The sequence below is a fragment of the Rhinoderma darwinii genome, chromosome 2, assembly GCF_050947455.1.
Source record: "Rhinoderma darwinii isolate aRhiDar2 chromosome 2, aRhiDar2.hap1, whole genome shotgun sequence".
NCBI lineage: Eukaryota > Metazoa > Chordata > Amphibia > Anura > Rhinodermatidae > Rhinoderma > Rhinoderma darwinii.
Window position 1 is genome coordinate 144,095,494 of NC_134688.1, and position 144,179 is coordinate 144,239,672.

General features: G+C 42.4%; 1 long non-coding RNA gene across 1 annotated transcript; it reads left to right on the top strand.

The window, feature by feature from the left end:
• The first annotated feature begins 15,715 nt into the window (after positions 1-15,715).
• On the top strand, positions 15,716-116,570 carry LOC142740825 (uncharacterized). The gene is made up of 3 exons (XR_012880889.1): positions 15,716-15,783; positions 77,947-78,011; positions 116,384-116,570. It is a non-coding gene; the product is annotated as an uncharacterized LOC142740825 (long non-coding RNA).
• Positions 116,571-144,179: the final 27,609 nt, after the last annotated feature.

The following is a 144,179-nucleotide window of genomic DNA, read 5'->3' on the forward strand; positions in this document are numbered from 1 at the left end:
AGTGTCATTCATTTCTGTCATATATTTAGAAGGTGCTGGGCAGCCTGTCTGATCAAATAGTATGGGCATAACTAATAGGCGGTAAGCCAGCATGGTGAACTACATGTAACCGTGTGATTGGCATCTTATAGAAGTCATATCCGTGTGCAATTAGATTACTAAGCAGCCATCCCCTCCTGAATGATAGGTGTGTGAGTGGATGTTCATCAGTATTTTGCATTTGTGCAACCTCCCTCATATAACATTGTGTCTTATCTGCATTTTGCTGGTAATAGATCACATATTTCTGAATGTCCCTCAGCCCCCGCTGCACTGGGACTCCCTGTGATGTCATTAAGGATTTCAGAGGTTTTCCTAACAACCGCCTGAATGCAGAAGGATCTTCTTCTGTATTCGGGGACACAGTGCTTAATAGGAACTCTGGGACAGATTTACTGCTGCTGCCTAAGATTTAGACAGTGTAAACTTAAGGTATTTTTACACTGGCCAATATAGGCTGTGAAAACAAGCGTCATTCGGCACTCGTTTGCTCCTTTTCACGAGGAAGAATGATTAGTTATGTATGGAGACGAGCGCTTGTTACTACGATCGCTCATTCCCATGCATGTCGGCAGCGTGTTTCCCTGTTTACACAGAGAGATGTGCTGCCAACAATGATAATATTTTATGCCGCATAAACGGTACGATCAGCAGATAAGTGAGCATTTGCTTGTTTATCGGCTGATCGTTGCCCTGTTTACACAGAACAATGATCGGGAACGAGTGTTCATATGAACGCTCGTTTGCCCGATTATTGGTCCGTGTAAAGGGGCCTTTGGACAAGGCAGTCAGAAGATGCAATATATTTATCACAGTGGTGCATGCTGTATGATAAAATTGGTGCATCTTTCTTGACCTCCTCCTTATTCCACCTTTGATTTTTCTTACTTTGCGACAGAATCTTGTGCCAGATTCTTGGTGCATTTTAGTGCAATTTAGTGCATGTAAGCCTCGTCCTTTTGCATAGCCACGCCCTTTTTGGGACACTTTTTTAAAGTTCCTAGTGAGGTTCAAACATGTGGTCTAAAATGAAATCCCCCAAATTGCACCAAAATGCGCTATCATTTTTTACACATTCTAGGCACAGACACAGTAATAAATCTGCCCCTCTGTGTTGAGGGATTTTTAATGTCAGGTAACAGATTATTTCAGTTCCTTGTCAAAGTACAGTCTTGGTTGTCAAAGAGAGCCCATAAAGTACCTTGCTAATAGCATGGGGACCATGCCATTAACTAGTTAATTTATGTGTGATGGACGGGAAGGGGTCAAACAAAAGGAACTTGAGCTCATTATAAAGTGTTTGAATTATTTATACATTTATTTTAGGAACACAGTTCTACAACAATACTATTATTTATACAGATAGTAACTTCATTGGCACCGCACAGTATAATACAAAGCAATTATATACATCAAAAATCATATAAATGTACGAAGAGAGAAATGTACAAATACAGGCAGACAAAATAGTTTGACATAGTAACATCTAAAGAACGAGAGAGTCCTGCCAGAACAGTGTATAAGGGCTGGATTGTACCCATGTGAAAATGTGAAGTCCCCATAGTTACTCAATTAACCAACTGACCAAATGTAATTAGAATTATTCAGATGATTGAACATGCATGATTGCAGACAACCCAGTGGAATCTAAATCTCACTGTATTTTGACCCTTACCATGAGAGTGAAATAGGGATGATCAAAGGAAATTCTAGAACACAAAAGAAAAATAGTGCAGAAAAAAGTTACAGAGCTTTTTCTAAAGCTTTGGGACTCAATTAAAACACAGTGTTATTATTTCCAAATTAAGTAGACGTGGAACATTTCTCAGGAGTTGCTGGCCTGCCAAAACAACTCTGAGGAGCCAGCAATAAATCCAAGGAGTCACAAAACATCCTAGAAGAACATCCAAAGTGCTGCATACCCCTGTTGTCAGTAAGGTCAATATTTAGGGCTCCACAACAAGAAAATTATGGGGAAAAATGGGATTTAATATAGAAATTTATAAAACAAAGGTTATCTGAGAGGAAAAGCAATACTCTACCTAAATTTGCAAAAAATATAAGTATTGAATAATTCTATGGACAGACACATAAAAGTGGATCTCTTTGAACAATACTTGTCCAATTATAACTGGAGTGCACAAAATACAGCATTAAGTATTGAGAACATTATACTGTACCAAAAGCCAAATTGTAACGTCAGTGGTCGCTGACCACTAACTACTTCCATCCAGTCTACGCCCTTCTCTCCAGAGATGTCTGCACATACGGCCGTCCTGTTCCACAGTAACCATCAGGGTGCGCTCGCAAGCTCAGTCCAGACTCAAGAAGCTAGAGCGCACGCATGTGGGAGATTTAGCTGATTGCTACCAGAGCACCCTAAGCTATGAGAAGGTCTCAGCCCCTTCCTCCCACTCCTGAGCGTTGTTGTCATATCCTAAGTTTGTCTTGCAAATGGTCCCCTAGCGTTTCCTGCTCCCAGTGTTCCCTGTTCCTGTATCCTGTATCTTAATCTAGTGCCGTGTTGAGCTGTTGCCGTGCTGTGCTGTATACCACGCCTGTCCTAGTACTCCACGCCTGACGTCTACCTGCTGCCTAGTCCCAGCCAAGCCTGCCTTGCTACTGTTCGAGCTGCCACAGGTACCCTATATGAACTACAGACTCCGACCTGTGCCCTGTTGGCCAGCTGCCATACCGCCAAGGAGGAATGGCCCTGTGGTTCCACGAACCCTACGTGACAGTACGCTAAGGCCATGGACCCCGCTGGTCGATCCAAGAGCATGACAACGTCACAAGAGATGCGGGCGGGTTATGCTAGACCTCTGGTCTCGACAGGACCAACTCCTCCAGGCCTTGAACATTCTCGCACGTCGGCAGGAGGTATGAGCTGCCGTTCCTCCTATTACACCTCCTAGCAGTACTGTTCCTCAGACTATACCTCCTGGTAGTGTTGATCCTTGTTTTTCTTTGCCACTTCCTGACCGCTATGATGGAGATGCAAGTACCTGTCGTGGATTTTTGAACCAGTGCACGATCCACTTCAGCCTGTATTCAAGGGCATTTTCGTCTGATGGTGAAAGGGTCGCTTTCATCATCTCTCTTCTTACTGGCAAGGCCCTTGCATGGGCAAACCCTATCTGGGAGAGACAAGGACCAGAGACCAGTGACTTCCAGGGGTTCCTCCAGACATTTCGCACAGTGTTTGAGGAGCCTGGACGAGTCTCCTCTGCTGCAGCTTCCTTGCTGAACTTACGTCAAGGAGACACCTCTCTGGGCGAGTATGCCATCCACTTCCGCACCCTGGTGGGAGAACTGTTGTGGAACAATAAGGCCCTGGTGGCTACATTCTGGCATGGACTGTCTCCTAAGATTAAAGACGAACTTGCCGCTCGAGACCTGCTATCTACCCTGGATGACCTCATCCTCCTGGCTGCCCGGATTGATAGAAGACTCAGAGAACGGCTCCAAGAGGTTCGTCGGGAGGGAGGCCTTCCTAGTCTGGCCCCTACCTTGCAGCAACCCCTGCCGTCCTCAGATGCCTATCCTCCTCAGGAGTCTGTGAGGATGGACCAATGTAAGCTATCTACACAGGAGAGATAACGCAGACACACTTCGGGACTCTGTCTTTATTGCGGCCTCAGAGGCCATCTTGTGCATCTGTGTCCCCAAAAGCCCCAAATCCTAGGGTTGGTAGGAGAGACAACCTTGGGTAAAGAAAGACTCCCGTATAAGTTGTCCATACCCGTGACCATAGTGTCCGGTGAGAAAATGCATCAGGTCTCTGCGTATCTGGACTCTGGATCCGCTGCTAATTTCATTTGTAGAGACCTGGTGGACCTTCTCCAATTACCTACTACCCCTCTGGAGAGACCATTGATGGTTGCTTCAGTAAATGGACTACCTCTGCCAGACCCAGTTATAGCTATGACCAAGTCGCTGAGGCTCCAAGTAGGGGCTCTCCACTCCGAACTTCTACCGTTCTATGTCCTGTCCAAGGCCATTAGCCCTGTGCTGCTGGGTCTGCCTTGGCTCAGACTACATGCCCCAGTCCTGGACTGGAACTCTGGAGAGGTTCACAGCCGATGCGTGGTGCAGATTCGTTCGGTCCAGCCTTCTCTGCCTCAATCATTGGCAGGATTAACATGTCATTATGCTGCATTTTCGGACGTATTCAGCAAAAGGGAGGCAGAGACACTGCCCCCACACCGGGTGTATGACTGTCCTATCGAGCTGATCCCTGGTGCATCCCTTCCCCGAGGTAGGATATATCCTCTCTCCTTGCCAGAGACTCTGTCCATGTCCAATGTTAAGAAGAACTTGGAGAGGGGCTTCATATGGAAGTCTTCCTCCCCGACAGGAGCCGGGTTCTTCTTCGAAAAGGATGGCTCCCTGCGTCCTTTTATTGACTACCAGGGTCTCAACCAAATGACGGTGAAGAATAAATATCCGTTGCCGCTGATCTCTGAATTATTTGATCGTATACGTGATGCCAAATTTTTTTCCAAACTAGACCTGTGTGGGGCTTACAACCTAATCTGGATTCGCCAGGGTGACGAATGGAAGACTGCATTTAACACCCGTGATGAACACTATGAGTATCTAGTAATGCCCTTCGACCTGTGTAATGCTCCCACGGTCTTCCAGGAGTTTGTTAATGACATTTTCCGTGATCTCCTCTATGTTTGTGTTGTGGTCTATCTTGATGACATCTTGATTTTTTCTCCAGATCCTGTGACTCATCAGAGACATGTCCGTCAAGTTTTGCTGCGGTTAAGAGAGAATCGTCTGTACGCTAAGTTGGAGAAGTGCGTGTTTAAAAAGGATGTTCTGCCCTTCCTCGGCTACATTGTCTCGAATAGAGGTCTCAAGATGGATCCTGAAAAGGTAAAGTCCGTTCTGGAATGGCCACGCCCTCAAGGCTTGAGGGCCATACAGCGCTTTCTGGGATTCACCAATTTTTACAGACAGTTTATTCCAAACTTCTCCTCACTGACTTCTCCTATCTCTGACCTCACTAAGAAGGGCATGAATGCCAAGGCGTGGACTCCTGAGGCAGAGTCTGCATTCAACAGCCTGAAGAGTGACTTCACGTCAGCTTCTATCCTCCATCATCCCGACATTTCTCTACAGTTCTCGCTGGAGGTGGACGCATCCTCTGTCGGTGCTGTTGCACTCCTGTTCCAGAGAGGTTCCAAGGGCAAGTCTATGGTATGTGGATATTTCTCTAAGCTCTTCTCTTCTACAGAACGCAACTACTCGATTGGGGATCGGGAGTTACTGGCCATCAAGTTGGCCCTGGAGGAGTGGAGACATCTACTAGAGGGCGTAGCTCATCCCATTCTGATTTTTACGGACCACAAGAACCTCACCTATCTCCAGACGGCCCAATGGCCGAATCTTCGTCATGCCAGGTGGTCGCTGTTCTTAACCAGGTTCCAGTTTGAGCTCCATTTTCGCCCGACCGACTAGAATGTGAGGGCCGATGCCTTGTCCAGGTCTTTCGAGACAGAGGACACCATGGAGATGCCACAGAACATTATTGATACATCTTGCAGTGTCTCGGTCAATCCCCTGCAAGTTGGGGACATTCCTCCAGGGAGGACTTTTGTGCGCCTTGCTGACCGAGGGAGAGTCCTCCGCTGGGGACACTCCTCTAGACTGGCAGGTCACGCGGGGACCCGTAAGACCCGAGATCTGATTGCCCGTCATTTCTGGTGGCCCACGCTGCCCAAGGACATTTTGGACTTTGTTTCCTCCTGCTCAATGTGTGCAGCTAACAAGGTCGCTCAGTTAAGACCTGCTGGCCTGCTCCAGCCATTGCCTGTGCCCGATGCTCCCTGGCAGCATATAGCTATGGACTTTATTACTGACCTGCCTCTCTCTGCTGGATGCAGTGCTGTCAAGGTGGTGGTGGATTGATATTCGAAGATGGCCCACTTCGTTCCTCTGACCAGTCTTCCTTCTGCTCCTCAGTTGGCCAAACTGTTCATCCAACACATCTTCCACCTGCACGGCTTACCGCAGCATATTGTGTCTGATTGGGGGGTTCAGTTCACCTCGAAGTACTGGAGAGCCCTCTGCGGACTCCTAGGTGTAAAGTTGGACTTTTCCTCGGCCTACCATCCTCAGTCCAAAGGTCAGGTCGAGAGCATCAATCAGATCTTGGAGAACTACTTACGCCACTTCATCTCCAAGCAGCATGATGACTGGGTGCAGTTGCTTCCATGGGCTGAATTCTCATACAACAATCACACCAGCGAGTCCACATAGAAGACACCGTTCTTTATTGTCTACGGCCAACACCCACGAATTCCTCTCCCGGTGCCTGATATGTCCGAGGTACCAGCTGCTGACACGGCTTTTAGGGACTTTCTGCAGATCTGGCAGCAGACTCGATCCTCCATCCTGCTGGCGGTCGACCACATGAAACGGAAGGCGGACACAAGGAGAAGAGAACCTCCTCAGTTTCTTCCTGGCACGAAGGTCTGGCTGTCCTCCAGGAATATTCTACTGAGGGTGCCGTCGTACAAATTTGCTCCTAGGTTCCTCGGACCCTTCGTGATCCTACAGCAGATCCACCCTGTCACCTACAAGCTTCGGCTGCCTCCTACCCTCAAGATCCTCAACTCCTTCCGTGTCTCTCTCCTGAAACCGGTGGTTCTGAACCGCTTTACCAAGACTCCTAACCCTGCGGTTGCCTCCAGCGGTCCTTCAGACATCTTCGAGGTTAAGGAGATCCTGGACATTAAAAAAGTAATATGAAGAACCTTTTATTTAGTAGATTGGAAGGTGTTTGGTCCAGAAGAGAGGTCCTAGGAGCCAGAAGAGAATCTCAACGCTCCTACACTCATTAAGAGTTTTCTCTGTCGTTCTGGTCCCAAGTGGAGGGGGTGTAAGAGGGGGGGGATACTGTAACGTCCGTGGTCGCTGACCACAAACTACTTCCATCCAGTCTACGCCCTTCTCTTCAGAGGTGTCTGCACATACGGCCGTCCTGTTCCACAGTGACCACCAGGGTGTGCTCGCAAGCTCAGTCCAGACTCAAGAAGCTAGAGCGCACGCATGTGGGAGATTTAGCTGATTGCTACCAGAGCACCCTAAGCTATGAGAAGGTCTCAGCCCCTTCCTCCCACTCCTGAGCGTTGTTGTCATATCCTAAGTTTGTCTTGCAAATGGTTCCCTAGTGTTTCCTGCTCCCAGTGTTCCCTGTTCCTGTATCCTGATCTAGTGCCGTGTTGAGCTGTTGCCGTGCTGTGCTGTATATCACGCCTGTCCTGCTACTCCACGCCTGACGTCTACCTGCTGCCTAGTCCCAGCCAAGCCTGCCTTGCTACTATCCGAGCGGCCACAGGTACCCTATATGAACTATAGACTCTGACCTGCGCCCTGTTGGCCAGCTGCCATGTCGCCAAGGCGGAATGGCCCGGTGTGTCCACGAATCTTACGTGACATAAATATGGTTGTGGTAGTGTGATAATAAAGGGATGTTTACTTCCTCAGAATCTGAATAATTTATCATTATTGGGTGTAGCATGAATTTTGCGCTCTACTTGAAAACTCTTAAGGAGAATATCCGTTGCCCAGTTACCTGTCCCTAATTTATCTATTCACCTCTATCCAACAGATAGACTGAAACTGGTAGGCAAGGACAGTATCACCACATGGCAAACCTGGGCCTCCTGAGCTTAGGGGGCCCATAGTGATCCAGGTAATCATGCTCTACATGTGTGATGCTAATGATGGAGTAGAGAGGGGACCCAGTGTGACTATATCTGGAGCTTGCCAAGCGGCTGGGTGGCATTGAAATAAATAATCCAAGTAGTTTAGCCAAGGCCAAATTAACAATGGGGATGAAGGAGCTACAGCTTCAGGCCTCCCCTAAAAAATAGGCCTAGACACTATATTTCTGTCCTATGTAAATTGCAGGAAAACCATTGCAGTTCTGCTGCTATTTTGTGCAAATCATGGCAAAGCCTCATCTTGAAAGTGGGCAGGACCTTTTGTGACATCATAGTCACAAGTTCTTGGACCCATCTACAGCAGAGGAGAACTGTAATTGAGTGTCTGTGTTATGTCTGTATAGTGTATCTAGTGTATGAGTCGTGTGAGTGTAGTGTCTACATAGTGTGTATGTAGTGTCTGTATAGTGTGTGATGTATGTGGTGTATGTGTAGTCTGTGTAGTGTATGTGTGATGTCTGTATAGTGTGTAGTGTATGTGTAGTGTGTAGTGTCTGTGTGATGTCTGTATAGTGTATCTAGTGTATGTATAGTGTGAGTGTAGTGTCTTCATAGTATGTGTGTGTGTATGTGTGTTATGTAGTGTGTGTGTAGTATGTAGGTGTATGTGTAGTGTGTGTGTAGTGTCTGTGTGATGTCTCTATTGTGTATGTAGTGTATGTGTAGTGTCTGTATGATGTCTGTATAGTGTATGGTGTATGTGTAGTGTGTGTAGTGTGTGTAGTGTCTGTGTGATGTATGTTTAGTGTATTTAGTGTACAGTAGATGTAATTTGATGTATGTATAGCGTGTTCAGTGTGTTTGTGTGTGTGTATGCAGTGTGTGCATGTGTAGTGTCTGTGTGATGTCTGTATAGTGTGTTTAGTATGTGTGTAGTGTCTCTGTGTTGTGTGTAGTGTATGTGTAGTGTGCGGGTGTGTAGTGTCTGTGATGTCTGTATAGTGTGATTAGTGTATGTGGAGTGTATGTGTAATGTTTGATAGTGTTTTTGTATGTGTAGTGTGTGTGTGTAGTGTGTGTATGAGGTGTGTGTGAGTAGGAAATATAGGGATCTGTTTTTATAAGTATGAATTGGTGTCAATCTATTTTGTGTAGGATTGATTGTAGGTAGTAGATTCATTGGATTTTTTTTGTTTATTTATATTTTCAGAATCGATTGCAGTTTCGGTGTATATACCTTAGTCCTGTTCCTCGTGAATTCTTCAGTTGGTCCGAGTTGAATTGGATATATGTTTATAGACAGTTAATATAGTGATGAATACTTGCAATATCTGAGCTTTCCAGAATTTTTTTAAATGTATTTACGATGATTTTACACTTATGTGGGTAATCAGCATATAGAATATATGGTATGGGAACTCAGTAGACTGGTGAATATGTGGGTTCTTTGTGTGAGTGGATACTTGTCCTCTCTTTGCTCTCCTGGGAGTATCCTTTTTTGCACGTTTTACACATCCACATACACACATATAAATATATTTTTTCACTTTGTATATACATAAATGTAGTACATATATTATTTTTGATAGCATACATATATTTCTTCAACTTTTACATTCTTTGTTCACTGGGTGATAATAATGAGTACTCAATATGATTTGTGTCATATGAAAATATATATATATATTTACCCATTCATATATTTTTTCATTTATTATTTTTTCGCTTAGTTGTATATTATGTTTTCAGCACTTTATTTACATATTGTTTGCTGTCTGTGTGCATTTGAATCCTTAGGCATGCATTTGGATTCGCTATGCTCATATACAGTATATATTTAGCACTTGCACGTGTGTTTTGTTTAATTTTAAATTTTAAATTTTGTTCCTCCTTGATTGAGTGCAATTCCTATTACTAACACAATTCCACCTCTGAACAATAGGGGTCGCTAAATATGGGCTGGTGCTTGTACATTTTATTAAATGTTTTTTTCCTGGTTCAGGTGCACATAATATATTCTATATATCATCACTTTGAAAGCATTTCAACATATATGGTGTAATATTAACCTTAACACTTTGGTAGATGTCATCATGGATGTCCATCATGGACGTGCCAATTTCCATCATCGATGTGGCTGACTCACGGATGTAGTGCGCATGCGTGTGGGGGGGAGTCATTCTTGACGTCACTCTCGGCACAACATGGGACTGGGCACTGCGCTTGCGCGATGCCGACTACCGGACACTGGGCTTGTCGCCATAGTGGTTGCTGCCTCACCGCTCGTATGCGTCATGAAACATCTTCATAGTGAGTAAATAGGTTGTAATTAGTGATTCAGCTGATGCATGACTATTTAAATCTCTATCTGACATTGATCCAGGACCCCTTGACGAAGCTGGGTGCGAAACACGTGTTGGGGTGCTTGACATTGTACAGGCAGTCATTATGGCTTATGGTGGGTGATTATCTGTTTCTGAGCAGTATGATATAGACACTGTTACCTTGTTTTTTTGCACTTATGAAATCTTTTGTTGTATTGGATATATACTTCACCCCCCCATGTATGCCCTGCCTTATGTGATTACATTGTCTAATTTTTGTACAGTTTTATACATTATGTGTAGAGATGAGCGAACTTATCAAAAGTTCGGTTCGGCTAGTTCGCCGAATTTCACAAAAAAGTTCGGTTCGGACCGAACTAGTTCTGACCGAACCTGTCACTTACGTGCACCGAGCATAGTACTGTCCAGGGTGCTGATAGAGTTAATGGGCTGCACTAACTCTTTCAGCAACCTTCACAGTACATGCTCGGCGCGCGGAAAATACCATTTAAATGTAATAAAAAAATAAAAATTATACGTTCGTACTTACTTTCCTCCTGTCCGGCCTCCAGCGATGACGTTTCATCCCTTTCGCCGCTGCAGCCAATCACAGGCTGTAGTGGCGGTCACGCACGTCAGGATGACGCTTCATCCCACGTGACCGCCTCTGCAGCCAATCACAGGCTGCAGCGGCGACATGAATGAAACGTCATCGCTGGAGGCCGGACAGGAGGAAAGTAAGTATGAACGTATTATTATTATTTTTTGGCATGTATGTATGTTGGCATGTATGTATGTATGTATATCTGTGCATGTATGTTTGCATGTATGTTGGCATGTATGTATATATGTGCATGTTTGTATGTATATTTGCATGTATGTTTGCATGTATGTATTTTTGCATGTATGTTGTCATGTATGTATGTATGTTGTCATGTATGTATATATGTGCATGTGTGTATGTATATTTGTATGTTTGCATGTATGTTTGCATGTTTGTATGTATATTTGCATGTGTGTATATATATATATATGTATGTATGTTGTCATGTATGTATGTATGTATGTTGTCATGTATGTATATATGTGCATGTATGTTGGCATGTATGTATATATGTGCATGTGTGTATGTATGTATATTTGCATGTATGTATGTTGTCATGTATGTATGTATATATGTGCATGTATGTTTGCATGTATGTTGGCATGTATGTATACATGTGCATGTTTGTATGTATATTTGCATGTATATATGTTTGCATGTGTGTATGTATGTTTGCATGTATGTATGTTTGCATGTATGTATGTTGTCATGTATGTTTGTATGTATGTTGTCATGTATGTATGTATATATGTGCATGTATGTATGTTTGCATGTTTTTATTTTTGCATGTATGTTTGCATGTATGTTTATATATATATGTGCATGTTTGTAATTATGTTTGCATGTATTTATGTTTGCATTTATATTTGTGCATGCTTGTATATATGTATGTATGTATCTTTGCATGTTTGTTTGTATGTATGTATGTTTTCATGTGTGTGTGTATGCATGTATGTATGATAGTTTGCACGTATATATGTGTGTATGTTTGCATGTATGTATATTTGCATGTATATATGTGCATGCTTGTATATATGTATGTATGTTTGTATATATGTATGTATATTTGTATATATGTATGTATGGCCATGTATGATACTGTCTGCTGGCGCCCTGTATCTAAGTCAACTTCACGGCAGGCTTCTATACATGGTATAACAGTCAGTATCACACATTAAACTGAATCTAAGCCTACGACATGTTTTATTTCATTATTTTTTTTTTTTACAGGTTTGGTGTTTGGACTACGTCGGTTTCGAGGACTACTTAGATGACGTTTTTTTTCTACAATAAAATGGTTAATGAGGGTTGTGTTGGGGGTGCTTTATTTCAATAAAATATTTTATCTATATCTTTGTCTTTTTCTTTTCAAATTTTATTACTACCACTTTAGTAATGGCCGCTGTCTGAGTGACAACATCCATTACTAATGCGGGGCTTAGTGTTAGCCGGTGCAGAGGCTAACACTAACCACCATTATTACCCCGGTACCCAAAACCACCAGGGGTGCCGGGAAGAGCCAGGTACGATCCAGTACCCGACCATCTGTTGTGATGGTCGGGCCCTGGGGCGGCCGCAGGCTGGTATTATGAGGCTGGGAAGGGCCAAAAACAGTGGACCTTCCCACCCTTGTAATGCTAGGCTGCTGCTGCTGTGTTGTATCTGGCTGGTTATAAAAGTGGGGGGGACCCCACGTCATTTTTTTAAATTATTTATTTATTTACATTTTTTTTTTTAAAAAGACATGGGGTTCCACCCAATTTATCATAACCAGCCACATACAACACAGTGTTATTAGCCTGGGAATGGACAAAACCAGTGGCCCTTCCCACCCATGTAATGCCAGACTGCTGCGGCCTTGTATATGGCTGGTTATTAAAAATGTGGGGGACCCGTCTATTGCTAAATTTGTTAAATTCCAAAAAAAAAACGACGTGGGGGTCCCCCCCATTTTTATAACCAGCCCGATACAACACAGCAGCAGCAGCCTAGCATTACAAGGGTGGGAAGGTCCACTGATTTTGGCCCTTCCCAGCCTCATAATACCAGCCTACGGCCGCCCCAGTACCCGACCATCACAACAGATGGTCGGGTACTGGATCGTACCAAGCTCTTCCCGGCACCCCTGGTGGTGGTGGGTACCGGGGTAATAATGGGTGGTTAGTGCTAGCCTCTGCACCGGCTAACACTAAGTACCGCCTTAATAATGGACGCTGTCAATCAGCCAACTGCCATTATCTAGGCACTAATAAAGTTTGAAAAAAAAACACAAAGACAATTCTTTTTTATTGAAATAAGAAATCCCCAACAAAACCCTCGTTAACCATTTTATTAAAATTTGAAAAAACGCAGATCTACGCAGTAGTCCAACGAATCGTAGATGTAGTCCAATCGGTACATCAAAATCTGCAACAACATAAAAAAACAGTTATCAATGTGAACAATACCAATACTTCTACTCACCTACACACATATATACACGCACACACAAACAAACAACCATACACAGACACACACATATATACACAAACACAACAAGATATACACACACACATAAACAGACAAACACACACATATACACGAACTCACACATATACAAACAAAAACACACATATCCAAACACACACACACACAGTTATACACACATACACGAACACATATACACAAACACATATACAAACAAAAACACACATACCCAAACACACATATACACAAACACATATACACAAACACACCCATATATACACACAAACACACACCCATATACACACATATACACATATACAAAAACACACACAAACATCTACACACAAACATATACACAAATACACCCATATATACACAAACATATACACAAAACACATATACACAAACACACCCATATATACACACACACATATAAAAACAAAAACAGACAAAGTCACATACCCAAACACACATATATACACAAACACACACATACACAAACACGGTTTCTTTTAAATGCTGCTGGGGAACCCGCTCGATCCACTATATAAGGCTGCGCTACAGTGCAGCATTTAAAAGAAACAGGATCCTGACCTGTCCATAGAGTTTAAGGCAGCACAGAGTATTTCAGGAGATGAGCGTGCAGATTCAGTGCTGCTGCGAACTCTGCTCTTACCATTACGTAGCTCTCAGTCTGTTACCTCTCCTCCACTCCTGTCCTCCAGAACACCTTCACATGATTGGCAAGTCACCACGTAATGGTAAGAGCAGAGTTCACAGCAGCACAGAGTATTTCAGGAGATGAGCGTGCGGATCTTGTGCGGGGTGGTGACTTGCCAATCATGTGAAGGTGTTATTGAGGACAGGAGTGGAGGAGAGGTAACAGACTGAGCTACGTAATGGTAAGAGCAGAGTTCACAGCAGCACTGAATCTGCACGCTCCTCTCCTGAAATACTCTGTGCTGCTGTGAACTCTGTTCTTACCATTACGTAGCTCAGTCTGTTACATCTCCTCCACTCCTGTCCTCTATAACACGTTCACATGATTGGCAAGTCACCACCACGCACAAGATCCGCACGCTCATCTCCTGAAATACTCTGTGCTGCTGTGAACTCTGCTCTTACCATTACGTGGTGACTTGCCAATCATGTGAAGGTGTTCTTGAGGACAGGAGTGGAGGAGAGATAACAGACTGAGAGCTACGTAATGGTAAGAGCAGAGTTCACAACAGCACTGAATCTGCACGCTCATCTCCTGAAATACTCTGTGCTGCCTTAAACTCTGTGGACAGGTCAGGATTCTGTTTCTTTTAAATGCTGCACTGTAGCGTAGCCTTATATAGTGGATCGAGCAGGTTCCCTAGCAGCATTTAAAAGAAACAGGATCCTGACCTGTCCACAGAGTTTAAGGCAGCACAGATTATTTCAGGAGATGAGCACGGGCAGCCGTTCGTTTTTCCGAGCCGTGCTCCCATCATGCACACGACCGTAAAAACACCCGTTATTGCGGGTCGTAATTACGACCCGCAATAACGGGCTCATAGACTTCTGTTACCCACGGGTACCTTTCCGTTTTCTCACGGGAAGGTGCCCGTGCCGTTAAAAAAATAGAACATGTTCTATTTTTCTATTTTACGGGCCGTGCTGCTATAATTATAATGACAGCACGGTTCGCAAAAGCGGCCGGCTGCCCGTGGCCGGCCGGCCGTGCTCGTAGTTACGAGTCGTAATTACGAGCACGGCCCGTAAAATAAAAAAATAGAACATGTTCTATCTTTTTAACGGCACGGGCACCTTCCCGTGAGAAAACGGGAAGGTACCCGTGGCTAACAGAAGTCTATGGGCCCGCTATTTCGGGTCGTAATTACGACCCGTGATAACGGGTGTTTTTATGGTCGTGTGCATGAGGCCCCGTAATGACGGGTGGCTACATGTGTGCACCCGTCATTACGGCAGCGTTGCTAGGCGACGTCAGTAAGGGTATGTGCACACACACTAATTACGTCCGTAATTGACGGACGTATTTCGGCCGCAAGTACCGGACCGAACACCCTGCAGGGAGCCGGGCTCCTAGCATCATATTTATATACGATGCTAGGAGTCCCTGCCTCTCCGTGGAACTACTGTCCCGTACTGAAAACATGATTACAGTACGGGACAGTTGTCCTGCAGAGAGGCAGGGACTCCTAGCATCGTACATAAGTATGATGCTAGGAGCCCGGCTCCCTGCACTGTGTTCGGTCCGGTACTTGCGGCCGAAATACGTCCGTCATTTACGGACGTAATTAGTGTGTGTGCACATACACTAAATAGTCACTGTTCAGGGTGCTGAAAGAGTTAACTGATCGGCAGTAACTGTTTCAGTACCCTGGACAGTGACTACCGATCACAGTACCTGTAAAAAAAAAGACGTTCATACTTACTGAGAACTTTCTGCTTCCTCCAGTCCGGTCTCCTGGCCGTTGCCTTGGTGACGCGTCCCTCTCGACATCCGGCCCGACATTCCTTGATGACGATGCAGCCTTGTGAGCGCTGCAGCCAATCACAGGCTGCCGCGGCCTCTGCAGCCAATCACAGGCTGCAGAGGCCTCTGCAGCCAATCACAGGCTGCCGCGTCAGAAAAGGTCGGACTGGAGGAAGAAGAGGGACTCGTCAACAAGACAACGACCGGGTACGTATGAAATGCTTTTTATTTTATTTTTAATCAGCAGCCTCTTTTCTCTATCAGTGATTGATAGAGATAAGTGGCTGCCGATTTGTATAATGTTTTTGACCGGGTTCGGTCAAAACGGGTTCGGCCGAACCCGGTGAAGTTCGGATTCGCTGCGAACCGAACTTTACCGGAAGTTCGGACCGAAACCGGGTTCGGTTGTCCCGGTTCGCTCATCTCTAATTATGTGTTTTAATGGGTGTTTTTAAACACTTTGTACAACTATCTATGTCCTAATAAAGTATTTTTTTGTATTTTTGGCTATATTCACTGTTGGTTGTTATTATAGCATTTAGGGAAAACTTTTGGTTTAATATAGGGGTCTGGTCTTGGGTCTCTATTTTTTTTATTTTTCTTGGTCTAGTCTTGGGTCTGATTTAAAAGAGTTATCTCAAGATTGATATTTATCACCTACCCACAGGATAGGTGATAAATGTCTGATTGCTGGGGGCCCCCCCTGGGGTGAGGAGTTTGAATGGAGTTTGAGTATGTGCCCGTCATTCCATTCAATGTCTATGGGACTGATGGAAATGTCTGAGTACTGTACTCGGCTTTCTCCATCATCGCCATAGATTTATAACGGAGCTGCAGTGCACTTGCTCATCTGCAGCTCCATTTAAAGTTCTCCACAATGCGGTCATGAAGTAGGGAGCTTGTGATCTCGTTCTAGTGATCTGTTGGGGTCCCATAAGTAGGGCCCCAGCAATCAGACATTTATCGCGTACCCTGTGAATAGGTGATAAATGTCCATCTTGGGACAACCCTTTTAATTTTGGGAGTCTGGTGTATGAATTGATATACATGCCTGGTCTAGGGTCTGATTTCATTTAAGGGTCTAGTTTGGGATTTGTTGTCTTCCATGCTCCCATCCTGCATTTTCATGTGGCTGAACATGCGTGTGGTACCAGGTCTTTCTAGTTACACCCCTGTAGGCAGGGGTGGGAATCAGCCAATTCTCCCTGGTGCTGCCAAACGGGTTGTTGAAACAGCAGAAATATTGCAGAACCACAGAGAAGAAGGACCCCAACACACTTAGGTTTAATTGTATCTGTGTCCTCGGGATGCGGATACAATTGATTAAAATAAGTTTCAGCAGCAAGTACAAATGAGCCCTAGGTTCCCTGACCCACCAGTCAGTGGCAACAGCCCTTTTTTAGATGCAAAGCAGTGAGATGACATCATGATGCCTCATGGAAATGAGGACAGGTGAGGTTATGGGGCACCTAATATATGTGGTGTTGTTTTAGTGGACACCATGCTTGCTACTATTTTTGGGGGCATCTGTATGTGTGGCACTATTTTTGTGGGTATTATTGAGGGCGGTATATGTGACACTAAAAATGGACAGAATCCACAGCACTGGACCAAGTGTGGGTGCATGCCTCAACAGGACCAGGTCCACAGTCCCTTGTAGTAGACAAAAATGACAGACAAAGAGGCAGCACTTCCAAATAGAATATCAGCTTTATTCACCCGTGCAACGTTTCAGTCCAGCAGGACCTTTCTCGTGCTTGAGAAAGGTCCTGCTGAACTGAAATGTTGCACGGGTGAATAAAGCTTATATTCTATTTTGAAGTGCTGCCTCTTTTTCTGTCATTTTTGTCTACATGTGACACTATCATATTAGGAGGCAGAGTGTGAATAATATTTTAAAATAAATGGGTAGTATTATAGCAGTAGCAGCATGACACAGTATGAGGGTAGTTGCAGGCACAATACTGGGACATTAGCAGCCTCAGTATTAGAGGTCAGCAGACTATGTCTATGTAAGGCAGTTACACTGGTAAGGAGGGCAGCAGGATGAGGAGTTTGTGTTGTTAGAAAGCGCAAAGATGAAAAGGAGCCAAAGACATCTGCGCGGCAAACTGCAAAGAGAAGTGGTGATCGGGAGAAGTCATAATGGCGGTCTGGACCGGATGGAGAAGCAGAGAGAACGACTTCAAACAGAGAAGAAGTCAGCTGTGATTCACTAAATTAAATTATTTATTTAGTACTGGATTCACTCATAAGGTCCGCATAGAGATAATGGGTGATGCCATTCTTGTTTGTAAAAAAAAAACAACTTCCAGCATACCCTTACTACTGTTCAGGCCATACTGGGAGCTGTAGTTTCACATGATACAAACTATGAGTATTACACAGCAGGGCTTAAACTGACTTCATAATTTATCTCTCTACAGATCTTAGTTCTTGCACTGTATTTGTAAACTCAGCTTATTTCTGGTACAGATTTTAGGCACTAAGCTTGGCTCTGATATAGTATTGATTAGTTCTAATATTATAATTATTTACTGGTTCTTAGTTGTGGTACCCTATTTATTTTTTCTTCTTTGATCTGTTAGAATATTTATGTACTGAGCTTAGTTCTGGTACAAAATTATGTACTGGGCTAAGTTCTGGTACTGTATTTATAAATTAAGTGTCTGGAGGCATGTGGAAAATAAATCTGGCGCGGGGCCTGCAGCGGGTGATGTAAATCCACTTTGTCACCAAGGGATTTGAAGTAGGACAGAGTCTAAGGTGACCCCTGGTTTTTACTCTTTAACCCCTATACAGGGACCTGGATATCGTTGCAGGGGAACCCCAGCTCTCTATCCCTAGAGTAGTCTTTCTGGTGACGGCCAACGAGAACAGGCAAAGTACAAAATCAATAGACAGTATGCAAACTCAGGTTGAGCAAAAGATAAGGCCTGACGGCAAAGGTTTATCACGAGTCACTAGCAAGAGTTTAGGGCAGGTGGCATGGCAAGGATAGTCAAAAAGTAAAGGCAGAGGTCAATCACAGGATATCCAAAAAAGTGATCACAGGAAAACACTAGACTAGCTAGAAAGAACCTAATTGCTCAGCCAAGATGTACATGGAAAGGAGGATCTTTTATATCTTTGTAAAGTTGGTGGATATTTTGGTGCATGCTGGCCCTTTAAGGCAGGGAGAGTCAGCGTGCGCACTATAAGCAGGAGTCAGCAGTGTAGGAGGCCACCAGAAGCAGAGATCGGGTGAAATGTGCGCCGCCGGCCAGAAGCAAGAAGACGGGATTTGGTAAGTACGGTGGCGATGCCGGGAAGCGTCAGCTATTACAGTATCCCCCCTTACGCCCCTCTTTTTAGGATTGTGGGAAAACAGATGATAAAATTCTCACCCTTTCCGATGTATGAAATATACTGATGTTATAGCCGGGTAGGGGCAGTAAGGATTGGGCTCACGGGCTACAGCCGACACGTCACTCTAATTATCCCACGTTTAACCCTTTAGATGCCGCACTTAATAGTGACCGTGGCATTTAGAGTGTTCGAAAGAAGGGGCGACCCCCTCTGACAGCCCATCACATCCCCCTGCGACGTGATCACGGGGTGCCGCTGGTTGTTATGGCAGCCTGGGGGCCTAATGAAGATCTGCCATCTTTGTACTCCTATGAAGGGCTTTAAAGTGACTGTCAGTATAGTGATATTCTGTAATACATTAGTATTGCAGTATATCATGCAAGCGATCCAATGATCACTGGTTCAAGTCCCCTATGAGGACTAATAAAAAAAGTAAAACTACTTTTTCCTTGTAAAAGTAGTACATTTAAAAAAAACAAAACAATATAAATTTGGTATTGCCGTAATCGTATTGACCTACAGAATAAGGTTAACATGTAATTTTAATTGTATGGTAAACACCAAAAAACAATGGAGGAATCACAGTTTTTTTCATTTTCTACCCCAAGAAGAATTTGTTTTCCCTTTCCCTTGTACATTATATGGTACAATAAATGGTTCCATTAAAAACTACAACTCGTCCCACAAAAATCAAGCCCTCATAAGGCTATATCGATGGAAAAGTAAAAAAGTTATGGCTTTTGGAAGGTGGGGAGGATAAAAGTAAAATGAAAATCTGAAAAATGGCTGTGGCAAGAAGGGGTTAATAGAAAGGCAGATCAGACAGACTCGAAATCCTGACTGATCATCTGTGTGTTTAATGGAGAAGTTGAACAAGCACATTGAGCATCTGAGGCTGAACAGGTACAATGATAACATTGACTGAGTGCCTCTGTGCTGAGCAAAGAGCACACTTTTGGCATGATAAAGTAAATTGGTAATATAGCAGGAAAGAAGGTTTGAGCAGTCTTTACAGAAAACATAGAAGTGAAATAACAGCAAATATACCGTCTTATATAGCCTAACATTTTTATGTAAACTTAACAATAACTCATCAATCTATTTATGTTAAACGATAAGCACATGTCAATTATTACACAAAAAAAAAATCCCAGCAATTCCTTCCTTTATATTCTCCTCTCTTTTGATCCTATGTTGTGTTATAAAGAAATCAAAATTGTAAGAAATAAATAATTATATGTGTTCCAGGAGGAAATCATTTTCCCCTTCCTCCTTCTCAGTAACCTGTGTTTGGGTAGAACGTAAGTTATTGCAGAAGTACCCCCCCCCCCCCCATTTCTCTGTCTAGAAAAGGAGAACAAAAATTAATAGAATAGAATAGGAGAACAAAAATGTATACTACAAAAATGGTACTACCCCTTATCTAAACCCTGGAAAAGAAGTGATTAGGAATAGCAACTCTATTTATAGTTGGTGATGCCTGCTGTTAAAAGTCAAACTGACTCTTTCCTGGTCAAACAATCAAAGAAAATTTAGAGAAAACGATAGCATCATCAGAGTAAATATAGTTATTTATTCATGCCAAATAATTTGTGCGTTAAAAAAAATGGTGTAATGTCGGCTCCATACAAGTGAGACCTTTTTCAAGCCTAGTGTTACATATAGTGTAATTCCCCATTTTATATATGGTCTAACCAATCACATTACATCACCAATTAGACAATCTACCAATGACGTAATCGAAAGCAATAAAAAATATATACAGTCAAGTTATTCTCAAGTGCATAAAAACATTTATACGTACATATTTCATAGTAAGTATTAGATAAACATATCCCAGCAAGACGATGGTCCAGTAATGAGCCTATACATCCACATGGCAGTTCCGTGTGTAAACTGTGCATGTCTGCAACTATCACTTTAAATTTTCCGGTCCATAGTCTAAACAATCATACACAAAGTGTTCCATTAACCCCGGAGTTGTGTCCCCAGCTCCTCATTCTGAGACACACACCAGGGCAAAATACCTTTACTCCATATTTTGATCCTGAACTGAGCCTCTTTATTTAATGTACAGCCAACGTGTGGGATCAATTCTCCAACAATCCATATCAATTTAAAAAATAAAAATAAAACCGAAAAAACCCACAACAAAGTAAGGGAGCTTCTCCAATTTTTAATTTATATATTGTTTCCTCTCAATCTTCTATTGCTTGTCTAAACCCCGTCACCCAAAACTGGAAAAGATTAGAAGGAATGTATAATCAAAATATAACACATTATTTAAATATTTTAATAGGCTGGCATTTTACAGCTTTCTGCAGCTCAACTATCAGCTTTGCTGTATAGACTTGGGCAGTAAAAGCAGAATCATCTCATTATTATTGGAGAACAGATGGGGCCCTGGGTAAGGCAGGATAGTAACACTATACACACAGATAGGCACTGTATGGGAATTCAGTGCTGTTCCTGTAGATTAAAATGTGATTTATTTCCAAAAGACACTTCAGTCACTCAGGGTTATTAAGTTTCAGCAAAAAAATACAGCGGCTACCTGGGACAGCAGGTAGTGGCCTGTATCATGAATGTATGTACTTGTAAGAGGTTCATTACTTATTTTCAAATATACAGGCCGACACTCCATCCACAGGGGAAGGTGTTCAATTTGGCCCCAAACCCCCCCCCCCCCCAAGCTCCCTACGTCTATCCCTTCCTCCATACCACAGAATTTTTTTATACTTGACCCTTTTTTTTTTTTTTTGGGCGGGAAGGGGTAACCAGGCCATTTATAAAACAGAGTCTGTGAAAGCTGCAGCAGTTGTGGGTGTCCATGGTAGTGGTAGCAATGGCAGCCAGAGGCGTCACTTGAAGTTCCAGGACAGAGACATTTTTACGTGGGCCCTTGGGCGATAGTTAAATTATTTTATCCACCCAGTGCACCGTGTTCCAAATTATTATGCACATTGGATTTAAGTGTCATAAACATTTAATTATTAGTTTTTCAATTAAACTTATGGATGGTATTGTGTCTTAGGGCTCTTTTGATCATTGTAATCAATCTCAGACACCTGTGATAATTAGTTTGCCAGGTGTGTCCAATCAAAGGAAAACTACTTAAGAAGGACATTCCACATTATTAAGCAGGCCACAGGTTTCAAGCAATATGGGAAAGAAAAAGGATCTCTCTGCTGCCGAAAAGTGCGAAATAGTGCAATACCTTGGACAAGGTATGAAAACATTGGATATTTCAAGATTTAAGCGTGATCATCGTACTGTGAAAAGATTTGTGGCTGATTCAGAGCACAGATGGGTTCGTTCAGATAAAGGCATAATGAGGAACGTTTCTGCCAGACAAATTAATAGGATTAGGAGAGCAGCTGCTAAAATGCCATTGCAAAGCAGCAAACAGGTATTTGAAGCCGCTGGTTCCTCTGGAGTCCCGCGAACCTCAAGGTGTAGAATCCTCCTGAGGTTTGCAAGTGTGCATAAAGCTATTATTCGGCCACCCCTAAACAATGCTCACAAGCAGAAACGGTGGCAGTGGGCTCAGAAATACATGAAGACTAATTTTCAAACCGTGTTGTTTACTGATGAGTGCCGTGCAACCCTGGATGGTCCAGATGGATGGAGTAGTGGATGGTTGGTGAATGGCCACCATGTCCCAACAAGGCTGCGACGTCAGCAAGGAGGTGGCGGAGTCATTTTTTGGGCTGGAATCATGGGGAGAGAGCTGGTAGGCCCCTTTAGGGTCCCTGACGGTGTGAAAATGACCTCTGCAAAGTATGTAGAGTTTATGACTGATCACTTTCTTCTGTGGTACAAAAAGAAGAACCGTGCCTTCCGTAGCAAAATTATCTTCATGCATGACAATGCACCATCTCATGCTGCAAAGAATACCTCTGTGTCATTGGCTGCTATGGGCATAAAAGGAGAGAAACTCATGGTGTGGTCCCCATGTTCCCCTGACCTCAACCCTATTGAGAACCTTTGGAGCATCCTCAAGCAAAATATCTATAAGGGTGGGAGGCAGTTCACATCAACAGAAGCTCTGGGAGGCTATTCTGACATCCTGCAAAGATATTCAAGCAGAAACTGTCCAAATACTCACAAATTCAATGGATTCAAGAATTGTGAAGGTGATATCAAAGAAGGGGTCCTATGTTAACATGTAACTTGGCCTGTTAAGTTTTTTTTTTATTGAAAGAGCTTTTGATTTCTGTAAATATGACCTCCTGATGCTGCAAATTCAACAAATTACCATTTTAGTTCTCTTTACAACCTTTAAAATGTTTTGATCTCTGTTGTGCATAATAATTTGAAACAGTGCATTTTGAGTTTTTTTACTTCTAAAAAAAAATCTGTTATCATTAGGAGATTTGTTCAATAAAATTTGCATTATACTCCAACGGTTGATGGCTTGAAGATTATACTGACTGTGCATCGACTATTTAGGAAAATCAGCGAAAAATAACATTTGCAAAATAACACATACTGTATATAGCATATATCATGTTAGTTCGTTTGTTTTTTGGAGGGGGAGGGGCTGTCTTTCTAGTTAACCCAGCACCTCAGGATCCCTTAATGCCGCCTTAATTGAATTTTACAGAATATGTTTTCACATAGAAACATACATTTAATTCATCCCAATTAGTAATTAAACAGAGCTCAATTATTTGGATAATCAAACAATATGCTTCATCTGCCGTTCATAAAAAGGGAAGATTTTATCCAAAGTTTTAATTATCTTTTTTCAGAAAACAATCAGTTGCATTTCTTGAGGGATTGCATCAACTTATTTATAAATGTCTCCAAGGAGTGTTTCCAGATAACCAAAATTTTCAAGGTATTTTTCACACTCTGTGAAACTCTATGAAAACTATTTATCTTTTGAATATTTGAAAGATAGCAAAAAATCTATTTGATTTTTTTTTACTTTGCGTATACACAGAGAAATAATGCATTGTATTGTTATGTGATTATTAGAAGGAGTTGGCAGAAAAAAAGAAAAACAGTTTGTATGTTTTACTTGTCAAATTTGTGACATAACATGGGTAACAATTTTTCCGATTGTATATTTTGGTTTGTTTGTTAAAAGCATTTTCTTGACTATTGATCTCATTTAAATTGCTACAGAAGTAAACAATATAATTTCCTATTCCTCTTCTCATTAATAATAAATAAATTCCTTTTGTTTGTGTTGGAATTAGCAGTCATTCTTCCTTGTCTTAATATGAAAGCCCATGACATCTGTTTTTTCAATGCACATGGTATAAAAAAAAAAAAAAAATCTCATGTCTCTTCTGCTCTGAAGATTTCAAAGGCTTTCACTGTGGTTTAAATCCTTTGAAGGCAGGGTAATCAAAGAGAAAATTTATCAGAGGTACATTTTTTGTTTTCTCAACAATGAAAATAACAAAGCATAGCCATTCCTTAGATTTGATGCACTCAACATCAGACAGTCGCAAAAGACAATCAGGATTTTCAGAGGTTTAGAGAAGTTCTGACACTATTGAACAAGAGAAACGGTTCAGCTATGTTTTTTTTTTATTCACCTTCAAAAATTACCTTCTAGTAGCAAAGTTTGGCAATGAAATAGATCATTTCTATGTTGTGACAAGTCGGTAGACATTGTAAATTGAGTTGCTGATCACTGTCGGGTTATCAAGGACTATATCTTATCTTTCGTCTGGAAGATATTTCAATAGATTTTGATAACATTGAGAAAGAGGTTGTTCCCTTTCACCATTCTTATTACATTGCTATAAATAGTTTTTCAGTATTGAAGTCTTAATAGTCCTACATAGAATGATTTCACGTTATAGAAGTGCTTATAGCATTCTTGGCATACCATAATGAGTATATCCATGAATAACCTTATTTGTGACAATACATTTATTACTCTTTTGATAAAAATAAAGTAAAGGAAAAAATAATAAAACATGCAGGAAAAGGATATGTAATAATTTGAGAGTATAAAATGGATTTACAGAAAATGTAAAGGGATTATATGATCCTGTGTTTTTTAACTAATTGAAAATATATACCATATAAAAGAGAAAATTACATATTGACTTTCTATGGGTGACTGTTGTGAGCATGCTCTGTAACAAGTGTGCGTTAGAAGCGTTACCATTCATTTTAATCTGCTCTCTGAAGAAAATGAGATGACTTGTGAGCCTGCCCTATTGTACACAGCACAAACGGAAAATTGATCGCTTAATGGGAAGTATCAGTGGAAATTTTGATGCTGAAGAATTCATCTTTGTTTTTCAAATGGATAATGACATTGCAGATAAAACAACACCTTCAAAATAAAATAAAAATTAACATTAAGGTCAGGATGACTCACACAGTTTTGATGCAGTGTTTGGTGTAGTTTTTGGCGCAGAATTTTTAGCCAAAGCAAGTAGTGGATCAAAAGGGAAGGAAAGGTATAAAGAATCGACTAAGGGCATGACCACACGTGGCGGATTTCTTCCGCAACTGTCCGCATCAATGCCGCACAGAATCTGCGTTGCAGATTCTGCTGCGGATCTGCACAAAATGTGCAGTACATTGATGCGGACTAGCTGCTGCGGACTGCGGGAAAAGTGCTTCCCTTCTCCCTATCAGTGCAGGACAGAGAGAAGGGACAGCACTTTCCCTAGTGAAAGTAAACGATTTTCATACTTACCGGCCGTTGTCTTGGTGACGCGTCCCTCTTTCGGCATCCAGCCCGACCTCCCTGGATGACGCGCCAGTTCATGTGACCGCTGCAGCCTGTGCTTGGCCTGTGATTGGCTGCAGCCGTCACTTAGACTGAAACGTCATCCTGGGAGGCCGGACTGGAGACAGACGCAGGGAGTTCTCGGTAAGTATGAACTTATATATTTTTTAACAGATACATGTATATTGAGATCGGTAGTCACTGTCCCGGGTGCAGAAACAGTTACTGCCGATCGCTTAACTCTTTCAGCACCCTGGACAGTGACTATTTACAGACGTCTCCTAGCAACGCTCCCGTCATTATGGGAGCCCCATTGACTTCCTCAGTCTGGCTGTAGACCTAGAAATACATAGGTCCAGCCAGAATGAAGAAATGTCATGGTAGTAAAACCAATACGCTCCGCAGCACACATAAGATCTGCGGACTTCATTGCGGAATTTTGACTCTCCATTGAAGTCAATGGAGAAATTCCGCCATGAGTCCGCCACTGCTCCGCAACAGACAGAGCATGCTGCGGACACCAAATTCCGCTCCGCAGCCTATGCTCCGCAGCGGAATTTTACGCCTCGTCTAAACGAACACTGCTAAATTAAAGTGTAAGTCAATGGACAAACGGCACCGCTGCGGATTAACGCTGCGGAGTGTCCGCAGCGGAATTTAAGTGAAATTCCGCCACGTGTGAACCCAGCCTAATGTATCTCCTTTCATTTGCGTCCACTCCTAAAAAAAAATTGCCAAAAACTACACCAAAACTGCATCAAAACTGTGTGTGTGATCTCGGCCTTTAAGACATATAAAAGAGGTAAAATAATGATCTTGACTGAGGCTAAATAAAAATTTAAAAAAATTACTTCATGCTCTGTGTTTAAAACCCACATTGGGCAGATTTATTAACACTGTCTTAAATTTGGACAACTTAGAATTATACTAGTTAAGCCAAATTTACCACAGCGACTGGATGATAAATTTGATGAACATTTAGACACTTCTGTCTAACTTTAGACCTCCACTTGGTAGACTTACTTCAGACAAATTTTGGTGCAATTTGGCGCATCTTACGTTACACCCATTTTCTGCTAAGCCCACTCCTCATCGAGCGAGTCGAAAGCCTCTGTTCTTTATGGCACATATGATTAATAAATATGTATAAATTGATTTGCCCTAAAAAGAAGGTGCTACTCAGGCCAGAATTCTGGTGCAGCACCAATAGTCAGTTACCTCTATCTAGAGCTAGCTGTGCTACATTTAAACCCCAAACCTCCGCATGCCATATGGTGTGGTGTTTTTATCATGTAAAAACTGTAAATGCAATGGGGCAAATATATTATTAGTGGCTAAAAACTACACAAAGCAGGCAGATGTGCCAAATTTATCACAGTGGCACATGCTATATGATAAACTTGGTGCATCTAATTAGACATGTTAGATACTTTTCTCTTCCTTACGCAACCTCTTGGTTGGCTTACTTTACACCAATATTTATCACCAAAATGTTGGTAAACCTTGGTGCATTTTAAGCCACACCCCCTTTTGCTAAGCCATGTCCCGGTGCAAAAAGTGTCTAAAATACATAATAAAACGAACACAAGGCATGTGCACCAGTTTTTTTTGGCATAAATTTAGCCAGAATTCTGGCGCATTTAGCATTGAAAAACTCCCCAAAAGTGTTTTTTTTTTAATAGAAGTAGTTATAGAAACATTTCCTAGAACTGCTTCATTGAGAATCGATGTTGCTGATGATTATGTAAAAAAGCTGTTAGTTGCAGTAGTTTTTTTTTTTACTAATTAAAAATACATATGGAAACAGTCCCGTTTTCTAATTTGTTTTTTATTTTCTGAATGTACATTTTTATTCTATATTCCTTACATGGTTTTGGGGGCAGCCATCTTGTCTGAGTTCCTTTTCTTAATATTTTTTTATTTTCTGATTGTAAAATTGTATTTTATTTATATAATTATTAGGTCAGACATCTTGTTTGAGTTGTTGGAACCGCAGCTGCAGAGCTTTGCTTCACAGTACGTAAATTAACATAAAAAAACTATCAACTGTCTTCTATGGAAGAATGTTGTGAGCATGCTCTGTGTCATGCAGGTAGTGAGGATAGTAGCTGAGTAAGGCCTTATTCACAGGAACGTGTCTATTTTGCGCGCGCAAAAAACGCTGCATTTTGCGCGCGCAAAAGCTCAGTGTGTCAGCAGCGTATGATGCGTGGCTGCGTGATTTTCGCGTAGCCAGCATCATTATGACACTCTGTTTTTATGTTTACAATCAGAAAAGCATGTGATGCTTTTCAGTTTTCATTCATTCTTTTTACTCTTGTTGCACGAATCACGCGCGGCACCCGGAAGTGCTTCCATGTGCCGAGCGTGATTTGCTCGCACCCATGGACTTCAATGGGTGCGTGCTGCGCGAAACACGGCCAAATATAGGACATGTGGTGAGTTTTACGCAGCGCACATACGCTGCGTGAAATTCACTGACAGTCTAAATAGCTCCGTTCACTAACATAGGTCCGTGCGACGCGAGTGAAAATCACGCGCGTTGCACGGACGTATAACACGTTCGTGTGAATAAGGCCTTATAAAGAGAGTGAGAGTAAGATTGAGAGAGAGATCGAGAGAGAGGGAGGGGGAAAGAGAGAGAGGGAGAGAAAAAAATCTGGATCACATTTATCACAATCTAACTACTCACACTTTGAACTATATTTTTCATAATTCTCAGCTGCACCTATTTGAATATTGTTTTTTTTATTATATTCTCAATCATTTATTCCCTGAAAATGTGTTTCACATATTAATATGTAATTAATATGTATAAATGTGGTAATAGAAAAAACAATAACAAAAAAACCCATCCCAAATATAAAAAAAGAAACTGCAAGTAGCCTGTATAAAACTGGAATTTAAATCATTAGTCATATTCTCCATGTGTGTATCTGGTCACTATGATAAAACGCCACACTTGCAATAACACCCATTAAGCGGCCTGTGTAGACCTGACATTATAAGGGTTTTATTAATCTTTCTTCATGTCCACTATGTTTAAGAAGTTGTATTGTACATGACTGTTACAAGGAGATATTTAATTAGGGCTGATAGATTTTTCAAGTTTTTAAATGTATTTTGTTATTTATGTACAGATTGTATTTCTTTCTACTCTATCACCTTTTTGTATTTTAAATGATAATCTATGTTGATATGATAGTTCATTCTACATTAGTGTTCTAGATGAGACAATGTTCGGAAGCAATTTAAATGACATTCATTTAAATGTCAACTCTCATGCTTATGATTTTTCTGTAATTGGTTATTTAATTAAAATAATTCACGTAGTCATTAATTTAGACTACAACTTGCTATGCACTGACATGTTTTAATTATATGGTATTAACAAAATTGATATCTTATGAAAAACCATTGTGAGATTTTAAAATATTGTGAGTTTCATAGATCATCTTCTTCGTGTACAAGAAAAGTTTTATTACACATGTCAAAGTGCAAACCATTGCATTCAGCCAAGAAACCTGACATGTTCATCGTATTCATGTAGCATTCTTAATTAACAAATAATGCTAAAATGATGTGCTTTTAGCTTCTGTGAATTGAAATGTGAGATTGCTTGTGATATGCGTGTAACAAATATTGTTTTTTTTGTTCTAATTGCAAAGTATGGGAAATCAGACATTTAATGTGCTCTACGCTCCATGAATTAAAATAAGCACTACATTGCTTTGACCTTTTCAATATTCTGTATTTTAATCCAATCTACTGTGATGGTGTATTTCCAAGGCAATCAGGTTTTGTTAATCACTGGAAAAGTCAGTTTTATTATTTTTTCTCTTACTTTAGGTTTCACGCTCCTTAGAGTTGCATGTTTACATGGTTAATATTGTTCTTTAAAGAGCAGTTCTACCCTAGAGTGGAATTCCATAAGTTAGTACAGATCGTATTCTATAAATGTTACAATCAGTGCAGCGCCTTTTTGTGGCACCCACTTTGGAATCACTTCCTTTTGCCCACAGAAGAGTAAATTAGAACAGACTTATCCCACACCTACTGTACATAGGCTTAAAGTCATTTATTTGACAAAATGTACTTAGTCACGAAATCTAACTAAATTTCTCTGCAGCGTTTGACACTGTAGACCACCAACTCCTACTCAGTATGCTCCACTCTATTGGCCACAAGTATACTGCGGTCTCTTGGTTTATTCCTACCTCTTTCACCACTCGTTCAGTGTATCATTTGCTGGCTCAACTTCTTCTCCTCTTTCCCTTGCTGTTGGGGTTCCACAGGGCTCAATCCTTGATCCTCTCCTCTTTTCTCTCTACATAGACCCTGTAAGAAAATCAGCAGATTTAGCTTCCAGAACCATGTCTACACTGATGATACTCAATTATATAACTCTTCCCGTGACAACACCATCTCTCTAATACAAAACACCAGTGATTGCTTGTCAGCTCTCTCTAACATCATATGAGATCTCTGCTGAAATAAATATTTTCTCACACTCTACTAACCTTACCTGATCCATTTCAGTACGTGGTACTACCATAACTCCTAGGCAGCACTCCCACTGTCCTGGGATAATAATTGACTCATCTTTTCTTTACTCCTTACATTCAATCATTTGATTGCTCATGTCACCTGCACCTCAAAAACATCTCCATAATCTACAGCTTTCTCACAGTAGAAACAACAAAAACTCTTATTGTTGCTCTGATTTATTCTCGTCTTGTCTACTGTAACTCATTACTATTTGGTCCTCCCCTCTCCAAACTTTCCCCTCTTCAATCGATCCTGAGTTCCACAGCCAAACTCATCTTTCTCTACCCTGCGCCAGTTACTGCACTGGTTGTCCATTAACTGTACAATGCAATATAAACTTATTCCTCTCACCCACAAAGCTCTCCACAGTGAGGCACCTCCCTATTTATCTTCCCTCATCTCTGTCTGCCACTCATACCGTTCTCTACATTCTGCTCACGATCTAAGATTAACAACCTCCATAATTTGAACCTCCCTCTCCCGTCTCCAAGACTTGTCCTGTGCTACACATGTTCTCTGTAATGCGTATCGCAGGAACAACAGATTTATTCCTAATGTTCACAATTTTAAGCATATTCTACAAACAACAAGCTCTCATACGGCTATATCAACAGAAGAATTAAAATTTTATATATCTGGAAATATGGCAACAAAAAAATGAGCAACCCAGAAGCCCTACAGTACCCCTCCTTACAGGCTAAATCCCCTTGGCTTTGGACCACTACACAGCACCACAACCAAGTGAATAGATCAAAAAGCTCCCCTTTCCATGTGTTCTTAGTGGACAAACTGAGAGCAGATAACTAGAAATCCATGATGTGTTGCAGCGAAATTGGTTGTCATGCGATAAATGTAACGGCACGTGCAATAATGAACAAGGAGGAGAACTATATAAATAATGAAGTGACCCCATGAAACAGCTGATCGGAGAGGGCACCGAATGTTGGTTTATTAATACTGATATTTAAGTATTGGCCATCAATTTTAGAAACCTGGATAACCCCTTTTATTAAGCAAATACCTAAAAAAAGTTTGTCTGAACTGTCATTTTGGAAATAAATTAGCAATGGACAAACTTAGTACGCATATATTACATTGTAATTTTAACATGTACATCAGGTTTAGTGTTTGGTTGTATTTAAAGGCTATCTACACTTTGAAAGAATTTTTTTTAAACAAATCAATGTTTTATGTGTTTTAAAACAACTTTTAAATTGACTTTTATATTATAAAAAATATATTTTACTTTTTAAGATACAGCTTCTATGTATACTGTATACATAGAAGATGCATCATTCTTTCTCAGCCAATACTGTCAGTTCAGCTGAGATCGGGTTCCGTGTGTCTCTGAAACACAGGATCCACTAATACCGAATATCTAAGTTATGAACGTAGGCTAGAAGTCAAAGATGATGTTAACAAAGTAGGCACAGTGCACAATAGCAAGAGAGTGTAGTCATATACTCTACCATGGACAGAGGAAGTAAAAACAGAAAATGAAATAATCTCTATAAGGCTTCATTCACATCTGTAGCGGGACCCCTTTCATGCGTTCTGTCTGAGCTTTCCGTCAGGGGAACCCATGAACGGAAAACAAACTGAAACATAGGTTTCCGTTTGTTTCAGTTTGGATTCTGTTCAGGGGTTCCCCTGATGGAAAGCTCAGATGGAACCCATGAACGGAGTCCCGATGCAGATGTGAAGGAAGCCTAACATCTTGTTAAATAGCATTAAATATCAAAAACATTGTGACTCTATTAAAACTGACACTCTCTATACTGACACTGGAGTTACTCTTAAAAGACCCAAAATCTTATATTACTACAAATAAATACTATCTAGTGTTGATGCTTCCATCAGTTGTTTCTCTGACAATTATTTCATCAACATAAAATATTTGTAATGCTCTTTACTGACAAGAAGGCCAAGAGTGTGTCTGGACTCCTGTCCCTGGCTTTGGTAGGTTGGGACTTGGGTGATGCTCAGGAGCAGCGGCACTATGTGAATTTGTCAAAAGTGGAGTTGATTGTAGCACAGGTGAAGTTTGGGAGCAGGTAAAGACGATAATTGACAGGGACCATTATTAAGTTGATGCAGGCTAACTTGGGGTGCGGAGTCTAAACAATCCCCCGCAAAGAGGTATGGACTTTGTCAATAGGATTCCCAGGTTGCGGTCCCAAGTATATTCCTTAATAGATGGTGGGTGCTGCAGATGGTAGGTAAAGGCCATATCGTAGTCAAATTTAGTAACAGGCAGGCGATGTCAGGTTCGGTAAACGGAATCAGGAGGCAAGATCAGGCTCACGCCAGTGGTCTGACCAGGGAGGTTGTGGTCTTTTCTGCAGGGGTTTATGATTCCATAGACAAACTTCAGCAAACTTCATTGTCACGGTCACGGTTTGTGGACCGTAGCGTGGAGGCAGCTGGCCAAGCAACAGAGCACACAATCAATACAAAGTCCCACTCTAGGGTAACTGAATAGTCCAGACAGTGACTGAGGCTTTAGCAGAAATTGGAAACGGGTGAAGAACAGCGACCACCTGGCTTGACGGGGGTTGAGTCGTTGAGCTGACTGGATAGGTGAGGTTCTTGTGGTCGGTGAAGATCAGGATGGGGTGAGCTGCGACCTCTTTCAGATGTCTCCACTCCTCCAGAGCCAATTTGATGGCCAGTAGCTCCCGATCCCCAATCGAATAGTTGCGCTCTGCAGAGGAAAAGTCTCGAGTAATTGCCACATACTACTGCCTTTCCTTTGGAATTCCTCTGAAACAGAAGTGCACCTGCACCGACAGAACAAGCGTCCACCTCCAATGAGAACTGCTAAGACACGTCAGGATGATGAAGGATCGAGGCTGAAGTGAAGGCTTTCTTGAGGCTAATAAATGCAGATTCTGCCTCTGGAGACCACACCTTGGCGTTCACACCCTTCTTTGTAAGGGTAGAGATGGGAGCCGTCAGTGATGAGAAGATTGGGATAAACTGCCGGTAGAAGTTGGACCTCAGGCCTTGAGGACATGGCCATTCCAGAACGGACTTTAATTTCTCACGATCCATCTTGAGACCTTGATCTGAGATGATGTAGCCCAGGAAGGGCAGAGAATTATTTTCAAAGACGCACTTCTCCAGCTTGGCATATAGACCATTCTCCCTTAATAGCAGTAGAACTTGACGGACATGCCTCTGATGAGTCGTCGGATCTGGGGAGAAAATCAAAATATCATTGAGATAGACTACAACACAGACATAGAGGAGATCTCAAAAGATATCATTGACGAATTAATGGAAGACCGCGGGAGCATTACACAGTCCCAAGGGCATCACAAGGTATTCGTAGTGCCTGTCTCGGGTGTTGAACCTCATCTTCCACTCGTCAGCTTGGCGGATTTGCATCAAATTATAAGCCCTACGCAAGTCTAATTTTGAAAAAACCCTGGCTCCTCGTATACGGTCAAACAGTTCGGATATAAGTGGCAACGGGTATTTGTTCTTGACCATGAACTGTTTTAGACCACGGTAGTCAATGCAGGGTCGAAGAGATCCATCTTTCTTTTTAACGAAGAAGAACACAGCCAGGGAGGAAGACTTTCGTATGAAACCCCTCTCCAAATTCTCCTTGATATAGACCGACATGGATTGAGTCTCTGGCAAGGAGCGAGGATATACCCCTCCATGGGGAAGAGAGGCATTTGGAACCAGTTCAATGGGGCAGTCATAAGTCCGATGTGGGGGCAGCGTCTCAGCCTCCCTCTTGCTGAAGACATCTACAAACTGAGCGAAATGAGGGGATAATCCTGCCAATGACTGAGGCAGAGGAGGCTGGACAGGATGGATCTGCAACAGACAGCGATCGAGACATTTGGAACCCCATTGGAGAAGCTTTCTGGAATTCCAGTCCAGGACTGGGGCATGTAGTCGAAGCCAAGGCAGACCCAGCAGAACAGGTTTGATGGCTTTGGAAAAAACAAGAAACAAAATCAGTTCCGAATGAAGGGCTCCAAATTGGAGCTTCAGCGGCTTGGTCTCAGATACAATCGGATTGGGCAGAGGCAGTCCATTCACAGAAGCAACAGCCAAAGATGTCTCCAGAGGAACTGTGGGCAACTGGGGACGATCCACTAGATCCTTTTGGATGAAGTTCTCCACGGACCCGGAGTCCAGATAGGCAGAAACCCGGTGCGTCTTCTCGCCGGACACTATGGTCACAGGAATGGGCAGCTTGGAATTTAATCTTTTATTTGGTACCATTCCGCCTAGGATCGTCTCCCCAAACAATCCTAGGCACTGGGGTCTCTCTGGCCTCTGGGGACACCAATGCACAACATGGCCTCCAAGGCCGCAATACAGACAAAGTCTTGCGTTGTCTTTCCTGGGTAGACAATTTGGCCCGGTCCATCTGCATAGGCTCCACTGGTGGGATGACTGAAGAGGACAGTAGGGATTGCTGGAAAGTAGAAGCCAGCCTAGGAAATACTCTCTCTCGGAGAACCTCTTGGGAACGCTCCCAGATCCTCATTTCAACCCGGGTGGCTTTTAGGATAAGATCGTCCAGGTTACGTGGCAAATCGCAAGCGGCCAGCACGTCTTTAATCCCAGAAAACAGTCCCTGCCAGAATGTGGTCACCGAGGCTTCATTTTTCCAAGTTAGTTCAGCAGCCAGGTTATGAAACTGAATGGCATACTCGCCCACGGAGAGGTCTCCCTGGTGTAGGGTCAGCAGGGATGCAGCAGCAGTAGAAACTCTCTCAGGTTCTTCAATTAATGAACGGAAAGTCCGTAAAAAGCACTGCAAGTCTGTTGGTCTTGCCGTGACTGAAGGTCTTGCATCTCTGCCAGCGTGGCTTGTGAGTGGAAGTGAGCGCTGGCGTCTCCTGGGAAGGAGATGTGAGCCAGCGCTCACAGACCCAATGCTGCAGCCGCCGGGGGGTAAGTAAACCCCGACGGTCCACAGCCATTGACGCTACAATCATTGTTATCCTCCTCAGCTCCCAGTGTTTAATAAAATTAAAAAGGTTATCCAACTTGTAAAACATTTTTTTAAAACAGCTGCAAATGTTACAGAACAAAAAAAGATTCAGTGCTCACCTCTACTTTCCTTCAAAGATCCAGCGCTGACGCTTCCCAGTCTTTGTCTACGAATGACCACCATGTGACCACTGCAGCCTATCAGAGGCATAATGGGTCACATGCCATATTCCTGTAGTCCTGGCATCAGGGCTCCCATTGCTGAGCGATGATGCTAGGAACATGCCACGTGATTGCTGTGGCCTCTGAGATCAGCGGGAAAATCCACTGGAACATCAGCGCTGGATGGCCGGGGGAAAGAAGAACTGAATACTGATTTGGTACTGTTGGATAACCCCTTTAACTACAAATTTAAAGCATATAACACAATGCACCTTTAGATAATTTCTAGGATTTGAAGGTCTATTTTGCACCAGTTAATATTTATGTTTCTACCAGTAGACAACCACTCAACAAGAATAGTGTACATAGGAACACAGCAGCTATTTCTCTGAGAAAACAATTGCTTCCTGTATAAAATTGGAAATCCAGCATATTTTGGTGTACTGGAACTAGGACAGCCTACTATCATTAACCCCTTCCCCCTGCTTGCATTCTGGGCCCTAATGACCATGCCATTTTTTACATTTTTCCATTGTCACATTCGAAGAGCTATAACTTATTTATTTTTGCGTTGACATAGCTGTATAAGGTCTTGTTTTCTGCGGGACAAGTTGTACTTTTTAATAGCACTATTTTGGGGTACATATAATTTATTCATTAACTTTTATTAGCTTTTTTTGGGGGCGGGGATAGAAGAAAACCTGAAATTTCACAACTCTTTTTTTGCGCCCTAAATCTACGTCGTTTACCGTGTGGTATAAATAACACAATAACTTTATTCAACGGGTTGTTACGATTGCAAAGATACCAAATTTGTATAGATTTTGTATGTTTTACTACTTACACTTTTTTCAAAATTATTTGTTCTTGCGTCTCCATATTTGAAGAGCCATAACTTTTTTATTGTTCCGCCGATGCAGTTGTATGAGGGTTTTTGTTTTGCGGGATGACTTGTAGTTTTTATTGGTACCATTTGAGAGTAGATGCGAGTTTTTGATCACTTTTTATCACATTTTTTTAAAGTCAGGATTAACAGAAAACAGCAATTTTTAGGTTGTTTTTTAATTTAATTTATTACGGCATTCACCGTGCGGGTTAAATAATGTAACAGCTTTATAGTCGGGGTCGTTATGGACACGGCGATACCAAATATGTGTAGCCTTTTTTCTTTATTGTGTTTTTTTTAAATAGTAAAGCATTTTTTTTTCACAGTTTTTTTAATTAACTTTATTAAACTTTTTTTTACTTTTGTACTAGTCGCACTAGGGGACTTTAATATGCGATCCTCCGATCGCTATTATAATACACTGCAATACTTCGTATTGCAGTGTATTACTGCCTGTCCGTTTAAGCCTAGCAGGCATTCACTACAGGCAGACCTGGGTGCCTTTATAAGGCCCCCGGCTGTCATCGGAGACACAGACATTTTACACAATATGTGTATATTATTTGTTACTTTGTAACCTTTATATAATAAAATGTATTTTGGTAAAAATATTGTATTTACATGTTTACTTTTTTCACAGATGTTTTTAGTTAATTTTTATTTAACTTTTTTAATCTCATAATGGGAGCATTATTATACTTATTATTTTATATAATAATGTACCGTATTTTTCGGACTATAAGACGCAGTTTTTAGCAAAAATAAATTATGCTAAAGAGTCCTGGCGTCTTATAGTTGGCAGTCAAATGATCCGGCAGCGTAGGGGCCCCCTGACCGCTTCTTATTTAACCCCTTCCTGACCCATGATGTGCCGGCACATCATGGAGCGGGGAGGGAATGATGTTTGGAGCGGGCTCACAGGCTGAGCCCGCTTCATACACTGCAGGTGTCCACTGTTCTAACGGCCAGGAACAGCGATGGCGCTGTTCCTGGCCATTTAACTAGTTAAATGGCGCGTTCTTGCATAAACATCAGATAGATGCGGGTCCCACCTCTGGGACCTGCACCTATCTCTAGAATGGGGTCCCCTAAACCCCGTTCTAGCTTACTTGCTCTGATGTCTCCTGGCCACTTCCTAGTTAGGTGGTCGGGAGTTACGGAAACAGCCGAGTGCTCGCTGAGCTACTCTGTTTCTAGAAGTGAATGGGAGTTATGTTTCCAGAACTCGGTAGCTCCGAAAAAAGCATACATTGTCGAGTTACGGAAACAGCGTAACTCGCTGAGCTACGCTGTTTCCGTAACTCCCATAGAACTGAATAGTACTTGTAACTGTCATTCACTACTATGGGAGTTACGGAAACAGCATAGCTCAGCGAGTTACGCTGTTTCCGTAACTCATCAATGCATTGCAGTGTACTGTAGCAGCGATCTAATGATCGCTAGTTCAAGTCCCCTAGGGAAACTAATAAAATGTGTAAAAAAAAAAAAAGTTAGATACATTTTCAGGAGTGTCAAAAAATATGAAAAGTTTGAAAAAAAAAATTCCCATTTTTCCCCAAGCACAATGTAAAAAATTTAAAAAAGGAATGAAATAAAAAGTGCTAAAAAAATCCTATGTTCCAAAATATGGCAAGTATATTAGCCTGTGAACTTATAAATACACTGGCTGTTACGTACCTACAGTTAGGCCCAGAATTATTTGGACAGTGACACAATCTTCATGATTTGGGCTCTGCATGCCACCACAATGGATTTTAAATGAAACAACTGAGATGCAATTGAAGTGTAGACTTTCAGGTTTAATTCAAGGTGTTGAACAGAAATATCCTGTGAAACGTATAGGAATTACAATCATTTTTCTACACAGCCTCCTCATTTCAGGGACTCAAAAGTAATTGGACAAATTAACATTACCATAAATAAAATGTGTTTTTTTTAAAATACTTTTTAGAGAATCCCTTGCAGGCAATGGACATCACCAAACGCCGAGTATCCTCCTTTGTAATGCTTTGCCAGGCCTTTACCGCAGCTGTCTTCAGTTGTTGCTTGTTTGTGGGTCATAAGTTTTGTCAAGTGAAATGCATGCTCGATCGGGTTGAGATCTGGTGATTGGCTTGGCCATTGAAGAATATTCCACTTCTTTCCCTTAAAAAACTCTTTGGTTGCCTTTGCAGTATGTTTTGGGTCATTGTCCATCTGTACTGTGAAGCGACGTCCAATCAACCTTGCTGCATTTGGTTGAATCTGAGCAGAAAGTATATCCCTGAACACTTCAGAATTCATCCGGCTGCTTCTGTCTTCGGTCACATCATCAATAAAGAGACGTGACCCAGTGCCTTAGGCAGCCTTGCATGCCCATGCCATCCCACTGCCTCCACCATGTTTTACAGAGGATGTGGTGTGCTTTGGATCATAAGCTGTTCCAAGCCTTCTCCATACTTTCTTCCTCCCATCATTCTGGTACAGGTTGATCTTAGTTTCATCTGTCTAAAGAATGCTGTTCCAGAACTGGTCTGGCTTCTTTAGATGTTGCTTGGGAAAGTTTAATCTGGCCTTTCTATTTTTGAGGCTGATTAATGGTTTGCACCCTGTGTACCTCTGTATTTGCTCTCATGAAGTCTTCTCTTTATGGTAGACATAGATACTGATACACCTACTTCCAGGAGAGTTGTGAAGGGGTTTTTCGTCACCATGGAAAGTTTTCTGCGATTATCCACCACTATTGTCTTCTGTGGACGTCCAGGCCTTTTGGAGCTCACAAAATTACCAGTGTGCTCTTTTTAAAAAAATAATGTACCAAACTGTTGATTTGTCCATTCCTAACATTTGTGCTATTTCGCTGATGGATTTCTTCATTTTTTTCAGCCTAACGATGGTCTGTTTCACTTGCATTGAGAGCTCCTTTGACCTCATGTTGTGAGTTCACAGCAACAGCTTCCAAATGGAGACCAATAGCAATGGTCTTCGATCATGTTTAACCCGTCAGATGCGGCGGTCAATAGTGACCACCGCATCTGAGTGGTTTTAGAGGGAGTGGGCTCTCTCATCCCACCGGCACACTCGCAATGCAATCACAGGGTGGCGATGGTTTCTAAGGCAGCCGGGGGCCTAATAAAGCCCCCCAGGTCTGCCTTTAGTCGATGCTTGTTAGGACATGCCAGAGGCATGGTCTAACAGATGCCTGTCCATTTTAGGGTATGTTCACACGGCAACGCCAATTACGTCTGAAATTACAGAGCTGTTTTCAGGCGAAAACAGCTCCTGAATTTCAGACATTTTGACAAGTGCACGCGTTTTTCGCGGCACCTTTTACGGATGTAATTGGAGCTGGTTTTCATTGGAGTCAATGAAAAATGGCTCCAATTACGTCCCAATAAGTGACATGCACTTCTTTGAGGCGGGCGTCTTTTTACGCGCCGTCTTTTGACAGCGGCGCGTAAAACAAAAGCCCGTTTGCACAGAACACCGTAAGACCCATTGAATTCAATGGGCAGATGTTTGCAGACAGTTTGGAGCCGTTTTTGGAGGCATAAAACGCCTGAATTACGTCCGTAAATAGGGCGTGTCAACATACCCTTACAGTGACAGGCAATAATACACTGCAATAGAAGAGTATTGCAGTGTATTATAAAAGCGATCAAGTGATCACATAGTTAAGTCCAATAGTGGGACTAAAAAAAAAGTAAAAAAGAGTTTAATAAAGTTAATAATAAATAAATAAAAATTCCAAGTAAAAAAAATGAAAAACACAACTTTTCCCCTTATAAAATGCTGTACTATGACAAAAAAGTTAAAAAGTTACACATATTTGATATCACCGCATCCGTAGCAACCTTAACTATAAAACTATTACATTATTTAACCTGCATGGTGAACACAGTAAAAAATGAAATAAAACACAATGCCAGAAATGCTGTTTCTGTTCATCCTGCCTTCAAAAGTTTTTAATAAAAAGTAATCAAAAAGTCGTATGTACTCCAAAATGGTACCAATAAAAACTGCAAGTCATCCCGCAAAAAAAAAAGCCCTCATACAACTGCATCGGCGGAAAAATAGAAAAGTTATGGCTCTTAAAATATAGCGACACAAAAATAATTTTGAAAAAAAAGTGTTTTTACTGTATAAACGTAGTAAAACATAAAATACAATATATAAGGGCTAATTCACACAGAGTATTTTGGCCCTGTTTTTGACGTGAAAACCGCGTTGGAAACAGTGCCAAAAAACGACAGAAATTACCTCCTATTGATTTCAATGGGAGCGGAGGCGTTTTTTCCCACACTCACGGGAAAAAGGAGCGACATGCCCTTTCTTCAGCCGTTTCCGTCTCTGACATCTCATTGACATCAATGGGAGGCAGAGACGACGGTTTTCGCTGTGTTTTTTGCCCGTGGCGTTCGATGGCCGTGGCCGAAAAACACAGCGATAAACAGCGAGAAAAACGCGGCAAATGTACTGCTGGTAGGTCAAAATCTGCCTCAAAATTCCTGAAAGAATTTTGAGACAGATTTTTCCACCTGCAAAAAACTCTGTGTGCCGCAATCGTAATGACCCGCCGACAAGTCCTTATACAGCTATGTCGACGGAGAAATGAAAAAGTTTAAATTCTTTGAATGTGACGATGGAAAAACGTAAAAAAATAGCTGGGTCATTAAGGTTTAAAATACCTTCGGTATTAAAGGGTTAATGGCGTCTTTAACTACATTTTTAACCCCTTCCCGACATTTGTCGTAAGTATACGTCATGGAAAGCCAGTGTTTCCCACAAAATGTCGTATACTTGCGACAAATGTTTGGCACCGGCTCAGAAGCTGAGTCGGTGCCATAATCGCCGGATCTCAGCTGTATCTGACATCCGGCTGTAATGGCGGGGACCGAAATTAGCTTCGATCCCCGCCATTAACCCCTTAAGTGCAGCACTCAAACGCGATCGCTGCACTTAAGTTGTTTGCAGCTCATCGGAACCCCAGCAATGAAATTGTCGGGGTTCTGGTGGCTGCAATGGCAACCGGAGGCCTAATACTGGCCTCCCGGTCTGCCTAGCACGGAAGCCAGTCAAGATCCGCCTGGCGGCGGAGCCTGATCGGCTTCCGTAGCCGCCGGCAAGATGGCGCCGGCTCAGGAGCTGATCCGGCGTCATCAGCGGTGGAAGTCAGCTGTATGTTACAGCTGACATCCACCTGTAATGGCAGAAACCGGAGCTAGCTCCGATCCCTGCCATTAACCCCTTCAATGAAGAAATCGAAAGCGATTGCTGCATCGTAGCGGTTACTAGCAGATCGCCAGCCCTGACAGGCAATCAGGACTGGCGACTGCTGCTATGGCAACAGGAGACACAATGGTCTCCTGCTCTGCCATTACGGAAGCCAATTTAGGCCCCGCCGGGAGGCGAAGCATAATCGGCTTGCTGTCAGTGAATGACTGACAGATCTAATATGTAGGTAGTGCAATGTATTAGAAAAAAATAAATCTGAACGTTGGACCTTCAAGTCCCCTAGTGAGACTTGAGAAAAAGTGTAAAAAAAAAGTATAAAAAAGTGTAAAAAAAAGTGCAAAAAATAAAAGTTTGAAAACAATAAAAGTTTCAAGTAATAAAATAAAACACAATCCCCCTTTTACTCTTATCAAGTCCTTTATTATTGAAAAATAATAATAAACCATACGTATTTGGTATCGCCGCGACCATAACGACCTGAAGTATCAAAATATTATATTATTTATTGCACGCGGTGAACAGCGTAAAAAAAAACGTAAAGAACTTTACCAGAGTTTCTGTTTTTTGGTCACTTTGCCCCTACAAATATTGGAATAAAAAGTGATCAAAAAGACGCACGTATCCAAAAATAGTACCTATAAAAACTATAGCTCGTCCCGCAAAAACAAGCCTTCATACAGCTCCGTCGACAAAAAAATTAAAAAGTTATGGTTCTCACAACTTGGCGACTGAAAAAATACATTCTTTTTACAAAAGTAATTTTATTGTGCAAAAAGTTGTAAAACATAAAAAAGGTGCTGTAAATTAGGTATCGCCGGAATCGTACTGACCCACAGAATAAAGTTAACATGTAATTTATAACGCGTGGTGAACGCTGTATAAAAAAAACTAAAAAAGCTGTGCCAGAATTGTGTTTTTTTGTTTACCTGGCCTCCCCAAAAATTGGATAAAAGGTGATCAAAAAGTCGCATGTACCCCAAAATTGTACCAATAATAACTACAGCTCGTCCCACAACAAGCCAGCCCTCATACCACTATAATAATAAAATTAGTTAAGGCTCAAATAAGTCAGAAAATAAAAAAATATACAGTTGTGCAGGTCCGAGGGGAACATTTCTTCTGTTTCAAGAGGCGATTTATCAAGGACCTAAAATTAGGGAACCAGGAAGGGGAGAGCCCAAACATATCCGCTTTTTTTACCCCATTATTATACCACCTGACTATGGCCCTTATATACTCAGCCCGGCTTACATGTACCCCCACATTATAAACGGAAACACCAGCAATACTCAAACAAATCTACTACCAAGCAAAATCCGCTCTCCAAAAGCCAAATGGTGCTCCCTCGGCTCTGAACCATACAGCGTGCCCAAACAGCAGTTTCCTTCCACATATATGGCATCGTCATACCTGGGAGAACCCTTTTAACAATTTTTGGGGTGTGTTTCTCCAGCGTAAGCTGGGCATGACATATTTGCCACTGAATGGCATATCTAGGGGAAAATATAAATGTTTAATTTGCACTATCCACAGTGCAATCATTTATGGAAAAGACCTGTGGGGTGAAATGTTCACTACACCCCTTAATAAATGCCTTGAGGGGTGCAGTTTCCTTAATGGGATCACTTCTAAGGGATTTCTTTTTATTTTTTCACATCTGAGCCTCTGCAGTTGTGAACCAATACTTTGTAAATCGCCAAATTAGGCCTCAATTTGACATGGTACGCTTTCACTCCTGAGCCTGGTCGAATGTCCAGGCAAAAGATTAGTGCCCCATGTAGGGTGTTTCTAAAACCAGGAAACCCAGCATAATAATTAGAGAGCTGTCTTGTTATGGTGGCACAAGCTGGGCACCACATATTGGCATATCTATGGAAAAAAATCCCATTTTCACTCTGCAACTTCGAGTGCACACTAATTTCTACAAAACACCTGCAGGGTTAAAATGCAGACTACACCCCTAGGTAAATGTATTGAGGGGTGTAGTTTCCAAAATTTGGTCACTTCTGGGGGGTTTCCACTGTTTTGGGCCCACAGGCGCCCAGAAACCAATCCAGCAACATCTGCACTCCAAATGGTAGTCCTTCCCTTCTGAGCCCTGCCGTTTGCCCAAACAGCAGTTTATGACCAAAAATTGGGTATTGCCGTACTCGGGATAAATTGCTTTACAAATGTTGGGTTCTTTTTTTCCTTTATTTGTTGAGAAAATGAAAAAATTTGCGCTAAAGCTACGTCTTATTGAAGAAAAAGGATTGTTTTTATTTTCACGGCCCAATTCTAATAAATTCTATGAAACATCTATGGGGTCAAAACGCTCACTACACCCCTAGATGAATTCCTCAAGAGGTGTAGTTTCCTAAATGGAGTCACTTTTTGGGCGTTTTCATTGTTTTGTCCCCTCAGGGGCTTTGCAAATGTGACCTGGCCTCCGCAAACCATTCCTGCTAAATTTGAGCTCCAAAAGCCAAATAGCGTGCTTTCCTTTCTAAGCCCTGCCGTGTGTACAAACAGTCATTTATTACCACTCGTGGGGTATTGTTTTACTCGGAAGAAATTGCTTTACAAATTTTATGGTGCTTTTTCTCCTTCAGTCCTTGTGTAAATGAGAAAAAATTACCTAAATCTATATTTTCTTTTAAAAACTTTAGATTGTAATTTTCAGAGCCTACTTCCAAAAATTTATGCAAAAAACCTGTGGGGTCAAAACACTCACTATACCCCTAGATAATTTCCTCAATGGGTGTAGTTTCCAAAATGGGGTCACTTGTGGGGGGTCTTTACTGTTTTGTCCCCTCAGGGGCTTTGTAATTGTGACATGGCCTCTGCAAACCATTCCTGCTAAATTTGAGCTCCAAAAGCCAAATAGCGCTCTTTCCCTTCTAAGCCCTGCCGTGTGTCCAAACAGCCGGTTATTACCACAGGTGGGGTATTGTTTTACTCGGAAGAAATTGCTTTACAAATTTTGTGGTGCTTTTTCTCCTTTAATCAATGTGGAAATGAGAAAAAAAATCTCTAAACCTACATTTTCTTTGAAATAATTTAGATTTTAATTTTCACGGCCTACTTCCAATAATTTCTGTAAAAAACCTGTGCAGTTAAAATGCTCAGTATACCCCTAGATAATTTCCTTGAGGTGTGTAGTTTCCCAAATGGGGTCACTTTTGGGGGATTTTCACGGTTTTGGCACCGCAAGAGCCCTTCAAACCTAAAATAAACCTAAACCTAAAAATAAAAGGATGTTCAAAAAACGATGCCAATCTAAAGTAGACACATGAGGGATGTTAATTAGCAACAATTTTGTGTGGTACAACTGCCTGTCTTACAAGCAGACACATTTAAATTGAGAAAAATGCAAATTTTTGCAATTTTTCGCAAAATGTTGGTGTTTTTCCACAATTAAATACTGAACATATCAAGCAAATTTTGCCAGTAACTTAAAGTGCAATGTGTCACGAGAAAACAATCTCAGAATCGCTTGGATAGGTGAAAGCATTCCGACGTTGTTACCACATAAAGTGAAACATGTCAGATATGAAAAATGAGGCTCTGTCAGGAAAGTCAAAAGTGGCTAAAGAGTCTATAGTGAAATATGAAATACACTACATACAACTACAACTATGTTTTAGTTTGTGGCATTTTTAAGGCAGTTTTGCTCCAGATGCAGTATAGAGAATACACTCTATAGTATGTATGTATATATATATGTATATATATATATATATATATATATATATATATATATATATATATATATATATATATAAAGGGCCCTAAAATAAAACCATATCCAGAGAGGCTATGGCTTTTTTTTTATAGGGCCTTTTTTTTTTTTTACCATAGACTTCTCTATAGGACTTTAGAAACTCCACAAAAAAACGCATGCACAAAATAGCACTAAATGAAAAACTGCAAATCGCTGTTACATTTTACAAAACGTTGGCGTTTTAACATGAATTTTTTCATACAGTTTAACCCTCTCAGGACCAGCTCTTTTATCTTTTTGTTGACACAGCCATATGGGGGCTAACATTTTTACGGGATAAGTTGTGCTTTCTAATGGTACTATTTAATATTATGTGCGATGTACTGGGAAGCTGGAAGAAAATTTAGAATGGGGTGGACTTGGAAAAAAACAGCAGTTCTGCCATTTTTTGGGTTTCTTTTTTAGGGCATGACCAGACGTGGCGTATTTCTTCCGCCACTGTCTGCATCAGTGCCGCACATAATCTGCGTTGCAGATTCTGCTGCGGCTCTGCCTAAAATGGGCATTAAATTGATGCGGACTAGCCGTTGCGTATTCAGTTGAAGAATGCTTCCCTTCTCTCTATCAGTGCAGGATAGAGAGAAGGGACAGCTCTTTCCCTAGTAAAAGTAAAAGAAATTCATGCTTACCCGGCCGTTGTCTTGGTGACGCGACCCTCTCTCAACATCCAGCCCGACCTCCCTGGATGACGCGGCAGTCCATGTGACCGCTGCAGCCTGTGATTGGCCTGTGATTGGCTGCAGCTGTCACTTGGACTGAAACGTCATCCTTGGAGGCCGGACTGGAGGAAGAAGCAGGGAGTTCTCGGTAAGTAGGAATTTCATTTTTGTACAGGTTGATGTATATTGTGATCGGAAGTCACTGTCCAGGGTGCTGAAACAGTTACTGACGATCGTTTAATTCTTTCAGCACCCTGGACAGTGACTATCTCCTGATGTCGCCTAGCAACGCTCCCGTAATTACGGGTGCACACACGTAGTCACCCGTAATTACGGGAGCCCCATTGACTTCTATGGGCCTGCCCGTGCCGTAATAACGGCCCGTGATTACGGGCGTTTTTACGTTAGTGTGCATGGGGCCTCAGTCTAGCTATAGACCTAGAAATACATAGGTCCAGCCAGAATGAAGAAATATCATGTTCGTAAAACAAATACGCTACGCAACACACATAACATCTGCGTACTACATTGCAGAATTTTGACTCTCCATTGAAGTCAATGGAGAAATTCCGCAATGAGTCCGCAACAAGTCCACTACATGTCCGCAACAGCCAGTGTATACTGCGGACACCAAATACCGCACCGCAGCCTATGCTCCGCAGCGGAGTTTTCCGCAACGTGTAAACGAACCTAACTAAAAAGATGTGGAAAGCAATGGAGAAACGTTTACGCTGCGGATTTCCGCATCGGACTGTCCGCAACGGAATTCCAGAGCAATTCTGCCACGTCTGGTCATGCCCTTACAGTGTTCAATGTACGGTGAAAATTACACATTACCTTTATTCTGCGGTTCAGTATGATCATGGTGATACCAAATTTATATAGTTTTTTGTTGTTTTAGTAGCTTTAAAAAATTAAGAAACCATCGCCATATTGTGACCACCATACCTTTTTTATATTTCTGTGTACAGAGCTGTGTAAGGTGTCTTTTTGTACGTGGAAAGATGTCGTTTTTATTAACCCCATTTGGGGGAATTTCTGGCATTTCGATCACTTTTTATAAAAAATTTTGTGGGGGTTGAAGTGGCAAAAAAACGGCAATTTGGTCATTTTTACCTTTTATCCCGCTACGACGTTCACCGTATTGGATACATATTTTTATATTTTTATAGTTCGGCCATTTTTGGACATAGAGAAACCTATGTTTATTTTTGTTTATTTATTTGATCTAGGGAAAAGGGGGGTGATTTCAATTTTTATATTTGTTTAAAACATTTTTTTATTACTTTTATTTAGCCTGCCTAGGGGGCTTGAAACGGTGATCATTAGATCGCTTATCCCATAGACTGCAATATCATAATATTGTAGTCTTTGCCAAAATTAGTGCATTGCTATCGAGACGTGCCACACGTAGGTCTCAATAGCAATCTTAATATAGCAGGGCTGGGAGTGTTCACAAGGCTCACAGCTGCTATAGGAGTACACTATGTCCTGCAATCTCTACGCAAGGGAGCCGGTGACCGCCGCTGAAGGGAAAGGAGCAGTAAAACCCCTCAGATGCCGGAGGTCACATTGGAGGCGGAGGCGTTTTTTCCCCCGAGCGGAAATAAACGCTTTCGGGAAAATGAAGCGACATTCCCTTTCTTTGGGCATTTTCATTTCTAGCCTCCCATTGACATCAATGGGAAGCAGACAACGGTTATTTTGCGTCGCTTTGTTGCCCGCGGCGCAGCCAAAAAACGCAGCGAAAAATGCGGCAAACGGCGTGCAGGCAGGTCAAAATCTGCCTCAAAATTCCAGATGGAATTTTGAGGCAGATATTTTGCCTGCAAAAAACACTGTATGAACACGACCTAAGGCCTCATTCACAGGAGCGTATCAGATTCACGCGCGTGAAAAATGCAGGTGAATCTGGTCCTTGTGTGTTGCGTTATGCATCAGTGTGCTTTGGGAGTGGAATGCGTTATTCACACACTTGCAAAGGACATCTTTTTTATTTTTTTTATTTTCTATTGAATTGTGCACCCATTGACGTCAATTGGCGAGTAGGTATGTGAAAACGCACCAATATAGGACAAGTAGTGAGTTTCACGCAGCGGACTCTCGCTGCGTGGAAATGTACGCATGTGTGAACGGCTCCATTGAAATCAATAGGTCCGTGTGCTGTGCGTGATTTCGATGCGCAGCACATGGACGTTATTCACGTTCGCATGAATGGGCCCTTACATTCACGTCTGAGGGAGAATAAATTTTGCATTTTTAAGAATGGACCAGTTCTGAATAAAAGTACTCTTGCTTGAAATCCAACAAACATGCAAGAGTTTAAGCAGTTCTACTAGAATAAAAAAACGCACCAAATTGTACTGTAGATTTTCGTTCAAAATCTCTGATGCAGAAAACAGAGTTGGTAAAAAAAAATCCAATACTTGCCCTGCTTTCACTATGACAACCCCCGAGGGGCAAGTATAGACTTTTTTTAAATTGATTTTAGACCAAAAAAAGTTTCTGTTATTTTTTTCTGATTTGCGTTATTTTGCGGTGGAATCGCAACTTATTTTCTGCAAAAAAACACAACATTAGCTACTTGTTGCGAGTTTGACCTTCCCATTAATTTCAATAGGGATAACCTGCAATAAAGATGCAGTGATTCTACAGTATATATTACAAAATGCACTGCAGGTCAACTTATGAACCTTTTTTTAGCTGATTTTTTACGAAGCGTGTGGTTGAGATTTCAAATCTCATCCACTTTGCTGCTACTGTAATATGCTGTGGATTTTCCGCAATGGCATCGGTTGCTGAAAATCCGCAGCTAATCCGCCAAATGTGAACATACCCCAAATGTTAGATTATTTGATCGATCAATATATGAAATAGTATTTCCTTTTGTATTATTAGATTTTTGTGGATATTTTACCTATTTTTAGAGCAGATAGATAAGGATCCTTATATATTTAACAAAAATGTATGCAGATTTTAAAACTTCTTAAGGGCCAATTCACACAGAGTTTTTTTTACACGTTTTTTGACCCAGAAACCGCGTCGGAAAGCGCGCCAAAAAACGGTCGAAAATGCCTCCCATTGATTTCAATGGGAGGCGGAGGTGTTTTTTTCCGGCGAGTGGAAAAACCGGCTCGTGGTAAAAAGAAGGGACATGCCCTATCTTCGGGCGTTTACGCCTCTGACCTCCCATTGACATCAATGGGAGGCAGAGAAAGTGTATTTAGCGGCATTTTATGCCCGCAGCACTCAATGGCCGCGGGCGAAAAACGCCGCAAAAATCGGCGTGCAGGCAGAGGAAAATCTGCCTCAAAATTCCAAACTGAATTTTGAGGAAGATTTTCCTCCTGCAAAAAACTCAGTGTGAACACTGCCTTAGGCCCCATGCACACGAACGTAAAAACGGCCGTAATTACGGCCCGTAATTACGACACATTTTTACGAGCCCATGGACTTCTATTGGCCACGGGTACCTCCCCGTATGCTTAGGGGAAGGTACCCGCGCCGTTGAAAAATATAGAACATGTCCTATTTCAGGCCGTAATTATGGCACGGGCAGGCCCATGGGGCTCCCGTAATTACGGGTGACTACGTGTGCACCCGTAATTACGGGAGCTTTGCTAGGTGACGTCAGTGAATAGTCACTGTCCAGGGTGCTGAAAGAGTTAAACGATCGGCAGTAACTCTCTCAGCACCCTGGACAGAAACTACCGATCACAATATACACCGCGTTCCAAATTATTATGCAAATGTTATTTTTCGCTGATCTTCCTAAATAGTCGATGCAAATCACAGTCAGCATAATCTTCAAGCCATCAACCGTTGGAGTACAATGTGAATTTTATTGAACAAATCTCCTAATGATAGATTTTTTTTTAGACGTAAAAAACTCAAAATGCACTGTTTCAAATTATTATGCACAACAGAGATCAAAATATTTTAAAGGTTGTAAAGAGAACTAAAATGGTAATTTGTTGAATTTGCAGCATCAGGAGGTCATATTTACAGAAATCAAAAGCTCTTTCAATCCAAAAAAAACTTAGCAGGCCAAGTTACATGTTAACATAGGACCCCTTCTTTGATATCACCTTCACAATTCTTGCATCCATCGAATTTGTGAGTATTTGGACAGTTTCTGCTTGAATATCTTTGCCAGATGTCAGAATAGCCTCCCAGATCTTCTGTTTTGATGTGAACTGCCTCCCACCCTCATAGATATTTTGCTTGAGGATGCTCCAAAAGTTCTCAATAGGGTTGAGGTCAGGGGAACATGGGGGCCACACCATGAGTTTCTCTCCTTTTATGCCCATAGCAGCCAATGACACAGAGGTATTCTTTGTAGCATGAGATGGTGCATTGTCATGCATGAAGATAATTTTGCTATGGAAGGCACGGTTCTTCTTTTTGGAAGAAAGTGGTCAGTCATAAACTCTACATACTTTGCAGAGGTCATTTTCACACCGTCAGGGACCCTAAAGGGGCCTACCAGCTCTCTCCCCATGATTCCAGCCCAAAACATGACTCCGCCACCTCCTTGCTGACGTCGCAGCCTTGTTGGGACATGGTGGCCATTCACCAACCATCCACTACTCCAGCCATCTGGACGATCTAGGGTTGCACGGCCCTCATCAGTAAACAACACAGTTTGAAAATTAGTCTTCATGTATTTCTGAGCCCACTGCAACCGTTTCTGCTTGTGAGCATTGTTTGGGGTGGCCGAATAATAGGTTTATGCACACTTGCAAACCTCTGGAGGATCCTACACCTTGAGGTTCTTGGGACTCCAGAAGCACCTGTGGCTTCAAATACCTGTTTGCTGCTTTGCAATGGCATTTTAGCAGCTGCTCTCCTAATTCTATTCATTTGTCTGGCAGAAACCTTCCTCATTATGCCTTTATCTGAACGAACCCGTCTGTGCTCTGAATCAGCCACAAATCTTTTCACAGTATGATGATCACGCTTACGTTTTCTTGAAATATCCAATGTTTTCATACCTTGTCCAAGGTATTGCACTATTTCACGCTTTTTGGCAGCATAGAGATCCTTTTTCTTTCCCATATTGCTTGAAACCTGTGGCCTGCTTAATAATGTGGAATGTCCTTCTTAAGTAGTTTTCCTTTGATTGGGCACACCTGGCAAAGTAATTATCACTGGTGTCTGAGATTGATTACAATGATACATAGAGCCCTAAGACACAAATACCATCCATGAGTTTAATTGAAAAACTAATAATTAAATGTTTATGGCACTTAAATCCAATATGCATAATAATTTGGAACACAGTGTAGATCAACCTGTAAAAAAAAATAGACGTTCATACTTACCCAGAACTCCCTGCTTCTTCGTCCAGTCCGGCCTTCTTCGGATGACGTTACAGCCCATGTGACCGCTTCAGCCAATCACAGGCTGCAGCGGTCACATGGACTGCCGCGTCATCCAGTGAGGTCGGGCTGGATGTCGAAAGAGGGACGCGTCACCAAGACAACGGCCGGGTAAGTATGAATTTCTTTTACTTTTACCTCGAAAAGGGCTGTCCCTTCTCTCTATCCTGCACTGATAGAGAGAAGGGGCTGCCGATTAGTGAGATGCAATTTTGCAGCGAAAACGTGCCCGTAAATACGGGTGGAATACTGGTGACACCGGACCCGTATTTATGGGCACGGGTCCGTAAATACTGGTGCAATACGGGTCGAATACGTGTGACCAAGGACCCGTATTTACGCCAGTATTTACGGGAGGAAAAAAATAAGTTAGTGTGCATGAGGCCTAACACTTGGTTATCAGTGAGAATCATTCAGAGTCAACGTGATATACTATACTTTCAATTCAGTTTTAGGGCTTATTTAGACGAACGTACAATACGTCCGTGCTACGTCGCACGTACCTATGTTAGTCAATGGGGCCGTTCAGACTGTCCGCGATTTTCACGCAGCGTAAGTCCGCTGCTTAAAACTCACGACATGTCTTATATTTGCCCTTGTTTCGCGCTGCACGCACCCATTGAAGTCAATGGGTGCGTACAAATCGCGCTCGGCACATGAAGGCAGGTCCGGGTGCCGCCCATGATGCGCGCTACAGTAGTAAAAACTATGAATGAAAACAGAAAAGCACCACGTGCTTTTCTGTTTGTAAACATCAAAACAGAGTGTCATCATGATGCCGGTTGCGCGAAAATCACGCAGCCGCGCACCATATGCTGATGACAGACGGACCTTTTGCGCGCGTAAAACGCAGCGTGTTTTTGCATGCGCAAAACGCACACGCTCGTGTGAATCCGGCCTTAGTTTAGTCCTTGCATGCTATTTTTATCCTCCTCCAGCTTTTTCCAATCATGTTATTGAGCTAAAGGAATTTGCTAATATATCTTTTTTACATTATAACAAATGTTCATTTTGCATTATAATTGAATGGTGAGTGTTATGTTCAATCAATAATAAAGGTTAAAGGAATTTCTTTGCCTGCATTTTTAATGGAGAAGTCAATTAGGATTCAGCTTAATCATGTTGGCTGCCTTAAAACTCAAGCGAAGTCTACTGCTAATATAATAATGCAATGCATTGCTTTAAGCTGTGGTTGAACTGCATGATGCTATTGCATTAATTATCTCTCATTTATTGGTATCTTGATATTGTTTTATGTTTTAGGACTTGGAACAGTATCAACATCATCACTGCCATTTTCAAGCAATATATTTCCTTTTTTTTTTATTCCACTGTAAAATGGATTGCCAAACTACTTTCTACTTTAGTGTGTTATAGAAATAAAACTACTGTATATTTATGCTGTCAGGCTTTTTAGTAGCATTTTAGATACATTTTAGATTTTTCTTACAGAGAAATAACATCCAATATTGAACATGAAATGTTTACTTTAACATTTGTCTGGCATCCATTTTATATTAATTTAGGTTGTCTTGTAAAATATTCTAACCTACTGTTGCACAAACGTAGCACATTATTCTTTTTTAAAACTTCAAACTTTAAATTCTTTTACTCAGGCAGAATAAAACATAAATGTTAATACTATAGTTTGCCTAACAAGTCTACAGTTTTTAAATATGAGGAATTCTTTGAAAGATAATTGAATATTTCAAAATGAAATTCATCATACAGTAATAGACTATAATATATTTTCAAGGAGGGACATGTCGTCTGGAAGGTGGTATTTGGGTTTTTTACTAATAAATTACATCCTACACAAACCCATAATTTGTTAACTGCCATGTCCAGTGGTAGTGATACCTAAAATTTTGTAAAAACGATGGTTGCCGCACTCTTCTTCCCAAGAGTGAGCACATTCTGCATAGTCACATTTTTCTATAATTAGGAAACTGCCTGAATGACCTAGAGCAAATATTCATTAGGGAATCGAAATTTTTGTTAGAACAGTAGCATCTAGCTCTAGTTCCCGTGGCTTCTTATCCGTGTGTATTGCAAAAATGTGTCTGAGGAGTAGAGCAAGCATGCATGGGTTCCAGTCTTCTACGGCTTCATTCACATCTGCGTCGGGACTCAGTTCATGGGTTCCGTCTGAGCTTTCCATCAGGGGAACCTATGAACGGAATCCAAACTGAAACAAACAGAAACCCCGGGTTTCCATTTGCATCACCATTGATTTCAATGGTGATGGATGCGGTGCAAATGTTTTCGGTTTGTCATTGTTGTGTAAGGCTTGCGTCATTTGGGGGAATGATAAGCGCAATAGACTACGGTTTTGATTGCATAAAAATGATGGAACCCTTACACAACGGTGACAAATGGAATAAATTTGCACCGGATCCGTCACCATTGAAATCAATGGTGATGCAAACAGAAACCTATGGTTTCCGTTTATTTCAGTTTGGATTTCGTTCATGGGTTCACCTGATGGAAAGCTCAGACGGAACCCATGAACGGAGTCCCGGCTCAGATGTGAACGAAGTCTAAGTGCAGTAAAAAGATCATAATAGAAGCAGCATTAGCATTTTAGCCACCCACTTTACAGTAAAACGGCTGGTAATGGCCTGAACTCCATTGCATGCTTAAGCTTTTATTATTTTATGCATGCTAGGACTTCAGGTAAGTGTGGCCATCTTGCTGCCATAATTCTGGTGGTTGCAGTGAAATAGGATAAATCTCCCCTGTATGAGCGTTCAGTAATGAAAACGATCTCCTTGAAGTGTGGCCATCTTGCTGCCATGATTCTGGTGGTTGCTGAGAAATAGGATAAATCTCCCCTGTATGAGCGTTCAGTAATGAAAACGATCTCCTTGTTGTATGCTAAACTGCTTGGCTCAACTGAGAACACTTCTTTACCCTATATCAGGGCCTGGGGACGGGAATTAGATATTTATGTGAAGGATCTGAGGAGGGTTTATAAGAACTCTTTATGAAGATTGAGCTGTGTACGATTTCAAGAGTTGACTTGGTAGCTGGTCTGTTGATGGTATAAAATGCCTTCTGTTTTCCATAAAACATACAATGACAGAAGGTCCTAATGTTGCTGTTGTCATCAAGTCCCTGGCACTTACTAACATCTAACATATCTGGTAGAATTATGATAAGATTGTGCAATTTTGGACGCAAGGTCAATCTCTCTTGTCTCACATATGCCAATACGCTATCCCACTTCCTCCAATTACAATTTTTTTGAATCTTTGGCCTTCACTCAGCAGGGTTTTCCCCAAGATCCTTTGGTTCCAACTTCTAGATATGGTGAAATCCCTCATCCCTTTATACTGGACTTAAACTACACCCTGTCTGATCAGTCATTGGCAGTCAAAAAAAATTCAGCTAGCAAGAATGGAGGAATTATCACATTTAGAGTTGCATACCCACTACAAATTTAAGATTATTTGGCAACCATGGTTCGACTCCTTTAAGGATGCATCTTATAAGCATCTCTGGGCCGATCCTCCTCCTGCCTAGAAGCTCCTTGTACCCTCATCAATCTTTCCTCAATTTTAAGTTTATGCCCTGCTCTAATTTTGTTTTAAATTATAAAGAGGTGGGGAGGCATGGCCAGGAATTCAGCAAAAGAGGACGTGTTTCAGGAAAGCCCACCATCCTCCTTTATCCTCTCTCCTGGAGCCGGCAAAAGTTATTACAGCCGATCTTCTGTACTCCCGCTACCGTGGGGAGTGTTTAGACCCCTTCCTGGAACAGATTTATTGACTAGGGCCTAGTCCAAGGACTGGATCCCTAGCCTAAATTTTTAGGAACGGAATCAGCATAGCGAAGCCTATTGCCGCCATGGTCTCTACAGACGGCCCTCCAGCATATACTCTGCTACCCTACTGACCGTGGTGATCAAGATAAGACCAGACCCTCTGCACAGGATGGCACTTCTGAAGGCACGGCCGCCATTTTGTACAACTTTTTTGCTTGAGGCACCATCTCTGTCCTGCACCCCCTCACTGACCCTGCAAGGAGTGGTGAGTAACTTTAGAAGCTGGCTGCTGATGACATTGTGGTTATACCAAGACCTCCCTGTTATCTCTCCTCATTCTGCACAGATGTAATCTGGATATAATGTGACACATGGAGGATTTTTCCCCTTCCCTATGCAAGTGACTCTCTGACATATATTTTGCTGTGCAATAGTCTGAGTTGCTTTCTCTGTTCTTAGACAATTCTGCTAATCTGGATCTGGGCCCTGTACATTGCGGCCTTCTGAAGCCTCTGCCTCTCCTTTCACTCCTAAAGACTCTCCTGTGAACCGTCTATGCCAAACATTCTGAAGGCTATTACAGAGCCTCATACAGTTCTGAGCAAGAAAATAGATGCTCTTCAGATGAACTTTGGTCTCCTCAGAGCTGATGTACATACTGTACGTTATGTGAAAAGGCTACTCAGTCCGAGAGGCACATATCTGACTTGGAAGATGTGGTGACTACTCTTAGATCCAAATTTGACACCCTAGAATCTCAACAGTCTACTTTGCGTGCTAAACTCAATGACATGGAGAACCATTTACGGAGATGTGACATTCGCTTTATTGGGATGTCTGTAGTCCTCAATGTGGGCCTTACTTATCTACTCACTCTATGTACATGTACTCCCTTGGGGTACGCTATAGCTTTTATTTCACTGATGGGTACACTATGACACCTTAAGATTATTTCCCGAAATGTGAGGGGCCTCAATGACAAATTTTAAATATTTCTAGTCTTTAAATGTATCTCCACATATAGTCTGCAAATAATACTTCTTCAAGAGACTCAATTATTAGGTACTAAATTGCAAGCTGTTAAGCGACCCTGGGTTAGACATGGTTATCATGCCTCTTATTCCAGCTACTCATGTGGGGTCTCCTTGCTGGTCCACAAATCTCTGCAATTTGAAGTTACCTCAGTTAACTGGTTGCCGACACAGGACGAGTATGCTCATCCTGAGCGGCGAGCACTTCGCGCATTAGGACGAGCATACTCGTCAAGTGTGACAGCCGTCTGTGCGCGTCTGTGCACGCGATTGAGAGCGGGGCAACGGCTGTAACACAGAGCCACGGCCCCGCTCTGACAGCGGAGAGGAGAGAAACATCTTCTCTCCGCCGTTAACCCTTTGAACGCTGCGATGAAAACTGATCGCGAAGAGGGGGGACTGCACATTGATCGCTTCACAGAAAATAACTGTGACGCGATCAAAGCCCACAACTCGTATAGCCAGACAGTCCAGGGTCCATTGTAGGACCCCAGGGCTGTCTGAACATATTTCCAGGCTAATGTACTGGCATATAGATCTATGCCAGTACATTACAGTTACAAAATAAAAATCAACATGATAAATCCCTTTATGGGATTAAAAAAAAAAGTTAAATGAATGTAAAAAAAAAAATAATGATAAATAAATAAATAAAAAGTAAAAAAAATACACAGCACACATTTTTTATAATAAATAAACTTTTTAAAATATAAGTCCCAAAAGATGAAATAATATAGACATATTTGGTATCGCCACGACCGTAACAACCTGTACAACAAATGTATAACATTATTTATAATGATCGGTGTATGGTGTAAAAAAAAAATATTAAAACTGCAGCGGAACTGCTTTTTTTTCTGCATTTTCGCCAAAATAAACATTTATAGAAATTAAACGATAATGTATTTGTACCAAAAAATGGTACCTACATAAAGTACAACTCGTCCCGCAAAAAACAAAGTCTCATACAACTACGTCGTACAAAAAAATAAAAGAGTTATGAGCGTCGGGATGCAAAGAGGGGAAATGTAAAAAAATTGCTCTGTCCTCAAGTCCAAAATTGGCCGTGTCCTTAAGGGGTTAAGACAGATCCTAAGGGGAGATTCATTGTGTTGTGCTAGATTTACTTTACGTCCTTTATTATTATCAATGTCTACAATACTTCTTCGGCCACTACTCAATTACTCACTGACATAATGGTATTTCAATCTTTTGTTTTGTTCTGAATTGGATAAGCTAGGTGGAGTCCTGAGTAGTAGTTCCCATCATGCCAACTGGGCCACAACATATCACCTATGAGACATTTGGCAGGTTCGCTTCCCTCATTCTGTGGCTTACTCGTGCTACTCGCCTGCCTATAGGTAATTTCCCGAATTGATCTGGTGTTTGGAAATTATGCCTCTATGATATTTGTGGTGGATGAAAAATACGTCCCTCTGGGAATCTCCGACCACTCTCTACTGATGATCACTCTGGGATTCTTCGAGGTGGCAAAGCACAAGATCTGGAGTCCCATCCGGCTCTTCTGTACAGATGTTGCGACCTCCTTAGAAAATGAAATACCAGGTTTTTGGAGTACCAATTTGGGTTCGACAGATAATGGTCTGATATAGGACGCTTTTAAGGCATATATTAGAGGGGTGGTTATGTGGCCCATCTCCTCACATAGATGGGAACTGGCTAAACAGCGTGCCGACTTAAAGGCGGAATTAGTAGTGGCAGAGGTGAAAGGACTAAAGAATCCTCGGCCTATTCTATTCTTTCTGCATGCAATGGAGTGTGTGTTAATGACCCTTTAACTATCAACTAAATATTTTCAAAATTTTATTCTGATTTATACACCTCTAAGGTATCAAATAACTCGTCTAGCCTGGAGGAATACTTAGACATTATAGCATTACCCACCTTGGATAGTGAGGATTTTAGTCTTTTGGAAACAGATCTAACTATAGAAGAAATTACTGCAGCTATTTGCTCCTTCCCGAACAGGAAACCTCCAGGTCTGGATGGTCTGCCCATAGAATGGTATAAATTACATGTGGACCTGATTGCTCCTCATCTGCTTAGCCTATTCCATTCTTTGAGTAAATATACTAGCCTACCCCCTTCCATGAGAGAGGCTTTTATACTTCTGATCCCCAAACCCTGTAAAGATCCTAAAGACTGTGGCTCCTACCAGCCTATTTTTCTACTTAATTTCGATGTTAAAATACTAGCTAAAATTTTGGACCTGAATTTGCAGAATGTTATATCTCATGTCATTCACCCAGACCAATCTGGATTTATGCCAGGGAAGGCCACTGATATTAACCTACGAAGGCTTTTCACTAACATATAAACTACTTCTGGATCTTGTGGTTCCCGGATTGTTGCCTCTTTGGACTTAAAGAAAACTTTGACTCGGTAGAATGGTCATCTCTGTGGTTTGTGCTAGTTAGATTTGGGTTTGGCCCGACATTTATCCAGTGGGTACATCTGCTGTACTCCCAACATATAGCAAATGTAAAAATGAATTGTCACATTTCCCCCTCCTTTACACTGGCCTGGGGGAGTAGACAGGGTTGCTCATTATCCAATTCCCTTTTTGCGTTGGCTATTATACCCCTTGCTCTGGCTATAAGTGGTTCACTTGACATAAAGGGCTTCGAGTTGGGGGGGGGGAGGGAGGAACGCCTCTCTCTTCACGCTGGTGATAGGCTTCTATTTCTCAATGATCCAGGTCTATCTATACAGGCATTATTATCTCTGTTTGACTTATTTACATCCTTTTCTGGGTTAAGTGTGAACTGGTCAAAATCCTTAGTAATGGTGGTAGACACTGTGACTAGGGATACTCCCCTCCCCACTGCAATGGTCAGATAATATTACTTACCTAGGTATTGTGATTAGCTGTGATATCCATAAAATTATACTTGACAACATTGTTCCCCTGAAATAGTAAAGGGAGGAAACCTCCAGCTCACCAGTTTGTTGCGTCTCCTGACTTGCTGCTCGGATCCCCGCTACGGCTGGCGGTATATAATAGGAAAAACAGTAGAAATGATCCAGCGCTAAGTCCAGTTGTAGATTAAAAAGGAAACAATGTTCCCATCTTTATTGGGGTGATGTGAATAAAATAGTAGGGAGACGCAGTCCCAAGAAAAATGTGAGTAGGCAGTAGTGCCCTGGCCTACGCGTTTCGAGCAGCTCCTGTGCTCTTAATCATGGCAAAGAAATGTGAGGACACTAGCCTCCCTGTCTGCTTGATAAGCGTAACTAATGAGTACGCAAAAAAAAACGGTGAATAGTTAACCCTGGTTTATGATTGTCTCCTCAGGTGAGATACACCCTGGGTAGAAACTACGTGTATCGGTATGATCCAAAAGGTGTGTATCGTATGTAGAGGAAATACTAAATACATATATTTGGGCAAGCTAATCAAATTGTAATTTGTTGCATGCAGTATCATAGGTTTAGTAATATATACAGCAGGCAAGGCAACTGTGTCCCCACAATCCTCACAACGTATATCACAGATATTATAAATTCGATATACAAGGTTTAAAAACAGCACAAATTAACGATTCAGCTAGGTTCCGAGTATTGCATCTTCGAACACTTATACAAGCTGTTGAAATATATAATATAAACATCCAAAATCTAAAATATAATTAAAACACAGACGGGAATGTAATTCCCGGTACAATAAAATATGTATTGATTTTCACGTATATGACTTGGGTAACGTTATGTGAACTATATAAGTGTAAAAATTGCATACTATAAGTACATTCAGGTTCATCTAAAGATCTCGGAAAATTATATCAGGTTTCGTAAGTATTTAATTGGAAATGGTTGGACAGACTGAATAGGAGTAAGGTCTGAATAGAGGTGTAATGTGCACATGCGTTTTGACGCAAGTATATGCAAAAATTTCTCTCAATAATTCCTATGCTGATTCATTTCAGGAAAAAGACATTAATGCCCATACTTGCACTCTGTTGATTGTAAAAGTTTATTTCTAGAATTAAATAATTCCGGAGGATCTATGTAGCATAAATCAATGTCAAAAAGACCTTCTTTAAGTTTGATGTCTGCTTAACATTATATAATAATGTATGATGCATATGGTCCTTAGATATGTAAAATCGCCAACAGCAAAGCGTCATCAGAGACACGAACGGTCCCAGAAATAGAAACACGGGACGGTCATCAACCACGCAAAAAATTGGAAAAGAAAAAAAACCATGATGTCTATGGTTCAACCATGAACAGAACGAAGTATATCTAAAGAATGTGCAACAAGGGCATCCATGCACAAGAACCACCCGACCGAATGAAAAAACGGATTTCTGTGTTGAAGTATACAGAAAAGATGCGTTTGTAAATATCAGCTAGATTTTGTGAAAAATAACCATAAAATGTAAATGTTATTAAATAAATGAGGTTCATTCTACAATCGGTCTTGTGTTCAATGATTTTAGATTTCAGCTCATAGGATGAGTATCTCCCATAGAGAATATTACCTGAATAGCTAAGTATCGTTATTATACATGTCCAGTTAGGTAAAACTAGCATTAATATAATCTATCAAGAAATAGCTCATATAGCTGATGGCGCTGTCCAAGGTATGTGGTGCTGAATATACTTCAAATACAGTGTTCGATATGAGACAAACCTCACAGTAAGTGTTGGTAGTAAAGAATATTTAGTTTACTATGCAAGGTAATCTACCGTGTCATAATCGGTGACTTTCTTTTGGAATATGATCTGACCAATGAGTGCCCGTCCAATTGTTGTATATAATCTCCAGGAATCTACAAAATTAAACTGGCTTCCGATAATTCAGGTATGTTCGCAAATTATTGAGCTGACGTTTTTTATTTTTGATATCGCTGTCCGTAGTAGATAGTACTGAATATACTCTAAACTGTCACAATAATTAGTCCCCTGAGTTGGAATAGCTAAATATCAAAATAATGTACCCTTTTGTTTTATCAGGAATGCCAGAGGGATATTTAAAGTAGACACATCACATAGCCAATGTTGCTGTCCACCGTTTGTGGTGCTGAAAGTAATGATAAGCCAAGATAGATCATATCCCCGTGGGGAAAATCATGTAGCTATCAATGTTGATCCCTCAGTGTCCTGAGGGGACGAAATTGGCTAATTGTATGCGATTTAATGTTTCAGTAATGAAACATGAGTTCCTTTCTAACATTCAGACCAAGTGGAAATCGTGTTTCCAGGTTGAAAATCCAAAAGGCCTCCCTCGTTAACAGGCGTTGTCTGATATTGCCCCCTCTTATAGTACCTCTAACTTTTTCCACTGCATAGCAGCAAAATGAGTTGGTGCACCGGTTATGTTGTGAAATAAAGTGTCTAGAAGCACTTGAGATATTCAAAAAGTTGGGGTTCCAAAACCCGGAGTTTAAATTTCCTTATGGTGCACCCCACATATTTTAATTTACAAATAGTACATTCTATAACATAAACTACATTGTTACTATTACAGTTAATGTACGATTTGATGGGGAAATTGATGTTGTTTGAGGAATTCGAAAACTCTTTAGTTATCTTTGAAAAATTGCAAACCTTACATGGGTGTGTTCCACATCTGAAATACCCTTTATGGGTTAACCATGTAGGTTTGGGGAGACTGGTTGTCAATAGCGAGGGGGCTAACATGTTCCCAAGGGTAGGAGGTCTCCGTGATACAACACGACAACCATTACTTAGTACTTCTTCCAATTTGACATCTTCATATAGCAAAGGAATATATTTAAGTACCATATTTCTAATAAGATTGAATTGGTTGCTATATTGTAGTACCAAAGTTGGTATATTGGTATCTATTGTGCTGGAGCATATGGTGTCTGTCTTACGTTCAATGGACAGGAGACTGTCTCTGTCTTTGTTTTTGACAATAGTTTTGGCCCTTTCTAGTGTCTAATTCCTATACCCACGGGCTGCGAGTCTACGACATATTCTGGATTCCTCTTTGATGTATCCTGACTGTGTGCTGCAGTTTCTCTTAGCTCTCGTCAACTCTCCTACGGGTATTGCTGAAATGGTGTGCTTAGGATGGCAGCTAGTGGCGTGTAATAGCGTGTTACCCGATATAGGTTTATGGTAGATCTCTGTGCACACGTTAGAACCTATTTCAGAAACGAACTTGATATCTAAAAAATTGATAGTTATGTCATTGGTAACATGCGTGAACCTGAGATTTAGATCATTATCGTTAATGAAGGCCATGAACTCCGGTATGGCAGACACATCGCCCTCCCAAATGAATAGGAGGTCATCGATGTATCTGCCATACCAGTGGACATGACCTGCATATGGATTGGATGGGGAAAAAAGAGTGGATTCCTCCCACCAGGACATGACCAAGTTGGCCAGGGATGGAGAGAACTTGGCCCCCATGGATACCCCCCTCCTCTGGAGATAAAAGGTACCTGCAAAATTGAAATAATTATGTGCCATCAAAAAATTGGTCACTTTGACTATAAAGTTTTGCAAGCTTGGGTCGTATCCACTATATTTAAGGAGATGGTGGGTGAGGGCCTTGACAGCGATTGAGTGTCGAATGCTCGTATAGAGAGAGACTACATCACAACTCAGCCATGTGTGGTCTATGTTCCAGATTTTATTATGAAAGATGGAAAGTACATCCTTCGTGTCCCTCAGATGATCCGGCACCCTCAGAACCAATGGCTGTAAGTGGCAATCGAGCCACTCTGAGATTCTCTCCGTCAGAGACCCTATCCCGGATACTATGGGCCGCATCGGAGGCGGAATGATGCCCTTGTGTGTTTTGGGCAATGCGTGCATTATAGGTATCACTGGGAATTCCACATATAGATAGTCATACTGTTTCTTGCTTAATAAACCATGGCCTAAGCCCTCATCCAATATATCCCTCAATGCATTAGAAAAATCATTGGTAGGGTTATGACACAACTTCACATAGGTATTAACATCATCCAATAGTAAGAGAATCTGGTCCATATACATGACCCTGTCCATAATTGTAATGGAACCTCCCTTGTCCGCCATGCGAATTACAATGTTCTCATTTTCTTTCAAGGATTTAATGGCTTGTTTTTCTGCAATGGATAAATTGTGTGAAGTTTTGTCAAGTCCCGTTTGATTTTTGATTTTGTGCAGTTCTCTCTACATGATTGATTGAAAAGTGTCCATGGATTCCGTCCGAGACTGAGTAGGATAAAACCTGGGATTTTTTGTGATGAATTTGGGTGTTTGACTGGTATCTGCCTTCTGTTTATGTTCGTCTGCGAGGTCTTCAAGACAAGTTAATGCCAGCTGTTCCTGGAACATAAACTTTCTGTAGTTGTTGCTATGGACAATGGGCTCCGCTGTTTGTTCATCCATGGTTGCTTCCGTAGTTAGGAAGTGCCTTTTCACCGTGAGATTACGGATAAATTTATTAATATCAAGTAGGGTGGAAAAGACATCAAAATTTAGATTGGGCACAAAATTGAGTCCTCGTGATAACACCTTGAGTTGAATTGGGGAGAGAGGTGCCGATGATAAATTGATCACATCTAAGTTCATCTCTGATTCCTCAGACGTCTGGGTTGAATGATGTCCATTCGATCTGTGCTTCCTGCCCCCCCTCTTCCCCCGTTTTTTGAAAAGTCTCGCTTGTTGCCATATTGAGACTTAGATGTACGAACTCCTTGTGCCATTTCAAAATCCGAGTCTCCCTCCGCTCCATCTGTTGTTTCGGGTTCCCGTGACTTAGTGTCTAAGATGGATTTTGATAGATGGAAACATCTTCCTCTCGAAGTTTAAGGTCAAATCAATTTGTTCAAAATGAAGTCCCTTCCTAAATTTCTGTACCTCTTTCATAACTCCCCAGTATGGTTACCGCTATCATAAAAGTTGGACTTCCTCGCATGCTTGATCCCAGAATCTGCCTTTTACTACTAGTGGAAGATATTATGCCTACTGTGGCTGTCAGATCTCTTATAATGCTCTTATTATTTTATGCGAAGAAAACCATCCTCATGCATTGGAGACACCCCAAGGTTCCCACATTGTCAGCATGGATCACTTTGGTAAACTCTACTCTGAAACTTTTTAAGCTCACATATTGTAGTGCTTGTGGCCACGGGGTCTCACTTACCCCAGCTGCCCAGGGACACTGGCGCACTCTGCTCTCTCCTCTTCCTTTAACCTTTATTATTGATTGAACTAATATTTATGGAACTCTGCCCACTTCCTCAGTGCTTCAGCAATGTTATTTCTAACCCAGAGTTAGTCTGTGAATGTTCCGTATACAGTTCCCTGTAACCTGTGTCCGTGGATGTTCTGTATCTGTGTCCAGTCCTGTATACTGAGTCCAGTATTCCGTGATAAATCCAGCGTCCTTGACCAGTCCTGTATCCGTGTCTAGTACTGTATCCTGAGTTCAGTGTCCGTGACGAGTCCAGTGTCCGTGACGAGTCCAGTGTCCGTGACCAGTCCTGTACCCTATCCAGTCCTGTATCCTGCTTCCAGTAATCCAGCACAAATTTGCTTCCAGCTATCCAGCACCAGCCTGCTTCCAGTAATCCGGCACCAGCCTGCTATCAAGGTACCATCTACTATCAACTGTCCTATACCTGTCTGGCCAGCAGCTACTCCGTTACGGCAGAGTAGCCCAGTGATGCCACATACCCTGTGGACGTTACAGTTTGCTCAGGCCATGGACTCCGCTGGCAAACCTAAGACGGCGGTTAAAGTTGTGCAAGATGATATGTGAAACCTCAGATTAAGCCAGGATTAGCTTCTACAGGTTGTTAATACCATCGCCGGTCGTCTGGCCATCACTCCTGTTCCTAATCTACCGCAGGCCTTAGCTCAATCTACTCCTCAGCCAGCCATAGTTCCCGTCAGCTCTGGAGCAGGAATTAAATAGCCACTTCCACCCCGCTGTGATGGGGACTCCAAAACCTGTAGAGGCTTCCTCAATCAATGTAAAATCCACTTTAAATTGCATTCCCATCTGTTTCCATCAGACAAGATGAAAATAGCCTTCATCCTCTTCCTGTTGTCTGGCAAGACCTTGGCATGGGCGAATCCCCTCTGGCAACATGAAGGACCGGAGTCCACTAATCTTCAGTTTTTCCTGGACACCTTCTGTGCCGTCTTTGTGCGGCCATACATGTTCAGCCACTGCTTCGCTTCTCACACTCCGTCAAGGGGAATCAATGGTAGGAGAGTACGCCCTACAGTTCTGTACATTGGCAGAAGAGCTCCCTTGGAACAATGAGGCTGTGGTGGCAACCTTCAGGCAGGCATTAAACAGTAGAGTCAAAGATAAACTGGCGGGTCATGATCTCCCTTCTACCCTGGATGCCCTGATTCTTCTGGCCACACGCATTGTCATGAGGTTACGAGAGCGCTCCCAGGAAGTTATTCAAGGGAGAAGGTGCTAAAGAGTGGCATCTAACTTTCAGAAACCCCTGCTACCTTCTGCTGTTGTCCCTGAAGACCCTATGCTGGTGGACAGAGTCAGACTGTTCTGCTAACTTATGTATGAACTGTGGCTGCAAGGGTCATTTGTGCGCCAATATCCCCAGAAGCCGGGAAACTCCAGCACTTAGGGTTGACTTGGAGAGACCACCCTAGGTGGACCGATGCCTTCTGCAAAATTCTCTCCTAAACTCTCTATTCCTGTAACAATCAACTGTGTTGAAGAATCATATTCTGTTTCTGCTTATCTGGACTCCGGGGACAGATGGGTACTTTTGGTGGGGGAATGGCACAGAATTACTAAATTTTAATATCTCAGAAAAACCCTTTAACAACCTTCCACAGTGGTCGCTGCACACTATGTTTCCCGCTAACCATTCTGCTCACTTCCCTCCCTTTAAAGGCTCAAACGGTAAACCCCCAGGGGCCCTGACCAATCTCACTGTATGGGGCCCCAAAATTTCTGATGGCGGCCCTGGCCATGTTCCGACGCTATTAAGGGGGAACAACCTCTACGCTGAATGCAAGAAATGCATCTTTGAAAAAAATTGCTTGCCTTTCCTGGGCTATATTGTCTCTGATCATGGACTCCAGATGGATCCGGATAAAGTAAAGTCTATGGTAGATTGGCCTCGCCCTCAAGGTCTCTGTGGTATATGGAGGTTTCTGGGTTTTGCAAACTTCTGCAGACAATTTATCCCTAACTTTTCCTCGCTTACCACTCCCATCTCTGCCCTCACCAAAAAGGAACTAAATGCAAATGTGTGGCCCCCTGAAGCTGAATCTGCATTTTCAGAGCTTAAAATGTTCTTCACTTCTGCCTCAGTTCTACACCATCCAGATGACTCCCGTCACTCCTCATGGGAGGTTGATGCATTTTCCATTTGTGCTGGAGCACTCCACTTCCAAAGAAACTCTAAGGGAAAAGCTGTCTCCTGTGGCTTATTCTTGAAACGCTTCTCGGCAGCGGAGAGGAACTATTCTATAGGAGATCGTGAGCTTCGAGTCATCAAGTTGCCCTAGAAGAGTGGAGAGCTCTGTTGGAAGGTTCGGCACACCCATTTGTCATTTACACAGATCACAATAACCTTACCTACTTACTGTCAGCACAACGATTAAATCCACGTCAAGCCAGGTGGTCGCTTTTCTTTGCCAGGTTTAATTTTCAACGTCATTTTTATCCAGCAGACAAAAACGTCAAGGCAGATGCTCTATCCTTCTTGTTTGAAACAAGGATCTACAGCACATCATTGACCCCTCACGCATAATAGCTGTTCCTCCTTTGCAGAAGACATTCCTCCAAGGAAAACCTATGTCTCTCCTGTAGACAGGAAGAAAGTTATCTTCCGGTTTCACAACGCCAAATTGGCAGGTCATTCTGGCATTCGAAAAAACCCGGGATTTCATCACCCACCAAAGGATGTCCAGGACTTTGTCTCCACCTGTACCAAGTGTGCTCAAAACAACGTTGCTCATTCCAAGCTTATGGGTCTACTTCAACCTCTGCCGGTTCCTGATAGTCCCTGGCAGCATATTGCCATGGATTCTTATTACAGATCTTCCTCCCTCTGATGGATGCACCGCCGTCTGTGTCATTGTAGATCGTTTCTCTAAGATGGCACATTTCATTGGCAAATCTCTTCATTCAGCATGTCTTTTGTCTGCACGGATTGCCTCTCCATATTGTCTTTGATCATGGCGTCCAGTACACATCCAGATTCTGGTGAGCAGTAAACTTCTGGACGTAAAACTGAACTTCTCATCTGCATATCACCCATAATCCAATGGCCAAGTTGAACAAATTAGTCAAGTACTCGAATACTATCCCCGTCATTTTGTTTCGGCTCAACATGACAACTGGGTACAACTCCATCCGTGGGCCGAATTTGCATATAATAATTATATAAGCAAATCTACTGCTACTTCTCCATTTTTTTATAGTTTACAGCCAACATCCTCATGTGCCTTTCCCTGTGCCTGCTACTTCCGAAGTTCCATCAGCCAATATTTCCTACGGAAGCTTTCTCCAGATCTGGCAAAAAGCCAAGTCAGCAATCTTGCAGGTGGTGGGGCAAATGAAGAAATATACTGATAGCAGGAGAAGGCCACCTCCTCAATTTCCCCTTGGAACGAAGGTTTGATTGTCCTCTAAGAATATCCACTTAAAGGTTTCTTCCTACAACTTTGTTTCTATATTTATTAGTCCTTTTGAAGTCTTCCAACAGATCAATCCTGTGTCCTACAAACTACGTCTGCCTGCTACCCTCAAAATTCCCAACTCCTTCCACGTATCTCTCCTGAAACCCGTAGTTCTCAACCAGCAAGTCCTCTGACTCTGCATCTGCTCCTAGCGGTTCTTCAGATGTCTTTGAGGCCAAGGAGATTCTTGACTACAAGAAAGTAGGAGGGAAAACCTTTTAACTTGTGGATTGGAAAGGTTTTGGTCGTGAAGATCCTGGGAACCTAAAGAGAAAATTGATGCTCCAGCTCTCATCAAAAAAATTATCTTACGCTCTGACCTAAGAAGAGGGCGCGAAAGGAGAGGGGTACTGTAGCGCCGATGGTCGCAGGTCTCACTCACCCGGGCGGCCGCCAGCCTGCTTGTCCTTATTGCCGGCGTCTCCCAGCCCAGGGACACCGGCACGCTCTGCTCTCTGCTCCTCCAACCGGCCTATGCCCACAGTGTGAGCACCCATGCTCTTCGCAGTTCTTAAAGTGCCAGCGTGCGCATCAGGAATATTGCCCCCAGCCTATCCTAGCAAACCCTGGACTATTTAAGGAACTCTGTCCACTTCCTCAGCGCCTGAGCAACATTATTTCTAACCCAGAGTTAGTCTGCAAAGGTTCCGTATCCTGTTCCCTGTAACCTGTGTCCAGTTCTGTAGCCCGAGTCCAGTGTTCCGTGACGAGTCCAGTGTCCGTGACCAGTCCTGTATATATGTCCAGTTCTGTATCCTGAGTCCAGGGTCCGTGGCGAGTCCAGTGTCCATGACCAGTCCGGTACCCGTATCCAGTCCTGTATCCTGCTTCCAGTAATCCAGCACAAGCCTGCTTTCAGCTGTCCAGCACAGGCCTGTTTACTGTAATCCGGCACAAGGCTGCTTCCAGTAATCTGGCACCATCCTCCTTCCAGTAATCCAGAACAAGCCTGCTTCCAGCTACCCAGCGCTTCCAGTAATCCGGCACCATGAAACTCACTGCATGTCCTATATTTGTGTGTTTTTGCGGATGTTGACGCCTATTGATGGTGATGTTGTCGCCAATCCGTGTGCTATCCGTGTTTCACGCATCAAAGACATAGAAAAGCATAGAAATAAATGTGCGTGTGTGTGGCACGGACATGATAAATGCATGCCACGCGCAAAGCACGCTGATGCCAATATGCAACGCAACGGGTAATAAATGTAGGAAAAACATTGCATGTTTTACGCGTGCCAATTGGAAATGCTCGTCTGAATGTAGCCTTAGGGTTTTGTTTTTGTTCTGTATTTGTATACGCATATCGATATATGAAGAAATGTATCCTAATATTTTTGTTAATTACTGATCTTGTCAACCTGGTACTTTTAATTTACTTATTGTATATATCATTTCTGGATGTATATTTATGTACCTGTACCAATATTTTGTTATAATGTCCTTATAAATGTGTTATAAAAATGACCTTTAAAAAAATATATAAAGAGGTAAAAAATGGGCCCCGGTAAAACAGCGTTGGTGACATCAGACACAAGGGCTTGTGTCTGGTATCAGCAGCACTGTTTTACTGGTCCCCATTTTTTATCCTCACAATTTATTCACGTAGCAATGATGTTACGGTCTACTAACCGGGACTGAACTGCAGCTGACGTTCCTACTATTCCTGACTACACCAGGGTTGTGCCTGTTGTTTGCACATCACATCAGGTGAGTGCATCTGCCACATTTCTGCTTATCTTCCAACAACCTACTTAGGTGATCTGCACCACGTGGCACCGTGCATTTCTTTTTTTCTCCTTTAATTTTGTATTAGGTCTGTACTAGCCTGTGTCACGGTCTATGGATATGTGCACCCACTAGGCTGCACCGATGTAGCGGGGAGGCAGCTGGCCAAAAAACAGAGCACCCAAGCAATACAAAGTCCTGCACTAGGGTATCTGAATAGTCCAGAGAGTGGTCGAGGCTTTAGCATGGATGGAAGTGGGTGCAGTAGGTTATGCCAGACGTAGCGGATGACAGCAGGTGCAGCAGGTTGCGCCAGACGTGGCGGATGACACTGGTCATGGCAGAAGACACTGGATGTGGCAGATAACAGCGGGTGCAGTAGGACACGACTCCAGCACTAACAGGCCCAGGAACAAGAACACAGCACGGGATACAGGATACAGGTAACAGGACAGGTAACAACCTGAACAGGATAACACTAAGGGACCATTTGCAAGACTAACATGGGAATACTAACAATGCTCAGGCAATGAGCAAAGGGGCAGGACCCTTCTTATAGTCCAGGGGAATCATGGGCTAATAGATGATGATAATTCCCCTAATGGACACAGCGGACCGGAGCGGAAGTGGGCGCTGGTGTCTCCTGGGAAGGAGATGAGAGCCAGCGCTCACAGATCCATAGCTGCCGCCGGGGGGGGGGAGAGGGTGAGTAATCTGTAATCCGTGGCCAAGGACGCTAAAGTATCTCCCATCTTAAGCCCCCTCTTCTTGGGACCAGAGCGAGAGAGGAACTTCTTAATGAGAGCAAGAGAACTGAGGTTCTCTTCTGGCTCCCAGGAACTCTCCTCAGAAACAAACCCTCTCCAGTCCACCAAATAAAAAGTCCTTCCTCCTATCCTCTTGCAGTCCAGGATCTACCTCACCTCAAACATATCAGATGAACCAAAGGGAGCAACTGCGGGACTGGGAGTCTAAGGGTATGTTCACACGCAGTGTTTTCAGACATAATTCGGGCGTTTTACGCCTCGAATTATGCCTGAAAAACGCCCCTAATACGCTTACAAACATCTGCCCATTGCTTTCAATGGATTTTACGATGTTCTGTTCCCACGAGGTGTAATTTTACGCGTCGCTGTCAAAAGACGGCGCGTAAAATGACGGCTCGTCAGAAGAAGTGCAGGACACTTCTTGGGCCGTTTTTGGAGCCATTTTTCATAGACTCTATTAAAAACAGCTCCAAAAACGGTACCCAGTTATCATGCCTCAAGGAGATGAAGTGGCAGAGATAATTTACCATGATCTGGTAAATCCTCTCGACTTGCCCATTGGACTGGGGATGATAGGCTAAGGAAAAGTCCAATCTTACATCCAGGAGTTTACAGAGGGCTCTCCAGAATTTTGAGGTAAATCGAACCCTCCGATTGGACACGATGTGAAGGGACAAGCCATGCAAGCGGAAGATGTTTTGAATGAAGAGACTCACCAGTCGGGTAGCAGAAGGTAGGCCGGTCAGCGGGATAAAATGTGCCACCTTAGAAAACCGGTCCTCCACCACCACCCAGACAGTGTTGCATCCTGCTGAGGGAGGAAAGTCTGTGAAAAAGTCCATCGCAATGTGCTGCAAGGGGACGTTGGGTACAGGCAGAGGTTGGAGCAGGCCGGCAGGCTTGGAGTGAGCAACCTTGTTAGAAGCACACACAGTGCAGAAAGAGACAAAGTCCACAACATATTTGGGTAGCGTGGTTAACCAGAAATGACAAGTAATCAGGTCTCGGATCTTATGAACACCAGCATGCCCAGCCAGTTTAGAGCTGTGTCCCCAGCGGAGAATTCTTCTCCGGTCTGCCAACCGATCAAAAGTCCTTCCCGAAGGGATGTCTCTAACCTGCAAAGGATTGGCAGTGACAATGCAGGACGAGTCTATGATACTTTGAAGGGACTCCACTGTGTCATCCGTCTCAAATGACCTGGACAGGGCATCAGCCCTCACATTCTTGTCAGCGGAACGGTAGTGGAGGATAAATTGGAAACGAGTGATGAACAGCGACCACCTGGCTTGACGGGGGTTTAGTCGTTGAGCCGACTGGAGATAGGTGAGGTTCTTGTGGTCGGTGTAGATCAGGATGGAGTGAGCCGCGCTCTCTAGCAGATGTCTCCACTCCTCTAGATCCAATTAGATGGCCAGTAGCTCCCGATCCCTAATAGAGTAGTTGCGCTCTGCAGAGGAAAAAAGTCTTGAGTACTAGCCACATACTACTGCCTTTCCTCTGGAGCTGCTCTGGAACAGAAGTGCACCTGCATCAACAGAAGAACTGCCGAGACACGTCAGGATGATGGAGGATTAAGGCTGAAGTGAAGGCTTTCTTGAGGCTAATAAATGCAGATTCTGCCTCTGGAGTCCACACTGTAGCGTCCATGGCCACGGGCCGTCGGGTTTACTCACCTTCCGACGCCCGCAGCCATGGATCTGTGAGCGCTGGTCTCCGTCTCCCTCCTAGGAGATGCCAGCGCTCACTTCCGCTCCGTTCGGCTGGGTCCCGTAGGGTGCGCGTGCGCACGCTCGCACCCGGCCTTAAAGGGCCAGCGCGCGCAATTAGGAAATCGTCATCACTATCAACTGCCACGATTTCCTGGTCTATAAGAAGGCCCCTGGCCTTCTAATCCTTGCCTAAGCGTTGTTAGTCTTTCCCAGTCTGTCTCGCAATGGTCCCTTGGTGTCTCCCGTTCCAGCTGTTTCCCGTGCCCTGTTACCGTTCCTGTATTCCGTATTGTTCCTGTGCCTACCATCGTTGGAGTGTCATCTGGCACGTCAAGTGCCATCTGCCACGTCAAGTGCCATCTGCCACGTAAAGTGCCATCTGCCACGTCAAGTGTCATATGCCACGTCAAGTGTCATCTGCCACGCCAAGTGTCATCTGCCACGTCAATTGTCTTCTGCCATGCCAAGTGTCATCTGCCACGTCAAGTGTCTTCCGCTTCATCGGATACTGCCCGCCACGTCTGGCGCCACCTGCCGCATCTGCCTCCATCCGCGCTGAAGCCACAGCCACAGTCCAGACTATTTCAGGTACCCAAGCATTACTGTCTGGCATTGACTTCCGCATAGACTGTGACCTGGTCAGCTGCCTCCCCGCTACGGCGGAGCGGCCTAGTGGGTCCACATACCCTGTGTCCGTGACACACACCTTGGCGTTCACACACTTCTTTGTAAGGGTAGAGATTGGGGCCATCAGTGGTGTGAAGTTTGGGATAAACTGCTGGTAGAAATTGGCGAATCCCAAGATACCCTGTATGGACCTCAGGCCTTGAGGACTTGGCCATTCCAGAATGGACTTTACTTTCTCAGGATCCATCTTGAGACATTGATCCGAGATGATGTAGCCCAGAAAGGGCAGATAATTATTTTCAAAGACGCACTTCTCCAGCTTGGCATATAAACGATTCTCCCTTAATCACAGTAGAACCTGACGGACATGCCTCCGATGAGTCATCGGATCTGGGGAGAAAATCAAAATATAATTGAGATAGACTACAACACAGACATAGAGGAGATCTCGGAAGATATCATTGACTAATTCATTGAAGACTGTGGGAGCATTACACAGTCCGAAGGGCATCACCAGGTATTCATAGTGCCCATCTCGGGTGTTGAATGCCATCTTCAACTTGTCCCGTTGACAGATTCGGATCAAATTATTAGCCCCGCGCAAGTCTAATTTTGAATTTAAATCCCGACTCCTCATATATGGTCAAACAGTTCGAATATAAGTGGCAACGGGTATTTGTTCTTGATCTTGATCTGGTTGAGAACATGGTAGTCAAGGCAGGTTCGAAGAGATCCGTTTTTTCTTTTTAACAAAGAAAACCCGGCCCTGGCTGGGGAGAAAGACTTTCATATGAAACCCCTCTCCAAATCTTCCTTGAAATAGGCCGACATGGAAAGAGTCTCTGGCAAGGAGAGAGGATATACCCAACCACGGGGAAGAGAAGCATTTGGAACCAGTTCAATGAGGCAGTCATAAGTTCGATGTGGAGGCAGCGTCTCAGCCTCCCTCTTGCTGAAGACAGCAGTGGCTTGGTCTTAGATAAAATCGGATCGGGCAGAGGCAGTCCATTCACCGAGGCAACAGCCAAAGATGTCTCAAGGTTAACTGTGGGAAATTGGAGATGATCCACTAGATCCTTTTGGATGAAGTTTGCCGCGGACCCGGAGTCCAGATAGGCAGAAACCATCTTGCCGGATGCTGTGGTCACAGGAATGGTCAGCTTGGAATTGAATTCTTTATTTGGTACCGTTTCGCCTAGGTTTGTCTCTCCAACCAATCCTAGGCACAGGGGTCTCTCTGGCCTCTGGGGACACAAACCCACAACATGGCCTCCAAGGCCGCAATACAGACAAAATCCTGAAGTGCGTCTGCGTTGTCTCTCCTGGATAGACAATTAGGCTCGGTCTATCTGCATAGCCTCCTCTGGTGGGACGACTGAAGAGGACAGTAGGGATTGCTGGAAAGTAGAAGCCAGCCTAGGAAATCCTCTCTCCTGGAAAGTCTCTTGGGAACGCTCCCGGACCCTCATGTCAACCCGGGTGGCTAGTAGGATGAGATCGTCCAGGGTAGGTGGCAGATCGTGAGCGGCCATCTCACCTTCAATCCCAGAAGACAGTCCCTGCCAGAATGTGGCCACCAAAGCCTCGTTATTCCAGGTTAGTTGAGCCAGGGTACGGAACTGAATGGCATACTCGCCCACGGAGAGGTCTCCCTGGTGTAGGGTCAGCAGGGATGTAGCAGCAGAAGAAACTCTCCCAGGTTCCTCAAATATCGAACAGAAAGTCTGTAAAAACCACTGCAAGTCCCTGATGTTCCCACAGAGGATTTGCCCATGCCAGGGCTTTGCCAGTAAGGAGAGAGATTATGAAGGCGATCCTGGCGTCATCAGAAGAGAAGGCCCTGGCATGTAGTCTGAAGTGGATCTGGCACTGATTCAGAAAACCCCTGCAGACCCTCGTGTCTCCATCATTGAGAGGATGTAGCGGCAGGAAGCATAGGGGATCTGCACTAGTACAGACAGGAGGTGTAGCGGGAGGAACAGCAGGAATAAGTGCGGTCACGACTGTGGCTTGAGCAACCAGCCAATGCGCAATGTTGTTCTCCAACAGGAGGAGTTGGTCTTGACGTGACTGAAGGTCTTACATCTCGGACATGATAGCTGGTGTCGCCAAGGTCTCAGGCTGACCAGTGGGGTCCATGGCCTGAGCGTACTGTCACGGTTTGTGGGTGCCCTACGGGACACAGTGGCTTGGAGCGGAAGTGAGCGCTGGCGTCTTCTGGGAAGGAGATGCGAGCCAGCACTCACAGATCCATGGCTGCGGCCGCCGAGGGGGTAACAGCCTGCAGTTTGCCATGTTTAGTTTTCCTATCCTGAAATGTATTGTTCTATTCTACTATTTATAATTGTTTTATAAGTCTTTATACTTCAACTATATTCTGAACTTATTTTTGTGACTTGTGCTCAAGTTTTATATGTTGTGATTTGTACTTTTGAAAAAATTAATAAAAAGGTATTTCAAAAGAAAAATTCAGGTTTTATTTGTGTATGTCAAAAGTGTGAAAATTGTTACTTCAGAAAGAGCGTTAATTTTTTGATGTCCTTGAACATGTAGCTGAACCAGTTCCCTTTTTTACATTTTCTCTTTATATAATGGTCAAGTAATAAAATGTGTATACTCTCATATTTTGTCAATAGTACTCCTGTTCATTATTGTGCCATATAGAAACACTGCTCCAGTGCTACTAGCTTTATACGTTAGATTGCTTTTCCCAATAAAATGGTTGTAAACAGGACAACTAGGGTATGTTCACATGCTAAGTCAAAAACAGCTGAAAATTATGGAGCTGTTATCAGAGAAAAAAAAGCCTTCAATTTTTAGCCGTTTTTGAAGCTGAAAACATTTTTTGAGGCATTTTTTTCTAGAAGTTTTTGGAGCTGTTTTTCCATTGACACAATGAATTACAGCTCCAAAAACGGCTCAAGAAGTGACATTCCCCTTCTTTTTTATAGGGGCATTTTTTTATTTGCTGTTTTTTTAATCGCGGCGTAAATAATTGCCCAGTCTGAACAAAACAATGCATTTAGCACCAACATATTCCACAGCACTATACACAGATAGTTATCGAATCTGTCCATAGCACTATAGATGGCCATACACATTAGCTGAATATCGACTGAACCCACCGATTTCGGCGGGACTGGCCAACCATCTAATGTGTATAGCGGTCTCCCGACTCTTACCCAATGGCAGATGTTGGGAGACAGAAGGATCAGGCTGTTGGATTTTAACATGCCGAATCTTTTATTTGTAAACAGCAACTTACTCCCTTCTTTCTATTGAGGACACTTGCACACTCGGCCAAGCACAACGTGCATGCGTATGGGGGTTGGGAGCAATAGCTGTTGGCTAAACCAGCTATTTAAAGTGTATGGCAACCTTAACAAACTAATGTGTCTATTTCAGACACACTCACACATAATAAATAGACATATTAAAAATAGAGTAGAAACAAACATAAAGGTAACATGTATACTTCCTGATCCCTTGTTACTACTTTATGGGAAAACTGGCCTTGGTATTTTGAACATATGCATTTGCTATGTTCTGTGCTTTTGTTAAAAAAGAAATTTAAAAAAAGCAATTCAAATTCATAAGCAAACAGTGCCCCTATTGGCCAAATATAAAAACAACGGACTGCTTTATTTTATCAATAACCCAATTAAAAAATAAAATACCTGGGGTGTCTTTATTCGATAGGAACAGCTTATTTTACAACAATGGTTATTTCCTTGAAATGTAAAAGTAGTGTTTTTATTGCTAAGAGGATATAACCCATATGTTTAGCTATACAGATATAATATGTATCTGGCAGTCAGTATCCATTATATTAGAATGAAAAATGCCTGTTACCTACTAGCTGTGTTTATGACATTAAACTGAATAAAAAGAATAAAAATGCTAAATATATTTCTTTTACTCTCCTCCGAGACATTGTTTCGGGGAATTTGAATGTTGACGACACCTCTAGGAATTTTGTTTTATATTGATACATTTCTTTTGTCAGCATGATAACACCATTCTGGTTCTTAAGCATTCACCAAATACATAACTACAATAGTACATAAATAAATTAAATGTGCTCCCCAGAGAAATTTGTGATGGTATATGCCAGCTTCTTGGGTTGCTCAAAGAAATTCCATGAATAAACATTTTACAAACCTTTTTACACAGCAAGAAACAATACTTTTAACAGAGGCATTATTCACATTCCCGTCACAGACTGGCTGCAAATAATTTAAATATATATATTTCTGCTCACTAGGTTCTAGTAAATAATTTATAGGAATTCCATTAATCAGGCTAACACAGACAGTTTTTCATAATAAAAGCTATTTTACAACTCAAAGCGTGCATTTATATATCAATTTGCATTTGTTCCCATGTCTTCCCTTGCTTGCCTCCATTATGTCTAGATATTTTTTGTTTTGTTTTTACACAGAAAACACATTCTAGGAAGTTCTAATAGCAACTGATAGCTAATATTGGTTTCAAGTAGACATACCGACTAAGAATAAAACTAGGCCGATGACAGATTCTAATGAGATCTGCTTATGTTTGTTATTAAGTTATCTGCAAACAAAGAAAATTATCACAAAGCTTGTCTTTAGGCAAACAAAAGAAGATCTAATTGCTTTAATCAACATACTCGTTATGATTTCTCAAGGAAAGGAAGAACTGGGGAAAAAAAAACGACATAAAGGCATTTTAAAGCCAGCATATTAGTCACATACAATGCATAAGGAAATGCACATTTTCTTATGGGTCACTTTATATGGGTGTTGCACTTTGTTTCTGCTAATGAGAAAATACGGATTGTATTTTTCCCAGTAATCCTTAGGTGTTAGTTCTGGGCAGGAATTTTGTCTTTTTTGTTTTCAAACGTTGAGTAGGGAAGTAGAATTTCTATACTAAGTGGCCATGTCCTTCAATCAGCAGCTGAGAACTTTTTTTATTCATAGCTGTTTATTGCTCCGATAACATTGAATTTGCTAATGGAAGTATTGCCTTGTACTGCACCAAAAGAAGTAAAATGAATGGACATATGCTGTAAAGTTTTAAATTACCAAAGTGGAACATTAAGCGCACAATAAAACACCTTTGCTTATGTTTGAGAGCTCAGCAGATGTTTTTGACTTAGTTAACATAAAAATAATACTTGTTAAAGAAACCCACAAGAGCTACTATAAAGGTAATATATGGCATGAACACGTTTGTGATTACCTACAGTCAAGGTCTACAATACGAATAAAGGAGAGTGGTACAGAAAGTTGAAATTCTCCACGGGGCTTCTTCACTGTGTCATTGGGCCTCAAGAGGGGTGTAGTGTCAGCTTTAAAAAGAGTTGTGATAGGGCCTTGCTTTCACCCAGTATATTCCAGTCTTACAATTGGCTGTGCTTTATTGCATTGTTATTTACTTTTGTTGTTTTTTTCTTTTTTTTTTTCAGACGTCCCAGCTTTTCCTTCAATGGAACGGATGAATATAGGTACTCACGTGTCCACCATAGGTCAGGTAGCTGTCATATAAGAAAAGCAAGTACAGTTGTGTTTAAAGTTAATTGGGCAAGGTTCTGTCTTTCTGTGTGGTTAATAAAGCTGTGGTCACTTTACTTCCACCAAGAATTATCTATCTATCTATCTATCTATCTATCTATCTATCTATCTATCTATCTATCTATCTATCTATCTATCTATCTATCTATCTATCTATCTATCTATCTATCTATCATCTATCTATCTATCTATCTATCTATCTATCTATCTATCTATCTATCTATCTATCTATCTATCTATCTATCTATCTATCTATCTATCTATCTATCTATCTATCAATCAATCATGTGTGGGCACTAGCTAACCAAATCTCAATCCCATGCCCACTTTTATAATTATAAAAGGAACTCGCAGCACTCCAAAATTGATGAAGAAGTTCAACATTTTTTCTTATATGTTCAGTGAAGCAATATTTCAGCCTTTTTATTTGGGCTTGATGAAGATCTGGATATACATGCATGCCGTGAATGGGCAGATTTAAATATTTTGGAACCTTATTGTACTTAACCTCTTGACGCATTATCACGTACATGTACATGATAAGCATTATAGGGAAGTATGGAGCATGCTCACGGGCTGAGCGCGCTCCATATGTTTCAGGTGTCAGCTGTGTTTAACAGCTGACACCCTGGACTATGGCCAGGAACAGTGAACGCGCTGTTCCTGACCGTTTAATCCCTTAAATGCAGCGGTCAATCACGACCGCAGCATCTGTGTGTTGAAAAGGGGGAGACGGCCTACTCCGACAGCTCATTGGCGCCCACACAATGCCCCAACAATCGCTGGTTCAAGTCCCCTAGTTGGACTAATAAAATGTGTAAAAGAAGTAAAAAAAGATATTAGTAGCGGAAAAAAAATATTAAAAGTTAAAAAAAAAACATTTTTCCTCTAAAGCACTGAAAAAGCTAAAAGAAAATAAGCAAAATTGGTATTGCTGCATCCATAAAAGTCTGAACTATTACAATATGCCATTTTTGAACTCGCACGGTGAACACCAAAATCGCTTTTTTTGGTGAACTTAGCTCTAAACAAAATTGTAATAAAAAGTGATCAAAAAGTTGTATGTACTAAAAATCTTACTAATAAAAACTACATCTAGTCCCGCAAACAATAAGCCTTCCACGGAAAAATAAAAAAATTATGGCTCTCAGAATGTGGTGAAATAAAACAGGCTTTTTAATAACAAAAAGTATTTTTTTTTAAAAGTAGTAAAATATAAAAAATCCTATATAAATTTGGTATCACCGTAATCGTATTGAGCCGCAGAATAAAATTAATGTAGGAATCACAGTGTTTTTCCAATTTCAGCCCGCAAAGATTTTTTTTTTAAGTTTCCCTGTACATTACATGGTACTTTAAATGATGCCATTAGAAACAACAACACCTCCCGCAAAAAATAAACCCTTATACCACTCTGTTGACAGAAAAATAAAACGTTATGGCTCTTGGAAAGCGGGGAGTGAAAAACTAAAAAATGAAAAATGTCTCTATCTTTAAAGGGTTAAAGGGTTTATCCAAGCAGTAAAAATGTCCTCCAAACAAAAAACACGTTTAAATTGAGGAAACTTATTAATATACATATATTCTAATTCTTGCACCATTTACCTGATTTGTCATACACCCCTTGGTCGTCGGAAGTCCTGTAGTTCTGGTTGTAATGATGACGCGCTAACACATGCTCAGGTGTCTGAGAGCAATTTCCCCGTACAGTGGTGTTGGCTTGTCATCATCCCATGAGACCACTGGCTCAAGCGGTGTTGAACTGTCATCATCCCACAAGACAGGGGGATGGCGCTCTGATATCCCTGCAAAAGTAAGCCAGCCCCCTTCTTCACTGAACTCTGGGGTGGGCGGCGATCGATGGCAAGAGGAGGAACACCGTGCATGACGGGACTTGTAACTTATTGTCCGCGCAGAAATTACAATTCCCGTCTGTTAGACAGAAGTCTTCCCATGGCTACAGTGTTACATCCGGGATTGGTAAGTAACACTGAAATGTAATTTTCTGCTAGGGAAGTAGTTGAGTGTTTACATAAATGCATTAAAGAGGCTCTGTCACCAGATTTTGCAACCCCTATCTGCTATTGCAGCAGATAGGCGCTGCAATGTAGATTACAGTAACGTTTTTATTTTTAAAAAACGAGCATTTTTGGCCAAGTTATGACCATTTTTGTAATTATGCAAATGAGGCTTGCAAAAGTCCAAGTGGGTGTGTTTAAAAGTACAAGTCCAAGTGGGTGTGTATTATGTGCGTACATCAGGGCGTTTTTAATACTTTCACTAGCTGGGCGCTCTGATGAGAAGTAACATCCTCTTCTCTTCAGAACGCCCAGCTTGTGACAGTGCAGATCTGTGACGTCACTCACAGGTCCTGCATCGTGACGGCCACATCGGCAGCAGAGGCTACAGTTGATTCTGCAGCAGCATCAGCGTTTGCAGGTAAGATCGACTTGCAAAAGATCGACTAGTAAAAGTATTAAAAACGCCCCGATGTACGCACATAATACACACCCACTTGGACTTGTACTTTTAAACACACCCACTTGGACTTTTGCAAGCCTCATTTGCATAACTACAAAAATGGTCATAACTTGGCCAAAAATGCTCGTTTTTTTAAAATAAAAACGTTACTGTAATCTACATTGCAGCGCCTATCTGCTGCAATAGCAGATAGGGGTTGCAAAATCTGGTGACAGAGCCTCTTTAAGACTTTTATGTGGGTCTTTTCCTTTTTTTTTTTTGACTGCCCAGATAACCCCTTGAACAAATAAAAAATGGTTTTGGGTGGAGCTGTCTTTTAAGGGTATGTTCACACACAGAGATTTCAGGCGTATTTCGGGGTGTAAACGGCTCTAAATACACCTTGAAAAACTCTAGCCAATCGCCTACAAACATCTGCCCATTGAATTAAAAAAATGGTGCGTAAAAAGACGCCTGTAAAACGAAGGAGTATGTCACTTCTTGAGCCGTTTTTGGAGCTGTTTTTCATTGTGTCAAGGGAAAAATAGCTCCAAAAACGGCTCAAACAAACACTTCAAAAACGTTTTCAACTACAAAAATGGCTGAAAATCAAAGGCAGTTTTCCCTTGAAAACAGCGCCATCAATTTCAGCCATTTTTATTTTGCGTGTGAACATACCCTAAGTATTTTTGTCTCAATAATCCAAGGAAAATTGTGTGAATGTCTAAATGGGAATTTTCCTTTCTCTCATCTAATGTGCTACAAGCAAATTGATTTATCCAACAACATATGTTACCATCATAACCAGTGAATTCATTTATTTATTTTTGTCTGCATGGGTGAAGTTGCACCGAAATAGACAGGTGTCATGGCAAGACAATATGTGTGCTGCAGAAATGCACTTTTATGCTTTCGTAGAAGAACCCTGCAGTAATACTTAAAATGATAGTTTCAACATATTGTACAACCTAGAGATTTTCAAAAGAAAATAAATGTCATATTTTTATTTTGTATTCCTGAGTGAAGCAAAGAAGTCTTAATGTTTGATGCAGAACGTAAATCATCCTCCTGTCCCATATGCCATGCTAAGTGAAGAAGTTTTCCCATACAATTAGAATTGTTAATTGATTTGAGAAAACTAGGCTTTGAAGGTATAAAACTGCTGACATTATTTCAGCAGGGAAATGCACTCCCAGGAGAAAGAACAGAGAAGTACAATTTCTCTCCTTGTTTTTCTAGAAAATACATCTATAAAAACACTGTGAATCATGCAGTAAAAACTTCTGTGCCAATATCATAAATCTCTGATAATAAAGATTTCATTGTTGAAACAATAAAATACAATTTTATTATAACACAGAGTATCCACCTAAACATTGTCCTTTTAGCTGCCTTGAGTTAAATGTATGCACAGTTTTACAGTCTATAAACAGATCTGGAATAAAAGTTAATAAATGTCAAAATTTGCATTTCAAAAAATTCTCGCTGCATTTTAGGGAAGATCAATCTATGAACCTTTCAACATTATGTCAAATGAAATGCTAATTGTACCTTTAGGAATTTCAGAGACAGTGACAAGAAACTAAATGCTCTGTTCCTTTGCATCAGCAAGTCATAGATAATTGTATATCTACTCTTTACTCTTGTGAACTTCTGTAAAAAAAAAAATGGAAGCACGAAAGAAGAAAGGCTTTTTCTTTTCTTTAACTTGGCAAAGTAAACTCCTTCAGCCACCCTTCATCAATCTGCCTTAATATGCAATGTGTTAACATGTTGACAATGGGCAAATCACAAAGTACTCCATTTATTCATTTTACAATAGGTTTCTCAAACGAACCCGGGGTTAGGAAGCCTTGTAGGGAAATTGTGAGGAAAAAAATAAATAAACCATGTACAGGACATGCCATACAAAAAGACCAGCATATATCGATGGTTAATGACTCGCTTAGTATTAATTAAACAAAATATCCTTTTGTGGTTAAAATATCCTAAGGTGTAAAGATAAAAAATTGAAGAACATCAAAAGTCTTTGACCTACAGTTTCATTCTTTGAAGTAAAGACATTCTAGTGTATAAAATATTATTTTTATTTTTTTTAAATTGGAAAACATGTTGAAGTCACTAATGTACAGTGCTGCTTTTTAAAAAACACTCTCTTTCTTATTTAGTATGTATTGGATAGAAACATTACAAAAAGAATGTCACATGGAATGGGCAAATTTTCTAATGCTGTCTAATATTTAGACAAAGTAAACGTAGATCAGGCAGTCAGAAGATGCGCCAAATTTATCAAAGTGGCTCACGCTGTATGATAACTCTTGCTAGACATGTCAAAAATGTTTCTCTTCCTTGTACCACCTTTTGGTTGGCTTAGTTTACTACGAGATTTTTTGTGCCATAATTTGGCACACGTTGTCGTCTTTTAAGCCAGGTCCGAAACCATTTTCTAGCGAGGCACAAACCTCTGTTCTTTTTGGAGCATCCTTGCAATAAATATGTGTAAAGCGGAATCCGCCACATTTGGGCACACATAGCTACAAAAAAACAACTGCATCTACAATAGTAAACCAATCCCAATTTTTTTTCATTCATTCATGACACTAGTTCATATGATCATTTCAGGCCACAATCTACTAAACACTTACAGTGAAGGAAATAAGTATTTGATCCCTTGCTGATTTTGGAAGTTTGCCCACTGTCAAAGACATGAATAGTCTAGAATTTTTAGGCTAGGTTAATTTTGCCAGTGAGAGATAGATTATATTTAAAAAAACAAAACGAAAATCACATAGTAAAAATGATATATATTTATTTGCATTGTGCACAGAGAAATAAGTATTTGATCCCCTACAAACCATTAAGAGTTCAGCCTCCTCCAGACCAGTTACACGCTCCAAATCAACTTGGTGCCTGCATTAAAGACAGCTGTCTTAAATGGTCACCTGTATAAAAGACTCCTGTCCATAGACTCAATTAATCAGTCTGACTCTAACCTCTACAACATGGGCAAGACCAAAGAGCTTTCTAAGGATGTCAGGGACAAGATCATAGACCTGCACAAGGCTGGAATGGGCTACAAAACCATAAGTAAGACACTGGGTGAGAAGGAGACAACTGTTGGTGCAATAGTAAGAAAATGGAAGACATACAAAATGACTGTTAATCGACATCGATCTGGGGCTCCATGGAAAAACTCACCTCGTGGGGTATCCTTGATCCTGAGGAAGGTGAGAGCTCAGCCGAAAACTACACGGGGGGAACTTGTTAATGATCTCAAGGGAGCTGGGACCACAGTCACCAAGAAAACCATTGGTAACACATTACGCCGTAATGGATTAAAATCCTGCAGTGCCCGCAAGGTCCCACTGCTCAAGAAGGCACATGTACAGGCCCGTCTGAAGTTTGCAAATGAACATCTGGATGATTCTGAGAGTGATTGGGAGAAGGTGCTGTGGTCAGATGAGACTAAAATTGAGCTCTTTGGCATTAACTCAACTCGCCGTGTTTGGAGGAAGAGAAATGCTGCCTATGACCCAAAGAACACCGTCCCCACTGTCAAGCATGGAGGTGGAAACATTATGTTTTGGGGGTGTTTCTCTGCTAAGGGCACAGGACTACTTCACCGCATCAATGGGAGAATGGATGGAGCCATGTACCGTCAAATCCTGAGTGACAACCTCCTTCCCTCCACCAGGACATTAAAAATGGCTCGTGGCTGGGTCTTCCAGCACGACAATGACCCGAAACATACAGCCAAGGCAACAAAGGAGTGGCTCAAAAAGAAGCACATTAAGGTCATGGAGTGGCCTAGCCAGTCTCCAGACCTTAATCCCATCGAAAACTTATGGAGGGAGCTGAAGATCCGAGTTGCCAAGCGACAGCCTCGAAATCTTAATGATTTACAGATGATCTGCAAAGAGGAGTGGGCCAAAATTCCATCTAACATGTGTGCAAACCTCATCATCAACTACAAAAAACATCTGACTGCTGTGCTTGCCAACAAGGGTTTTGCCACCAAGTATTAAGTCTTGTTTGCCAAAGGGATCAAATACTTATTTCTCTGTGCAAAATGCAAATAAATATATATAATTTTGACAATGTGATTTTCTTTTTTTTTTTATATATAATCTATCTCTCACTGGTAAAATTAACCTAGCCTAAAAATTCTAGACTGTTCATGACTTTGACAGTGGGAAAACGTACAAAATCAGCAAGGGATCAAATACTTATTTCCTTCACTGTATAATGATTAACAATCACTGTTACCTACTGTATTTATGGGTTGTGTGGCTGTAGCAGATGTCCTCTTAACCCCTGATATCATTACTACAACATTTTTTTTCTCCTTTTATACCTACTTCACTCTTTTTATCGAATATAGATAGAGACCCTTACTTATAAATTCAACACTTAATTTTTCAGTCCCGGCAGTCAGCCTCTACAATACACTTTCCCAATTCTGACTACTTTATTTATCCATCCTCCACCCTTAACCCTTTTCTTTCTACACCAAGAGGTTTGTTACAAAAACAGATTAAACTGCAGCCTACAATGTTTTGACATACTTTAAATACTGTGCCTTCATATCCTCTATTAAAGCGTTTTGGAATCCCCAATATCCATTAACATTTAATTCTTCACCTAATAAGTGTTACGGTCTCGTATCTACAATACCCAGAGAAAGAACCAACAGGTCGGCACAATTCACCTATAGCACCCTCCTTTCCCACGACTTTGGTCAAGGTCGAAGGTACTGTTCCCAGCTGGCCCCAGGATTTCGGTGCCTCTAGCTATCCCAGTGGTTGATTTCCTGAATAACATCAGCAGGATGGGGACCAAACACATGATTGGGTGGTTGGCGATACGGTTGCTAATGGGTAACTGCTTGGAGTTAAATAACAAATTCCAGGAATGAAAAGGGCTCACATAATAAGGGATCAGAAATGGGAATGTAGCGGAGTCTAACAAGTGGTACAGCTTTGGAGTTCAAGGGGTTAGGAAACAGAGATGAAGCAGATGTGAGAATGTAGTACAGTACCGGAGTTTAGGAGGGTAGTCAGACAATCCAGAGTTCGTCAACCGCATTGTAGCAGAGCTGGTACTCAGGGAAAACAAATCAGGTTAATCAGTAAGGCTGACGTAGAAACGAGCAACAACTGGTGCTGAGGTTCTTTAATGAGGCAACGTGCCCTCAACTGGCGCATGTGCCGCCCAAGATTCCTGCCAGAGACATTCAATGCAGAGGCGGGCGTCAGGGAGAGATGTCAATCGAGGCAAAGTAAGTGTGTTACAATACCCCACATTTTACAAGGGGTTACTGGATCCTTAGGAGCGGGCCTCTGAGGGGTCTCCTAATGAAATTTCTTTCTTCATTTGTCAGCAAGCACTGACTTGGCTAGTACTCTTCTTCACATCCTTTCTAATAAACTAAAAATTTAAGGAAATCCATAACTACTCTAGAATCCACAATTTGCTGGTGAACTGGTGACCAGTAAGAACATTTGCGATTCTCAGTGATGCAGGTAGTTGAAAACAGAAAGGAGTTGTATTAATAATCTCCAGTCTTTTGTAAGGTCCTATATACTTAGGACCTAATTAAGACTCAACCAAACGTTTCCCCTTAGTTTAAGGAAAGGACCTGGGGAACGTCAGCAGCCATCTTTTGTTTTTCTATAGATATCACTGTCACTCCACCCAGATAGATTTCAAATATTCAAATAATTTGTGACTATTTCGGCCTCTGGAGTGTCAAACTTAGAAGAAGAAAAATAACAGAATGGTACACAAAATTACAGAAAAACTGAGAAATCTTAATTGATTCTTGATAACGATTATTTAGGGTAAACCCAGCCAGCGGTAGAGGAAACCCCATCAGTCTGATGTTAAGATACATAGCACTGCATATACTGCCCCAGAGTCTCATTTTGAGGCTTAGTTTGTCCTTTATTCTCAGGATGCTATGCAGAGGAGAAAGATCGTTAAAAACCGGGGGTATGAAATTGCATTGCATTGTGTAACATCCACGGTCGCGGACTGTCGTTCTGACTTATAGTCTGGCTGTCTTCAAGGAATATCCGTCTGAAGGTGCCTTCGTACAAATTTGCTCCCAGGTTCCTCTGACCTTTTGAGATCCTGCAACAAATTAATCCTGTCTCGTATAAGCTTTGGCTGCCTCCTAACCTCAAGTTCCCCAATTCCTTTCATGTGCCTCTGCTAGAGCCTGGGGTCCTGAACCGCTACACTAAAAGTCCTAGCCCTGCAGTTGCTCCCAGCGGTTCCTCCGATGTGTTCGAGGTTAAGGAGATCCTGGACTTCAAAAAAGTAAGAGGAAGAACTTTTTATTTGGTGGATTGGAAGGGGTATAGTCCAGAGAAGAGGTCCTGGGAGCCAGAAGACAACCTCAATGCCCCTACCCTCATTAAGATATTCCTCTCTCACTTTGGTCCCAAGAAGAGCAGGCATAAGAGTGGGATACTGTAAAGTCCACGGCCACAGACCGTCATTCTGACTTACCACTCGACGGCCGTGGCCATGGACTTGTGAGTGCTGGCCGGCGTCTCCCTCCTAGGAGACACCAGCACTCACTTCCGCCAATCTAATTGAGTTATATTTGTTATTGTGAGAGAGTAAATGAAGAAAGAGCACTTTCGCTCGTAGTGGTAGGTTAGTTTTGCAAATTTAGTTTGTGATATTTAAAATGTCAGACGAGAAAGGGGCGACTACACAACAAGACCACCACATAGGAAGGTAGGAGCCTGTTTTCGGCACCATACTTCCAACAGGCATCTGGGTCTATGTAATCTCTCAGGGTTCAGATACCACCTAGACATAACCTTATGACCATTTTCTTGCAAACTGACATATTGAGATGCAGACATGCATGCAACCATTAATTATGTGACCTGATTATCAGTAAACTTACGACCAAGGTCTTTTTCCAACATTTTTGTAAAAATTAAGTTCTGTGCATCTATCGATGTACAACTCAGCATAAGGGTATGTGCACACACACTAATTACGTCTGTAAATGACGGACGTATTTCGGCCGCAAGTACCGGACCGAACACATTGCAGGGAGCCGGGCTCCTAGCATCATACTTATGTACGATGCTAGGAGTCCCTGCCTCGCTGCAGGACAACTGTCCCGTACTGTAATCATGTTTTCAGTACGGGACAGTAGTTCCACGGGGAGGCAGGGACTCCTAGAGTCGTACATAAGTATGATGCTAGGAGCCCGGCTCCCTGCACTGTGTTCGGTCCGGGACTTGCGGCCGAAATACGTCCGTCAAATACGGACGTAATTAGTGTGTGTGCACATACCCTAAGTGTGCATGCAGTAGAAATTCCTTTTTTGGGGGGATTTTGTAGTAAGGCTAAGGTTTCAAATCAAGTCAGTTTTCTGTTAACATCTGTATGTTTGATAATAGGGTGTAATTGATTTTGCATCCTATTGTATATTAGAAAGCTAATTTTAGGCAGCTCTAGAAAGGAGGTAAATTCCTGGAGAGAGGGAATGGATTTCATGACAATCAGAACAGTGTAGGGTCAGGAATCAGATGTAGCAACGAGAGTAGCATAATAAGCCCTTTGGTGGAATTAGTGAGAGGTAAATCTCTAAACAGTATTAATGACGAGGGGAAGAAGGTAAGTGGATGTAGGTCATTAATGGACTTCCAGATCAACCACGTAGTGTATGTCAGAATGTTAGTTGAAGAACACATAATGAATTTGGTGTTGCAATTTAATGCTAGGTACCTTGCTTATAGGGGGGGGGGGGGAGATCCTTTTCAATTTGGATCCAGAGTTTCTGGCAGGATTTCTAGCACTCTGTTGACTTTTTCAGCTCTGTAATATAAGTATAAGTTAGTAGATCTTATCCCACCTTCAAGGTCTTGTCTAATAAGTGTTTGTTACCCAATTCTAGGTAGTTTTGAACGTCAGACAAAAGCTAATAAGGTCCTCCTTAACGCTGCAAATAAGGATTTGGTAAATTAAATAGTTAGGGTTTGGAACAGTTTTTGGATTTCCTAGTTTTCTATGGTTTTGGACATTTCAAGTAGAATGGGGATGTATAAAGTGAGGTGAGGTTATCTGCATCATTGATACCTAAATACTGTATATGGATCTGGGACAAGACAAATTGGGATTACGGTAGCTCTCTCCTCATAAAAAGTGATGTATTGAGGACTTGTGATTTTGCTTCATTCATTTTAAAATTCTATATGATACTAAAACGGTCATAAAGCGATTTCAAATAGGGAAGCACTTGTGAGGGGTCAGTTATTGTTCTTAGGATGTCGTCGGCGATGGCTACTATTTTGTGGCAGTGGCCTTCGCATGAAATGTCTTCGATTTAGGGGGATTGGCAGATATTCTGAAGTAGCATCTAGGGATTATCTGCAATTGAATGCAATTTTAGCAGAAGGTTGTTAGTGCATAGTGAGGATGGCATTCATAAATAGTTAGGGTATTCTGTATTTGAGCAGTGTTGCTCTTATATAGGGCCAGGAGATTCTATTGAATGCTTTCTCGATGTCCATGCCTAAAAGGACTGCTTTCATCTTGTGTTTTTAGACTTAATGGATGAGGATAATTACTTTACATGTTTTGTATTGTCCTTCCCTTTGTGGTACAAAATCTACCTGGTCAGGATTGATAAGGGACATCAAGAGAGGTTGCAATCTCGTGGCTAACAGCTTGGCAAAAAGTTTTAAATCAAAATTCAACAGTGAGATGAGCCTGTAATAGTTGCAAATGGCTGCATCCTTTCCCTCCTTGTGCATAATAGAAATGTTTGCAAGTTAGGTTTGGGGGTGGTACTATTAAGAAAAGCATTCAGTAAATCAGAAAGGGAAGGGAAGAGTATGGCCTAGAAAATCAAGAAGAAGTGTGGAGGGAGGCCATCAGTGCCTGGGCATTTGTTTTTTGGCATGTTTTTGAGTGCTGCTTTAATTTCTTTATGTGAAAATGGATGCAATGCTTTCGTGCCTGTTGGTCAGAAAGAGAAGGCGAGCAGATTGTGCTTAGCAACTCATCTGTAAGTACTTCCCTGAGGTGTGAATCAGTAGTATCATCTGTAAAATTAAGATTGTACAGGTTATGATAAAACCTGCGGAACTCCTCCGCTATGTACTTGTGGTCGTGCAGGGCAGAACCTTCGGGAGCGTATATTGATCTGATAAAATCGTTTGCTTTTCTCTTTTTTATTTCAGAGATCATTCATGTTGTGAATTTATCCCCATGCACAAAATGCTTGAAGTGCACAGCCAAATAGATCTTAGCAGAGTTGAGATTAAGATAACTCATCTTGATGCTCAAGTCATCACCATCAGCTCTTTTACTAATAAACTTAAGGCATTTGATGCGGGATAATAAGTCAGCTAAAGTCTTTTCTCTTTCCTTTTTTACATGTGAACTTAAAGCAATAAATTCTCCCCTGATAAAGGCTTTATCCGATCCCCATAAAATAGGAGCACTAATATGTTCCTGATTGTTCAGAGTGAAACATTTGTCCAGCTTCTGCTCTTTTGAGATTACATGTTTTGGGGTTCTTGATTAGTAACTCATTTAAACGCCAATTCAATTATTTAATAGGAAAACTTGATGGCTGGAAAATAAATCCTGTTGTTGAACGATCAGAGAAAACATGTATTCCAATGAAAGAATAGTTAGAACATATGAAAAATAAAATAATCCACTGATATGAGTTGTGAGGGGCAAAATGGTGGCAAAATGGTGTGTGTAGTCCCTCATGTAGGGAGCTTTTTATTTCACTCAAAGCTCTATACGAAACTGCGGATCTACCTGAAGTCAAGACTAGTATGGGATCTAATGCTGCATTGAAGTCGCCCACCAAAATAGTGACTCCCACAGAAAAGTCTGCAAATTTAGTAATTATGGGTATTATCTATTAGATTGGTCAGATTTAGGGGCATATCAATTACCTATTGTAATTTTTTGTGTACCAGTGAGGCCTTTTTAAAAATATATGAATCTGCTGCATCTTCTTGCATATCGATAAAAACGAAAAAGCCGAGAAACCAACACTGACTTCTTTTGACACTGTTAGGAGAGCCACAATTGTACTAATTGAAGAAATAGTAGGGATGGCATCCATTTTAAAATGTTTTTCTTTCAATATGCAAATATAGAACTTTTCCTTCTTAAGGAAAGCTATATCCTCACCCTCTTTTGGGCGGGTGAGTTCAAGCCTTATACTTTATAAAAGACAACCTTTATATCAGCCATTTCCAATAGTGTGTATGAGGGAGGTTGCATCTAGGATAAGGCGTTGCTGATGAAGAGGGAACTAAATTACCAGTATAGACCCTTGTGAGGAAAGAAGGGGGGAGAACAGTACAACCGTGGGTGGGCGTAGGTAAATAACATAAAGCATAACATAATGCTTGTCGTGGATTGCGAGCTTGCGTCCTTTGGGCCAAAATGATCACTAATACCCCAGGTATTTTTCATTATTACTTATATTCGCTTCTTTTGGACACAGCCGGGTCTTTGATGCTGGGGGAGCATGGTGTGTTGTTGTTTGGCCTAGCAAGCAGGGTAGCCCACTCTATGAATTATCAAGGCGTCACAAATAGGCTTCTACCTGGCTACACACGTTGCGCCTCATGACTTACACACTATCCCTCCATGTTTCACACACTTGCATCCCATTATTCATTTATTTTTGAGGCACTTTACTCATTACTGCCCCCTATATTTCACTTACATTATTACACTTGCACATACACTATTCATTTATTATTTCTTACTACACATCCCATGCACCACATACCACTCCCCTGAAGACTATTGGGAGTGGCTATTATTATTTAAGGCACCTGCTCACTCGCCATCATCAGCGTTTCTGACCTGGCTGTGTCCATTTGTAAGTATGGCCTTTTTCTGTGTTTTTTTTTTTTTAAATAACATAAAGCATATTCAATGCAGAAGTAACAATAAACAAACCAAATTGTTTCACACTTGTAGGGTATGAAACAAGCAATGTATTACGTGACATTAATCATATGACTCCATTACATGAAATAACACTAGGCTGTTATGGGCCTCTTACAAAAAAAAAAGCCGACTTTGATAAAAGCTAAATCTATTATATAACCGAGAAGGACGTGGGTGAGTAGTGGCGTAGCTATAATGCCCCCATCTCCCTCCCATACACAATAGATACATACTTACCTATCCCCGTTCCCCTGCCACGTGGAGGATCCTTCTCTACCTCCGGTCTGTGCAATATGAGTGACTCAGTGCAGAAAGGTGCAATGACGTCACTACATTGCGCCTGCCTTCGCCGAGCCGCGCACAGCTCACTGAGCACAGTACAGAGGAATCAAAGCTTCCTCCACCCGTAGTGGGTACGGGGATAGGTAAGCATGTATGTTATTAATTTTCTCTTTGGTTCGTACATATGGGGGCATTATACTGTGTATGGGAGGGAGGGGGCATTATACTGTGTATGGGAGGGAGGGGGGCATTATAATATGTATGGGGAGCATTATGCTGTGTGGGGGCAGCTATAGGGGGCATTATACTGTGTGGGGACAGCTATGGGGGACATTATACTGTGTGGGGGTAGCTATGGGGGGCATTATACTGTGTGGGGGCAACTATGAGGGGCATTATACTGTGTCGGCGAAGCTATGGTGGGCATTGTACTGTGTGGGGCAGCTATTAGGGGCATTATACTGTGGGAGGAGCTTATATGGGGCATTATACTGTGTGGGCAGCTATGAGGGGCATTACACTGTATGGGGGCATTATAAGGTGTGGGGGCAGCTATGGGTAGCATTTATATGTATTAACAGACCACTGCATTCCTTTTGCTAGCAAACCTGTGTAACGGGTTTTCTATACTAGTACAGGGTGGGCCATTTATATGGATACACCTAAATAAAATGGGAATGGTTGGTGATATTAACTTCCTGTTTGTGGCACATTAGTATATGGGAGGGGGGAAACTTTTCAAGCTGGGTGTTGACCATGGCGGCCATTTTGAAGTTCGCCATTTTGTATCCAACTTTAGTTTTTTTCAATAGGAAGAGGGTCATGTGACACATCAAACTCATCGAGAATTTCACAAGAAAAACAATGGTGTGCTTGGTTTTAACGTTACTTTATTCTTTCATGAGTTATTTACAAGTTTCTGACCACTTATAAAATGTGTTCAAAGTGCTGCCCATTGTGTTGGATTGTCAATGCAACCCTCTTCTCCCACTCTTCACACACTGATAGCAACACTGCCGAAGAAATGCTAGCACAGGCTTTCAGTATCCGTAGTTTCAGTTGCTGCACATCTCGTATCTTCACAGCATAGACAATTGCCTTCAGATAACCCCAAAGATAAAAGTCTAAGGGGGTCAGATCGGGAGGCATTTCTTCTGTGGTGTTGCTATCAGTGTGTGAAGAGTGGGCGAAGAGGGTTGCATTGACAATCCAACACAATGGGCAGCACTTTGAACACATTTTATAAGTGGTCAGAAATTTGTAAATAACTCATGAAAGAATAAAGTAACGTTAAAACCAAGCACACCATTGTTTTTCTAGTGAAATTCTCGATAAGTTTGATGTGTCACATGACCCTCTTCCCATTGAAAAAACTAAAGTTGGATACAAAATGGCCAACTTCAAAATGGCCGCCATGGTCAACACCCGGCTTGAAAAGTTTCCCCCCTCCCATATACTAATGTGCCACAAACAGGAAGTTAATATCACCAACCATTCCCATTTTATTTAGGTGTATCCATATAAATGGCCCACCCTGTATAAGTATACCACAGTATACTGCAAAGGATGCATCCTGTACTGTACAGAGTGAAACTGTCGCATTTACATAGTATTCTTTTCGGTGTTAATTTTTCAAAGTACTTCTCGGACATAGAGTTCATCTGACACTTGGGTCCATGGTGTAGGAGGCGCAGCTATCTGCAGGTAGAAGATGTCTTGGACCATGGAATAATCCAGAACTTGCAAGTGCTGCAAATCGAGTTGTTACAGCAAATCAATAAGGTCTGAGGGATGATGGATTACAAACCTCATCCCATCTACAGTCATGGCCATTTAATAGGGGAAGAGACAAAATCTGTACAAAAACCTTTTATTTTTGTTTGAAATACATCAATAAGAGGTTAGAGATCAGAATAGGAGGTCCTGAATAAAAAGTGATGTACTAGTTTTCTCACATAAAGGATTATTTTTCTCTCGTTTTTTTAATTTATCCTCTTTAGTTTTATAGTTTAAAATACGGCAGATGAATTCCCTAGGTGGTTCATTTAGCTTTGGGTGAACTCTAAGGGATCTGTGAAGTATTTCGAGAAAATGGTGTCTTGGCAGACATCTCAGAGCAATTCAATAGCCAGTTTCTTGACTTTAGAAAGAAGACATTTTTGAGCAATTTCCCTCAGTATGCCCCTGAAAAGATATTATTGTGGCTTCCTCTATTATCTTGATCCACCAAGTAATCAAAGATGGAATTGAGATGCTTTTGACAGGTTTGGATGTTTTCCGCTGTAGCAGTAGTATGTTCACTGATAGAGGCTTGGGCTGTCTCCAGGGCCTCCACTTGGGAACCTATTTGACATCTTTTTTAATGTCCTTGAGGTCCCAGGCTATGGGGTCTAGAAGTTTATTAACAGCCTATTGAAGGAATGAATGTGAGATAGGTAGGATACCGCCATTGTGAGTGTCTGCACTGACGCTTCGTTCCCCTTCAGATTCTTCCCGTAGTTGGGATTGGGTATTTTTAGAGGGTTGAATAAGTTTGCTTATAGCTCCTGCAATAGGAGGATTTTTCGTTACAAACATGTCAATGTCACCTTTAGTAACTTGAGTTTTGGAGCATGAGCTAGTGTCCCAACAGATGCTACCACAGTATTTAACCATTATTCATTATACGTATGAAAATGATGTATAGGAGTAATTAGCAAAAATGTTCATAGTTCACTCCATGAGGATTAGAGTTTAGGATTGGAGTTTAGCTGGTGGTGTACTGTTGGCTGCAGACCTGAGCAAAGATCAAGTTCAAGTGCAGATCAAATTGCATTTTCATGCTCATCAGGGACAGCCATAGTTCTCTAGTTGTCGCAGAAGTAGTAGATTACAATACAGTAATTCAAAAAGAATTGGGGCTATGCTCCTACTCATTGTGATGCGGAGATGTTGCAGTGTGAAAATTATAGTGTCCCCTTTCAGTGGAGTATTAGTAGGGAGGTGCAGACTGGTACTGTATATGGGGGGGCACCCAGATCACAGCCCAGTTCTGGAACAACCAGCAGTGAATTACTGTGCGCCTAAGTGAACTTCCCTGGACTTAACTAGGAGCTGAAGTTTTACAGCTGTCGTTTTGGACAGGTGTTGATTAGATGACTGACCTCACCGCAGTAGAAACAGAGACCTAGGTTTCTACGACAAGCACAATTTGCATCAGTTCCCCAGCCACGTACTTAGCATGATTCTTATTTTCTCTGAACCAGCTTAATAGACAGCAACAGTGTTTCCAGTTGCGGATGGTGAACCAGCAAGTCCTTGACGGCATCAGACAGTCCCAAATTAAATTGACTGCTGAGAACTGGGTCATTCCAGTGGGAGAAAGTAGCCCAGCATCTAAATTAAGTACAGTACTCCTCAACTGAGTGCCTTTTCTGACATGGGGAAATAAATCTTACTTTGGCAATGATGGTCATTCTATCCGAGTCATCATAAAAGTAGACCCAAAACAGAAAAGAAGACTTTAAGCGCAGGCAGTTTTCGAGAATTTTGTGGCAAGTGAAGGCCCAAATCTGTGGATCACCCTGAAGCAAAGACATCACCAAACTAAGAAAAATAAGGGCGTAGTTTGAAATACAAATGGCAACTAAGGCAACCAATTCTTTGAGATTAACAAACAACCGATCAGGGAGGCTAATCTTGAGTTTTAGAATAGGAATTAGGAGAGCAGCACCTTGAGTTTGCGATGCCTCTTGTTGAGTCAGGTGCCTACACAATTCATGCACCAAAGGATCTGTAGTTGATCCATCAAACCGTACAGGCTCCATGACCAGCCAGCTATACTCTTATGGTCTGGTTCCTACAATGCCCAGAGGGAGAAGCAACCAACTGCACAATTTATTCATCGCACCCTCGTTCCCACGACTTTGGTTAGGGTTGCTGGGCTTGGTGCCTCTAGCTAGCCTGTTGGTTGATTCTCTGGATTACAGATGTAGCCATCTTTAACTTGATTCTGATAACTTGCTCAGGGTGATATCACACAACAAAAGCCATTGAAAAGTGATGAAGAAGTGAAGTTAAGAGACCTAGTCATTGTTTATTTAATGCGTTAAAAGTCAAGGTAAAGACGGCTAAATCTGTACATCAGCGGAATGGGAATCAGGCAAATGATTAGTAGGTTAAATATATGTTCGCTAAGGGTAACAGCCAACAGTCAAATACATTTCAGGGGTGAAAAGAACTCATGTAATAAGGGATCAGTAATGGGGTATCAGCATAGTCAATAAAGAGGTACAGCTATGAAGTTAAGCCGGGTAGTCAGACAATCCAGGGTTTGGCAAGAGCAATGTACTAGAGATGAGTACGTTGCACTGTTGCCGATGGTAGTCAGACAATCCAGGTTTCGGCATAAGTGATATAGCAGACATGGGCATGTGGTACAAAAGATAGACCAAAAGAGTAGTGAGGCAGAACAAATCAGGTTAATCAGTAAGGCACAAGTAGAAACTAGCTAAACCAGGTAGGGAAATTAACAACAACTGGAACTGAGGCCAGTATGCTGATGTTTTAAAGAAGGTACCTAGCACTCTGACTGATCAAACTTCCATTCACTCTGTGCATGCGCCACCTGACAGCCCAGCTAGCCTTGCTAAGACATTCATTTTGGCGGTGGACAGAAGGGAGAGATGGAGCAGGATCGCGGTGGGATGAATATGTTACAATATGATTTGTCACCCCCTCTTCATGCATTTTCCATTCTTACTCTACTTCGCAAAATTCTTGCTTCTACAAAAACAAATTGTCTCATCTGTAATTGACATATATTCTGCAAAGAAATCAACACAGATACATAATGTTAAGCAGTGGTATACCATAAATAGTTCATTACATTCCGTTGTTGCCACATAACCAATGAAGTCCCTTAAATATTGTGACTTCAAATGATTTATAAAAGTCTTCTAGAATCCATAATTCTCTCAGAAGTGCAACCAAAGAATTTTCTTTCTGTACTTCAAGAATGTAAAAAGTTATTCATATATAATAATTTGAATTCATGTGCAAATTTATTAGATACCTGTAAATAAAAGCACAAACATGATAAAATGCAGGTTACAAAATAATTTCCATTACCAGCAATTAGTTCTATAATGTTTATACGTACTAAAATTATTTTAATCCATTGCCACACATACTGTACATATGTTATACAGCGAAAGTGTGGTAGTCTCCTGTACCTAATCTCCTGTTTTCTGTTCAGCCAATTAACAATACATTTTTTGGTGACATTACCCATTAATTTTCTAAATTTTCTTGATACCTGGTGTAGCAGAGCAACTAGTAAGAGGCAGGATTTTGTCAGAGTGTGATAACAGGAGGTGCTTTGCTAGAGAAAATGTACTTTGGACTTAGTATGTGAAAAACCTTGAAAAGGGGACTCTTTGTAGGAGCGTATGAGAAAAGAAAAATTTCTCTCCGTCTTCAGCATAACCCAGGATTTGGATTGCCTGAGGCCTCATTCAAGACGTCAGTAGTAAAACCTGACAATTTCAATCAGTATTGTGTCACAATGCATTCCGTGTATCAGTTTTATCAAGTCCCTGTAGCATCAGTGATCATCAGTTTTTCACGTCAGTCCAAAAAAAGTCCTGCATTCTTTTTGGCGTCTCCTAACAAACCATCCATGAGAAATCCACCTCATTCAGATGGCGTCCGTGTGCTGTCTGATTTTTTTCACAGACCCATTTACTTGAATAGGCGAGTCTAGTGCAAGAATTGGACCAAAGTAGTGCATGCTGCGATTTTCTTCTCACAGACTAAGGGTATGTTCACACAACAGCGCAAAATACGTCTGAAATTACGGAGCTGTTTTCAGGAGAAAACAGCTCCTGAATTTCAGACGTTTTTACAAGTGCAAGCGTTTTTCGCGGCGTCCATTACGGACGTAATTGGAGCTGTTTTTCAATGGAGTCAATGAAAAAACGGCTCCAATTACGTCCCAAGAAGTGTACTGCACTTCTTTGACGCGGGTGTAATTTTACGCGCCGTCTTTTGACAGGGACGCGTAAAATTACAGCTCGTTTGCACAGAACATCGTAAGACCCATTGCAAGCAATGGGCAGATGTTTGCCGACGTATTGGAGCCGTCTTTTCAGGCGTAATTCGAGGCATAAAACGCCTCCATTACGTCTGAAAATTGGTCGTGTGCACATACCCTGACTGTGCATGTGAACAACACTCATCTGATTAGGCCCTCAGTAGTTCCAGCAGAGAAGGCTTTTTTATGATGGGTACAGCAATGACGCTTCAACAGGCATTTTATTGAGAAAAAAAACAATCGTAACCACCGAAAAATAGACAAGCACTTATCATAATAAAATGTCTGTGGAACTTATCATTTTTCAAGATACAAATAAAAAGATAATAGTAGGCCTGTGTATACAGGTTTTCGTGGGGAAAGGGTGCTGCCGAAGGGAGATTGTTGTAATACACTAAACGGTGTGTATTCTAATGTAAAATCTGTGTACTTACATGTTTATTAGGTAGTTAGAGTGCTATAGGAGTGAGATGAGAACACCAAGAGGAAGGTTGTGAGAAGCACTCCAAAATATTCTGCTTTAAACTTGATGGGCAGGAGTCTAAGGCCAACATTTATCAAAATTGGCGTAATTTTAGCCAATTTGTAAGTTAAAGAGGCTCTGTCACCAGATTTTGCAACCCCTATCTGCTATTGCAGCAGATAGGCGCTGCAATGTAGATTACAGTAACGTTTTTATTTAAAAAATACGAGCATTTTTGGCCAAGTTATGACCATTTTTGTATTTAAGCAAATGAGGCTTGCAAAAGTACAATTGGGCGTGTTTAAAAGTAAAAGTACAAAAGTACAGGTACAAGTAAAAGTACAAGGCGTGTATTATGTGCGTACATCGGGGCGTTTTTACTTATTTTACTAGCTGGGCGTTCTGACGAGAAGTATCATCCACTTCTCTTTTAAACACGCCCAGTTGTACTTTTGCAAGCCTCATTTGCATAAATACAAAAATGGTCATAACTTGGCCAAAAATGCTCGTTTTTTAAAAATAAAAATGTTACTGTAATCTACATTGCAGCGCCTATCTGCTGCAATAGCAGATAGGGGTTGCAAAATCTGGTGACAGAGCCTCTTTAAAGCTCAGCTACTTTATTGACATATGTTGTGACAGCCTTATGACAGCATCTGTCCCCTTTGAAAAATCTGTCAAAGCTTACTTGGCTACTTTCACACTGGCTAGTTTTTCTACGCCAGGGTCTGTGCAGAGTACAGATGCAACTTTTTTTCTTATTTGCACCTTTTTGTTTGCTACTTTTTAAAAAGTCACATTTTATAATTATGTCTAAATCCTGGCCAAGCAGTAAGTCATGCCCACTTTTCACTCCACTTTTTCCAAACTGAAATTAATTGTGCTAATGGCTCTAAATTCTGACGCAAATAGTTAATAAATATACACCACCGTTTAGACCTAATTTTAAAGTAAAATGTACCAAAAAAAGGAGCTAATACATAAATAAATGTGGACCTAAGTCTCCAGACATTCTGTGTTTACATGCTCCTGAGATGCAAATTTAGTACTGGACTTGAGTATGGTACCTACTGATGGCAGATTAACTGCTTAAAGGAAAACTAACAACAAAAAATAGAAGAAACTGAAATTTTTTTCATCATTCTTTGTAAAGCAAATCAAGTTAGAGATCAATAATTCTAGGTTTTCTTCATTGATTTGCAAATGGTGGAATCTATATCAGAAATCAATTAAAAGGTAAACTACCAAGAGCTTTACATATAGTTTACCGTAATTTTCAGACTATAGGACGCACTGGACCATAAGATGCACCCATAAATTGTAGCAGAAAACTGTACTTTTCCTGGGTAATATTGAGATAATAGGGTACCACAGTGCCTCAATACAATGCCAGACACAGTGCCCCAATAAAATGCCAGCCACTGTACCCCAATACAATGCCAGCCACAGTGCCCCATAACAATGTCAGCCACAGTGCCCCATTACAATGTCAGCCACAGTGCCTCAATACAATGCCAGCCACAGTGCCCCATAAAAATGTCAGACACAGAAATACAAGATATTGGTAGCTATAGTGCTCTCACCCTCCCCTGAACTCATCAGACATCAGAGATGTGGGGAGGTAGGGGCTAATGTTGTGGAATCTGCTCTCCTTGCGACTCTGTACATAGGAGGGGATGTGGCAAGAAGGTCCTTGCAGATCAGTACCTGCATACATTTACTGTGCTGTGTGTACTAATGTCTGTGTTATTTACTCACTGAACAATCAGATTTGACAGAATTCTGTGTGTAAGATGTTGTCACGTTGTGTATGTGACTATATGGCAGCTGGCCAACAGGACACAGGCCACAGTCTATAGTTCGTATAGTGTACCTGTGGTAGCTCAGACAATAGCAAGAGAGGCTTGGCTGGGACTAGGCATCAGGCGCCAGGCCTGGCGCAGCAGGACAGGCGTGGTACACAGCACAGCACGACTTCAGCTCAACACGGCACTTGACCACGATAGGACCGGATACAGGTTAGAGGTATCAGGAACGGGGAACACTGGGAACAGGAAAACACTTAGGAGACCATTTGCATAGACATACTGGGATAACGCGACAACAAGGCTCAGGCATGGCAGGAAGGGGCTGGGCCCTTCTTATAGTCCAGGGTGCTCTGGTAGCAATCAGCTCAATCTCCCATCTGTGTGCGACCTGGCTCCTTGTCTGGACTGAGCTCGCGAGCGCACCCTGGTGGTCACTGTGGAACAGGACGGCCGCATGTGCAGACATCACTGGAGAGAAGGGCGTCGACTGGATGGAAGGAGTTTGTGGTCAGCGACCACAGACGTTACAGCTGTGACTGTTCAGTGAGCAGATAACAGAGATTATTTACACATAGTACAGGACATACTGCTTCCATTACACTGCACTACAAGGACCTTGGAAACTCAGAGCTCAGTCGGCTTCTTCATGCACTGGGAGCTGTTTGCCTTCAGGAGATAAGACTCAGCAGAAGATTACAGCACAATTTCTAAGATAAAAAGTGCGTCTTATAGTCCGAAAAATATATATGACATGCTACAATGTGCGCAAACAGTGATGGCTTTGAAGACCACTTTGTCTATATATAGTTCTCAGTAGGTGGTGGACCCTGACCTATTTCCTGTTCCTCTCACCTCCCATGACTGTGGTTGCCAATCGTCCGAATATTTACGGACAGGCCGCAAAACAGGGTTTTTTTTTTGCTGTCCGTAATGTCTGACATAAAAAGACACTGTCCGTGAATAATCCTCAGTTTTCTGAATGTTTTCACTGCACATGCGTGACATACACAGTGCAAACAAGCGACTGCCATGTATGAGCATAGACTGACAGTAATAGTGTGAGAAATAAGAAGATACAAGCAATGCTGATACAGACCGTCCCCCTCCTAACTGATGCAGTGGTAATGTACAGTTAGTGCAGCATAATCCAGCGTCTCCCGTCTGCAGCACTGTTTTGTATGCTTTGTTCTGTACTGTCCCTCTCCTTAGCAAGTAACAGTGACACCCATATCCAGATGCTGCCCCTTCCAGTGACCTGTGTGGGTGAAGGCCGCATCCTGACCATCAGATAGCAGCTTTGAATGATGTTATCGCTGTAAGGATGGGATCTCACATCGCAGTTTAAATTAATTTTTTGTCGTAATTATTACAGAAATTGCAGGGAAAATAGCACGGATTTGCCACGACTTGTCGCAAAAAACTTATTTAAATCGTGATGTGGGATCCTAGCTTAACGAATGCTGTGCAATAAGAAACACTTGAGGCAGTGCAGATTTCCATTATTACAGCATTCCAGATTAAAGTATGGGACAAGAATTAAACCTAGATTTATTAGCAGTATGTAGGTTTATATTGTGATGGAAATTGTTGCCTCTGCTAGGAGCAGCAGGCCATGGATTACTAGTATGTGATAATATAGAGAGAAACATTCCTTGTCCTATATGGATAAATATCAGTGGTCCTCAACCTGTATGGCTTGCAGATTACTGATATGTATAAATGTCATTTCTTTTGAAAGCCTTAATTAAGGGAAATATTTGCAGTGTATTTTTTGCAGCACATGGAGATTTGTCCTAAAATCTAAATAAGCTATACTGATCAGTTTTGTTGCCAGACAGAGAAACATTGCATGTCACGATTCTGAGTCCAGCTATGGATGACATGCGGTGCACACAGTGCACAACTTTTCTATCATTTTTTGTGGTCTGCTCAGACAGAAACGAACCAAGCCGGACACAACATAGATATATGAACATACCCTTACTTTATAGTGTTTATCACTATGGGTTAATGCCCACAGCTGTATGACAGCTCAGTGCCATTCGTGATTTTTGTCTCAATGTCCACATATAATTGAAAAGAAGGTTAGCAACCCTGCCCGTGACATGAGTCAAATTAAGCAATTTATGTTAATATTGGCATCATCTAGTAAGGAATAGGGACCAAAGGACATCCAGATGTACACTCATCCATGTAGACTGCTATATGTGAGTGTTTACACAGGTGTTGCTCAGACATTTTCTACATGGGGATTTAATTGAGACCATCAGTATATTAGAACGATTTTATATGGCCTGTTCTTATATTATCATGAGAAACCATCCACTATCAGTCAATCAAATATTACTTTCTGTGCCCTCCCATTTACTAGTATATACGATTGATCATGTATAGACTGATATTTTTACCAGATATGGAAATCGTCTAAGAGTCAGGTTGTATACTGGGGATATTGGATGCTTCTGACAATATTATGCAAATTAATCTTCTAATGTGTCAGAAAATGTTTGTGCAAATGCTTAGCATTTTAAGATACGCAGCACCCAAAAGTCTGGTGCATGTACACAAGTGGGCTTCACGATCAAGGAAAAAGTAGACAGCCGTCCTGTATAATCCAAGTCAAGATGTGACTTTACTTATCCAGTGATAAGCCTGCTTAAAGGGGTTTTCCAGAAGTAAAAAATTACTTTTAATTAAACTAAACAATAAAAAACATTTAACTTTGTAATGTACTTACGTTTGATTAGCTGGCTGTATCGTCGTATCCCCTCTTCCGTCACGTGACCGCTTGTCCATGTAAAATTTGCACTTCCTGTGCATACCCGTCCATTCGCGCCTAACTTCCGGTTTGCGGTTTCCGGTTTTCAGTGTACGGGTACGTCATAACTGTACCACGTGTTTTCCCCATCTGCTTAGAGCATGCGTGGTTGTGTCTACCACGCATGCTCTGTTAAATGGTATGGCTGCGTCTTCAGCAGCAGTTTCATTGCGCATGCGCAAGTTTTAGTATGCGGTATCGGTGTGCACTGTGATGGCCGTGTCTACTGTAGCTCGCTCTCTCCTTCTCCTCCTCACAGTCCGAAGCGCATGTGAGGAGGAGGAGGAGGAGGGTGTTTATTTGGTCACTGTAGGAGCGTAATCCCCAAGCCCGGGTTTGGGGATTCCGCTCCAGGAGAAGTCACAGACTTCACTGTGTCCATATATGGACACAGTGACTTCTGAAGCGGAATCACCGGCGAATTGGCCGGGGATTCCGCTCCAAGAGAAGTCACAGACTTCACTGTGTCCATATATGGACAGTGACGTCAGAGACTAATGAAGCGGAATCCCCGACGATGTGGCCGGGGATTCCGCTCCAAGAGAAGTCACAGACTTCACTGTGTCCATATATGGACAGTGACGTCAGGGACTAATGAAGCGGAATCCCTGCCGATGTGGCCGGGGATTCCGCTCCAGGAGAAGTCACTGACTTCACTGTGTCCATATATGGACAGTGATGTCAGTGACTTCTGAAGCGGAATCCCCGCCGATGTGGCCGGGGATTCCGCTCCAGGAGAAGTCACTGACTTCACTGTGTCCATATATGGACAGTGACGTCAGTGACTTCTGAAGCGGAATCCCCGCCGATGTGGCCGGGGATTCCGCTCCAGGAGAAGTACCTCACTTCACTGTTCATATATGGACAGTGAAGTGAGAGATTTCTCCAGAGCCGTCCCCTACAGGAAAGTAGGGGGGTGGCATTGCCTACAGGGGGGGCTATGTGGCATTACCTACAGGGGGGGCTATGTGGCATTACCTACAGGGGGGGCTATGTGGCATTACCTACAGGGGGGGCTATGTGGCATTACCTACAGGGGGGGCTATGTGGCATTACCTACAGGGGGGGCTATGTGGCATTACCTACAGGGGGGGCTATGTGGCATTACTTACAGGGGGCTGTGTGGCATTACTTACAGGGGGCCGTGTGGCATTACTTACAGGGGGCTGTGTGGCACTGCCTACAAGGGGGATGTGTGGCATTGCCTACAGAGGGGCTGTGTGGCATTACCTACAGGTGGGCTGTGTGGCATTACCTACAGGGGGGCTGTGTGGCATTACCTACAGGGGGGCTGTGTGGCATTACCTACAGCGGGGCTGTGTGGCATTACCTACAGCGGGGATGTGTGGCATTACCTACAGCGGGGATGTGTGGCATTACCTACAGCGGGGATGTGTGGCATTACCTACAGCGGGGATGTGTGGCATTACCTACAGCGGGGATGTGTGGCATTACCTACAGGGGGCTGTGGCAGTATCTATAGAAGGTAGTGTGTGGCATTATCTACAGGGGGCAGTGTGTGGCAGGAAATTGACAAATGAAATTCATCCGTTTTTAAAACGGACAAGGAAAAAAATGGGTACAAAACGGGTTAAAAGTGAAAGCATGGCCTGGAACGTGAACATACCCTGACATTTATCAGGCTGTGGAAGGGGCGGGTGAGGGAGATGGGTGCCTGTACTTAGATCAGGGATAGATGGAGACACAAAGGATAATGATGATTATTACTGTGTTAGGGCTTATTCAGACGAACGTGTAATACGTCCGTGCAACGCGTGTGATTTTCACGCGCCTCGCACGGACCTACATTAGTCTATGGGGCCGTGCAGACTGTCAGTGAGTTTCATGCAGCGTGTGTCCGCTGCGTAAAACTCACGACATGTCCGATATTTGTGTTTTCGCGCATCACGCACCCATTGAAGTCAATGGGTGAGTGAAAATCAATCGCAGCACACGGAAGCACTTCCGTGGTACGCGCGTGATTCGCGCAACAGCAGTAAAAAGTATGAATGAAAACAGAAAAGCACCACGTGCTTTTCTGTTTACAAACATATAAACAGTGTCATAATGATGGCGGCTGCGCGAAAATCACACAGCCACACATCATACGCGGCTGACACACGGAGCTGTTATGTACCTTTTGCGCGCACAAAACGATGTGTTTTTTGCGCAAGCAAAAGGCACACGCTGGTGTAATCCGGCCTCAGACAGTGTGCAGGGAGGGAGGAGCGTCTGCCTGTAATCTGGAATTAGAGCAGGGAAGGACCATGTGACCATAGAGGGGCGTGGCAGTATGCAAATAGCTGAGGTGCTTTGGAGGAAGGGGGAGGATGCAACTGTCTCCTCAGATGCAGCCGGGGATCATGGGTATAGTGGGTTACAAGACAGGAAACAGCCAGTAAGGGATGTAAACAAACAGCAAGGGATGTAAACAAACAGAAAAAGCAGCAGTGACGATGGAAATCACACAGAAACTGGTTAGAAGTTTAATAGGGGGTATTAGGGAAGGCAAATCAAGGCTGGGGGACATTTTTTAGAATTTTTTTTTTTCCTGGACAACCCCTTTAATATACGTGGGTGCTGTCTCTTTTTTCCGTGACTGCCTAAATACTCAGTCCTTTCAATAGAATTACCTTCGCATAGCCATCCTGTATTCAAATATGAAATGAATTTTTACAAAATTCCTTAAAATCCGGTATTGACAATAAACTTGAAATATATGGCCTTGATTATGGAGATGATATATAACAAGTATAAAATATTTGTTGTAATGTTATTTTATGTGGACACACAGCTCATGCGTTTTATACCATAGCCGGCATAATCACTTTAACATGCCACATTCACCGACTGTCACAATATCATGTTTGATGTATTCATTAATGGCACTCAGTACATTAATCCTCACTGAAGTCCGGTAAATCAAAATTATACCATCTGGCTTCTTATTCATAATGATGAATTTGAGGTTGAGGTGATTAAGTTTGCTAGGCCTTTGCATTTTAATGTAAAAATTAGAGTATTATAAAGGCATTTAGAAATGACCAATAGTTAGAATAAACTTAGTGACAGGATCTAATTTGTGTACTTGCTAGTAAAGCTTCATTTTAATTAGAGGACTTGGTATTTCAGCACCATCTCAAAGAGACAGAACTTTAGTGATTAGGAAGATGACGCTGTTAAATTGACAAATGGAGCAAGAAACCTTTACAACAGCACTAAGAGGCAAGGGCATTGATAATGTTAACATGGTGCTGCTATTCCTCAATTATGAAGATTCATGTAAAAATGACTTTATTTTGTTAAACTTATTTTTCAAGTCTAGTTAAAAATATGCACAACTGAGTTACACGAAAAAATAAATCTCTACTTTACTACTGTGTGGTATTACTAGCCCCCTGGAACGATATGTGCTTAATCTTTGTCTTTTCCATATGTTAATATATATATATATATATATATATATATATATATATATATATATATATATATATACACTACCGTTCAAAAGTTTGGGGTCACCCAGACAATTTTGTGTTTTCCATGAAAACTCACACTTATATTTATCAAATGAGTTGCAAAATGACTAGAAAATATAGTCAATGATTTTTATTTGAAATAATAATTTTCTCCTTCAAACTTTGCTTTCGTCAAAAAATGCTCCATTTGCAGCAATTACAGCATTGCAGACCTTTGGCATTCTAGCTGTTAATTTGCTGAGGTAATCGGGAGAAATTTCACTGCATTCTTCCAGAAGGCCCTCCCACAAGTTGGATTGGCTTGATGGGCACTTCTTGCGTACCATACGGTCAAGCTGCTCCCACAACAGCTCTATGGGGTTGAGATCTGGTGACTGTGCTGGCCACTCCATTACAGATAGAATACCAGCTGCCTACTTCTTCCCTAAATAGTTCTTGCATAATTTGGAGGTGTGCTTTGGGTCATTGTCCTGTTGTAGGATGAAATTGGCTCCAATCAAGCTCTGTCCACAGGGTATAGCATGGCGTTGCAAAAATGGAGTGATAGCCTTCCTTATTCAAAATCCCTTTTACCTTGTACAAATCTCCCACTTTACCAGCACCAAAGCAACCCCAGACCATCACATTACCTCCACCATGCTTGACAGATGGCGTCAGGCACTCTTCCAGCATCTTTTCAGTTGTTCTGCGTCTCACAAATGTTCTTCTGTGTGATCCAAACACCTCAAACTTCGATTCGTCTGTCCATAACACTTTTTCCAATCTTCCTCTGTCCAATGTCTGTGTGCTTTTGCCCATATTAATATTTTCCTTTTATTAGCCAGTCTCAGATATGGCTTTTTCTTTGCCACTCTGCCCTGAAGGCCAGCATCCCGGAGTCGCCTCTTCACTGTAGACGTTGACACTGGCGTTTTGCGGGTACTATTTAATGAAGCTGCCAGTTGAGGACCTGTGAGGCGTCTATTTCTCAAACTAGAAACTCTAATGTACTTGTCTTGTTGCTCAGTTGTGCAGTGGGGCCTCCCTCTTCTCTTTCTACTCTGGTTAGAGCCTGTGTGTGCTGTCCTCTGAAGGGAGTAGTACACACCGTTGTAGGAAATCTTCAGTTTCTTGGCAATTTCTCGCATGGAAAAGCCTTAATTTCTAAGAACAAGAATAGACTGTCGAGTTTCACATGAAAGCTCTCTTTTTCTAGCCATTTTGAGAGTTTAATCGAACCCACAAATGTAATGCTCCAGATTCTCAACTAGCTCAAAGGAAGGTCAGTTTTATAGCTCCTCTAAACAGCAAAACTGTTTACAGCGGTGCTAACATAATTGCACAAGGGTTTTCAAGTGTTTTCTAATCATCCATTAGCCTTCTAACACAGTTAGCAAACACAATGTACCATTAGAACACTTGAGTGATGGTTGCTGGAAATGGGCCTCTATACATTACATCTATGTAGATATTGCATTAAAAACCAGACATTTGCAGCTAGAATAGTCATTTAGCACATTAACAATGTACAGAGTGTATTTCTGATTAATTTAATGTTATCTTCATTGAAAAAAACTGCGCTTTTCTTTAAAAAATAAGGAAATTTCGAAGTGACCCTAAACTTTTGAATGCTTCTATATGTTAATACATATTCCTATAAGTCAATTTATCAAAAATCACTCCATTAATAGGATTTTTGACATGTAATTTTGACATATGAACAGATCTCAATGGTGGACTTCGGGAGTTGTAACCGCCAACATTTTCCTGAATAAATAAGTTCTATTCTGCTAAATTTGAGCAGTGACTGCGAAGTTCTACTTCTCGTAGGTTTACATAACTAGTTCATTTTAATGGAGAGGTGTTTATGAACAAATTGCTGTCTGTCTGCTACAGTAGGTGGAAGGGCCTATATATAATAAGGACATCAGTGTGTATCCCAAATCTTAGTCCCTCACTGTTGTGACCTTACAACATGGCTGAATAGCATGTAAAATAAGCCTAAAATGAAGAACATTCAATGTAAAGCCTCATTTTTTTGCTACTTTGTGACACATTGGTACGTTTTCTATTGATGAACTATTTGCTTCAGGTTCTGGTATAGCATGTTCAGGAGTTAGACTTTTAGTAAGTCAATATGAAACTTTAATTTTGTTTTTCGTCAGTCACCTAAATATAGATTTCCTTTATTGTCTCGCTGCATAAACTTCTGCTTTAGTTAATCGGCAGCTGATAGGACATTTTTTTCATACAGTGGTGATGTAACCATGTCTTCAATATGGCAAATTGTCCAAATCCTGCGGCCACAAACATCAGACTACAACCATTTTTTCTTAGCTGATAGGTATGAGGTTCTTAATGTGGAATACTATTTTTTTTCTCTAAATATACTAGAAACAATGTTTTACACAGCTTCACTTTTGACTTATTTGTGGATAGCAGTGATGCTACAAACCTATAAATTCGATTTTGCCCTTCTTTTTTTCCCCCTTATTGTGGAAGCATGGCCAGTTCTTTGAATATTCTTGGACGTTCTAGGATTCACCACTTTTCCCGATCTTTTCCCATTGTTAGAATCTCATAACTAAGTAACCCTTTAGAGATTGAAATGTTGAACTTTTTTTTACATGCCATTTGAATTTTTTCTTTGATCATTTCAAATTCTGTTAAAACTTGAAGGCAACTTAGACACTGAATTTAAAAAAACAACATTTACATATTTTTATTGTTTATCTCTTAAACTCCATTGTAAATGTACTATCTAATTTTATTAGGCTATAGTTATTTACAAGTAAAAGCATAACCCTTGCATATAAATGGGTCCTGTTCATTTTATTTTGAAAGTGTCTCCGCATGAACGGCAAATTCTCCAGCTGTCAATGGAGGCTCGGGACCCCTTATTCTTAGTAATGGTGGGTGGGTATCAGAGGTTGGATCTAATCTATAATACTTTAAAACCGGATCTTAAAAAATAAAATAGGATAACTCTATGGCTGTGCATCAAAACAATAGAGCAGCGACTATGAAGATGTATTTTGAAATTAATAGGTACAGATTACAAATAAAAGGGTAGGTACACTTTAAAGCCATATTACATACTGAATTATATTTTGTCAATTTACCTTTATTTCCATTTACCCATTGTAAATAGCATGTAGCTTGTGCAATTCCTTGCAATCAATAAGTGCATATCACAAAATGACTTATGTATATACTGTATTCTTTTCTAGAGTGCTTGTTTCCGACCATACACAGGCTTATATATAGAATATTGATGTATTGATTTGTTGCTTGTACTATTATGATTCCTTTTATACATAAAGCGTTCAAGTGTAAATAAGGAAAACGTTTCAGTAATTCAAATACTTGGAAGATGAAATTATTTGGTGGTCACGTAGAGGTAAAACTTTTTGTGCATGAGAAATATGCTTTTCATATGTCTGTTATTTGTAGGTTAATAACAGCTTCAATGTTTTCTAAGGGACGGTGAAAGATCCAGTCTTGTGTAATGGCTATGTCTTACCATCACTCTTAAGCTCGGCATGGAATCTGTACTATTGACATTAACTTGTGCATCAGTTGGAATTGAAGTGAGTTTAATGTGACCTTGGTTTGGTTGCTGGAGTAGAAATGATCTCTAACAGGAAACCAAATAAAACAATCTAATTGTTTTAAGTTTAACATATTCAGATATTTTTATCCATACATTTACTTTCAAAATGATATTTCAACTTAGTGAGGTGACCCGTATAAGCAACAATCTCATCTATCAACATAATGGTATTCTATGCTATAAAATATGTAGTTGCAATATTTTTCATTTTTTTTCTTTTGCCATACCACAATTTTACAGCCATAATTTTTCATGATGTAGCTAGGATTCTATTTTTTATTTTTATTTCACTCTTTTGGGGTACATATAATGTAGCATTTAATTTACATTTTTATGTGTGGGTGTTTTTTTTAACTGTTCACAGTGCACTATGATGTATACGTTAATTTTATTTTGTGGGTTTTTATGATTATACCACCATGCAACATTTATTTAACAATACCAGTTTAAAAAAAAATGTTCTTTTGTTTTCTTTAGCAACTTTTAAAAAAAAAATTATCTTTATTACACTTTATATAAAGAGGACCTATCAGCTCTTCTAACTTGTCTTTTTTGGCAAATACTTGTATTCCCCATGAAATAAAGATTTTAGAATAAATTGACAACTGGGTGTCACCATTCCCCTTGTCAAACAGGCGTGTCCCTGCACACTCTGACACTGTCTAATCAGCGGTGGGAGTGCCAGATTGTATATGGGACATACCCTATTGACAAGGGAATAGTGACTCCCAGTTTTCAATTTATTCATATATTTCCAGGATAAATAACAAAAGAATGGCACAATGCAGAGATCTAACGAAAAGTATTCCAGCATTGTTATTTCATGGGGAATACAAACATTCACTAGAAACCTGTCAGGAGATCTCTATAACATTTTGTTTTTTCCACAACAGGGGGCTTTTTACTTTTTGACTATTATTTTTTTAACTATAATGCATTGAAATACCTGTGTAATCAAGTGCATTATTGAATGTGCATTTAAAATCCACAGGCATCTGTTGGGGCATACATAAGGTATGCCCTAACAAGCATTTTTCCAGGACAGCCCTCTGGATATTTATAAGGTCCCAGGCTGTGATTTCGAATTCGTCTGATAGAGGCTGTTAACATAGACCTTAGCAGCTGGGTTGGAATAAAGTGCTTGAATTGCAGAATATATGAAGCCATCAAAACCAAATTTAGTAAGGAGTGGGAATGCGTATTCACAGTTCACTCTATCGAATGCCTTTTTAGCATCTAGGGAAAGGAATGTGGTAGGTGAAAGTGATTTTTAAACTATCTGCAGTAGTGAAAGAAGTCTCCTGATATTGTCAGGAGCTTGTCTGCCTAGCGTAAAACCCATTTGGTAATTTTTAGGCTGGGTTCACACGACCTATTTTCAGGCGTAAACGAGGCGTATTATGCCTCGATTTACGCCTGAAAATACGGCTCCAATACGTCGGCAAACATCTGCCCATTCATTTGAATGGGTTTGCTGACGTACTGTGCCGACGACCTGTAACTTACGCGTCGTCGTTTGACAGCTGTCAAAAGACGACGCGTAAAATTACAGCCTCGTCAAAAGAAGTGCAGGACACTTCTTGGGCCGTTTTTTGGAGCCGTTTTTTCATAGACTTTATTGAAAACGCAGCGAAAACGGCCCGAAAAACGCAGTGAAAAACAGCTCCGTATTTTCAGACGTTTTTGGCTCAGCGTGTGAACATACCCTAACAAGTGACGGAATTATCAACATCAGCCTATTAGCTAGTAATTTAGCATACATTTTTACGTCACCATTTATTAACCCCTTAAGGACGCAGCCACTTTTGGACCAAATGACACAGCCTCATTGAAATCTGAGGTGTTTTAATTTCACCAGTGTACTTATTTATAATATGTGTTCCTATGGGTGGATGGCCCCATCTCCCTGCTGTTCATCTCTATTTATACTATTAACCTCTTACCTATCTTTGGTATTGCCCTTACTGTTTTACCTGGTTAGCAATTTGCCCCATGTCAGACAGTCTTTCCATTTTTCCCTCTATACTTATTGTTCACAATATTTTAATAATTCCTATTAAATCCTATATCGCTATCTATGTGGTCATATTTGAGTGCACTATTTCTTCAATTTTTTCTTTCATCACTGCATTATTTTTTTCTTATGGGAGACTAGGTCTTCCTCTTATCTAAATTCGCATACTTAGATACTGCGTCTTTAGTCTTAATACACTTTATTTTTCATCTACCATGATAATGATTATTCACGCTTTTTATACATGCTCTTTGTATTAATGTAGCATTCATATCAATTACCAGATATGGTTGCATTTCTACACATTTAACTCGTCATCTGATTGTTTATAAACTCATGGGGATTGTTTTGGCTATCGACACACACATAGGTCCACAATATGCATCTGGTATATTAACTACTCACCCATTTCCTCCGTCAGTGTATTTTTCTGTCCAATGAGGAGCGCACTTTCCCTGTACGTTGCCCTTGTGTGGCTCGGCCTTCTCCCGCCCCTATCGGCGCACTGCGCATGCTCGGGATCCCTGTACGCGTCGGGGATCCTGCTAAGGCGCTGGGGTCTGGAAGTGGGGCATGCCTCACTTCCGGTTTTCGGCAGAGGACGTGCGCCGCGATCTCCTGGAAATAAAAAAAACAGTGAGTTCACCTGTGGCTCATCGCAAATAAGGCTGTCTTTTCTTAGACACATTAACACCCCTTGGGGAAGCATACCGCGAAACGCGCGTTGGGGTTCACCGCACACTTGACTGACTCTCCTATCAAACGCCTAATGGGTAAGACTCTCCACTAACAGAGGAGAATGGCGGACCGATCAGTCTATGTACTGACTGTCATTTAAGATAACTCTTTATCCTTACTCTGTTCATTGTTATACAGATTATACCATGTCAGGATATGTGTATTCATATGATTGAGTTTACCGCCCCTAACCCAAATCTTTTAATTGGAGTGTCATACATTTTCCCTTATTATACTACAGGGAGTCTTTTTTTGTTGTGCTCATACTGGAATTTACAGAGTCTTCTTGTCCTTTCGTACCTATTTTAATATTTTATGTGTATTTATGTGTTAAATAAAATTGTTTATTCTTATGATATATGGCTTCTATGCTCCTTTTTTCCTTCAGTGTATATATATGTGGTAATAACTTGGGAATGCTTTTACCTATCTAAGCGATTCTGAGATTGTTTTCTCGTGATATATTGTACTTTATGTTAGTGAAAAAATTTGGTCGATATATTCAATATTTTTGTGTGAAAAACACCAAAATTTTGAGAAAATGTGCAAAAAATTACCATTTTCTAAATTCAAATGTATCTGCTTGTAAGACAGATAGTTATACCACACAAAATAGTTACTAGCTAACATTTCCCACATGTCTACTTTAGATTGGCATAGTTTTTTGAACATCCTTTTATTTTTCTAGGACGTTACAAGGCTTATAAGTTTAGCAGCATTTTCTTACATTTTCAAGAAAATGTCAAAAGCCAATTTTTTTAGGGAACAGTTCAGATCTGAAGTGGCTTTGAGGGCCTTATATATTAGGAACCCCCACAAATCACCCCATTTTAAAAACTGCACCCCTTAAAGTATTCAAAACAGTATTTAGAAAGTTTCTTAACCCTTTATGCGTTTCACAGGAATTAAAGCAAAGTGGAAGGGAAATTGGCAAATTTCAATTTTTTTGCAGAAATTCCATTTTAATCAATTTTTCCAGTAATATTGAAGGTTTTTACCAGAAAAACACAACTGAATATTTATTGCCCTGCTGCTGCAGTTTGAGAAATATCCCACATGTGGCCCTAGTGTGCTAATGGACTGAAACAAAAGCCCCAGAAGCAAAGGAGCACCTAGTGCATTTTAGGGCTTTCCTTATCTTAAATTATACTTCAGGCACCATGTCAGGTTAGAAGAGGTCTTGTGGTGCAAAAACAAATGAAATACCCCCAAAAAGACCCCATTTTGGAAACGACACCCATTGAGGAATTCATTTAGGGGTGTAGTGAGAATTTTGACCCCACAGGTATTTCATAGATTTCATTAGAATTGGGCAGTGAAAATGAAAAATTACACTATTTTCCAATAAGATGTAGCTTTAGCTCAGAATTTTTTCAACAAATAAATGAGGAAAAGCACCCCAACATTTGTAAAGCAAGTTCTCCAGAATACGTAAATACCCAACATGTGGTCATAAACGGCTGTTTGGGCAAGCGGCAGGACTCGGAAAGGAAAGCACTCCATTTGTCTTTTGGAGTACAGATTTTGCTGGATTGTTTTTTCTGCACCATGTCGCATTTGCAAAGCCCCTTAGGTACCAGTACAGTGGAAACTCCCCAAAAGTGACTCCACTTGGTAAACTACACCCATTGAGGAATTCATCTAGGGGTGTAGTGAGCATTTTGACCCCACAGGTATCTCATAGATTTTATTAGAAATGAGCAGTGAAAATGAAAAATTACATTATTTTCCAATAAGATGTAGCATTAGTTCAAAATTTGTAATTTTCTCAACAAACAAAGGAGAAAAAGCCCCACAACATTTGTAAAGCAACTTCTCCTGAGTACAGAAATACCCCATATGTGGTCATAAACTGCTGTTTGGATACACGGCAGGATACAAGGGAAGGAGCACCATTTGGCAGTTGGAGTGCAGATTTTGCAGGATTGATTCCTGGGCGCCATGTTGCATTTACAAAGCCTCTGAGGTACCAGTACAGTAAGAACCCCTGAAATGTGACTCCATTTGGTAAACTACACCCCTTGAGGAATTAATCTAGGGGTGTAGTGAGCATTTTGACCACACAGGTTTTTTTCTGAATTTATTAGAATTGGGATGTAAAAATAAAAAAAATTACATTTTTTTTTTGTGAAAAGATGTAGTTCTAGCCCAAAATTTACCATTTTCACAAGGACTATAGGAGAAAAGCACCTCAACATTTGTAAAGCATTCTCTCCAGAGTAAGGCAATACCCCACACGTGGTCATAAACTGCTATTTGGACACACAGCAAGGCTCTATAGGGAGTGTTTGGAGTGCAGATTTTACAAAATTAGTTTTTTGACACCATGTTGCATTGAGCAATTGTAGCAGTACAGTTCCGAACGCAGCGATACCTATTATGTATATTTTTTTTTATGTTTTCATTTTTTTTCTTATAATAAAGGAGTTGATCAGGGAAACAGGGTGATTGTTGTTTTTATTAGTTAAAACTTTTATTTTTTCCTTTTTTTTTTACACTTACCTGGGGACTTGAAGATCTGGTCTTCTGATCCCCGGTACAATACACTGCACTATTTAGCAACCATCGCCAACTGCGATGCCTCTCGGGGAAGCCCGGGGGGAGTACAGAGGGAGCTCCCTCCCTCTGTCAACCACTTCAATGCGGCGGATGCCATTGACAGCCGCATTGAAGGGGTTAAATGGCTGAGATCGGCGGTAACTGCCATCGCCACTGTTGCAGTGGGATGTCAGCTATGTATTACAGCTGACAGCTGCTGAAGATGAAGGGCACACAGTTCCTGTGCCGGCTTTATCTACAGGGCGTGACTGTACGCACTATTGCGGGAACGCACATTGAATTTGGACCTACAGTCACGCCCAATAGCGGGAAAGGGTTAAAGAAATGGGGCGATAATTGATGGTAGAGTCTGTTGGTTTCCCTGGTTTGGGTAACATGACAATAAGAGCTTTAAACATTTCTTTAGGAAAAGTTTCAGTTGATATTGCCAGGTTAAACATTGGTAGCATGTGATCAATTAGTGTGTTGGCAAATGTTTTATAAAAATGGTTGAAAAGTCAGTCAGGGCCGGGAGATTTGTGGAGAGGAAAGGAATTAATAACATTTCCGATCTCTGATTTAGTAAGGCCTCATGCACACGACCGTAGACATGTGTACGGCTGTGATTTTCGGGTCGGCCGGCCGCAGAAGGTCAGCCGCGAGCCGCCCGCAAATCGCGGGCCGTGCACATTATTTTCTATGAGCCTGGGCACGTGAAAACGATGGTCATGTGCATGGGCCCATATGAATGAATGGGGCCGCAATTCTCCCGTGGATTTTCGGGAGAATTTCGGCCGCAAAAGCACGTTCGTGTGCATGGGGCCTTATTGGTGTTTTTTAGGCAGCTACATTTTGGCTAGGAATGATTCAATGCCATGCAAGGTAGGTTGGGGTGTGGTGCTATAATTTTTCAGGTTATAGAGTGTGGAAATTGGTTGGGAGGTAAGGAGGTGTTTAATGAGCGGTATCCTGGATTTTTGGGTCAGGGACTAAAGTGGAAGCATACGTAGAGTAAATTGTTGCAGGTAAGATTTGAGATCCACGTTAGGGATGTTCTCCGGTATAACTCTGAACTTAATATTGTTTCTCCGGTTCCTTTATTTATAGTCTACCATCTTGGCCCGCAACATGGAAAACCTTTCCTCCAGAGAGTTGTACGAATCGACCACCACATTGTGGGCAGAAGCAAACGAATCCATCTTACCCTCCATATTAATGTACTGAGTATATCAAAGCATTATAGAAATTAAAAGATAGCATTATAGAAATTATGATCAAATGATCGCATTGTGAAGTCGCCTAGTTAGACTGAAAAAATAAATTAAATTAGTTTGAATAAAAATGTATTTAAAAGATCTCTCTTTCATCTTTCTCCTCTGCTATCTCTTCATATGCCCTTGGTATGTAACCCTGACTTTCAGAGTGGTAACCCTGCTGCCGTCTTCCACTGGTGGTACAGGCTGGGGCTCACTTCTGTGGGGCAATTTGTGAACATAGAAGAGCATAGGATGTTCTCCTTTACAGAGCTATGTTCTAAGTTTCCGGATCACCCGATTGATCTCTTTAGCTATATGCAAGTCAAAAGCTACTTAACAAAGATACTACCACTGCTACCTGACCAAGAATGGAACCCATGCCTGCGACATAATTTTTCAAAACAAAACTACCTTAGGGGTCAAATCACTCGTAATTATCAATTTATCCACGTTCCCTTAGATTATTCTCAAACCCAAACCCCCCTAACCAAATGGCAAACAGATGACCACACGCTCACCTACACAACCATTTTAGCGGCCTTGACACAGGCACATAAATTTCTCCCTTCGGCGCGTTTCCTGGAGATGAGATTGAAAGTTTCCCATAGGTCATACCTAACACCGCATATAGGGCACAAAATAGGAGTCTATCCCACCTCGCATTGCTTCAAATGCCACACACCTGAGGCTAACCTATATCACTGTCTATGGTCCTGCCCAAATATCCAAACTTTCTGGTCCAGAATACAATTATTCACCTCTGAACACCTCACAAACTTTGTTCCTAACACAGCGTTATGGGCAATCTTTGGGTACCTGGACCCTGATACTCACCACTGTTCCCCTGGGGCGCACAGACTATTGCACTACGTGGCGGCAGCGGGGATAAAGGCTATCCTACAAACCTGGCTTCATGATCAGGCCCCGCCGCTCAAACTGTTTCTTGACAAGCTTTCCTATCTGATGAAGATGGATTGGATGGAGGCATCTCTCCACAAAGAGCAAAAGGTCAAGCAATTTTTCAATACTTGGGAATCCTTTATCTCACTCCTCCCGCGGAACGTGCAAATGAAAATAAAACACTGCTTTGACTCCACTATATGGTTTAACGAGCAGCTACTTATGGGGGACGCACCTATAATGTAACGTGTGTTTACTGCGAGATGATGAGTTGTCGGGGATTCGAATTCTTATGATGCCTGCGGGGGTCACGCCTCTGATCTGCTTATTGCCGATCTCGCTTCTCGGAGAAAGCTTTTGGATAACATATCGGTGGGACGGGCACAGGGTATTTGGCTGGTTCCATGCCCATGCTATCGTCACACTGGGGTTGAAAACCCGACGAGGAGGGGAGAGCCTGCATTTGCTTGATATGTAGATCCCCTCACCTGACTTATTGGAATTATGGATATAATGAGCTTAATAGTAACGGTTATGACTGTTATGTTTTTGTTCCCCTCCCCCCCCCCTATTTTTGTTTACTTCTCTTTAATTTTATTTAATATATATATTTTTTTTATTTTATTTTTTATTTTTTTCTCCCCTTTTTTATTTATTGTTTTATCCCATTATTTGATCTTTTTCAATGTCTTGTATATTTCTCAGCCCCCATCCTCCCCTTTCTACTTTTTGTACCCCTTATTGGAAAATGTTAATAAAAACAATTTTGAAAAAAAAATGTATTTAAACAAACAAAAAATGTTTTCCTCAAAAGTGGTTTAATTTTGCAAAATTAAAAATAATACACATATATAGTTTTGCTGCAAAAGTAACAACATGTGTAATAAAGTAAATTAGACTGCATGTTGAATAAAGCAAAAAACAGTACTCCAAAATGGTTCTGGAAAAAACAAGCGGCTATATTGACGGAAAAATTAAAAAAAATTATGGTTCTTGCAATGCTACGGCGTAAAAACAATTTTTTGGGCATGAAATGTGCTAATTTTGTGCAAAATAGTAATACATAAAAAATTATACATATTTGGTATTGATGTAATTGTACCAACCTATAGAATAAAGGTAACATGTTATTTATGTTGCATGGTCAACGGTGCCAAAATGAACAGGCAAAAAACTATGGCGGTAATGCTGTATTTTTTTATCCCCTACACAAAAGTTAATCAAATAGTTATATGCACGGCAAAATGGTTCAGTTTAAAAATCCAACTCATCCTGAGACAGGAAAATCCATGGACAAATAAAACAGTTACGGCTTTTGAAATGCGACAATGCAAGAACTAAAAAATCCCTGCTGTCCGAAAGGGGCAAAGGTGTTTTATATCTTTAAGGATTGATGGTATGTTCTTAGCATATGCCATCAATGTATTACTGGTAGTGGTCTAACCTCTTAGACCCCCAGTGATCCTAACAACAAGGAGGTCATGGTGCTCGACCCTTTGTAATTTTACCAGTCACAGGTCTGTGTGCTGTGTCTAGTATTGCAGCTTGGCACAAAGTAAGCCAATGTAAGCAAATAGGACTAAGCTGCAATACCAGAGACTATATGGACTACAAGTGCTCTGTGTTTTTTAAAACTCAAACTTGGTGGATCACCATGTCCCGTACTTTGTTATGATCATTAGGGCCCCTAGTAGTTTATATGAATGTTAAAAAGAACAAATCCCCCTTAAGGGTCAGTTCACACTGAGTTTTTGTACACCTTTTTTGACATGGAAACCCCGTCAGAAAATGCGGCAAAAAACGTCCGAAAATGCCTCCCATTGATTTCAATGGGCGGCAAAGGTGATTTTTTTCCCGCGAGAGGAAAAAACGACTTGCGGGCAAAATAAGGGACGTGCCCTATCTTCGGGCTTTTACGGCTCTGACCTCCCATTGACATCAATGGGAGGCAGAAAGCGTATTTCACAGCGTTTTTTACCCGCAGCGCTCAATGGCCGCGGGCGAAAAATGCAGCGAAAATCGGCGTGCAGGCAGAGAAAAATCTGCCCCAAAATTCCAAACGGAATTTTGAGGCAGATTTTCTGCCTGCAAAAAACTCAGTGTGAACACAGCCTTAGTGTCCTTTCCTATAAACAATAAATATATTAGTATAATAAACATATAACTCCAAACATTTACCCCAAATAATGAACACAGGGCATTCAGCAAAAGTGATTATTAGTTTGCTATGACTTCAGACCCAATAAAGATGCTTTATTATTTTTTCTTAAGTGTGGAGTTAAAGCGGTTTTCCGCATTAAACTGTGTATGTGTTAATGCTTGTAATTTCTGAATGTAAATACATTTGTAATATACTTATATGTGACGTGTCGTATACCCGGAAGAGAATTGAATATCAACACAGAGGCCAGGGAGTGATGTCACCTTTCAAGTACCCCACAGCAGCATCTGGAAACGGGGCCAATTTGGAAAATGTAATTATATTACAAATGTATTTACATTAAAAAATTACAAACATTAACACATACACATTTTAACTCGGAAAAATCCTTTAACATTTAATGAAGAAATTTGTGCACCTGAGTGGCAAAGTTCATGTGATAAAATGTTTTGTTCTATAGGCATATTGATAATGTTAACTGAAAAATCGAAAGGAAAACAATGAATTCTAGGTGGAGTAACTTTTTTTAAGTTGGCACCAGATTAAACTGCCACCATAGTACGGTTAGTAAATTACCTTCAGCATTTTTCAAGTTTTATCCATTGTTTTTGATTGCATATTTTTCATTGGAACATTTACTTGTCACCTAAGCTTGATGATTCTAATTGTATTCAGCGTATAATCCTTAGGACATGTTCATGATCTAAGATGCATGTAACAGTTCAAGTGAGTCTGATATTTTCAATCACTGCCTACTTTTCAGTTGTTTGCATTATTTAACCTCTAACTTCATGCTCCAAGCAACAATCACAGTAAAATACTTTATTCTCTAATCCATTAAAGATTGAAGCATGTCATAAATCAAATTTCATAATGACTTGCCTTCTCTCATCTGACATGAGTTGCTTCCTCACTGAAAAGCTAAGGAAGCCAATCTGACTTTTCTAAATTGCTATTTTCTACTTAGTCTTTCCCTATTGTGTAATCTACTAAACTATTGCAATTTCTAAATATACTAAACGTTGTTCATATTATCTGTAAGAATAAAAGGTTTATAGAACATACTGGATTACTGACTTAAAAGGTTATTCCCATCTTATAAAGTGATGGCATATAGCTAGTATATGCCATCACTTTATGATTGGTGAAGGTCTGACCTCTTGGACCCACACTGATCCTGAGAATGTAGGGGCCACAGTGCTGCTTTAGCGCTGGACCCCTTCACTTTTTTTTTTGCACATCGGTGCCTCAGCCACCCATCTTTGGGGAACTGCAGCACAGCCCCATTCAAGTAAAGGGTGGCCGGCTACAGTGAAATGGCCTTGAGTGCTGTTGTGCAGAGAAAACGTAAAAGTGGATGCAGCGCTAAATTGGCTGCTGCAGCCTCTTCATTCTTAGGACAGGCAGGGGTCTTAGTGGTCAGACCCCCAATGATCATGCAGTGATGGCATATTCTAGCGATATGCTATCACTTTATAAGATGGGAATAACTTTTGGGTATGTTCACACAGGTCGTATACATTGCAGAAAACTACGCAGTGTATCTGACCTAGAACCCGAAGGGAATTCTGGCCAAAAGACCGCACCAAATTGTGGTGCAGATTTTTGTCCGAAATCGCCGATGCAGAAAGAATATCTGAAAAAAAAAAAGGAAATCAATACTTATCTTACGTGCCATAGGTATGCGTCCTTGCTCTCCATCTCTGGTCTTCATACTGCCTGGCCTCCTATGATGACGCTGCAGCCCATGTGACTTGTGACTTGCGCTATAACCTGTGATTTTCTGCAGCAGTCAGATGGGTTAAGACATCATCCCAAGAGGCCAGCAGCACAGAGAACAGCCGGGGGAACAAGGAGCTATCGTTACACGTATATATAGACTTTCTTATTAAACGTAAATGCAAAAAAGTTTTTCTTTCAGATTTGCAATTTTTGCAGTGGATTCACAGATTTTCTGCCCAAAAATTGCAATATTTTGATTGAGCAGCATAAAATGACATGCAGCATATTTTTTTTCTGCAGCGTGTGGATGAGATTTGTTCAAATCTCATCCACTTTGCATCTACTGAAAATCTGCAGCTAATCCGCCATGTGTGCACATACCCTTAAAGGGGTTTTCCTATCTTGGACAATAATGGCATATCCACATTTTATGCCATAAAAGTCCAATAGATGTGGGTCCCACCTCTAGGACCCGCACCAAACTCTAGAACCGGGCCCCCTAATCCCCATTTGAGCTTACTCGGCTGTCGTTGCTCCCCGGCCACATCCTGGTTAGGTGGTCGGGAGTTACGGAAACAGCCGAGCTCACTGGGCTACACTGTTTCCGTAACTCCCATAGAAGTGAATGGTAGTTACGGAAACAGCGTAGGACGCCGAGCTACGCTGTTTCCGCAGCTACCGAGTTCCGTAAAGAGCATAGCTCTTCCTCTCTGAGATCACTGACAGCCATCATGCCAGCCATATGTAATGGAAACTAATTTATGTTCACCACTAAAATGTGTTAGTGCTATACTTTAAATATTACCTTATGGACTGTATTGAAGTTGGATTGTGCTAGAGGGAATCTGTTTAGTGGCATACTATATGCTCTCTCTGTGTATTTCTGCCTTACCTGCTGTATACCATACATCACTATACTTATATGGCTATGGTGGTAATTTTCTGATAATCTCAGAGTTTCTTTTTTAAGTATGTTTTAATATTTGTTTGTATATTTATGTGGGTTCTGGGGGGTATCCATATTTATGGAATAATAAAATAAATATTTTTGGACTAAATACATGTCTAAGATTTATTTGTCACACGGTATGTGCATGTGAGACATATAGAGGTTTTCTGTATTTGGATTATGTCTTGTAGTTATACTTATGCCCAAAGGGTATTATAGGTGCTCACTCTCTAAACATAGTTGCATATGTGGTCTGTAGGCTCCATTGTTAAAAAAAAAACAAACACCTTTTTTTGTGGGATGCATCTGTATTGATATTTTGGTCATTGGTAATTTTACCAACCCCAAAAACTTGCTGTAAACTGTAATTTACAGCATGATCTCGCGAGATTACGCTTGCTGTACTGTAAGTCCCACACAAACATTACCGAAGTGTCAGGATTGTGAATAGACATCCCGTCCTGGCTCTCAAGACACTTCAGTAACGTTAATGTGTTTGTATGTGACAGCACATAGTGAACAACGCAGGATCACTATGTGCTAATTACATGAATGGAGAAAAGTGTATGACGCTAATTGGTCAGTGTCATACACTTCTCTCCACAATGCCCAGTTGGTCAAAAGTAAAAACACACCCAGTTGGGCATTAAGAAAGTCATTAGCATAAAGCTAAAACAGGTGATAACTGGGTGAAAATAGATCGTTTTTCTAAATAAAAAAACACTGCTGTTACCTACATTACAGTGCCGATCACATTATGTAAGAGATAGGGCACTTATAATGTGGTGACAGAGCCTCTTTAAGTCGAGCTGTTCTCACTGCTCATTTCTATCTCTAATGTAAATTCGGACTGGGTAGTACTGTTTTTTTAACTGTCATATATTGTTGCATCAGACAAACACGATTTGTGTGGTTTAAAAAAAAATTCCCCCCATTCAGCCTCCCTATATTTTTTTCCGCACATGGTCCTCAGGGGACAAACTGGCATTAAGAAACTCTTGAAATATAGAAAACGAAAAGTTTTTTATTAAATAAAAGTAATTTTTTATACAACAATCAATCTTCAGTTAGTGAGAGCAAACTTATTGGGTTGGTTAAAGAAAAGCTTATGAGTAAAATGTGAATTTAGTATAATATTGCTCCCCTAAAAGATAAGTCACTCAAAGAAGACAAAGGAGACGGCAGATTTTTTCCATCGAGGATTTTATGTAAGTCTGTTGTAGCACATGGTAACATATGCAGATTTTTACCTCAGATTTTACCCCTTGCAAAGGTATAGATGACGTTCACTTCAAAAATTTATGACAAATCCGCCCCACGTAGGGTCTGCTGCAGATTTGAGAATATCCAACATTCCACAAAATCTGTGCAGTATTCTTTCCGCCATGTGTAGATAGGATTTTGTAAAGCCCCATTCATGAGAATTGCACTGTATGTAGCGCTGACGGCCGCCGTTCACCGCTATCCAGCTGGAAGACCGCATTCAACACCCGAGACGGTCACTATGAGTATCTCGTGATGCCCTTTGGTCTGTGTAATGCCCCAGCTGTGTTTCAGGAATTTGTGAATGACATCATCCGTGATCTACTGTATGTCTGTTTGGTGGTATATTTGGATGACATCCTGATCTTCTCACCAGATCTGATGTCGCATCGGAAGCATGTCTGCCAAGACCTATCGCTGTTAGGGGGGAATCGCCTATACGCAAAACTCTAGAAGTGCATATTTGAGAGGAACTCTTTGCCGTTTCTGGGCTACATTGCCTCCGGTCACAGACTCAAGATGGATCCAGAGGAGGTAAAGTCGTGAAGTGAAGTGTGACGTGGTTAGAGTAACCACGTCCACAGGATCTTCGGGCTATACAGCGATTTCTGGGAATCGCAAATTTTTACAGGCAGTTTATTCCAAACTTCTCGTCTTTGACTACTCCAATCTCTGCTCTCACTAAGAAGGGGGTGAACACCAAGGTTTGGACTCCAGAGGCAGAGTCAGCATTTACCAGCATCAAGTACGCCTTCACTTCAGCCTAAGTTGTTTACCATCCTGACATGTCTCGACAGTTCTCACTGAAGGTTGATGCTTCTTCTGTTGGTGCTGGAGCACTTCTGTTTCAAAGAAACTTTAAGGGTAAGGCAGTGGTTTTTGGCTTCTTCTCCAAACTGTTCTCTCTTGCAGAGCACAACTACTCCATTGGGGATCGGGAGTTACTGGCCATCAAGTTGGCCTTGGGGGAATGGAGACATCTGCTGAAGGGCGCTATTCACCACATCATCATCTATATGGACCACAAGAATCTCACGTGCCTACAGTCTGCACAACTATTAAATCCTCTCCAAGCCAGATGGATGTTGTTTTTCGCCCGATTCCAGTTCCTATCCCTTTTCCGCCCTGCAGATAAAAATGTGGGGGCCGATGCCCTATCTCGGTCATTTGAGATGGATGATTCTGAGGAGGCGCCCAAATATATCATAGATCCTTCCAGGAATATTGCCGTTAACAACCTGCAAATTAGAGACATTCCCCCTGGAAAGACTTTTGTTTGTTCTGCAGACAGGAGAAGGATTCTGCTCTGGGGACACAATTCCAAACTAGCTGGGCGCTCTGGTGTCCGTAAAACACGGGACCTTATCTCTCGTCACTACTGGTGGCCCATGCTGCCCAGAGCGTTCCTGATGGACCTTGGAAACACACTGCCATGGATTTTATCTCCGACCTTCCTCCTTCTGCAGGTTGCACAACTGTCTGAGTCGTGGTGGATTGCTTCTCTAAGACGGCACATTTCATCCTACTAACTTGTCTCCCCCCTGTCTTCGTCTAACAAATTTATTTATACAGCATGTTTTTCGTCTACACGTTTTTCGTCTACACGTCTACACGTTCACATTGTGGTGTGCAATTTACTTCTAAATTCTGGAGGGCCCTGTGTAAACTTCTTGATGTGAAATTTGACTTTTTTTCTGTGTATCAACCACAATCTAATGGCCAAGTTGAAAGGATTAATAAAATACTGGAAAACAATCTTCGTCATTTTATTTTTGTTCAACACGACAATTGGGTGCAGCTCCTTCCTTGGGCCGAGTTCTCCTACAACAACCACACGAGTGAATCGACTGCTTCTTACCTGTTCTTCATTGTATGCAGCCAACATCCACGTGTTCCTCTTCCTGTGCCTGCTACATCTCAAGTACCTGCAATTAACTATTCATTTGGAGACTTTCTTCATATCTGGCAGCAAACCAAGTCCTCTATCCTACAGGCGGTAGACCACATGAAGAGAAATGGTGATAGAAAAAGAAATAGCCACTCTCAGTTTTTTCCCGAAGCCAAAGTCTGGTTATCATCAAAGAATATTCATTTGAAAATCCCCTCTTACAAATTTGCCCCCAGATTTCTTGGTCCATTTGATGTTCTCCAACAGATTATTCCTGTGTCATATAAGCGATGGCTGACTCTCAAGATTCTGAAGTCCATCCATGTGTCCCTCCTAAAGCCTGTGGTCCTGAATTGCTACAACAAATCCCCAGGCCCTGTAATTTCTCCCAGTTGTGCTTCTGACATCTTCAAAGTCAAGGAGATTTTGGACTATAAGGGTTTGTGCACAAACAAACTCAAAAACATCTGAAAATACGGAGCTGTTTTCAAGGGAAAACAGCTCCTGATTTTCAGATGTTTTTAAAGCCACTCGCGATTTTTGCAGCGTTTTTTACGTCCGTTTTTGGAGCTGTTTTTCTATAGAGTCAATGAAAAAATGGCTCCAAAAACATCCCAAGAAGTGACATGCACTTCTTTTTCGCGGATGTCTTTTTACATGCCGTTTTTGGAAAACGAGGCATAAAAAAACGCCCCGTCGGAACAGAACGCCGTATTTCCCATTGAAATCAATGTGCAGATGTTTGGAGGCATTCTGCTTCCGTTTTTTCAGGCGTTTTTCAAGGCATAAATGCTTCAAAATACGGCTGAAAATACTCAGTGGGAACATACCGTAAGAGGGTAGGAGGAAAAATCTTCTACCTAGTTAACTGGAAGGGATGTGGTCCTGAGGAGAGATCATGGGAACCTGAAGAGAACATTGATGGTCCTGCGCTCATTAAGAGGTTCTTTCTGCATTCTGGTCCTAAGAAGAGGGGGCATAAAGGGGAGGTAATGTAGTGCTGGTGGCCGCCGTTCGCCGTTATCCGGCTTTCCCCTAGCGGCCGTCACCATCTATTACCTTTGTGCCGGCCTCCTGTTCCTCCTTCTCAGATAGTCTGGCATGTACTGCTCCCATCTGGGCCTCGCTCCCATAGGATGTGCACACGTGCCCTGGTGACCTCTTAAAGGGACAACGCGCACCACTATATTCCTCCCTTGCCTATCCCTGTATACCCTGCCCTACATAATTCTTTCCTGCCCTCCTTCCTGTGCTTGAGCGTTGTTGTGTCTACCCATGTTCGTTATTGCAAATGGTCCCTTAGTTATATCCTGTGTTCCCGTATCCCGTATCCTGTAATTGTGTTCGTTCCTGAGCAAAGTCTAGTTCATCCTCTCTGCCACGCCAAGTGTCATCTGCCACGCCAAGTGTCATAGGTGCCAAGTGTCATCTGTGCCAAGGTGTCTGCTAGGCCAAAGTGTCTGCTATGCCACGTGTCTGTCAGGACTTCTATACATTTACTCTAGTCCTAAAGACTTTTCTTTGACTGTATTTAGCCAGCTGACACTCCGCTACGGCGGAGAGACCTAGTGCGTCCACATACCCTACAGCCGTGACACTGTACTTTGTTGTTCATTTTCGGTATGGAACAGGAAATTACATGTAATTGTTGGAGGGGAACAGCATCAAGGAAATCATGGATGTGGTGAGTATACAGTGGCTACAGTATTTTGGAGGTAAATTGTAGCTGGGACTGTTTTAGGGGGCTGTGGCGCAGTATAGAAGGTGCTCTTTGATTTGTGGAAGGCACAATATAGAAAACACTGTTTTTATGGCACTGTAATGATTTATCAGCTATTACAGAAATGTATATTAATGAAGAGAGTAATTAATGTTCTAGGCATATATAGTGTTTGTATTTGAAAACTTTAATAACTAAAAAAACTTTAGGAATGTCATGTTAACCTTTATTACATTAACCTGTAAAAACCACTTCCAACCATGCACTTGTTCCATTTGAAACTGACATTTCTATTAAGTATGTACCCCTATAATCTATATTTATTAAGATGCCAGCACTGGGAATGTGGAAAGAAACAAAACAACAAATTAAAAGTCAATTATATTTTCAACATTTTAAAATTTTAGACTTTAGGCCATATTCACGTATACATCGTTTATAGCGGAAGCTACAACACTGTGCAAGATTTGTAGTACAAAAGATCCCAACAGTGCCTAACAGACCCCTTTGACTTATAATGGGGGCTATCGGGCCCTCATGGTTTCTGTCGTTGCATGCTACGCTATTCTTGCTGTCGAATCTGACAGAATTGCTGACTGAGAATTCCAAGCAAATGTGAACATAGTTTTAAAATATTATCATGCCCAGATTAATATATCATCTGTAAAAATAGACCCTATGTAGGACATTTATTAAAACTGGAATTTCATATGCCAGTTTTAAACTGAAGTTCGTAGGAGTAAAATGCACCAAATGTATAAAATAGTGCACACCTCTTAACCCAAAAAAAACCTCTTAAAATAAAACCCAAAAAACAATGGAGGAACTGAGATTTTTTTCCAATTCCTCCGCACAAAGAATTTTTTTCCAATTCCTAGTACATTATATGGTACTTTAAATGGTGCCAATAGAAACTACAACTCCTCCCGCAAAAAATAAGCACTCACACCACTCTATTGACGAACAAAATAAAAAAGTTATGGCTCTTGGAAGGCTGGGAGTGAAAAACAAAAATGGAAAATGTCGGGCTCATTAAAGGGTTAATAAACCATTTTCTATCTTTAGTAATAATAAATCTTTCTTGGTTAACCCTTTCCCGCACCTTGACGTTAATGCACGTCGAGGTGAGCAATAACTTCGCGCACCTCGACGTGCAGTTACGTCTGTGCTTTGACAGTTAACTGTGCAGGGTGTCTGCCCTGCATTCCCTGTTGCCGATCAGCGGCCCATCGCCGCTGATTTTGGCAGTTAACTCCTTCGATGCGGCGGTCGATTCCGATCGCCACATCTAAGGATTTTAGCGGAGATCGGCAGCCCCCACGTGAAATCACGGGGGCTGGCGATGGTACCCATGGCAACCGGGCACCAGAAAATGGCTTCCGGGCTGCCATGTACAGAAGCCTATGAGGACCAGCCAGAGGGTCGTCGTCGTAGGCTTCCTGTCAGTGTGACTGTCATGTCACAATGACAGTTGGAATGCATTACACTACGTAGGTAGTGTAATGTATTCCAGCAGCTATCAGAGCTGCAAGTCTAAGTGTCCCCTAGTGGGACAAGTAACGAAAGTAAAAAAAAAAATAAAAATTTAAAAAAAGTGTACAAATAAAAGTTAGAAGTGACATAAACAAGAACTGCTTTTTTTCCTATAATAAGTCTTTTATTACAGGAAAAAAAATTAACACGTAAAAAAAAGTACACTTATTTAGTATCACCGCGTTCGTAACAACCCCATCTATAAAACTATAATATTATTTTTCGCGCACAGTGAACACCGCAAATAAAATAAATGGAAAAACAATGCCAGAATCACAATTTTTTGGTCACCACCCCTCCCAAAATATACAATAAAAAGTTGTCAAAAAGTTGCATGTACGCCAAAATGGTACCAACACAAACTACATCCCGTCCCGCAAAAAACAAGCCCATACACAGCTTTTTTGACGGAAAAATAAAAAACTTATGGCTCTACGAATATGGTGACACAAAAAATTGTTTATTTTATAAATAAGTTCTTTTATTGCGCAAACGCTGCAAAATGTAAAAATAACAATATACATATGGTATCGCCGTAATCGTATCAACCCGCAGAATAAAGTATAATGGTCATTTATAGCCCAGAGTGAAAGCCGTAAAAAATAAATAAAAAACATTGTCAGAATTGATGGTTTTTGGTCACCTGGCTTGACAAAAAATGGAATAAAAAGTGATCAAAAAAAAATTGCATGTACCCCAAAATGGTACCAATGAAAATTACAGATTGTCCCGCAAAGAATAAGCCCTCACACGGCTCCGGTGGTGAGAAAATAAAAAAAGTTCTGGCTCCCAGAATATAACGATGCAAAATGTGCAGTGTTCCAAAAGCGGATAAGATCGGGCGCCATTTATCAGTGCGACACTGGCCACATATCTGCGGATTATTATTTATTTACCCCATTATTATACCCTCTTATTATGCCCCTGATGTACTCTGCCAAGCCTACATGTACCCCCACATTATAAACTGAAATACCAGCAAAACGCCAGAGCTACTACCAAGCTAAATCTGTGCTCCAAAAGCCAAATGGTGCTCCCTCCATTCTGAGCCCTACAGCGTGCCCAAACAGCTGTTTACGTCCACCGATATGGCATCGCCATACCCGGGAGAACCCTGTTAATATTTTATTTGTGGTATTTGTGGCACAATCTGGGCACAACATATAGTGCACTAAAATCGCACATCAGTCGAAAATTTTAATTTTCACTTTGCACCATATGCTGCGCATGAAACCTTTCGTGCACCATGACTTAAAAGCATGTCGTGGTGTAGGGGGTGATGTATGGAGCGTCTCACTCACTGATTCCGTGCCATGCGCTGCGGGTGTCAGCTGTGTATTACAGCTGACACCCGGGACTAACAGACAGAAACAGCGATCGCGCTGTTACAGGAGCATGTAAAAATGACAATATACTGCAATACATTAGTATTGCAGTGTATTCTACCAGTGATCTAATGATCGCTGGTTCAAGTCTCCTATGGGGATTAATAAAATTTGTAAAAACAAAAGTAAATAGTTATTATTAGTGGAAAAAATGAAATAAATATTTAAAGTCCAAAAAAACAACCTTTTCACATTTTTCTCTAAAGTAATGTAAAAAAATAAAAAAAATACACAAAATTGGTATCGCTGCATCCATAAAAGTGCAAACTATTACAATATACCATTATTTAACTCGCATGGTGAACGCCGTGAAAAATAAAGAATTTAAAACGGCAAATCCGCTGTTTTTTGGTCACCTTGGCTCTACCAAAAAATTTAATAAAAAGTGCTAAAAAAGTTGTATGTAATAAAAAATAGTACCAATAAAAACTACAGCTCGTCCCGCAAAAAAATAAGCCCTCACACTGCTCTATTGACAGAAAAATAAAAAAGTTAAGGCCTCATTCACACGACAGCGTCCGAGTGTCGGCCGGGAAAATCGGCCGTTTTTGGCCGGTTTGCATCCGTTTTGCATCCGTTCCGGGCCGAGTTGCCGTTTTTACCGGCCGATTTGGACCCGATTTGCATCCGTTTTTTTCCCTGTCCGTTTTAAAATCGGATGAATTTCATTTAAATTTGTTGCCACACACAGCCCTTTGTAGGTGATGCCACACAGCCCCCTGCAGGCGATGCCACCCTGTCCCCTGCAGGCGATGCCACCCTGTCCCCTGCAGGTAATGCCACCCAGCCCCCTGTAGGTAATGCCATCAAGTCCCCTGTAGGTAATGTCACCAAGTCCCCTGTAGGTGATGCCACCAAGCCCCCTGTAGGTGATGCCACCAAGCCCCCTGTAGGTGATGCCACCAAGCCCCCTGTAGGTGATGCCACCAAGCCCCCTGTAGGCGATGCCACACAGCCCCCTGTAGGCGATGCCACACAGCCACCTGTAGGCGATGGCACACAGCCACCTGTAGGCGATGCCACACATCCACCTGTAGGCGATGCCACACAGCCCCTGTAGGCGATGCCACACAGCCCCCTGTAGGCGATGCCACCCACCCTGCCCCCTGTAGGCGATGCCACCCACCCTGCCCCCTGTAGGCGATGCCACCCACCCTGCCCCCTGTAGGCTTTGCCACCATGCCCCCTGTAGGCGATGCCACCCAGCCCCCTGTAGGTGATGCCACCCACCCTGCCCCTGTAGGTGATGCCACCCACCCTGCCCCCTGTAGGTGATGCCACCCACACTGCCCCCTGTAGGTGATGCCACCCTGCCCCCTGTAGGTGATGCCACCCTGCCCCCTGTAGGTGATGCCACACAGTCCCCTGTAGGTTTCACCCATCCCCCCCCCCTACCAGGAGAAGTCACTGACTTCAATGTCCATATATGGACAGTGTAGTCACTGACTTCTCCTGAAGAGGAATTCCCTGCCACAGGTCGGGAATTCCGCTTCAGAAGTGAGTGACGTCACTGTGTCCATATATGGACAGTGTAGTCACTCACTTCTTCTGTAGCGGAATCCCCGGCCATAGAGTCGGGGATTTCGCTGCAGAAGTAAGTCACTACGCTGTGTCCATATATGGACAGTGTAGTCACTCACTTCTCCTGTAGTGGAATCCCCGGCCATAGAGTCGGGGATTCCGCTGCAGAAGTGAGTGACTTCGCTGTGTCCATATATGGACAGTGTAGTCACTCACTTCTCCTGTAGCGGCATCCCCGGCCATAGAGTCGGGGATTCCGCTGCAGAAGTGCGTGACTTCGCTGTGTCCATATATGGACAGTGTAGTCACTCACTTCTCCTGTAGTGGAATCCCCGGCCATAGAGTTGGGGGTTCCGCTGCAGAAGTGAGTGACTTCGCTGTGTCCATATATGGACAGTGTAGTCACTCACTTCTCCTGTAGCGGCATCCCCGGCCATAGAGTCGGGGATTCCGCTGCAGAAGTGCGTGACTTCGCTGTGTCCATATATGGACAGTGTAGTCACGCACTTCTCCTGTAGCGGAATCCCCGGCCATAGAGTCGGGGATTCCGCTGCAGAAGTGAGTGACTTCGCTGTGTCCATATATGGACAGTGTAGTCACGCACTTCTCCTGTAGCGGAATACCCAATCCCCGGCCGGGGATTGGGGATTCCGACTCCTACAGCGAGCAATAAAAGATCCTCCTCCTCCTCACATGCACTCTGCACTGTGAGGAGGAGGAGAGAGAGTGCGCGAGCGACGGTAGACCCGGCCATCACTCGGGACACATTCCGGTGATGGCCGTGTATTACCCGGCCCCATAGACTTCTATGGGAGCCGGGCGGCCGGGCACCTGGCCGAAAATAGGGCATGTCCCATTTTTTGATGGCCGGTTTTCCCGGCCGTCAAAAAATCGGTCGTGTGAATAGCCCCATTAGGGGTCTATTATTCCTAATGCAGCCGGGTGCCGGCCGATTTATGAACGGCCGGCACCCGGCCGGGAATCCCTGTCGTGTGAATCCAGCCTAAGGCCTCATTCACACGACAGGGTCCGAGTGTCGGCCGGGAAAATCGGCCGTTTTTGGCCGATTTTCCCGGCCGGTTTGCATCCGATTTGCATCCGTTCCGATTCCGTTCCGGGCCGAGTTGCCGTTTTTACCGGCCGATTTGGACCCGATTTGCATCCGTTTTTTTCCCTGTCCGTTTTAAAATCGGATGAATTTCATTTAAATTTGTTGCCACACACAGCCCTTTGTAGATAATGCCACAGCCCCCCTGGTAGGTAATGCCACCCAGCCCCCTGTAGGGGATGCCACCCAGCCCCCTGTAGGTAATGCCACCCAGCCCCCTGCAGGTAATGCCACACAGCCCCCTGTAGGTAATGCCACCCAGCCCCCTGTAGGTAATGCCACCCAGCCCCCTGTAGGCGATGCCACCCACCAGCCCCCTGTAGATGATGCCACCCACCAGCCCCCTGTAGGCGATGCCACCCACCAGCCCCCTGTAGGTGATGCCACCCACCCTGCCCCCTGTAGGTGATGCCACCCACCCTGCCCCCTGTAGGTGATGCCACCCACCCTGCCCCCTGTAGGTGATGCCACTTACCCTGCCCCCTGTAGGTGATGCCACCCACCCTGCCCCCTGTAGGTGATGCCACCCACCCTGCCCCCTGTAGGTGATGCCACCCACCCTGCCCCCTGTAGGTGATGCCACCTTGCCCCCTGTAGGTGATGCCACCCTGCCCCCTGTAGGTGATGCCACCCTGCCCCCTGTAGGTGATGCCACCAAGTCCCCTGTAGGTGATCCCACACAGCCCCCTGTAGGTTGCACCCATCCCCCCCCCTTCCAGGAGAAGTCACTGACTTCAATGTCCATATATGGACAGTGTAGTCACTGAATTCTCCTGAAGAGGAATTCCCTGCCACAGGTCGGGAATTCGCTTCAGAAGTGAGTGACGTCACTGTGTCCATATATGGACAGTGTAGTCACTCACTTCTCCTGTAGCGGAATCCCTGGCCATAGAGTCGGGGATTCCGCTTCAGAAGTACGTGACTTTGCTGTGTCCATATATGGACAGTGTAGTCACGCACTTCTCCTGTAGCGGAATACCCAATCCCCGGCCGGGGATTGGGGATTCCGACTCCTACAGCGAGCAATAAAAGATCCTCCTCCTCCTCACATGCACTCTGCACTGTGAGGAGGAGGAGAGAGAGTGCGCGAGCGACGGTAGACCCGGCCATCACTCGGGACACATTCCGGTGATGGCCGTGTATTACCCGGCCCCATAGACTTCTATGGGAGCCGGGCGGCCGGGCACCTGGCCGAAAATAGGGCATGTCCCATTTTTTGATGGCCGGTTTTCCCGGCCGTCAAAAAATCGGTCGTGTGAATAGCCCCATTAGGGGTCTATTATTCCTAATGCAGCCGGGTGCCGGCCGATTTATGAACGGCCGGCACCCGGCCGGGAATCCCTGTCGTGTGAATCCAGCCTAAGGCCTCATTCACACGACAGGGTCCGAGTGTCGGCCGGGAAAATCGGCCGTTTTTGGCCGATTTTCCCGGCCGGTTTGCATCCGATTTGCATCCGTTCCGATTCCGTTCCGGGCCGAGTTGCCGTTTTTACCGGCCGATTTGGACCCGATTTGCATCCGTTTTTTTCCCTGTCCGTTTTAAAATCGGATGAATTTCATTTAAATTTGTTGCCACACACAGCCCTTTGTAGATAATGCCACAGCCCCCCTGGTAGGTAATGCCACCCAGCCCCCTGTAGGGGATGCCACCCAGCCCCCTGTAGGTAATGCCACCCAGCCCCCTGCAGGTAATGCCACACAGCCCCCTGTAGGTAATGCCACCCAGCCCCCTGTAGGTAATGCCACCCAGCCCCCTGTAGGCGATGCCACCCACCAGCCCCCTGTAGACGATGCCACCCACCAGCCCCCTGTAGGCGATGCCACCCACCAGCCCCCTGTAGGTGATGCCACCCACCCTGCCCCCTGTAGGTGATGCCACCCACCCTGCCCCCTGTAGGTGATGCCACCCACCCTGCCCCCTGTAGGTGATGCCACTTACCCTGCCCCCTGTAGGTGATGCCACCCACCCTGCCCCCTGTAGGTGATGCCACCCACCCTGCCCCCTGTAGGTGATGCCACCCACCCTGCCCCCTGTAGGTGATGCCACCTTGCCCCCTGTAGGTGATGCCACCCTGCCCCCTGTAGGTGATGCCACCCTGCCCCCTGTAGGTGATGCCACCAAGTCCCCTGTAGGTGATCCCACACAGCCCCCTGTAGGTTGCACCCATCCCCCCCCCTTCCAGGAGAAGTCACTGACTTCAATGTCCATATATGGACAGTGTAGTCACTGAATTCTCCTGAAGAGGAATTCCCTGCCACAGGTCGGGAATTCGCTTCAGAAGTGAGTGACGTCACTGTGTCCATATATGGACAGTGTAGTCACTCACTTCTCCTGTAGCGGAATCCCTGGCCATAGAGTCGGGGATTCCGCTGCAGAAGTACGTGACTTTGCTGTGTCCATATATGGACAGTGTAGTCATGCACTTCTCCTGTAGCGGCATCCCCGGCCATAGAGTCGGGGATTCCGCTGCAGAAGTACGTGACTTTGCTGTGTCCATATATGGACAGTGTAGTCATGCACTTCTCCTGTAGCGGAATCCCCGGCCATAGAGTCGGGGATTCCGCTGCAGAAGTACGTGACTTTGCTGTGTCCATATATGGACAGTGTAGTCATGCACTTCTCCTGTAGCGGCATCCCCGGCCATAGAGTCGGGGATTCCGCTGCAGAAGTGCGTGACTTCGCTGTGTCCATATATGGACAGTGTAGTCACTCACTTCTCCTGTAGCGGCATCCCCGGCCATAGAGTCGGGGATTCCGCTGCAGAAGTGCGTGACTTCGCTGTGTCCATATATGGACAGTGTAGTCACGCACTTCTCCTGTAGCGGAATCCCCGGCCATAGAGTCGGGGATTCCGCTGCAGAAGTGAGTGACTTCGCTGTGTCCATATATGGACAGTGTAGTCACGCACTTCTCCTGTAGCGGAATCCCCAATCCCCGGCCGGGGATTGGGGATTCCGACTCCTACAGCGAGCAATAAAAGATCCTCCTCCTCCTCACATGCACTCTGCACTGTGAGGAGGAGGAGAGAGAGTGCGCGAGCGACGGTAGACCCGGCCATCACTCGGGACACATTCCGGTGATGGCCGTGTATTACCCGGCCCCATAGACTTCTATGGGAGCCGGGCGGCCGGGCACCCGGCTGAAAATAGAGCATGTCCTATTTTTTGACGGGCGGTTTTCCCGGCCGTCAAAAAATCGGTCGTGTGAATAGCCCCATTAGGGGTCTATTATTCCTAATGCAGCCGGGTGCCGGCCGATTTATGAACGGCCGGCACCCGGCCGGGAATCCCTGTCATGTGAATCCAGCCTAAGGCCTCATTCACACGACAGGGTCCGAGTGTCGGCCGGGAAAATCGGCCGTTTTTGTTTTCCCGGCCGGTTTGCATCCGATTTGCATCCGTTCCGATTCCGTTCCGGGCCGAGTTGCCGTTTTTACCGGCCGATTTGGACCCGATTTGCATCCGTTTTTTTCCCTGTCCGTTTTAAAATCGGATGAATTTCATTTAAATTTGTTGCCACACACAGCCCTTTGTAGATAATGCCACAGCCCCCCTGGTAGGTAATGCCACCCAGCCCCCTGTAGGGGATGCCACCCAGCCCCCTGTAGGTAATGCCACCCAGCCCCCTGCAGGTAATGCCACACAGCCCCCTGTAGGTAATGCCACGCAGCCCCCTGTAGGCAATGCCACCCAGCCCCCTGTAGGCGATGCCACCCACCAGCCCCCTGTAGGCGATGCCACCCACCAGCCCCCTGTAGGCGATGCCACCCACCAGCCCCCTGTAGGCGATGCCACCCACCCTGCCCCCTGTAGGTGATGCCACCCACCCTGCCCCCTGTAGGTGATGCCACCCACCCTGCCCCCTGTAGGTGATGCCACTTACCCTGCCCCCTGTAGGTGATGCCACCCACCCTGCCCCCTGTAGGTGATGCCACCCACACTGCCCCCTGTAGGTGATGCCACCCACCCTGCCCCCTGTAGGTGATGCCACCCACACTGCCCCCTGTAGGTGATGCCACCCACCCTGCCCCCTGTAGGTGATGCCACCCTGCCCCCTGTAGGTGATGCCACCCTGCCCCCTGTAGGTGATGCCACCAAGTCCCCTGTAGGTGATCCCACACAGCCCCCTGTAGGTTGCACCCATCCCCCCCCCCCTTCCAGGAGAAGTCACTGACTTCAATGTCCATATATGGACAGTGTAGTCACTGAATTCTCCTGAAGAGGAATTCCCTGCCACAGGTCGGGAATTCGCTTCAGAAGTGAGTGACGTCACTGTGTCCATATATGGACAGTGTAGTCACTCACTTCTCCTGTAGCGGAATCCCCGGCCATAGAGTCGGGGATTCCGCTGCAGAAGTACGTGACTTTGCTGTGTCCATATATGGACAGTGTAGTCATGCACTTCTCCTGTAGCGGCATCCCCGGCCATAGAGTCGGGGATTCCGCTGCAGAAGTACGTGACTTTGCTGTGTCCATATATGGACAGTGTAGTCATGCACTTCTCCTGTAGCGGAATCCCCGGCCATAGAGTCGGGGATTCCGCTGCAGAAGTACGTGACTTTGCTGTGTCCATATATGGACAGTGTAGTCATGCACTTCTCCTGTAGCGGCATCCCCGGCCATAGAGTCGGGGATTCCGCTGCAGAAGTGCGTGACTTCGCTGTGTCCATATATGGACAGTGTAGTCACTCACTTCTCCTGTAGCGGCATCCCCGGCCATAGAGTCGGGGATTCCGCTGCAGAAGTGCGTGACTTCGCTGTGTCCATATATGGACAGTGTAGTCACTCACTTCGCCTGTACCTGCATCCCCGGCCATAGAGTCGGGGATTCCGCTGCAGAAGTGAGTGACTTCGCTGTGTCCATATCTGGACAGTGTAGTCACGCACCGGGGGATTGGGGATTCCGACTCCTACAGCGAGCAATAAAAGACCCTCCTCCTCCTCCTCACATGCACTCTGAGGAGGAGGAGAGAGAGTGCGCGAGCGACGGTAGACCCGGCCATCACTCGGGACACATTCCGGTGATGGCTGGGTATTACCCGGCCCCATAGACTTCTATGGGAGCCGGGCGGCCGGGCACCCGGCCGAAAATAGAGCATGTCCTATTTTTTGACGGCCGGTTTTCCCGGCCGTCAAAAAATCGGTCGTGTGAATAGCCCCATTAGGGGTCTATTATTCCTAATGCAGCCGGGTGCCGGCCGATTTATGAACGGCCGGCACCCGGCCGGGAAACCCTGTCGTGTGAATCCCGCCTAAGGCTCTCGGAAAGCGGGGAGGGAAAAATTAAAAATAAAAAGCAAAACATGGATCAGTCCGGAAAGGGTTAATTACTTTCTAATGAAAAAGCGTTTATGACCACATGTGGGTATAGCCGTACTCGGGAGAAATTGCTTTACAAATATTGGGGTGCTTTTTCTCCTTTATCTTTTGTGAAATTGAAAAAATTCTACATTTTAGTGGAAATAATGTTTATATTAATTTTCACGACCTAATTCTAATAAATTCTGCAAAAGACGTGTGGGGTCTAAATGCTCACTATACCCCTACATAGATTCCTTAAGTGGTGTTGTTTCCCAAATGGGGTTACTTTTTGGGGACGTCCACTGTTATGGTCCCTCGGGGGCTTTGCAAATTCGACATGACACCCAAAAACTATTCCAGCTAAATTTGAGCTCCAAAAGCCAAATAGCACTCCTTGCCTTCTAAGCCCCGCTGTGGGTCCAAACAGCACTTTATTACCATATATGGCGTATTTACGTAATCGGGAGAAATTGTTTTACAAATGTTGGGGTGCTTTTTCTCCTTTATTCCTTGTAAAAATTAAAAATGTCTAAGTTATTTCAGCAAAAATGTAGATTTTTACCTTTACAGACTAATTCCAATGAATTCAGCAAAACAACTGTTTGGTCAAAATGCTAACTTTACCCCTAAAAAAATTCCTTGAGGGGTGTATTTTCCAAAATGGGGTCACTTTTGGGGGGGTTTCCACTATTTTGGTTCCTCCGGTGCATTGTAAACACGACACGGCACTGAAAACTATTCCAGCAAAATCAGAAATCCAAAATCCAAATGGCGCTTCTTCCCTTCTGAGCCCTGCTGTGGTTCCAAACAGCAGTTTATTACCACATAATCGGAAGTATTTACGTATTCGGGAGAAATTGTTTTACATATGTTGGGGTGTTTTTTCTACTTTATTCCTTGGAAAAATTAAAAATTTCTATGTTTTTTCAGAAAAAAAGTCAATTTTCATCTTCACATACTAATTAAAATAAATTTAGCAAAAAAACTGTGGGTTCAAAATGATAACTATACCCATAGATAAATTCCTTGAGGGGTGTAGTTTCCAAAATGGGGTCACTTTTGGGGGGTTTCCACTATTTTGGTTCCTCCGGTGCATTGTAAACACGACACGGCACTGAAAACTATTCCAGCAAAATCAGAAATCCAAAATCCAAATGGCGCTTCTTCCCTTCTGAGCCCTGCTGTGGTTCCAAACAGCAGTTTATTACCACATAATCGGAAGTATTTACGTATTCGGGAGAAATTTTTTACATATGTTGGGGTGTTTTTTCTACTTTATTCCTTGGAAAAATTAAAAATTTCTATGTTTTTTCAGAAAAAAAGTCAATTTTCATCTTCACATACTAATTAAAATAAATTTAGCAAAAAAACTGTGGGTTCAAAATGATAACTATACCCATAGATAAATTCCTTGAGGGGTGTAGTTTCCAAAATGGGGTCACTTTTGGGGGGTCTTTACTGTTTTGGTACCACAAGACCTATTCAAACCTAATATGGTGCCTAAAATATATTCTAAAAATAGGAGGCCCCAAAATCCTTTAGGTGCTCCTTTGCTTCTGAGGCCTGTGTTTTAGTCCATTACCGCACTAGGGTCACATGTGGGATATTTCTAAAAACTGCACAATCTGGGCAATAAATATTGAGTTGCATTTCTTGGGTAAAACCTTCATTACAAATGAATTTTCAAAAAAAAAATTGTACATTTCACCTCTACTTTGCTTTAATTCCTGTGAAACGCCTAAAGGGTTAGAACACTTTCTGAATGCTGTTTTGAATACTTTGAGGGGTGCAGTTTTCAAAATGGGGTGATTTATGGGGACTTTCTAATATATAAGGCCCTCAAAACCACTTCAGAACTGAACTGGTCCCTGAAAAAATAGGCTTTTGAAATTTTCTTGAAAATATGAGAAATTGCTTCTAAAGTTCTAAGCCTTGTAACGTCCTAGAAAAATAAAAGAATGTTCAAAAAACACAGCAAACATAAAGTAGACATATGGGAAATGTAAACTAGTAAGTATTTTGTGTGGTATTACTATCTGTTTTACAAGTAAATACATTTACATTTAGAAAAATGCTAATTTTTGCTAATTTTCTCTAAATCTTGGTATTTTTTACAAATAAATATTCAATTTATCGACCAAATTTTTTCCCTAACATAAAGTACAATATGTCACGAGAAAACAATCTCGGAATCACTTGGATAGGTAAAAGCATTCAGGAGTTATTATCACATAAAGTGACACATGTCAGATTTGAAAAATCGGCTTCGTCCTGAAGGCCAAAACAGGCTCAGTCCTGAAGGGGTTAACCCTGACCATTTTTCACTTTAAAAAACTGGCAAGTGTTGAGAAAAGTTGCAAATTTGTGTACAAATATGGCATGCAACAAAATGTGCAACTTTTTGACGTAAAAAAAACCTGCTGCAAATTGCTTGATAAATTTCCTCTTATGGCTTTAGTGTAGCTATTTTTTATTTCCCAAACGTCACTTAAAGGGAATCTATTGTTAGAAAATAAACAATTGTTTAAAACAAGTTTTTATGTTATACACTGAATTTCCTGTACTTAGATCTCTGGACTCTCCAGTCTTGGTTTTTAGTCCTAGGCTACATTCACACAACTGTGAAAAACGGCTGTTTGATGGGCATTTTTTTTGAACGGCCTTCACACGGCTGTTTTCAGAACAATGAGGTTCTATGAGTGTGTGTACACGGACGTTTTTAAACGACCAGTGAATATTGGCCGTCAAAAAATAGGACATGTCCCATTTTTGTCCGTCTTCACGGCCTGACGGCCTACATAGAAGTCAATGGATCAGTTTTTAACGGCTGTTAATCCATGTAACAACCGTTAAAAACATAATTGACAAGGGGATTCAACAGGCAAGGGAACTATTGGTTCTCTTGCTGGCTATCGGTGGCACGATGACATCATCGCGCCGCCTGCGCTGAACCTGTGAGGAGCCTGAAGAACATGGCGCTGCATATGTGAGTCAGGGGCATTCAGGCAGCATTTTAGGCCGTGTGGTGGCACCAGTACAGGGGGCATAGTGGTGGTAGTACCGGTGGCATTGTTGCGCTAGTACAGGGGGCATTGTGGCGCTAGTACAGGGGGCATTGTGGCGCAATTACACGGGGCATTGTGGTGCTAGTACCGGGGGCATTGTGGCGCTAGTACAGGGGTTAGTTTGACGATAACTATAGGGTCAGAGTGTTGTTAACTACAGGGCTAGTATGGCGTTAACCATCTTCTGGGGGCACTTTAGCAATATCTACATTGGCACTGCATGGCACAATTTTCACGGGCACTACCTACATGGCCACTGTTTCATAGGGCACTTTGGCACTGTCTACATGGGCACTGTGTGACACAATCTTCAGGTGTCACTTTGGCATCACCTACATGGGCACTGTGTGGCACTATCTATATGGGAACTGTGGCACAATCTACATGGGCACTGTGTGGCACTATCTACATGGGCACTGTGTGGCACTATCTACATGGACACTGTGTGGCACTAGTTTCAGATGACACTTGGGCACCTTGTATATGGTCACTTTGTGGGACAATCTACACGGTCACTGTGTGGCACAATCTATGTGGGCACTCTGTGGCACTATTTTCAGGGGGCAATTTGGCACTATCCACATGGACACTGTGGCACTATCTACATGGGCACTGTGTGGCACTATCTATATGGACACTGTGTGGCACTAGTTTCAGAGGGCACTTGGGCGCCATCAACATTGTCACTTTTTAGGCAATCTACATGGCCACAGTGTGGCACCATCTACATGGGCACTGTGTGGCACAATCTTCATGGTTACTGTCTGGCACGATCTACATGGACACTGTGTGGCACTAGTTTTTAGAGGGTACTTGGGCGCCATCTACATGGTCACTTTGTGGGACAATTGACCTTCCTGATGCTTGCTACCATCAACAAAAAGGAGCTAGGGACTCCCACAACTACAACCTCTGTATTCCGTCCAGTGCAAAGACGAAAACTTTAAGAAATAGCTTCTGCCCCTTAGAAGGACTTAAAGTGTAGCTAAACCTTTAACAAACTTCTGACATGTCATAGTGACATGTTAGAAGTTTTGATTGGTGGGGGTCCGAGCACAGAGACCCCCACCAATTGCTAAAACGAAGCAGCAGAAGCGCTCATGTGAGCGCTCAGCCGCTTCATTTCTGTCTGGCTTTTTCCGGTAATAAATGTATCGGAGGAAGGACTCAAAAGAAAGTTTATGAGCCTGTACTCCAATACATCGGATTTCCGGATAAAGCCGAACAGAAACTAAGCGCCTGAGCGCTCACACGAGTGCTTCAGCTGCTTAGTTTTAGCGATTGGTGGGGGTCTCAATGCTCGGACCCCCACCAATCAAAACTTCTGACATGTCACTATGACATGTCAGAATTTTGTTGAACATTTAGCTACACTTTAACCAGGGCCAGGATAAACCAGAGTACCTTGAAAAATCCTGGCAAGAGGGTGTTGAAGAGACATTCCTACGATCTTTGGGATCCCTCTTGGGCCGGATCCCAGAACAAAGAGGTACTATGCTCACATGGCAATAACAGCAGTTTTGGAGAACCGCCAAATGACCCATCCCCCGTAGTGAGGTGCCTCAATTCATATGAGAAACAGCTGGATGAGGCACGATTTTCACCTGCAACACCAGTGACACGTAACCATTATTGGGGGATGTAATCGTCCCCACTCCTTTTTAGTCAGGACTGCCCCTATCGTACAAACTATGTGCCTCCTGGGCAGTTTCAGGGACAGAGACCGTCCATACAGTCAGCCGGATCGTACGGCCGACCTGTTCCTTCTACAGGAAAGTATTGACCTGGCCAACCTGGTCCTACTTGGGACCTCCTCCACCACCTGTCCCATCTGGCACACAACCTGGCCCATGCTTCTAGGGACACTACCATATCCAGGGTAACCAGGACGTTTTAGAGGGGAGTTTTGTTAGAACTACCCCTGACAACTCTTTCCAGCAGTTATTAGACAATTAAATTGTTTTATTTCTTTATCTATTTGTTTTAACTGTAGTTTTGCATGTTGGTGCTTTTGTTGTCACCATGTTGGTGATTTTGAATTTATACATTTTAAAACGGAAAATTAAAAGAATTTTCTGACTTAAAGAAAAGTAGAAAAAAACTCATATTTTGCTAAAAATACATTAGCTTGCAACCCACTTTAAGGGTCCTCATTGCATTGCAAGTCCCTACACTAACTAAACAAAACCAAACATAACTAAACTAGTAAAACAAAAGTAGAAACGTTACACTGTCCACAAAAAAATCAGCAACCCTAGTGGATATGATCCAGTTGCCATGGAACAGAACCCTCCGGGGTCATGAAGTAGTCCGCATACAACTTCCGAATCTCAAGGCCCGATGATCCAGGTCTTCCATGCGCCATAGTGTATAAAGGGACAGATGAAGCAGGAAAGGTATTCTCCAAATCAAAATCCAATGTGGCATCATGGATCCGGGTGAAGTTGTGTAGGAGAACGCAGGCTTGGATGTCCAAGTCCACGTTCTCAGAATCTGTCTGGATGGGCGACTGGTAAACTCTCCACTTGCAGGCAAGGATCCCAAATGCGCACTCAACATACCGGCAAGCTCTGGTGAGCCGGTAATTAAATAAGCGCTTACGGGTGTCCAATCCTCGTCTGGGGAAAGGGTGCATCACATGCTGGGAGAGTCTGAACCCCTTGTCCGCCACAATGATGAAGGGGGAGGAAGGTCCAGTAGAGCCAGGCAGGGGGCGGTCTTCAGGTAAGAACAGCTGGGTTGTTAGGAAGCTGCTCATTCATTCTGGAAGCCCTAAAGATGCCAGCATCCGCAGCGCTTCCATAGGCTCCAATATCCGCAATCACAAACCGGTAATTGCTGTTAGCCAAAGCCAACAGCACTTCCGAGAAATACTGTTTGTAATTATAGAAATGGGAGCCAGAGTTCGACGGTTTCTTAACACGGATGTGCTTTCCGTCCAGCGCCCCTATGCAGTTTGGAAACTGCGCAGCATCCTGAAACCCCTCAGCCTGGCTTCAGGTGTGGGTGGAGACATCACCATCTCCATGAATATAGTCCAGATTAACTGGCAGGTCGAGCGGATGATCCCCGTGATGGTAGTAGTCCCCAGGAGGAATTGAAAATGCAGTGAAGCGAAAGGAGGTTCCAGT